The sequence below is a fragment of the Pelodiscus sinensis genome, chromosome 2 (assembly GCF_052426305.1).
Source record: "Pelodiscus sinensis isolate ZL-2025 chromosome 2, ASM5242630v1, whole genome shotgun sequence".
Lineage (NCBI taxonomy): Eukaryota > Metazoa > Chordata > Testudines > Trionychidae > Pelodiscus > Pelodiscus sinensis.
In genome coordinates this window covers 50,316,142-50,457,965 of record NC_143053.1, presented here as the reverse complement: position 1 = coordinate 50,457,965, position 141,824 = coordinate 50,316,142, and the positions used below count along the sequence as shown (strand labels likewise).

Genomic DNA, 141,824 nt, shown 5'->3' with positions numbered 1-141,824 from the left:
GAAGTGTAACTTCAATTTTCATAGCATCTTTGACCTTTTTGCAGAGACCAATTATGTCTCCAAGAGTACTGACTATAATATAGACATCAGTGTGCTAGGAAGCAGAGAGAAAACCCCCTACTCATTTGCCAGACAATGAGTCTTGAACAGCAATGTCTTGGTTAATACTTACAGGCCCACATACAGATCCCATTTCCAATCCCCTGTGCTATCCCATTTCCTCAGAAACAGATTACAATTTCAAAGAGTCAACAACACATGGGGAAAGCATAAATACTGGTTTCCTGCCCAAACTACATAGCAGTTTACTGCTCCTTGCAAAATATTGTATGAAGAGTTGTATCTGTTTAGTATAGGCTTGCCTTGGGACTGCATTTTCTAATGTTGTTTTGCCTTTAGATACAAATTACATTGTTATTTTAACGACTTCTATTTTTCCCGTATGCAGAACCATGGCCGGAGGCCAATCGAGATACTTCACTGAAATAACAAGGATATGCAGTAATTACCTCCCTAACAAAGAGCTTGATTACATCTAAGTTCCAGAATTTCAGAATGCCATTTTTCATAGCATCTTGCCCTGGCCCTCTGCCCAAGTGTGAATTTACCCCTGAGAGAATACCATTGCCCCAACCTGGCATCCAAATTCTCTTCACCAAATCAGTCTATATGAATTAAAAGCTACCATGTATGGTGTCTGCAGAGACAAACATTCCCACTTGCCCCTAATGTAGGGTAGCTAGTTCCTATGAGTAGACAAAGTCTAGTGACCTGTGTCACAGTAGGTGGGCCCAAATCAACCACTGAAAGGGGGCACAGCTACACCAGGGGCTAGACAGGCATCTCTTCAGGCAGGAAGAGCAGGATCCCTTATTTGTAAAATGAGAAAAGCAAACTGGGAACTGTTTAGAAGAAAATGTAGGAAAAATATTATTGAACAATGGATAAGTGATGCCATTGATGTGTTTAGTAGCATTATAGCTAATGGAATCATGATGGCAGCAAAGTTAGTTATACCTAGGATATCAAAATGTTCTAAAGGTAAAACCCATGTACCATGGTAGAATGAGGAATGTAAAAAAGCAGTGAAAGAAAGGAACTATAAGATGGCAGGAAATACAGTGAATACTGAGGACTTAAGGAAATATAAATGAAGCAAGGCGATTGTACGCAGAACTATTAAAAAGTCACCCTCCCCCAAACTGGATAAAGACGGTGAGAAAATAAACAAAGCCACTAAAAAAATCAGTGGTGTTTAGACAGATTAGGAAAATGAATGCAATACAGAGTAAAAGCAATTTTATACCAGTTTTTTTTATCCATTATAGAAAGATAATGGATAAAAAGTTGAAATGAAGAAAAAGCAGAACCCCTGGCAGAAATAGTTCACATTAGTAATGATGAAACTCAAAGTAAAAATGTGCTTAAGATTTGAAAAAGCAATTCAAGAGAATCATCAGCACTTCAGGAGAGAAAAGGAAGAGGAAGATAGGCTGCGAGATGAAACCTCTGCATGAGGGAACTTTAAAAATCCATAGCTAAAATGTGCAGCAGGCAAGGGCAGTGTATGTAACAAAATGCTAAAATTCCTGGATGAAGGGAGTCTGAAAATATTTCTATAAATGTACAACAGCATATGGAAACCAGGTAAGCTACCAATAAAATAGATTATAGTCCCATTGTGGCAACCAGGGAAGCTGTTAACATGGCCTAGTGTATAAAGTCCAGTTGCCTTCCCTGGGTAAAGGCATAGAAAGACTTCTAAGTGGTGCATGAGGTTTCCATTTAGGGAGGCTCCCATGCAAGTGCTGGAAACTCCTTAGCAGTATGTGTGGGGGGGAAATGGCCCATGTCACCTGGACCATGGTCCTGCCCAGACTCAGCCTTTTCCTCGTGACAGTCCCTCCTTCAAGATCCACAGAAAAGGGTCACCCACCCAATCTTATTCAACAGATTGATAAATGATCTCCTGAAAACGTTAAGTGCAGGAATAGGCATTTCCTTGTTTCCAGATGACTGGGCCAAATGGGCTAAAAACAGAAACCAGGAAATAGCTGGGAAACAAATTAATGGAGCACTTAGGAAAAGTGCAGACTTGGGAAACATGTCAGGCTTCAAATTTCAATTCTCAGAAATAAGGAAGGATAGTCACTAAACAGAAAACTAAAAAAAAAGATCAGCTCTCTCTATACAGACAGCAAAGAGGTGTCGTTAAAATCCATTTAACTTTTTGGGCAAAAGTAATAGAAAATAGAAAAAATGGAAACACTAAACAAAACTGGCATTGTTTTCCCCTCCTGGAAATCTTAAAATCTTTCCCCTTTGTTTCTTTTGTCTAGTCTTCCTGCCTCTCCTCTCTCAGTTCATTTTAGTTAGATTTTAATTCCTATTTAATTAGAGAAGAAATCTCTATGTATAGTTTTTCATCTTTTACAGCATTTTTCACTACCTTGCATGAGACAAACAAGATATAAAAAATCCCACCAGTTTTGTCATCTATTTGTTTAGTGTTTCTGTTTCTTCCCATTAACAACATGGGAAGAAATCCAAAATGTTTTATGGTAATAGGATTAAAGTATGGTCAAAGAAACTAAAAGAAAAGAAAGACCTAAAAAAAAATAAGCATATATGACTAATATATATAATGAATGTAAAAAGAGAAAAGGTGAGCTAAATGTATTAAAGTTAGTAAATTGATATATACGTGATACATTGGTCAACATTGCCAAATATTTAAGGAAGGTCTAAAGATGAAAACTAGGAGAGTGGAGATGGGATTCTGTGTCCCAACACTTGAAAACTAGAATTAAAGCAATCCATCTTTAGACCATCCAATTTTGTAGCCACTGTGAAAGCAGAACTAGCAGAGATAATATTGGGGTTGTACTTGATACTGGAAGTGTAGCCTGCATCCATTTTCATCATGTCGGTTCATTGTCAGGACTACTGGCGAACAAAAATGGGAATTCAGAGAGCAAAAATCAGATAATTAATGAAACTTTATTACTAACAACAGAATTGGCACATCTGGGATTTCAAATACTGAAACAGAATGGATCTCAGTGCCTGTTGGGATAGCAGGAAACAAAGCCATTGACAAAGTAGTGAAAAATTCTGTAAAAGATGAACAAAACTTGGCACTGAGATTCCTCTAATTAAATAGGCATTTTTAAAGCTTGTTAAAAATGAACTCGGAGAGGAGTGGCAGGGTGATTGGATAAAAGAAACAAGAGAGAAAAGATTTTATGATGCACGCCCTAGAAGTGAAAATGCTGACATACTGCAAGAATCTGAGAGGTAGCTCTACTTGAAGTACGTACCAGACACTGTGGCTTAATCACTGAGTGCTAAGTAATAAATGTCAGGATGGGCAGTGTGAGACAAAAAAGGTTAAAAAAAATCTGTTTACCCCATCCTCGGGAAGCATGAAGAGTGTAACATTTGTAGGGGGTTTTGCACGACAAACTTACATGCTAGAAGTGAAAATGTTTATGCTTAAAATATCATGTAAGAAGAGATTGGTGTTATAAAATGCTTCTTCACGCAATTGCTTTAAAGTAATACCTGCTTCTGTTGTCTCTGCTTTCTTCAATTGCACTTTTCCTGTTCTGGAAAACTCTCAGCTCCAAGGACAGTTAAAAATGACCTTGGTGTAGAGTGAAGATGCCAAAAACTGACTTCATAACACGTAGTAACATTTAGTTAGGAGCTGAAAACTTAAAACAGCAATTAGCATGGCCCCGAACTGCTGGGGAAAATGGAACCCATCACATTAGGCTGAGGGATCAGGGAGGGAGGGTTACCCTGAAAGGATAAAACAAAGAAAGACAGATAAGCAAATAAACCCACACAGAACTCATGGCAGGAAGTGAGCACGTGTGTGGTTCTGAATGGGGCAAAGGTCAATGGAGCACTAAGGTTTATGATTTGATAGAGAATCTGTAAGACTATAACTTGAAAATGTTTACATGATGCAGAACCACCAGGCTGTGCACTCTGAGCCTGACGGTGAGCCCATTGAAGTCCATGGAAAGTTTCCCAATGACCTTTGAATCAGGCCCAGTTAATAGCCTATATAACCTGATGATATTTTTACCTTTGTTCTCCTTTCCCACTTCTGTCCTGTTCTTATTACGCTCACTTGTTGCATCTTGTCTTTACTGAGACTCTAATGGAACATTTGAGTCAGCTTCTTGGAGAGGAATGCATGAGGAAAGAGACCAGAGAATTTTCATTTCTGAGCTCTACGGCCAGCATGAAGTCTGGTGACCAAACACTGTTCACAAGTGCTGACCTTGTTTATTTAATGTGTAGGTTAAGTGTGAAGTGACTGGGTTACTATTAAGGAGCATGCACTTCAGTTGCTGTCATTAACTGTTGAAGATACTTAAACAGAAGCTCTGAGCTGTAATTATTGCACTGGATGCTTTCATTTTCATGCTGTTCCAAACAGTAAAATGGTCACTACAGCAGAGATTACAGATGGGGTTGAACTGAAACCACCTGGAACTTTGGAAAAGTTTGAAGCTAGAGCCAGGGCAAGATCTGACCTTACTAATGTAGGCCCTTCTCTAACTGTATATATTTATATACATTTATAGCATGATTACTATTTACTTCTTGTATTTCAATAGCCCAAACTGAGATCAGAATCACATTGTGATATACAGAGAATGAAAAAATGAAGCTTCCTAATCTAAATATGTATGTATGTATAAAACTGTATGTCCACTCTGGAGCTGGAAGACATTACTAAATGGAAATGGTAAAATTATCAATAATAATAATGCAGAAAAGGCAGAAGTGTTCAATCAATATTTCTATTCTGTATTTGAGGGTGGAAAAACAATGCTGACATATCATATGATGATGACACTCTTTCTATTCCACTAGTATCTTTAAATATGTTAAACGGCATCTACTTAAGTAACATATTCTTAAATCAGAAGGTCCAGATGACCTGTATCCAGAAGTTTTAAAAGAGCAGGTGTAGAAGCTTGGTGGATTGTTAATGCTGATTTTTTCAATAACTATTGTAATATTGGGGAAGTTCTGGAAGACTGGAACAAAGCAAATGTTGAGCTAATATTTAAAAAAGGCAAATGGGATGATCCGGGTAATTATTGGACTGTCAATCTGACATCAATCCCAGACAAGGTAATGGAGAGGCTCGTATTTAAAGTAGCCTAAACTTACAGGATAGGGGACTCTGTCCTGGGAACCATTGACTCTGAGAAAGATTAGGGGATTTTATTGGATAATCAGGTGAACATGAGTTGCCAATGGCTATGTCTATATTACCAGGTTATTTTGAAATAAGTTATTTAGAAATAATAACTCCCAAAATAACTATTTCGAAATAAGCTTAGTCCTCTTCATGAGCAGGAATTATTATTTCTAAATAACAAGCCCATTATTTGGATATAATAAGCTTGGTTGTGTGTACGCTTGACCTGTTATTTTGAAACAAGGGGAGTTATTTCCAGATACTTCCTCAGTGTAGACATGCCCAATAAGATGCTGTGGCCAAAAGAGCTAATGCAATTCTTGGATGCATAAACAAGGGAATCTGAAATAGGAGTAAAGAATCTATTTTACTTCTATATTTGGAATAGTGATAGAAATGTAGCCGTGTTAGTATGGTGTAGCTGAAACAAAATACAGGACTATGTAGCACTTTAAAGACTAACAAGATGGTTTATTAGATGATGAACTTTCGTGGGCCAGACCCACTTCCTCAGATCAAATAGTGGTTGGTAGAGATCCTGAAGTTTCTGGTCTCTGTCTCTGTCTCAAGCATTTATAATACCTAGCATTTATAAGCCTCAACTACCCACCCGGAGAAATAAAAAAGCAAATTGAAAGAGCTAGATGAATACCTAGAAACCATCTACTTCAAGACAGACCCAAGAAAACCAACAATAGAACACCACTTGTCATCACCTACAGCCCCCAACTTAAACCTGTCCAACACATTATCAATAAACTACAGCCTATACTGGAACAGGATACTAAACTCCAAGAGGCTCTGGGAGACAGACCCATAATCTCCTATAGACAACCACCTAACCTCAAGATGATTCTTACCAACAACCACAGGACATACCACAGTAATACCAACCCTGGTACCTTCCCTTGCAACAAACCCCGTTGCCAGCTTTGTCCACATATTCACTCTGCTGATACCATTATTGGACCTAACCAAGTGAGTTATAAGATCAAGAACACATATTCCTGCGCATCCAGAAATATAATTTATGCTATCATGTGCCGAAAGTGTCCGTCTGCTTTGTACATTGGACAAATGTCTCAGACACTTCGCCAAAAGATCAGTGCCCACAAAACAGATATTAGACAGGATCACAAAGAAAAAACAGTTTCTTGCCATTTCAGCCAGAAAGGACACTGTCTCAACGACTTAATTACCTGCATCCTGCTTCAGAAGCCTTTTAAAGCTGCACTTGAAAGGGAATCCTCTGAACTGTCATTCATGCTAAAATTCGACACTCTACGCGTGGGTCTCAACAAAGACCCTAGCTTTCTTACCCATTACAAAGATAGCTTCCCCAATTATCACCTCTAATACCATTAGCTCACAGACATTTACCTCCCTCCCCCCCCGCATCCCTCTTCTGTTCTGAAAATTGATTTGTCCTTTTCATATGTGTTCATTTTTTTAATTGTATCCTTTGGTATATATGGTTGTGACTATTTTCTTCCACTATTTGATCTGAGGAAGTGGGTCTGGCCCACGAAAGCACATCATCTAATAAATCATCTTGTTAGTCTTTAAAGTGCTACATAGTCCTGTATTTTGTGACTTCTATATTTGGCACTACTGCAACTGCTGCTGGAATACTGCATCCAGTTCTGGTGACCACAATTCAAGAAGGATATTTATAAATTGGAGAGAGTTCCAAGAAAAGCCCGTTAAAGGATAAGAAAACATGCCTTATAGTGATAGACTCAAGGAACTCAATCTATTCACCTTAACAAAAAGAAGATTAAAGGGCAACTTGATTACTGGGTATAAATACCTATATCGGAACATGTATTTGATAATGGGCTCTTCAATGCAGAAAGATAAATAGCATGAACCAATTGCTATAGTTTCCAAGTGTCTGTTATTGAACCGGACAGCCCGGTATTAGCACCTTCCGTCCGGTAAAAAAATTCAGAAAATACTGGACATCTAAATTGTCCAGTATTTTCTGTTTTGCCTGAGGCTGGGCACGCAAGGGAAGACTGCTTGGGACATTCAGGGGTGGAGGGAGCGGGGAGCAGCATAGGAATTAAAAGGACTGCAACTGCATTTTGGCCTGGTTCTTATTTTTTTCTCAACCACTTTTCTTGCAGCCTTTTTTTCCCAGGGTTTTTTTTTTTTGTGGGTGTGGGGGGAGGGGTTCAGTTTTTTTTGTGAAACCATCTGGCAAACCTACCAATGGATGGAAGCTGAAGCTTGACAACTTCAGACTGGACATCAGGTATAAATGTTTGTGAGAATAATTAACCATTAGAACAACATGCCAGGAGTCATGGTGCATTTTCCATCACTGGCAATTTTTAGATAAACATTTGGTATTTTTTTCTAACAGTATGTTCTAGAAATTATTTTGGGTTAATTCTATAGACTGTGCTACTAAGGAGGTAAGGTAAGATGCTCAAAATGGTCCCTTCATAAAAGATGTAATATCCAGCTCTGACAGTCATACTCATGCAAGCTCAGTTTGAGCTAGCACACTTAAAACAAGTGTATCCAGGGTGGTGCAAGTGGTGGGGCATGCTAGCCACTCTGAGCACAATCCCATCTGAGAGCACTGCTAAGGCTACATGTTGCACTGCTACTGTTAGCACACTAGCTCAATCAGAGCTAGCGTAGGTATGTCTTTTCAAGCTAGAAATTGCTCCTTCCAGCCCCTGTGCAGACATACTCTCTGTGTACATATATATATAACAGCCACACTTTTTTTAAAGTATGGCTCATAGATTTACAGGTAACTCCAGAAATTGGCTGTCGTCTGTACATTTCCCCCACCCCTAACACTGGCCAAATCATTAAAACTAGGCTCACTTAACTTTTTTCCTCCCAACAGATTCAGAGTGCTGCCCATTTCAGTGATATTGGTATTAGCAATGTCCATCTGTGGTCCCTCTTGCTGTGATTACTTTAACACATTGTTCACTTAGAAATGTGGAAAAATTGAGTAATCAATATTTATAACTGCACTCTCCTGTGCATTGATCTCAGTGGTATCTCTTATATATTGTGTGTTTCCTACTGCACATGGCAGACTGAAGATTCCAATAGACACAGAAGACATGGTGTATTAAGGACACTACATGGAAGAGTACTGTGCTCCCCATGAAAACAGGTGTTGCGCTGAGCACAAGCTGTCTTCTTCCTGCCCTTACATTTGACCCTGCTCCAGTGCAAGGATGAGACTTCCTCTATACTGGCTTCAGGTCATAAAAGTTCAGACTTCACTTTCACAGCTGTTAAGATTGAAACTTGTTCACAGTAAAGACAAAGGCAAAATTCCCATTGATTCTAAGGGAATTAGAATTGGAGCCCTAGAATTACATAGAACTCTTGGGCTACGTCTACACTGGCCCCTTTTCCGGAAGGGGCATGTAAATTTCACTAGTCGTCGTGGGGAAATCCGTGGGGGATTTAAATATCCCCCGCGGCATTTAAATAAAAATGTCCGCCGCTTTTTTCCGGCTTTTAAAAAAGCCGGAAAAGAGCGTCTAGACTGGCCCCGATCCTCCGGAAAAAGTGCCCTTTTCCGGAGGCTCTTATTCTTACTTTGAAGTAGGAATAAGAGCCTCCGGAAAAGGGCACTTTTTCCGGAGGATCGGGGCCAGTCTAGACGCTCTTTTCCGGCTTTTTTAAAAGCCGGAAAAAAGCGGCGGACATTTTTATTTAAATGCCGCGGGGGATATTTAAATCCCCCGCGGATTTCCCTACGACGACTAGTGAAATTTACATGCCCCTTCCGGAAAAGGGGCCAGTGTAGACGTAGCCTTAGAGAGTATTTCCATCCATACATCTCAAAGCATTTCACTAAAGAGGGGGAAAAAATCTTTACCCCCACTTTACACTGGGGAAATCAAGACCAATGATATAGTCAAGGTCAGAGAGCTGGCAAGCATAAGATTCATGTCAGTGCTGTACTGCATATCAAGCCAAAGTAAACACGTATTCCTATCACATCTAGCCCAGCAGGAAAAGGCATGGAGTCCCATGTAAACACCCCACATAGCAGGGCCATAGAGCACGGGCTAGTGTGCTTCACAAGTCAAAAGATACTGCTGGATGTACTCAGTTTGAATGAGTTGGCATCACAAAGTAGAACAACTAATGGATAGAAGTATTGATCAGCCAAAAATATGCAGTTTGATTAAATATAATTACAGGTGTAGTCTAGTTTTGTTATGTAAGTTACAAGTATGACTGCCTAGGGATGTAAGCGACTAGTCGAGTAACTGACTACCCAATAAGCATATGCAACTTAAAAGCTGATTCCCCCCAGCACCATCTCCACAGTTGGAGGGCAGGGAAGGCCGAGTCGCAGCATCCCTGGGAGCTAACCCCAATGAGGCTCTGCACTATAAATATAGTAAGAGCTGCTGGGCTCTTACTACGTATAAAGTGCAGAGCCACAGCAGTGATAGCGAGCACTATCCCTCCCCTTATAGACTAATCAAGTAGTCGATGGAATTTCCATTGACTACTCAATTAGTTACTTAACCGCTACTTTACATCCCTATGACTGCAAATGGAATTTAGACTGCTAAGTACAGGCAGTCCCCGGGTTACGTACAAGATAGGGACTGTAGGTTTGTTCTTAAGTTGAATCTGTATGTAAGTCGGAACTGGCGTCCAGATTCAGCCGCTGCTGAAACTGACCGCCAGTTCTGACTTACATACAGATTCAACTTAAGAACCCCAAGCTTCCCCAAGTCAGCTGCTGCTGAAACTGATGAGCGCTGATTCCAGGAAGCCTGGGGCAGAGCAACTCTGCCTCGGGCTTCCTGTAGTCAGCGCTGGTCAGTTTCAGCAGCGGCTGACTTGGGGATGCCCGGGGCAGAGCAACTGGGGTGCTGCTGGGTTGCTCCAGTAGCACCCCTCGGCGCTACTGGACCAACCCAGCAGCACCCCAGCTGCTCTGCCCCAGGCGTCCTGATTCAGCCACTGCTGAAACTGACCAGCAGCGGCTGAATCAGGACCTGGGGCAGAGCAGCTGGGATGCTGCCGGGTTGGTCCAGTAGTGCCCAGAGCGGGTGCTGCAGGACCAATCCGCAGCGCCCCAGCTGCTCTGCTCCAGGGTCCAAAACAAAAGCCTGGTCTGCTGGGGGGGGGGGGGGGCACACTATCCGCGCCCCCCCCCCCCCAGCAGACCAGGGACACGGGGAGCAGAGCAGCAGCGGTAGCGGGGTGCCGCGCCTCTGAGGCTTTGCTCTGGCAAGGTCTCAGAGGCGCGGGACCCCTCCCCCCCACAGCTGCGGCTTCAGTCTCGGTGCCTGTGGTCTGCTGGGGACTGTCCCCAGCAGACCACAGGCACCGGGTCTCAAGCGGCAGCAGCGGCGGTTCCCCGCACTTCTGAGGCTTTGCTCTGGCAAAGCCTCAGAAGCGTGGGAACCCGCCCGGTGCCCCTGGTCTGCTGGAGACGGTCTCCAGCAGACCAGGGGCACCGGAGCAGCTTACGAACGGGGCTTTCTCGCCCCGGAGCTCGCAGGTAGCAATCCGCTACCTCGACCTCTGGGGCGAGAAAGCTCCGTTCGTAAGTGCGGATCCGACATAAGTCGGATCCGCGTAAGTCGGGGACTGCCTGTACCTAAATCCCTTTAGAAAGGCCTTGCAGCACTGAGCGCAGCAATGTCTAAAATAACTATAAAAATCTGGGCCTAGATGACATATTCTACCTCTGGTTATACTGGCATAAACTATCAATGAAATTTCATGGGATGTAAACTGATGGTAAAATGTGTCCACACAATACAGGATATTGCATCTCTTTTGTGCATCTCACAGTTGCGTCAATGTGAGCTCTGTGTGCAGATTCAAGAACAGGTTTTGATACTAACTTCCTGCTGTGCTTTAATTTAAGTCAGTTCTTGTGAGTGAAGCACAAGATGCCAAACTCTAAGTCAAGTCAGACAAGTAAAAAGGAAAAGTTGTTGAAATGATCTTTAAAATGTCTATGCTGTTAAAGTCTGAAGGTATTCTCTTCTAGTGCTCATTCCTTCAAGATACAGAGCACAATGCAACAAAAATATTCCAAAAATACTACTGCATTTATTAAGCACATGCTCAACTTTAAGCATGTAAAATAATTCCATTGAAGTCAGAGGGATCACTTGTGCCTAATGTTAAGCACATGCTTAAGTGTTTTGTTGTATATGAGTTCAAAAGCTCAGAAACTGCAAAGACCAAGTACTTCTCCATTCGGGATTTCAAAAGTGCATTCAAGACAGCACCTCACATTTCATTTCACAGTGTAAGTAATAGAGGGACAGCTGTGTTAGTCTGTAACTGAAAAAACAACAAAAAGTCCTGCCACACTTTAGAAACTAACAAAAATCTCATGATACCATATACATTTTTGTTAGTCTCTAAGGAGCTGCAGGACTTGTTGTTTATTACGTTTTTTTCAGTGAAAGAATTATTTGACATTAGAGAATCTATTCCTTCCCATAGAGAAATACCAAATGAGACATGCTTTTTTCCCTCCAGGAAGTCTTTTTGGAAATAAGAATCAAGATAGTAATAATACCACATTTCAGGGTATAAACTATGTGAGATCAGATTAGAATTTTGGCTTGAAGTAATAACATGGTAAATCTGATGTACTGCAATTTCTTTTCCAAGCACAGCCACTATAAATTGTATGGAGACCCTTCTGAGTTTTGTAGGATAAGGATGATATTCTTATGTGCACTGTTCAACAGTAAAACCATTTGAGACTGTCATATCAAAGCAACGAAATAAGAATTATTCCAGATAAGTTGCTTTCTGTCAAAGCATCTTTAGACTGCCAAAGATAGGGCCTTGCAGTTTGTACTGTAATATTTTAAGCAGAAATAGTCTTGACCATCCATACATCAAGAAAAATATCATAATGTCTTCTGTGTAGGTCATCAACCTTAAGAAACGCATATAACCGCCAATAAAGGAAACTAAAACAATTTACAACACAGACAAAAGCTACATTTCACACGCCAGGAAGCTTTTATTTAATCACCACAATATTTTGGATTAGTTACACTACAGCTGAAATATCATTTGATAATTTAGTTGTTTCCTGATAAAGGAAATAAGAAAAAGGGTGCATAACAGACAGGACCTTGCCCATTGATCTAAGCTGGGTTTCAAGAGCCAATTCTAGTCCAATGTAGAGAAGGAGTTCCCTCACACTCTCTCATAGATTCGAGTGCAGACAACACCTTTCATATCACATTCCTAAAAACAAAATTAAATAAGAAGGGTTCATTAAAATGTGTGCATAAGCATCTAATACAATGGCCAATTAAATCAATAGCAATATTCCCGACATATTATTTAATTAATTTATATAGATCCCAAACAGAAAAATTATTTTTATCCTCCAAATGGAAAATGAATCTATTTCAACAGCAACCGACTTTGAAAAGAGTGCTTAAAGAAAACCATAATTCATAACATGAGATGCGAAGCAGTAGCTAGTCAAAGATTTCAAATTTCTTCCAAGAACACACGTTGCCTTCATAAGTATTTATGCAAAGACAACAATATACACTCTGGTAAGTTTAATATAGAAGGTCACATAACTGCTTTCATTTTTTTTAAAAGCCCCCCCTTCCTTGCAGAAAGTTCAAAGTGTAACTCGATTGTGAACATGACCTGTCAATGGAAAAAAAAAAACCCTTTTTCTTTCAAGGAGATTGATGAACCATTTATAAATAAACTCTAAGATTATAAAGGCTCTATATAGAACTTTTTGCCCCTTGTAGTTCCCTCTAACCACTCTTATTAAAGGATTGGACAACATGTCTTCTGGTAAGACTCAATGAGCTCAACCCATTTAGATTATCCAAGAAAAGGTTAAAGGTGCTTGGATCACAGTCTATAAGTACCTCTATGGGGAACAGAAATTCAATAGAGGGCTCTTTAGTCTACAAAGATATAACAAGATCCAATGACTGACTGTTGAAACTAGATGAATTTAGAATAGGAATAAGGCACACATTTTTAACAGTGGGGGATGGGAGAAATTAACTACTGGAACAATTTAGCAAAGTTTGTGGTGGATTCTGCATCACTGGCAAATTTTAAAATGAAGACTGGATGTTCTTCTAAAAAATCTGCTCTAGTTCACTCATAGCTGTTGGACTTGAAGCTAGAATTAATTCAGGGAAGTCCTCTGCCCTTTCTTATGTGGGAGGTCAGAATATATGTTCACAATGGTCCCTTCGGGCTCTAAAATCTACAACTCTATGATTTAGTCTTACCTGTGAGTTACATAACCCTAATGTAGAGGAGCTGTTTTGGTTTACTTCATTTCCTCTTTCTTCCTACAGTTATTTCTCCCTCCATCCCCTAACTATTTCTATCGTAAGTGAAACCAAAGAGAAAGCAGCAATTGACACTATAATTAGATTTAAATTATTAATCTGTGGTCACTCTATATCTTTGCAACATTGAGTGATGAACAGTTAGGTGTGTCCAAGTCACTTACCGCCACCATTTTCCCATCCACCAATTTTCTCTTTATTGTGGTCTCTTTGCCATTCCACTTCTGCACTTGAATCAACGACCCTTTTTCTAAGGTTACAACACTCTGCAAAGACCAAAGAAAGAGTCAAAATATAACTATTTTCCCATAGTCTTGCATACAAAAGAGGCAATTCACGTAGCATTCAGCACATTCCTGGCACACGCAGCACACTCAGCGATGTTGGTTTCAGTACAACATTTGTTCTTCTTATGGTGCTTTTCACTGAGGGTACGTCTAGATTACAAGCCTCTTTCAAAAGAGAGCGTCTAGACTGCAACCTCTTCTTTTGAAAAAGTGAGCCACTTTTTCAAAAGAGAGCACCCAGGCAGTCTGGATGCTCTCTTTCGAAAAAGCCCTGTTTGCATTCAAGAACGCCTTATTTCGAAAGAGCACTTTCAAAAAATGGTGTTCTTCCTCGTGAAATGAGGAGTACCGCTGTCGAAAGAAAAGCCGCATTCTTTCAATTTAATTTTGAAAGAATGCGGCCGTAGTCTAGACACAGGTGAAGTTTTTTCGAAAAAAAGGCTACTTTTCCCAAAAAAGCCCTGCAGTCTAGACACAGCCTGATGGTTTGCAAATCTCTGCATGACAGAAAAAAAAGTCCTCCCATTTGTCATCCAGCAGACCAGAAGCCATCTGAAGGAAATCAGTACTCTCACCTTGGTTTTCCTGTCATCTGCTGTGGTTTCATCAAACACTTGGCCCAATTTGAAGGATATCTCTGTGTTTTTGAAAGTGCTTTCTGTTCTGATGGTTATCACATCCCCTTTCATGCTGATGATCACATTGGGCTTGGCCAGGCCACCTAGTTTCCTGGTGGCTAAGCCCACTCCTGCAAATCAGACACAAAAATACCATTATGTTCTATGCAGCGAGAAATTGCTTATCACTTTACAGAGCATCAGAGTAATTTCATCTTAAATACATACTGCCATTTCTCTGCTGCAATCTCACACTAACTCTTCAGATGCAGAAACTATGCAGAAAACACCATTTTCTAAGCAGAGGCACCCCCTTGTCGAGTATATGTATAGTACACATCTGTTTAGCTGACTGGGCTAGGGGACTTCTGTACGTTTTGGATAGCCAGCATTTGGATAAATGGAAGTGCTATTTTGAGCTGCAGTTTAACTGATGTAAAAATATGAGGGAAATGTGATTAATTCTGATGTTTGCTTAATTTGTTTGCATTTTATTAAACAGTGAAAAACAGAACAACTTTACTGAGTGGTATTAGAACTATTGTGGGCATAATATTGCTCTGATTCATTCATATGAAATATAAATTAATTTGTCTTGCCAAGATGCTATTGCTACTTGAAACTGGATTTGGTAAGGAACTGCGGGTAACTGCTCTGAACCACTGTAAACATACAGAACTGTTGATTAGCACTAAGAGGCTCTAAAAGGCTAATTTGGAAGTTATTAGTTTCTGACTAATTAACAGAAAGCTACTTTGTGGAGATACATTGTGGGTTCAGATAACTTGAATTTTCAGAAAAAAGAAATTCGGATAACTGGAATAACATTTAAAAATTAGTAGTCCTGTGGCATCTTAGAGAGTAACAAAAATATATAGTAACATAAGCTTTCATGGGTAAAACTCACTTCAGATGGAATCACACTGTATTTCTAGTTAGAAACAAAGATATAATTGACTACACAAGAACTTTATTTTTAGGGAAGCAGGAACACAAGCAGCTATTAATCTGTGCTGCACCTAAGTAGAGAGTAGAGCTGGTGGTAAACACGAGAATTTTTTTACAAAAATATTTTTGAAACATTTGCCAGCAAAAATTTCAAAGTTCAATTTTTTTAACCAGTTGTAGTAGAATTCAGTGCTTTTCTGTTTGTACTTTACAATGCAAAACATACAAAAGACTAAGTGGGAGATATTTAGTTAGCCATCCTCTGTGGAAGGGTGGTTACAACACTTGAGTGTCTCTGAAACAGCTAAACATCAGTGAAAAGTAAAAAATGTCAAATGGAATCAAATTAAAATATAAGAGGGAATGGAAGCAGAAAGCTATAAATACAACTGCTATCTAAAAGGCTCTTTTTATATAAGCTCAATAACCCATTCTGCTCACACCATGGACAACTAATTAGAGCAATAGTCTGGGACTTCTATTCCCCATTCTGCCTATGACTTGCTGTGTTTCAGTTTCTTAAATGTAAAAGGGGGATAATAATAGTTACCATCTTTGAAAATTCCATTGTATGCTAATTTTATGCAAGGTAATATGTATAGTGAAATCTAAGTACTTGTAAAGCACAGTGTTAGTCGCTGCAAATATTCAGTGCTGAAATTATTCCCTTTAAGACCTGCTAGCTTCACAAAAACCTCCATAGCTGAATTTATGCCCACAATTTATCATAGTTAGTTGATTGGAATTATTCTGCAACTCTCTTTAACTTTTAAAGTAAAGGGAATTAAGGTCTCAAAGAACAATTTACACAGCAATAGTAAATGCTGAGACTGACCACCAATGCAATCTTTATGAAATGATGAAGCTAGTGTTAAACTAAAAACAATGTCTAATTTGTTTCATTCCCAGCACTTCTCAGTAACAGAAAGATTCATTCATGGATTTAGACCCGAGGAAGTTGAGTGTCAGGAGACAGCAGCACCATCACAATTTGACAGAACACAATAAGTGATTGTAAGTTCTAAGTGTAATAGTGCATGCAAGAGGGATGCAAAATATGTTTTTTTCCCCCCATTTCTCATTAAATGGGAATCAGAGATGCAGATCAGTTATTACAAATCAGCAATTTCATGTTTTCATTTAAGATGCTGAACTTCGAAAAACAAAACAAAACAATTGAACTACCCCGCAGAGTTAACCAGAGTGAAGAGTCTGCAGGCCTTGGAAGAAGACATTTTCCAGGACCAAATAGAATCAGAGGAGATATTTTCAAACAAAGCATATAAAATAGCATTTCTCACCCAATTCCTTCATATAATCATCAAATTTTTCACTGGAGACAAGCTTCCAGGTTCCCACAAATCGGTTGCACATTCTATGGGTGTTGCGAGGCAGTGTCCCGCAGGAGAAAGGCAATGACAGCAGCAGCTCTCAGTGGGTGGCAGAAGGGTTATGTGAGCTGTGCATGCCTCAATAGCTTCTTTATAAAGATGCCTTGAACTTGTAATTCTCCAGACTGACCAATCAGGAGAAGCAACGTCAGGGGCAAGACAATGCACACCTTGTCCAAAGCCACTTGTGTTAGTACCAAGACTCAGTGTTGCGCCTGCCACTGCTCCCTCCACTGAATAATGCAGACTAATCAGGAGGGCATGAGGGGCAGGACATGAGGTTACTGTTGCAGTGCCCAGAGAACACTTTAGTGAGGCTGCTGTAGTGTCTGAGACAAATCATCATGCCAAGGACGGTACCAACACACCATGAACATTAATGCTGCCTTCTATTCACCACCACCGTGTCTTCCACCGCCACCATTGTCACTGCTATTGCAACCCTGGTGCCAGTGAATTAAGCTAACACCACATGGTGGGACACCACATGGTGGGTCACCTCACAAGGATCAGAATGTGGAGGAGGCTTGGAATTACTTGCCCAAGTTGAAGAAGCTATCTGAAGCCTGCATTACAAGTCAGCGGAAAAAATTCCTAAGGAAGGTCTGCAGACCAAACTGAAGGAGAAAGCATCTCCAACGGCATTATGATGTAATAGAAGAGGTGGATGGATCAGCAAGGAAGTCAGAAAGCACAGGGGAAAAGTGAGAACTGCCATTCAGAGTTGGGCTTTGCAAAGGAAATTAAAACCAATAGCAAAGGTTCTTTAGACATACAAATAAAAAGAAAACAAGAAAAGAGTGACTCTGGCAGAGCAGGGACTTGGTGTGATCCTTCCATGTTTCTTGCACCTCACATCCATGCCTTAACCACTGGGCTATTTGGGAGGTGAGGGTGGGAGGGATTGATCTCTGATATCCATGATCATTTTCTAAAGGTCTCAGTTTTATCCCACTGTGAAATGGGACATTTTTTTGAAACTGCAAAACTTCCTGCCGGACAGGAAGACCATTTCCTCCCCTGCTCTATGGCACAGTCCTGATTCCTGTGCTGCAGTGGCTGGGGAGCATCCAAAATACATGGGAAGGGAAAATACCAAAAGCAGAACCTTTTAAAAAATGTATAATAGCACCTGCATGAGAGTAAATCCAGAAAATGAAGATTAATGTTGATCTTAAGAGATGTTTTACATGCAACCCCTTTTCCAAAGGGCAGATTAATTTATCAGATATATTTTGAAGTATAAACAAAGGCAACCCCTTACCCAAGAGGCTCAGACACTTCTCCCAAGTCAGATTCTTCTGATATTTCTCAAGGCTTTCCCAGATGAATTTTACAAGGATCCTACTACAAATAGTTAACTGGAATTCTTCAGTTTTCCCTTGTAACATTCCCTTTTACAAGGCAAGTAGTGCTGCTGAAATTGGGAGTTGAAAGTGCTCAGCAACTTGTAGGATCAAGTCCTAAGACATGCAAGGGGAGAAAATTAAGGCTTGTCTACATGGAGTATTTCTTCACACTTGAGACATATGAATTCAAGCGTGCACTAGTATACAGTGGTCCATGTGGACCCTGCAGGTGCACAAAATGTCCCTTTGTATAATCTTATTTTAAATAGTATTAAGTTAATGTGCACTAGGAACTTTTAGTGCACAGCAGAAGGGTCCACACAAGCTAGTTAGTGTGTCACACAATTAGCATAAACTAGAATTCATACTCTCTAGTGCAAACTAATGGATTGTGTAGCAAAGCCCTTAGTCAGAATTCAGCAGTTACACTGCAGTGCCAGTAACCTTAAGAACGAAAGTGACAGTGCATTAATTATACAGACAAAAACCCATTCTTAAGCTACTCACTGTCACCATTGCTACCATCCATCCTTGTGCCCTTATGCAGAAACAGCAGCTTCATTCAAAGGATTTATAGCCTAGAAAGAAGAATAGCAAGAAATACTAGCACCATCACAAGTGGAAATAGCATATCTTGAAGCTCAAATCTTTTCTCCTAAACAAACTAAAGAGAGAGCGGGGGATTCTGAGCTGGGATGAGTAGGGAGAAGATGAAGCTACTTTTCCCTTTGCCAGGTTAAGATCTGAATAACATTAATTTACTTCAGCGAATTAGTAGCAGTGAAGAGTAGACAGCACAAAGGCCATGAGCAAATAATCCAGGAATAAAGTCTGGATTACAGCATCTCATTTTCAAAGATGACATAATGAAAAAGAAAAAAGAAAAACAAAGAAAGATTTGGACAAATATCACCTAATTAATCTAACTTCAATTCCTCGTGGAAAAATGGAGAAAACGGTAAAAAAAAATATCTTGGGTGATGCTCAGACCCCATATTTTGCTATTGACTTCAGTGGTGTCAAGGCGGCACCCTTAGATTGCCATGAGCAGTAAGAAGTACACCTTTATTTTTAAAAAGTATTGCCAAACAAATAACAAAAATAGGGTGTGAAATATTACATCCATAATATCTCTTTTAGTCATCCATTTGATACATTAAGCTCTATTTGGGTTTCACATAATTTTTGCACTGGTGTGAACTCCAGTCAAATGAGTAGAATTACTTTTGATTTCAGTGAGATCAGAATGAGGCCAAATGTCTATCCCTAACATATTTAAGCAACTAATAACTTTGATTCACGGATTGCTTTGATTTTTTTGGTATCCAACTTTAAGAGGTTTTATTTTCAGAAAGCACTTGGCAGCTATGTGTGAAAATTAGGCCCCTTTAAATCACTGAAGTAGGACATCCAAAATCACTAGGATTTGAAAACCTAGGCCAAAGTGCCTAAATATTCAACAGCAGTTGTACGTAGGGAGGAGGTGACATAGGGATAGGGAATTTCAGCAGAAAACTAACACATCCTTCAATGACTTCTGCATGATGTTTTAGGCCTGAGCTGGTATTTTACCTAACTCTCAGAAATGGGTTTATTCATACTGACAAATCAGCAGTACAGAGATCCAGACAATCTAAACCAAGAGCACATTCAGAAATACTGAGAATTCCTTTGCCCTGGGCCAAGAGTTTGAAGAAAATACAACAGATGACATTAAAATCAAGATAAAAATATCTGCTGGATATGGGTGCAAATGAGTGACTTTTTCTCAATGTCACTCATTATGAAATTTGCAAATGATTAACAAGACAAATGAAATAGTCAGAGAAAATACTCTAATACTAGAACCCAAAGGTGACGTGTGTACTCTCTCTCTCTATATATATATATATAGACGTGGGGACTTGCTGAGAATTTGGAGAACTGCTTCATTTTTAACTGAAAGATTTTGTGGTAAATACTCATTATTTCCAACTTTGTGTCTCTTCAGAATGTTGTAACATTAGAGAAATGATTCACTAGGGGTGCATCTACACAGCAAAGTTATTTCAGAATAACGGCCGTTATTCCGAAATAGCTATGCGAGTGTCTACATAAAAATAGTGTTATTTTGAAATAATTTTGAACTAAGGGGAGGCGCTTATTCTGACTTCTGTAAACCTCAAGGCTACGTCTACACTGGCCCCTTTTCCGGAAGGGGCATGTAAATTTCACTAGTCGTGGTAGGGAAATCCGCGGGGGATATCCCCCGCGGCATTTAAATAAAAATGTCCGCCGCTTTTTTCCGGCTTTTAAAAAAGCCGGAAAAGAGCATCTAGACTGGCCCCGATCCTCCGGAAAAAGTGCCCTTTTCCGGAGGCTCTTATTCTTACTTCAAAGTAAGAATAAGAGCCTCCGGAAAAGGGCGCTTTTTCCGGAGGATCGGGGCCAGTCTAGACGCTCTTTTCCGGCTTTTTTAAAAGCCGGAAAAAAGCGGCGGACATTTTTATTTAAATGCCGCGGGGGATATTTAAATCCCCCGCGGATTTCCCTACGACGACTCGTGAAATTTACATGCCCCTTCCGGAAGAGGGGCCAGTGTAGACGTAGCCCAATAGAATAACGCCTATTCCAAAATAGTTATTTCAGAATAGGGGCTCTGTAGACATTCCTACTGCTATTTTGAAATAGCCTCTCACCAGGGCCATTCTAACTTATTCCTCCCCAGTACCTCCTGGGGCTCTAAATTGAAATAGCACACTACAGTAGGGAAGCCTGCCTCAGACTAATTTTGAGGCTTCCTAGCAGTGTAGATGTGCTATTTTGAAATAAGCTATTTTAGAATAACTATTCTGGAATAGCGTATTCTGAAATAAATGTGCAGTGTAGACATAGCTTGGGTCAAGTCCAGAAGCGGAATGGAGTAACGACTACAATAAAAAAAGAAACTGGCAGATGGAAAAAATGGTGAGGGTGATTTAATTTCCCACTAACAGTTTACATGCCTAGTTCTCAAAAAAAGCAATGGGAGTTGCTGACCATAAATACCTTTGAGGGTCTGGACCTAGGTGATACATGGATTCAGAGAACATTGGAGCTCTTTCATGTGAAATTAATGTTGTATGTAGTTAGGCTTTTTATGCCAAAAAATGGACTGGATGGGGAAGGGAGTCTAGAAAAGAAGGAAAGAGTAGATGCTGGCGGGTTGAAAAATAAATGGAGAAGCCAATATGTTGCTATATTGTTTTATTTTCTCTAAATTGTAAAGTAATTTGAGAAGGCTGTAGACCTCTCAGTTTAGAAATGGTTTCTTGGGGTATGCCTAGACTACATTCCTCTTTTGAAAGAGGAACGTAAATGAAGGAAATAGAAAATGCAAATGAAGTGCAGATTTAAAAATATCATGCTTCATTTGCATAATTGCATCCGATTGCTTTTTTGAAAAAGGTTATTTTGAAAAAAAATCAGTCTAGACGTGGTTCTTTCGAAAAAAACCCCACCCTTTTTCAAAAGAGGAATGTAGTCTAAATGCACCTTAGCTGCCCAGCTTGGATCTCAGCATCCCCACAATGTGATCATGATTGGGTCCAAGATCGCTGTTCTCAATATCATCCAGGAGGATACAAGAAAAGGGGGATTTGCTTGTTAATCATAAAGACTATTTACAATCACAGATTCTATTGTGACATTGAGTAAATTACACATCCTAGGGAAATGCAGGAGAGTAATATCCCCTGCAGCAGGGTTTGCACATGAGATAATGCCATATTTCTCTATCCCTGATAAAAACCAGCTCAGTTATATTCCACTCAGTTCCTCCTTCAAGAAGGAAGGACTGCTGTACATATGCATATTTTAAAGCAACATCACTAATATGAAAGATTAAATTTAAACTTCCAGACACACTATAGTGGAAATGTATTGGAGTTCATAATAAATGGAGTTTTAAGTGTTCTGTTTGTTTTGATAATCCAGTCCTAAGTACATGCAAAAGAGCTTACCACCCATTTTGGCATCAAAATGGGAAGCTTGATTTTCAAAAGGAGCTTACTTAATACACTAAATGCTGAGCTATTTGGAAAATGGAGTCCTTATGTAAAGGCCCAAAGAGCATGGTGTTATACTGAATTCACTACACCCTTTTATGCTTGCACACTGCTTTCATGTGCCTTCCCTGGAATATTTTCTACCTCTAAAGGCATTCTTCCCATTTCAAATTTTCTTAGGGTTGTGGGGTTTTTTCCCCTCCTGCATGTTACCCTGAAGGACTCTTTTACATTATTTCCCCATTAAGAGCCAATATATTAAACTGGAGAAAAAGTCCACTGGTATATGGTCCTGTGTGGCTGGAGGAGTCATTTCATTTTTGTGGCAACTTCCCCTTCAGATAGTTGTGAATCTATTTATCTGTCTCAGGCATAATGAAACTTAATTCTGCCAGAGGACTTTTGAGTATCACAGTCAGATGCACAAAGGTGGTGTCACTGTATCCCTAAGAATAAGCTGTTTTTCACTTCCTAAGGAAGAGTGCTTCTGCCAGCTGAGCTACAGTAGTGTCCTGAGCACTGCTGCTATAATTAGCAATTGTTTTAAGAAATTCTGTACAGGTTTCTCCTAACACACTTCCTCCATTTTAAGCAATAAATGCCTTGGGCCTCCTTACCCTGTCAGCACTACTGCTTGAATCTGCTCCATCAGCCCCCTCCCCAAGCAAATCTATCACCTCTGCAGCATTTCCTGATTTTCACCTCTGACAAAGCCAGATCACCTATGATGGAACACAGCTGACATTTCTTCAGAAGGTGCTAGTGGGTGCCAAGAATAACATAAGGGAGATCGCAATAAGCCAGTGACAAACCCAGGTGCTGACTTTGTCAACACCATGCATCAGGAAGAGTTGTAGCCTCCTGGCAGCAGACACCAGTAAAGGTACCTGGATTTAGTATTTTGAATCAACTAGTTCCATTTCCAGAACTAATTCATTTAAATCAGGGGTACCCAACCAATTAGACACCAAGAGCCAAAAGAGCTGTGGATAGTAGTGCAAAGAGCCACACATCCCACCCCCACAGCCAGGCATCCCCAACCACATGCCTGCCCCCTACCTCTCAACTCTAACCCAGTGCCCTCCCCCAGAGACAGGCACCCCTAGGCCTCTCCCCTTTTAACCCAATGCCTGGCTCTCAGAGATGCCACCATACACTTTTCCCTCCAGGAACTGGGGCATGTGCACAAAGTGGGCATGAAACCCTGAACAAGCCATAAGCCTGAGAGCCACATCTGTCAGCAAAGAGCCACAGGTTGGCCATGCCCATTTAAGTCAATTGCATGAATGCTGATTTGATTAGGCTAGATTTTGTTTTCTACTCATGGGCTACATCCCTTTTATGAAAGAGGGATGTAAGTTAGACATATCACAATTGCTAATGAAGCAGGGATTTAAAATCTCCCCTGCTTCATTAGCATAAAAATGGCTGCCCCTCTCCCCCCCCCCCCTTTCTCCGCACGGAGCTTTGCTGGAAAAGAGCGCCAGTCTAGATGCTGATCTTGTGGAAAATAAAGCCTTTTCCGAAAGATCCCTTATCCCTCTTAGGTGCTTGACAAATTCATGAAGGTATCAGTTGCTTGATGTTTATTACTGCTATGTCTGCCTACTCTTGCCATGGGAATAAAGTGAGTCAGTTAATGCACACCCTGGAACTACTCCGATACCTCTCCGGTTTAGGGCCCCACCCATGAGCTACTGCTATGTTGTATAAATTCCAACACCACCAGTATTTCTAAGCCATTGAACATTTTATTGAATAGACACAAGAGTTCAGGTTAGCTGTAGCATGGCTTTGGCATAAAGTCTGTGACCAGTCTTGAGTGTCACTAGGCAGACTTGTGGCACTTCACTCCTTGAACTGAGCCAGTTCACCATAACTTTGGGAGTCACAATCCATTACGGAGATGGTGTTTCTTCATGCTCTTTCATAGACTCTCGTGCTGGTAACAGTGTTCATAGCACACTCCTAGAAAGACAGAGATAGTGGAAATTCACGTTAGGCAGCTTGTCAAGTGCTCACTTTAAGTGATAGCAAGCTTCATGGAATACTTCCAGTTCCTTTCAAACAAATTGGTAGGAAATAGCCCATTCTGAGAGCTGCATGCTTATATTCAGAACTGTAGGTACTCAAGGAATTCATGGGCCTCAGATCCCTGTTTGGTCTCCACTTGGGACCAAAGTGACAGCATGCGTGCGTGCACACACACACCCACCACTAGAAAGGAGCACAGGCACCATTTAATGCTTAGCAGAGGAGCTGTCCCATTATGTTTGTGCCACCCTATAGTTTCAGGAAAAGTTTCCTCTTCCAGAACCCAGGAGACAAGTGCAGGGAGAAATATGGCAGGATCACACTGTCAGTCCAGCAATGACTATACCACTGTTACAAATAAGGAGGTACCAGTCAACATGTTAACTATCATGCTGAGAGGATCTTAGAGCCATTCCAGCTTGTACAATATTTACCCCAAATGGAAAAGTTCTAATGAAAATTTTGTTCCTTTCAATGAAGATTTGAGTTTTGGCCTTTGCCCACCCATTGCTTCATAGCGCTATGTATAGATTTTCCCTCCACTTCAGTTTGAGGGGGACATTCTTTCTAGCCTTTTCTCTGCCTACACCAGATCATCATCTTTAACCCTCCTCAGTCTTCAGGTGCAAGTCTCACTAGCTTGGAAGTTAGTCCCAGCTCCCATTTCTATCATAATTCACATCCTTCATGTTTCCATCCCATTGTCTTATTAGAAGCCAATATGGAAGCCATGCTGCATTCAATGATTAAATACCAGGCATTAACTCACCACTACCAGCTTCCCGTCCACCAGTTTTCTTGTTAGAGTGGTCTCTTTTCCATTCCATTTCTGCACCTGAATCAGTGAGCCATTTTCTAGGGTTACAGTGCTCTGAAGAGACAAGGAAACAGTATTGCTCTTCGGTCTGTCCCTGCAGAGATTTGTCCACAAGTCTAACACTAACCAAATCCAGTTGGTTGAGTATGGTTGTGGTTCTGCAGAACATGTGTGGCACTGGTCTTTGTGGTCGACATGCCAACTTCAAAGGCAGTTTGGAAATTCCTCTCCTTCCACAATCCCAGCTGGTTTTAAGGAAGACTCACCTTAACTTTCCTATCATCAGCCGTGGTTTCCTCAAACTCCTCAGCCAACTTGAAAGAGATCTCTGTATTTCTGAAGGTACTTTCTGTTCTGATTGTTATCACATCTCCATTGATACTTATGCTCACATTAGGCTTGGCCACACCAGCCATTTTCCTGGTGGCAAAGCCTACACCTGTAGAACAGACAGGAGGCTATTACATTATCTATTCACTTCAGAACATCTTACTACCTATTTTCAGAGACTGCAGGAGACCAGTGGTTTAGAGTCTTTAGGGATTGGTCTCCATGAGAATCTGCCCCTTGCCCTTTATGTTTCAGTAATCCTGTGTTTCAGAGGCTGCCTGAAATGTCTGATAAGGTCATTCCAAGCCCAGCCCACGGAGTATGGGTCAGGATTTTGCAGTTGAATGTCTAAGATCCAAGAGAATCCTGGTAAGTCCATTTAAAAAAAGTGCATAATTTATAACCTCAAAGAATATTAACACTAGTGATTTATTTCCTCCCCCCAACAGTTTATTATAGAGCCTGCTGAAAAGCAACTTTAAGTTTTAAGAAAGACTGGCAATATTAGTGGCCTCTGTACGAGTCAGGAGAAAGTTTTCCAGGGTACTCATCTCATTAAGAAAAGTTAGACAATTCTGTATGAGAATTCTATTACTGGTCTAAGTTAAAATCTTGTTCGATTACCATAAGAGTCAGACTCTCTCAGGTAGTCTAGGGGAGAACTAAGAGCCTTTAAAGCCATTTTAAGCCTAAAACTAGGAGTTTTTAGAGAAGCAGGTTACCAGTCAAGACTTCTCCAGCTATCTAGTTGGGAGTCCTAGCAGCTCCTTGATTTAAAGAACATACAGAGGCAGCCCCTAAATCAATCCAGGTACCTAACAAATTCCAGTCAGCCACAAATTCCTGCATTCCAATAGCAACATAAGATTATACTTCAATGAAATAGCCACTTCAACAGAAAACCAGATTAGACAGGTGTTTAATTACTGACTTAATTATAGTCTCAGCATTCCACTGCTTTGTTTCCAAGAGGCAGAGGCACTGATTCTACCCCAAACAATAGTACTACTGAGTTATTATTTCTAGATGTTAGTTATGCAGTGATTCAAGGAATACTATACCACTCCTTTCTGTTCAATTCCTTCTGGATTAAGCCTGACCACATTAACCCAAGCAGCTAGTTTCCTAAAGAAATCTGCAGTTTAAGACTGTCTGGCTAAAGCAATGTAGTAAACGGGGGGGGGGGGGGGGGGGGAAGAGACAAAAAAAACAAAAAAAAAAAAAAACTCTTGAATAGTACAGCAAAGCTCCCAGAAGCAGGAAGAAGAAATCTAGATACAGTGCAAACTCACTATTCCTTCCCTAAACAGACACAGATACAACCACAGCTAGCCCCACATAATATTCCTCACCCAGCTCTTTCATATAGTCCTCAAAGTTTTCACTGGAGATGAGTTTCCAGGTACCCACAAATAGATCACACATTATGTGAGTTTGGTTCAATAGGCTTCTGCAGGAATTAGCCAAAACTCCTCACTCACAGACAGGATGGTAGTATGAATTCCCTCAGAGCACTAGCCCCTAAAAAAGGAGCCTTGACCATGTGATCCTCTGGGATGACCAATGGTGACAAAGACTATCAAGGATTCCAATTACCAGCATTTCTCTTTTCCTTCCTTTTCTTAGTAGGTCATAGTGTCATTACTCCTTTATCCTCATTGGCACATGGATCACTGCATTGTCAGCATTGTGTGGTCTTTTGCATTCCCAAAATAGGCCACATTCAAGAAAAACATTTTAAAAAGCAGTTTGTTCAGGAAGAGAAGTCTGCAGCTTTGGACCTGCTGAATGGGCTAACTCATGGTGCTCAATAGGGTTAAGCACGTGTAAATTATTGCAAGATTGGAGTCTGAGTCATCTTCTGTTTAGCTGATGTTGTTTGCACCTGCTTATACCTTGCTAAGACCCCAGGAGCAGATTTTTGCCGTTTTCCTGAGAGTGAATGTGCAGGAATGGTTGTCACTACTCATGTGATCCTGTTGCTAGTTGCAGGATCTGGGTCATAGTTTAATCTAACCCTCCTGTTAGGGTTGCACAGCTATTGAACTATATTATATTGTTTCTATCCATGTAATTCTATTGCTAATTATTTTATGTGTTAAATGCCAATGGTGTGCTTAGTGTAGAACGTGACAGGAAAGGAGACAGTGTCCCTGCTCTCACAAATTTGTGCCCAAATCTTCAAAGGTATTGAGGCACCTGAATGGAAGATAAGTACTTAAATATCTTTGATGAGGTAGGCCTTACAATCTAAACAGATGGACATCAAAAACACACTGGTAGAATCAGGAGAAGGTTGGATTAGAGAAGTATATGCTTCCTTTCCCCACCTCTTATTGTATTTCCCCCCTCTTTATTAAACAAATAGAGGTACAGAGTTTAAGACCAGAAAGGAGCATTATGATAGTCTGACCTTCCACAAAACACAAACAACAGATTTTACCCAGAACACACAGGCTACGTCTACACTGGCATGATTTTGTGCAAATACTTTTAACACAAGAGTTTTTGCGTTAAAGTATTGGCGCAAGAGAGCGTCTACACTGGCATGTGCTTTTGCGCAAAAGCATCTGTGCCAGTGTAGATGCTCTCTTGAACAAGAAAGCTCCGATGGCCATTTTAGCCATCGGGCTTTCTTGCACAAGAAATTAATGTTGCCTGTCTACACTGGCCTCTTGCGCAAGAACACTTGCACAAGAGGACTTATTCCTGCGGGAGTGTCATAGTTCTTGCACAAGAAGCACTGATTTCACACATTAGAATGTCAGTGTTCTTGCGCAAGAACTCGTGGCCAGTGTAGACAGGCGGCAAGTTTTTGCGCAAAAGCAGCTGCTTTTGCGCCAAATCTTACCAATGTAGACACAGCCACAGAGTACTCCCGTGCTTCATGTTAGAAGTGACTTTTGAGGAGAGAGAAAAGAGGGAGCAGACTGGCATAGGAGAGAGTTGTGGGAATTGGGAGACCTCATTGATAAGACTCCTTTTCAAGCTGGACTTCTCAGAACAAACCAGGCAGCTGCTCTTTTTTCTGGTGAGTGTTGGGTAGTGGAAAGTATGATATCCTGGGGCAGGGAGGAGAGTTCATGTCAGTTAAACTGGTACATTTGTGCAGCGCTAGTGGGCTAACTAAAAGGGTTCTCCAGTGAAGTTCCTGCTCTTTGTTGGTTTACGCCCTGATTCTGTAATGGGGCTCCTTAGCAATCCATGTGTCTGACCAGATATCCCTTCCGCTGCACTGCATGCATAGGCTGCACTCTTCTCACAATGTGCCTTCCAACATGTGCCAAAGGTCAGTTGCTATAGATCTCTCCTGGCTGGGCTTCCAACAAGTCTTCATTACTTATAGCTTATAAAGACTGAGCGTTGTTTTGTTGTGATGATCACAATCACAAGCATTCTTAAATGAGCTAATTATAAAGCAACATTGATTTTAAGATGGTCTTGTTAATTTTTAAAGTTGTGGAAGGAGCCTGGTAATATATGAGTCCTAATACCACCTCCTTTCTTCCCCCTCTGCCCATCTCCCCACCGCCACTTTCCTATTGAGCAACATTTTGGCATATATCTGTGTTCTAACACCATCCACTTTTAGAAGTTCCACGATTGTGGCTTATATCAGCGAAGGGGTGGTCAAGTGACTGGAACACTGGGACCCAAAAGACTTGGATTCTACCCTCCGCTCTTCTACATTAACCTGCTGTGTAATCTTGGGCAAGTCACTGTGCCTTTATTTCCCCTCTCACCCTTTGTCTTGTCTATTTAGATAGTCAGATATTTGGAGCATGGATTGTCTTATTATGTGTATGTACAGCACCTAGCACAATGATATCCTGGGGCACTATGTCTAAACAAAAACAATAGCTAATGTTAGAATTAGGAGGCAAATGAGCCATAGTGGCAAATGCTGGATCCTCTTCTTAACTGCCCTGTGAAGCTCCAGTGTCAAAAAGCAGTCCCTAAGCCAGTGGTGTCAGTTCCCAAATATTCTTCTGCCAGTGGGAACATTTTGGTGGTGCAGAGCCATTGGGGAAGCTAGAGCTGGGCATTTGGGCCCAAGCATTGGTGCTGGAACAATGTGTGCAGAGAGTCATTAAACCAAATCATATAAATCCTGTATATGAAGGAAGCCATTTCAAGTCAGGGGGTGCTGCAGCATCCCCAGCACCCTTAGTTCCAGCATCTACGGGCCCATGTGCTTTATAAATAACATTATTAATGCAATATTATTAGGAATTTAAGCATTTAGCTTCTTGAGCCTTCACAAGTCCTTGTGCTGCTCTTGTCTTGAAATGGCCTTATTTGTTTGTTTGTGGAAAAGCTATTGGTTTTTAAAAATCTTTTACTGTATTTACTGACTGTCAGTTTGCACTTAAAGAAATCAGACTAAAATTCTGTTGACTGAAGTCCATGATATCGTCCTGATTTGTCATCCCCGAATCTCACATGTTCAAGTCACCTTTAAAAACAGACTATACAGTTCATGCTATTTTCTTGTCTCCGAGAGCTGCTTTCTTGCATGTGCCTACCCAGCAAACCCTTACATTGTGTGACCTGTTCCTGAGAACTTGGAAACTCAGCTCCAGTAAAAAAAAAAAGAAAAGAAAAGAAAAGAAATGACTCTGTGAAAGAACTGGGTGAGAAATGTTGTAATGTCTGGCATTTAGAAAAGATATGCTCTAGTTGAACTTTGCTCCTGGAGCCTCTGACATAGTCTGTTATTGGTCCTCCTAGAATATCACATGTTTGTGGTATTTTCAAAAAGAAACAGTTGAATTTCATAATTCACTCCAGTTATTTGTCTCCTGTTATGTGCTCTCAAACATGTGACCTATATCCAGGCTCTTGGAAACTGGCCTCCAGTTAAAACTTGATGGTTATATGAAAGCATGTAGTAAAAATGTGTATGAATTTAATGTTTCACTTTCTTTTAAAAAGTTGTTGCTGGTTTTAGTTTTCATTGCCGCCAACAGTGTGCCCTAAAAGATTTCTTGCTGCCTCTGCTGCTCTCTGCTTTGTAGCTCTAGTGAGTGGAAATAAGATTTTTAGAATAACTAGTTAAAATGTTTTTGGAAGCAAGTACTTGTGTGGAATTTTAAAAGTCATACTTTGCCTTTTTCACTGCTCTCAACTACCTTGAAGGGGCTGGTGGGAATTCATTCTTACGTGTGTGTACATACTTCATCTGAGCGAGAAAAATGGCAACACAAATTCTCACTAAAACAGGATTTTTCTAATTATAAAAAAAGCTAAAAACCTGAAGACTAAATTCCAGAAACTGGTAACATGAAGGCAGAAGCATGGCTTGTTCTGGCAGTTTATCTTGGCCTTATGGGGCTCAGATGATCTCTCTAGGGTTGTTACTAGGACTGATGAGTTGGTGTATGGCTTGAGAGGGGGAGGTGGTATGGAGTCTTGTCTGAAAAGAAAGGGGAAAGAGTTTCTCTTTTGCAGGACACCCTCATCCTAATTTTAGTTTGGTTTTTAAGCTGGGACTAATTTCACTGGCCCTGATGACTAAAGTTAGTTCCTATTTTCTCTAAACCACCAAAATCTAAGGGAGAGAGAAAACAGGAACTTGCCTAAATATTTCAAAGTGGGGTTGGATGAGAAACCAGCACTCTCCCATACCTTATAGAAAAACACATTTTCAGTTAGCACTATGACCTGTAGTTTTCTGCAGCTGGTGGACAGCTCAGTGTGTAGGAGGAACAGCTTGCAGATAGCATCTGACTACCGCTGCAACACCACTATCTGTTTGAGCTAACTATCACAAATAGCTGTGTGGGAAGGAAAGCGGTACCGTTGAGTGAATGCTAACTGGGTATCTCTGTTTACTCAATATTCTGTAATCAAGTTGGAAAGTAGAAATAAAGAGTCTTTAACACTTCATCCACTGCTATTCAGCAGGTCAGTTTTTATTTTTCCCACTGGACACTTTATCTCCAGGGTTTTGCACCACTATCCATCATTTGTAGTATCTCAGGGATTGCACAAAATCATTAAGAAAGTCTCCCAATAATCCCCTTTCTGAGATATACGCCAAAGTCTTTCCAGAGTTTCAATTCTGGAGAAACAAAAAGGCAAACCTCTTTCAATTTGCTACAAATTACAGGACTGTGGTATTTAGTATGCACTGGCGGGATGTTTGGAATGAAGGCCTAGATGCCAGGACTACTTCAGACTTTCCACAACTTTTCTTGAAAAGGAAATATGCAACAAAGGCTCATTTCCTCACCCATTTAATTAAACACCAGGAAAAGCTAGCGAGGCAGCTGTAGAATATAGTCCTAATTAGGAAGAAAGAACCTCCCTATTGCAGATGCCAAATCTTGAATTACCTAAACAAATGTGATGTTTCCATCTCTTGCATACTGGTGCTTCTTATCTAAATCTTCAGTTAATTTGCCAGGTACAGGAGCCAGGCTACATGTTTAAGGCCCAGTCCCCCTTGAGTAAGATGTAGGGCTTGTCTACACTGGAAAGCTTTGTTGCCAAAAACTCCTTTTTAGCAATAAAACCCGGAGAGCGTTCACAATGCAATGTGACAAAAGTAGTGAAAAATGCCCACTTTCAGTGACAAAATGTCCACCTCCACAAAGTACTTTTGTCTCTCTCTCCTTCCTTTTAATGTCAACAATCACTCATTGTTTACCACAGCGAAGGTTTTTCTCAAGTTTATTGAACTCCAGAGTGTTTTTCACAATGCCAGATTAGTCATTCTGGCCAGCGAACATAAGAACATATGGTAAGTTTTCAGAATGGAGAGTGGTAACTAGTGGTGTCCCCCAACGGTCTGTACTGGGACCAATCCTATTCAACCTATTTATAAATGATCTGGAAAAAGGGGTAAGCAGTGAGGTGGCAAAATTTGCAGATGATACTAAATTGTTAAAGATAGTTAAGCCCAAAGCAGACTGAGAAGAGCTTCAAAAAGATCTCACCAAACTCAGTTGGCTGCATCTAGACTGGCATGATTTTCCACAAATGCTTTTAACGGAAAAGTTTTTCTGTTAAAGCATTTGTGGAAAAGAGCATCTAGATTGGCACAGATGTTTTGCGCAAGAGCACTTTTTGCGGAAAAGTGTCCGTGCCAATCTAGACGCGGTTTTGTGCACGAAAGCCCCAATCGCCATTTTCGCCATCGGGGCTTTTTTGCGCAAAACGGTTCTCAGTTGTCTTGCATTTGTGCAAGAGGGCTTTTTCCCGAATGGGAGAGTCATTGTATTTGCGGAAGAACACTGACAATCTTACATTAGATTGTCAGTGTTCTTGCGCAAATTCAAAGGGGCCAGTGTAGACAGCTGGCAAGTTTTTCCACAAAAGCAACTGCTTTTGCGGAAAAACTTTCCAGTCTAGATGCAGCCAGTGACTGGGCAACAAAATGGCAAATGAAATGTAATGTTGATAAATATAAAGTAATGCATATTGGAAAAAATAATCCCAACTATACATACAAAATGATGTAGCTACAATTAGAGGGGGATCTTGGAGTCATTGTGGATAGTTCTCTGAAAACATCCATTCAGTGTGCAGCGGCAGTCAAAAAAGCAAATAGAATGTTAGGAGTCATTAAAAAAGGGACAGAGAATAAGCCAGATAATATCTTATTGCCTCTATATAAAATCATGGTACGCCCACATTTGGTACGACCATACTGCATGGTACGACCATACTGCATACCGATGTGGTTGCCTCATCTTAAAAAAAGAGATATTGACTTTGCAACATGTTCAGAAAATGGCAACAAAAATTATTAGGGGTTTGGAACGGGTCCTATATGAAGAGAGATTAAAAAGACTTGGACTTTTCAGCTTAGAAAAGAGGAGACTAAGAGGGGGATATGATAGAGGTCTATAAAATCATTACTGGTATGGAAACATTGAATAAGGAAAAATTATTTACTTATTCCCATAAGATAAGAACTAGGGCTCACCAAATAAAATTAAAAGGTAGCCGGTTTAAAACCAACAAGAGGAAGTTTTTCGTCATGCAGTGCATAGTTGACCTATGGAACTCCTTGCCAGAGGATGTTGTGAAGATCAGGACTTTAACAGGGTTTTAAAAAGAACTAGATAAATTCATGGAGGTTAGGTCCATGAATGTCCATTAGCCAGGATGGTGACTAGGAATGGTGTCCCTAGCCTCTGTTTGTCAGAGGCTAATAATGGATGACAGGAGAGGGATCACTTGATGATTACCTGTTCTGTTCACTCCTTCTCTCATTGGCCACTATTGGAAGAGATGGGCTAGATGGACCTTTAGTCTGGCCCAGTATGACCGTTCTTATGTTTTTAAGTTCTTCTGCTTGGAGCACCCCAGAGCTTTTGGATCTTATAAGTGTGTGGGGTGAAGAATCGGTGCAATCACAGCTGCGAGTGACCTGTAGGAACTGGGACACATAGGGTGTGTCTAGACTACAGGGTTTTGTCGACAAAAGTGGACTTTTGTCGACAAAACTATACCTGCATCCACACTGCCTTTGAGTTATGTCGACATAATGTAGACAAAACTCAGCAGTTTTGTTGACGTATGTAAACCTCATTCTACGAGGAATAACACCTTTTGTTGACAGAGTTCTGTCGATAGAAGGCATTATTGCATCTACACTGTCCTTTGCGTCCACACTGTTATGTCGACAAAGTGGCTTGCTTTGTCGACAGAACTGGATGTAGTCTAGACGCTCTTTGTCGACAGAAGCTTTGTCGACAGTATCTGTCAACAAAACTTCTGTCAACAAAACCCTGTAGTCTAGACATACCCATACAGTCACGTTTCTTGAGCCCTATGTGAGAAGAGGCATGAGTGAGATGCCCTACAATGCAGAGCCAAGAGAAAGTGACTCCAGCAGGCATACCAGAAGGTGAAGGAGGCAAACAGCCAGTCTGCTGTTGTACCCAAAACATACCATTTTTAATAAAGAATGGAACGAAATCCTGGATGGAGACCCCACGCCTGCAGCCAAGGAGACTGTGGATATTTCCAAAGGCAAAGAGTCAGTAGAAAGAGGAAAAACTATGGAAAAACTCTGAGGACCAGAGAAGACCTAGTCAAGGATGTTTTCCAACATTCAATGCTCCAAACACATGCAGAATTCTTTTCACAGTAACCCTCCTCCCTCTATGCCCACACACTTACTTTCACAGTCTGGTAATGGGTTTTTCCAGCATACTCCACTCTCTGTCACAGCAGTTGTGACTTTGACAGCTGGACAGTAACACAATTGTGAAGTTTTCTTACCGCCATGATTCACCCTATGTGCGTACCCATTATTAAAAGAGATCAATAAAGACAAAACTGATGCAGGTTTCTATGAGTTTATTTTGTGTGATGCAATCCACCAATCACTGTAGCCGCTGTAGAAGTCTGTAACATCCCTTGGTTTCATGAGACTGTCTTGCTCAGGATGAGCAGTGGGATGAGGCAGGGAAGCAACCCCAGAACACATAAATGTCAGCGCCCCTCATTGTCAAAAAGGTCCCTCAGAGCCTCCCTGATATTGATGGCCACCATATGGGCTCCCCTGACAGTACAGGTGCCTGGCTGTTCAAACTGTGCCCCAATGCAATGCCACTTCGCTGTGGCCCATGTCTCTCACATTGTCATCCGCATCCCTTCCTCTGAGACTAAGTTCATGAGTAGCTTAGCTGCAATGTGTGATATCCTAAGTACTTTGAACACAGCATAGTTGAGAAGTCTGGGTTTCAGCAAGGACTGTCGAAGTGCACAGCAAGGACTGTCGAAGTTTGAAATGGCATGAAAATAAGTCGGAAGCCCCGGAATGGTTGTGAAACAAAGAGGTAGCAAACAGGATGTTTTTCATGTTCCCAAAATGCCTTGCACGACATTGCATGTTCACACAGTGCCTAGTGACTGAAGGTGATGCCAGGCACTGTGGGATGCTTACTCACATTGCTTTGCACTTTCTGTTGACAGGGGAGCCAACAATGTTCCCATGATATGTCGACAGTGTGTGGCAATGTAAACATGACTTGGTGACTTTTGCATGTTGACAGTACTTTCATTACCAAAACTGTCCAGTGTAGACATACCCCTTGGTTAGTACTAGTGCTTTAATAATTACTGAACAGCCACTAGTAAGTAACAACATGGACTCAAATGGCCAATATACTCCTTTATCTTCCATAGTTTGAGGGTAAAGGCATTGATAACCCTCATTCAGATTAATATGAATTCTGCACGGTTTGAGAAAAGTACCACTCTAATCTCTACCCCACTAGTTAGTAAGTGTTGACTAATGCCACAGAAGCAATAGTACTTCCAAAAGTTTTTTCTTCAAAAACACAAACTAAATGAACTGTCAAAATAGTGTCTTCAAGGCACTTCTGTGTTTAATCAAGTCAGAGGAGAATTAGGCCTCAGCAAGAGGTCAGGGCAATAGCTAGAGGAAAACACTTTGAGGTTAGGTACAAAGTAAGGCAATAATGATTTTTTCCCTCTATTTTTGTGCTCAGAGGGGCCCATTTCCCAACACTCTCTCTCTCCTGATGTTGGCCATGGAGAAGGCCACACTCCTTGGGGTCAGTAAACCTCTTGGAAAGTTTGCCACTATTACTTACTAATGGTAGTGCACAATGTGCTTACCAGTCATACCAGAAAATGTCTGCCCTCTGGAGCTCCCTATCTAAGGACACATAAAATCTTGCATTGGCACAGCGGCACCATTTTAGCATTTTAATGAAGTTCTATGTCAACAGGCGAGAGCTGTCCTGTGGTGTTCACCTCCCTGACAGATGGTAACTACATTGACAGTAGCAGCTCTCCCACCGACCAAGCGCTGCTATGCTAGCGCTTAGCTCAGTGTCACTAGATCGCTCAGGGGAATGGATTATTCAGCTCCTTGAGTGATGTAGCTATCCCAGTGTAATTCTGTAGTGTGCACCTGGGCTAAGGGGGAAACAGAGGATAAGGAGATCGAAGTGGGAGGTAGGCTTATTCTCCCCAGAGGTTATTCTCCCCTAGATCTGCTGTTGAGAGTACAAGATGTTGTTAAACTAGAGTCTTTTGGACAGCTGCACGTGTATTCAAGCAAATGTCTTAGTCTTATAGTGTGCGGGGGATGTGCCTTTTGAATTATGATCTCAGTGTAACTTGTGTACTGGAGCTGTGAAAGATTCACTGGTAACAACATTCCCTGTATTTCACTATCCATTCCTGAATGCTGACAGTAGCAGAGGTGAATCTCTGATGTTGTTAACCACAGTGGATTTCAATTTACTGAGCAAACCATAATTTACTTCAATTCCCCCTCCCCCCCAAAAAAAGGCAAACAAACCACCCCCCATGTCTTAAAACCATGTATTAATTAAGAGAAGGGCAGGGTTTTCTGGGTTGTCAAGCATAAGCTAAAAGAACAGCATTATTGCTAGGAGGTGGTTAGAACAATCATTTCTCCAATCTGGAAGTTTAGTATTTTCCTCCCTTTATTATCTACTCTTTGTAAAAAAAAAAAATGTACAAATACAAAATTGTTAGAACTACTCATAACTTAAGTAGCTAATTTAGAGTCAATTCCATTTCTAACTAGGAAAGAAAGTTTTAACAATCTTATTGTCTGGGAATTGGTTTTCAATGACAAACTGAGGCTGAAGTTTCCACTATGTGCCACCAAATTTCAGTGAGGTTGTCACTGAATAAAAGGATCAGAGTTTTACCTTTCCTCTCGCTAAGCTCTTTGTCCTTTTCTTGCTTCAGTAGCAATCAAAAAAGGGAAATCAGCAAGAAATTCATCTGAAATCAGTGATTTTTAGTGTGTGTGTGGGGGGGGGGGGTTGTTGCAAAACTCATTGTGGCTGATCGGGAACTGAGCAAAAGCCAGTTTCAGAGAAAAGCTGATGAAGCACTCCAGTGTAGTAGTTTTTTTTTTTTTTTTGGGGGGGGGGGGGGGGGGGATGTTTAGGTACCTGAAACTCAATTCATACCAACCAGCAAACTTAACCTGCAGGACAGCTTTGCCAAAACAGATGGACTTAGGTTATAAACAAGGCTACTCAATTGCCTGCTCAAAAGTGGTTGGGTTTATCATTAGCTTTTCAGCTTACTAGTTCTATGACTAAATGTTACTCTTATACTTTTGCCTACCCAGAGGCTGCATTAACAATTAGGACCCCATTATACAGGTATTGTACAAACTCATGGAAGGACACAACTCCTGTCCCTGAAGAGCTTGTCACTTTAAAACAAGATGCAACAAATGGCTGTAACACACATCAGGACCAACCAGAGAGAAAGGGCAAAGAGCTTGCGAAAAACACATGATTATATTTCTGTACACAATCTGATAGGGTGTTTTTTTAAATATAAGACTATTAGTGATACTTACTAGTCATTGTAATGTTTTAGGGAAGACTTCTGCTATAAATAATCAGGTTCTCACAAAAACAGGAATTCAATATATTGGCACACATGGGTCATTTGGAAGACTGCAACCTTTAGATCCAATGCCAAGACCTCTGTCACTTGAGCTAATGATGGAACTAAGAAGATTAATAGATTGTCACCCTTTCTCTAAAGCAGCATTAGAGGGGAAGGCGACACTCTCTTCGGCAGTGGGTTTCATAGCTATTTGCTGACAAGAAACTCAGCAGACTGCTGAATTCCATTCTCTGCTCTGAAGAGTGTGGTGTAGTGTGTATGCTCTTCTGCCCATTCCCTGCAAACTTAACCAGGGCTAGTGAATCCAGGGGGCAGTGGAGGTTTGTGCCCCAGCAATGGAAATATTGTGGCAGGGGATCTGTGTTTGTGCTTCTGCTCAGCTCCACTTTCCCCTCTTACTTCTCTTCACCCTCCTACCCCAGTTCCAGTTGCTACCTCTTCATTGGCTGACTGGTTTTTTGGGTGCTAAGAGACATTTAGGTTCTGACACTCCCTCTTCTCCATCAGGCCAGGGCAAGGCATATTTCTGCAAACTGGGAGGCAGTAACTGTGTATGGGACTGGAGACAAAGGTGAGTGTGGCCCCTGGAGAGGCTGGAGTAGCCATTGCAGTGTCTAGGATCAGCCTGAGGAGCAGGCAGGAGCCAGATCAATTGCTCCCATGCTATACCTTTGACTCCCCCATTACAGGAGTATTTCTGCCACCTCTGAGTTCAACCCCTTCTGCCCTATCCCCTGACAGCTGTCACTCTTCCAGCTCTCTTCCCCAGCTGTAGCTCTTCGTCCCACTCACATTCAACTTGCCCAGGCAGTTCCAGTCTCCTCTCGGTCTTCTCATCATTGTCTAGCCCAGTGTTTCCCAATTTTATTTGGCTATGGAACCCTTTTAAACTTGAACGAATTTCGAGGAACCCCTAATAACAGTCTTATATATGGAGCTGAAAAAGTAGACCACAAATCAGTAAGGCTAATAATAACTAATGCTAAACAAGGTCATTAGATCAATGTTTAATTGCACATATTTAAAAAAAATCACATTTTTTGCTGCTGTTAGCAATGCAGAATAGCAGTGCAGGGGCAAAGGGAGGTGTCTGAAAGCTGGCCGGGGAACCAGAGAAGGAGCCGGTGTCTGCGGGCCGGCTCCTCGCGGAACCCTTACTTTCACCTCGTGGAACCCTGGGTTCTGCGGAGCACCATTTGGGAAACACTGGTCTAGCCAGTGTCTTTGCTGAGCTAGTTCTCATTCCCACCACAGCCTGGCTCCTTGCCAAATCTGCCTGCCCTCCTCTATCTCCTTCTACCCCACAGACTGCTGGCTTTGCCCCACCATTGCCTGTTTTTCCCTGGATCCTCATGTGCTCTTTCCCCACTCCCATTAGCCCCTTGTACTTGTAAGTCCCACTTGCATTGCCTAGCCAATCCTGGTGTCCATCCAGGGTTCCAGTCTCCCCCACCTCCAATTCTTAGTCCCAGTTTCCTTCTCCCTCTTTGCTGGCCTCCAGTTCCAAGCTTTCCCAGCTCCCCGGGTCCTTCCCTAGTCAACTCATCTCACCTCCCTTGTCTGACTGTTATCCCTGCTGCATCTGAATCATGCAGCTTCCTCCTCAATGCTGCTGAGCACTAGCAGTGGGAGAACTGAGAGCACAAGAGAGACAATCCCCCAGCTGTTAGTTCTGGTGCCTGGTAAAGTCCTGCAGGCCTGGGGCTAGCACATGATCAGTGTGGATGGAACCACTGAGCACATATGACTGTCAAAGATTTTTTCACCTGGCCAAATGTGGGTGGATTTTCACAGAGATGACAAAAGGTGACACATTCTTAATACACCTTCCGACCCTACCAAATTCAAATTTCTGCTCCAGTGGATGGGGCACTACAACTTGATAAAGAAAAGGTTGCGGGAATTTTTAAATGTAACAATATAGTTTTGCTATAACTTTTTTTTATCAGAAATGATGGAATGGGTGAAATTTTCAAAAAAATATTCATCCTGAGTGGTTTGGGGAAAGCAAGACACTTGCTCAGTTCATTTATTATTTGAATTACAGTAGTGCACAAAGGTCCAAATCAACATCAGGCCTACAGAAGAAATACAGCATCACCATTATTGGAATCCACTCAGCCCATTCTATCTAATCAGCTTATGCAGAGGTGAGTAGGTTCTGTGCAATAGTTTAATTATAGGCTTTCAATGTATTGCCTAGTATGGACATGCAGCTGATGAGACTCCTGTGTTTTACTGATCTGCTGGATATTCATTAGCTAGAGTCCCCTATGTAGGTCACAGAAACAGAGCAGATGCATCTATCACATCAATAAATCAGTTAAGACACTTGATTTGTAAAGTCTAATGCTTATTCCATGGTGTGACATCACCCCGGCACCAGTGGAACAGATCTATCTGCTGTGTGAATTTTCTCCTGTAGCTTTTCTGATTGGAGTCAGAGCTCTCTAGTGCCGCCTACTGCTGGAGCTGGGGAATGGGTACTTAGCAGGTCAAAGGAATGTACCAAATGTTGGCAAGCTGCGGGGGCGGGGAAAGGCTGAGACTCTTGTTTTAAATGTTGACTGTTTTTTGTCTGTGATCTGAGACTAAACACGCATAGTGCACGTGTTTAGCCCTCTGGATAGCTGTGAAGATAAGCCTCTGTGCTGCTAATATTTGGTGTCTGTGTTTCAGAGGTGGTTTAACCCTGCTCAGAGAGGGTAAGTCACTTTGTGAGGCCTGCTGTGCAGGTAAGGTGTGATTCTAGAGAGGTGCCCACAAACAAGGCAGGTGTCTTCAGGACTGATTAGCTGGAACATAAGAATTCCAGATCGCTGCATCCACCTGCAGATCTGCAAGCACGTTACTAACAGGAGCGAATGTAGCCACACACACAGGCTCTCTGAGGAAGGAACATACTGTCCCCATTTTAGAGAAGAACCTGAACTAAGGCCACATTGTCAATGCTCTCTGGTGGGAGCAAGTACCAATCATGCAAACGCTTCTGTTGAGGTCAGTGAGACAGCTCTTGTAAGTAACTGCTCAGCAATGAGAGCAAGGGGCTTACAATGTGGCCCTGAGAAATTAATAGGCACATTTTCTAATTCGGCCCTAGTTTTGGGTGGTTACCCAGCTTCAGACACCTGGGCCCCGATTTTCTGAGGTGCTGAGCAATCATCAGTCCAGTGGGCTTCCGACTGAGCTGTGAGTGCTCAGCAATGAGAAACAGGCTCCTGATGTCTAAAGTTGGGCATTCCAAAGCCCCGGCACCCAGAACTAGACATCACTTCTGGAAAAGTGGGCCAAAGAGATCAACACGGGGTCCCACAGCAAATCGGATGGCTACTGATGGGAATAAAACCTGTCTCTCATGAGTGTAAGGCCTTTGCAAAACAGGTGCAGGCCCAAAATCTAACAATATTCCTTTTCTTGAAAACATGTGTTTCAGCTTTCCTAGCTAATTTGCTTTAAAGAAGCTAAATGTTTTGTGCAGCACGGCCAGGTGGAAAGCCATGCAGCTGGAGCCTCAGCATCACTGCCATTAACTGGTGGCTGTGTCTTTTAAGACTGTGCATTTGTTAATACAGAATGTAGTGTGTGTAACATCTTGATTTTATTTCTCAGCATATGATGTGGCAGTAAAGGATCCTGCTGATGCCTGAGTGAACACTGATTCTGAGCAGAAGCCTGACCACTGGTACCTGTTCCATCATGTACCTGTTCCGTCCCCTTGGGCGTGCTGGTATGGTGTGCCAAGAACGCTTCAACTATATTACCTCATGAAAATTGCAATGGACAGCATATGTGATACCAATGAAGCTGTAGAAACTGCAACCTATTATTTTTCTTCTAATTGTGAAATGAAGTCTTTTTATTTTAATACCATAGTCTATTTACACTAATTGCCATTAAAAGGTTGTTATGTGCCCACAAATCACCCCATTAGTGATAGCTGTCCCTGCAAATGCCGGCTTTTCAGTTGCTTCAGCTGACCCCAAGCATGCTCTATTTCCATGTACATGTTTAATTCTAAGAACATAAGAATGGCCATACTGGGTCAGACCAAAGGTCCATCTAGCCCAGTACTCTGTCTGCCAACAGTCACCAATACCAGATGCCTCAGAGGAAGGGATCATAACAGGTAATCCTCACGTGATCCCTCCACTGTCACCCGTCTCCAGAGAAACAGAGCCTAGGGACACCATTCCTACCCATCCTGGTTAATAGCCATTGATGGACCCAACTTACATGAATCTATCTAGCTCTTTTTTGAACCCTGTTAAAGTTCTAGCCTTTACTGCATCCTCTGGCAAGGAGTTCCACAGGTTGACTATGTGCTGAGTGAAGAAAAAATTCCTTTTGTTTGTTTTAAACCTGCTGCCTATTAATTTCATTTGGTGACCTCTAGTTTTTTTATTGTGGGAATAAGTAAATAATTTTTCCTTATTCACTTTTTCCATGCCAGTCATGATTTTATAGACCTCTATCATATTCCCCTTAGTCTTCTCTTTTCTAAACTGAAAAGTCCCAGTCTTTTTAATCTCTCTTCATATGGGACCTGTTCCAAACTCCTAATCATTTTTGTTGCCTTTTTCTGAACTGTTTCCAATGCCAATATTCTGGAAGGCTACATCAACTTTCTTCTGTTTCCAGTGTTCCTGGCAGCTGATATGTTACATAGTTAGGAAACTCAACCAATGTAATATGTAATTAAAGGCATTGGGCTAAACTCTAATATCAGTTACACTAGTGCAGCTCCACTGTTGTTTTTAATTGGTTTATATGAGTATAATCGGCAGGTGATTTGAACCTATTACGGTAGTGTGGACACTACTGATATGTTATGTTAAAAGTATGTTTCCTAATTATTTTTTATCCTAAATTACTATCATAGTACACAGACAAAGAAGCCAATTCCTGTCTCTAAGAGTTCATTCCTTCCCAGTCTCCATGTCTTTGGCCTGATATTCTTTTCCTAGCATTGTGGTAGTGTGGTGTCTAGCATTTGAAGGAATGCAGCTCTTCAAATGCACTTCCACAGTATGATCTAATCTTTCACCCTTGTTTCATCTTGCCTGTTTAGTTTGCTTCTTTCATTGACTCCCCAGTATATCCTGACTCATCCCCAAGCAAGTCCCAATTTCTTTCCAGCTAAAGTAATCTTTTCTCCCTTAATTATCTTGTTGAATTGTCTCCTACTCTGTCTATGACCAAGTGGCACAAGGCCTTGTAGATTACAGTAGAGGTAATTCATCCCTAACCCCACAGCTGCTTTTGGATTTCAGCACAACAGTCCCTTCTACCAAACTGGAGATTTATATTACTTCTGCTTTTAAAAACACTCTCATCCCCGTTCCAGCTGATCAGGAAAACTTTAGTCACTATGATGTTTTTCTAGTGTGGTTTCTTCACATTCTTACACCAATTTGAGAGACAGATTGGTGTTTCAACATAGTTCTCAGCCTGGGCATTCTCAGTGAGCCAATCCTTACTGAGGTTCATATTAGGACTCTCCAGAAACCCCTGCTTTCCTGCATCACCTTTTTGCAAAGATGAATGCAATGTTTCACAGACAGGCATGCTCTAGCCCTATTTATATAGGGCCCATTGAAGTCAGTGTGAGTCTTTCTTTGTCCACAGTAGGTTTTGTGTCAGGCCCACAATGAGAAACCAGAGTATAGCTGACTGGAGGGGGGAACCTTTTAATGGGGATCATGCAAGACCCTGTTTTCTCACTTCAGAACCCTAATGAGAGTGGCAAATTCTCACCGGCTGTGTCTAGACTGCATCCCTTTTCTGTAAAAGGGATGCAAATTAGACACATCGCAAGTGAAAATGAAGCGGGGATTTAAATCCCCCCCGCTTCATATGTATAAACATGGCTACCGCTTTTTTCTGGCTCGGAGCTTTGCCGGAAAAAAGCACCAGTCTAGAAGGGGATCTTTCGGAAAATAAAGCCTTTCCAAAAGATCTCTTATTCCTTATTTTAAAATTCCTCTTAAAATAAGGAATAAGGGATCTTTTGGAAAAGGCTTTATTTTCTGAAAGATCCCCGTCTAGACTGGTGCTTTTTTCCGGCAAAGCTCTGAGCCGGAAAAAAGCGGCAGCCATGTTTATGCAAATGAAGTGGGGGGGATTTAAATCCCTGCTTCATTTGCAATTGCGATGTGTCTAATTTGCATCCCTTTTACGGAAAAGGGATGCAATCTAGACACAGCCGGTGAGAATTTGCCACATGTTCATTTATCTGAATGTAAGACATTAACATGGTTTGTTGTAACAAACTGCACACAACAAAAGAGATGTAAGAGAGAAAGACACGTGTCCACTATTGCAAAGTCTAGAAGTTTCTCTGGAGCATCTGTATATCAGTAATATCAGTGCAAGTCACGAAAAGAGGCTATTAAAATAACCGTTTGATTAAAAACATAACAGTGGGGAAGGAAAGCCAGAGAATGAAGATTTGTACCAAATCCTACCAGAAGCTTTGCATAGGTTTATTAGTACTTCTCTCTCTCTCTCTCTCTCTCTCTGACACACATCAAGTTTGGGTGAGTGAGGAGCAATAGAATTGATTTCATAAGAAAACAGTTTAAACTTTATAAATTGTATGGGATGGTAAAATCTGGTGTCATTGTTACTACTTCTGGCAGCGCAAACAATGAGTTAGACCCTGGATAAATGATGCAGTCACTCAATCTAGAGACCTCAAACACATCCATCAAGATGATAAAGAGGGCAGGGGCCATGCTATTTGGTCTTGAGCTCCACAGGGGCAGGATGGGGAGCTCAAGTTTCTTAACAGTAAAGATGTAAGTTAAATTGCCCCTGATTCCAACATATCCTGTTGTCACAAAGAAGGATATTTTAGTTCATATGGTTGTTCTTGGAGGCCTTTTAACACCCTGGCAGGCCTCCATTTTATTTCCCCACCTTTTAAATATGGCTCTCTAGCATAATATTTATATTTTTGATGGGTACCAGAGTTTGGAACTACCAAACTATATGACATTTGTAAAAAGCTTTGTTTTCAATACTGTGGCAAAAGAAATAAAAGTGCTGATGATTGGAATCGGATTCCTACCCATGTTTCATCCTTACACTATCTATCACTAGCAGGCCTTAAGTATTACATATTCAAGCCATTTTTAAAGATAAGTTGTTAGGGTGAGACGTATCTCATGGCTTTTTTATCCCCTCCATGGTAGCAGCAGCTGTTCTTGTCAATGCCCAGCAAATTCCCACAACTCCTGAGCTCTTCCTGGGAACCTGGAAACTCGTCTCCAGTGAAAACTTTGAGGAATACATGAAAGAACTAGGTGAGAGTAGGAGGAGATATTATTTTTGAAAGGGGAATGGAAATGTCTGTCTTCAGAGAGTAAGTGCTGAGTTTGCCCTTTGCTTCAGGGTATATAATGTGATGTGTAAAATTTTCCTTCCTTGCTCTTGACTTTCTTCACTTTGTAAGTTACTGATGTTCCAGTGTTAAGGGGAATGAAGTGTCATTCTGGTAATTTACAATGAAAATCATCTCTGTGTGGTTATTTTTCCTCCCCAACTCCTTCTAGCTGTGTTTGCCAGGCAACTACTACATTACTAATGAATTCTAAATAAACTCAAGGGGCCTATCATCCCATGTCGAACAAATGGAAATGTTGGGTGCTAAAATGAATTTATTTCAGAGGCCACAATAAATTCCTGTCTTAGACATTTGTTATCTTTAGTATGTGAGTGCTGAACAAAACTGCCACAGTATACCAAAAACTGAGAGAGAGAAAATTGTGTGTGGGTGTGAGGTAGAGAGGTATTAAATTTAACTCTTTGGAGTTTTTTAAAGGTCTTTATTATAATGTTACTGGTGCAGTTTCTGGGACAAAGACTTATCAAAAAAATTGTGCCTTATACTTGGATCTAAATATGGCTTGGGTACAGTCTTATTTTTTCTTTCCAAAGTCTTGCCTTTGAGGATACTCTTCCTCAAGTACCTGGCAATCTAACCAAGAACTCTTTCTGTTTGTGAATGTTGAATTTCAAATGGTTCCTTCTTTCTCATCTTCAGGACTGGGCTTTGCCCAAAGGAAAATGGGCAATTTGGCCAAACCCAAAGTGATAATCAGCATGCACAAGGATGTGATGACCATTAAAACTGACAGTGCCTTTAAAGTGACAGAGATTTCCTTCAAACTGGGCCAAGAATTTGAGGAAATCACCGTGGATGACAGGAAAACCAAGGTGAAGACTAGAGTTTTCTTTAGGAATTGTTCCAGTCATTTGTGTGGAGAATGGGAAGTCTGTTTTTTTCTTTGACACAAGAGTCTTCCAGTTATCTGAATGGCCGTGCAAGAAGAAGTGTTCTTCAGTGAAGGGGTGTATGTAGCAAATGGGGAACTGATATTACATTATAAGAATGTTGTGGGTCTTATTAACTCTGGAGTAAAGTTCATTTAAGTTGTTATTCTGAGAAACTCAGGCTATGTTTTCATGTTTTATTTGTATTTGTCTGTGCAGAGCATTGTGACTATAGAAAATGACTCAATGACTCATGTGCAGATGTGGGATGGTAAAAAAGCCACCATGAAGAGAAAACTGGTGGATGGGAAGATGGTGTTGGTGAGTCCATTTCCACTGTGTAAACACTGAATGTTACAAAGATGCAGCCAGCAGCTGAAAATTTCAGTTTTAAGTATGGTATATATTCAAATCTCATCCCCTTCTGAGTTAACGAATGGATGAATGAGTGATTTAGAGGAAATGATTCTCCAGCATTGGGACATGAGTGTATGAAAACTAGGTAAAGGGGAAAATTTGATATAGAAACGGATGAATCTCAGTGAGCTCTTCACCTTCCTTCAGTGAATAGTCATGCAGCTGAATATTGCCCCCATGTGTTCTTGTTGTATGTTGAAGGAAATTTAAAGGCAAACTGCACTTATGTGATTCAGTGGTACTAACATATTTAAGTAAACTAGCTATTCAACATAGTGCAAATCCCCGGCTTTCCCCCCACTTCCATGGACATTCTACTTGGTTAAGAGTGCCTTAAACAGATTAAACAAAATACAGGACTATGTAGCACTTTAAAGACTAACAAGATGGTTTATTAGGTGATGAGCTTTCGTGGGCCAGACCCACTTCCTCAGATCAAATAGTGGAAGAAAATAGTCACAGCCATATATACCAAAGGATACAATTAAAAAAATGAACACATATGAAAAGGACAAATCACATTTCAGAACACCACTCTCTACAGAAAACCCACCGACTCATACAGTCACCTACACGCTTCCAGCTCCCATCCAGAACACACCACATGATCCATCGTCTATAGCCAAGCCCTTCGATACAACCGCATCTGCTCTAATCCCACTGACAGAGACCAGAAGCTTCAGGATCTCTACCAAGCATTTATAAACCTCAACTACCCACCCAGAGAAATAAAAAAGCAAATTGAAAGAGCCAGACGAATACCTAGAAACCATCTACTTCAAGACAGACCCAAGAAAACCAACAATAGAACACCACTTGTCATCATCTACAGCCCCCAACTTAAACCTGTCCAACACATTATCAATAAACTACAGCCTATATTGGAACAGGATACCATACTCAAAGAGGCTCTGGGAGACAGACCCATAGTCTCCTATAGACAACCACCTAACCTCAAGATGATTCTTACCAACCACCACAGGACATACCACACTAATACCAACCCTGGTACCTTCCCTTGCAACAAACCCCGTTGCCAGCTTTGTCCACATATTCATTCTGCTGATACCATTATTGGACCTAACCAAGTGAGTTATAAGATCAAGAACACATATTCCTACGCATCCAGAAATATAATCTATGCTATCATGTGCCGAAAGTGTCCGTCTGCTATGTACATTGGACAAACATCTCAGACACTTCGCCAAAGGATTAATGCCCACAAAACAGATATCAGACAAGATCACAAAGAGAAAACAGTTTCTTGCCATTTTAACCAGAAAGGACACTCTCTCAATGACTTAACCACCTGCATTCTGCTACAAAGACCTTTTACATCTGCACTTGAAAGGGAATCCTCTGAACTGTCATTCATGTTAAAATTCGACACTTTCCAAAAAGGACTCAACAAACATTTGAACTATCTCACCCATTACCAAGATAGTTTCCCCAATTATCACCTCTAATACCATTAACTCACAAACATCCCACTCTCCCTACCTCTAATATCATCAATTCACAGACACTTACCTTCCTTCCTCCCCCCCCCCCCCCCGCATCCTCCTCCTGTTCTGCAATGTGATTTGTCCTTTTCATATTTGTTCATTTTTTTTAATTGTATCCTTTGGTATATATGGTTGTGACTACTTTCTTCCACTATTTGATCTGAGGAAGTGGGTCTGGCCCACGAAAGCTCATCATCTAATAAACCATCTTGTTAGTCTTTAAAGTGCTACATTGTCCTGCATTTTGCTTTACCTGTTTGGGGACCCTCTGAATCACATTCTACATGTAGGAAAGAAATCTACTTTAGTATTTTTTAAATGTGCACTCTACATGCTTTGCTTTTACTATTGTCCTTTCAGATACAAACTCCTGCTTCTTTCATGAAAATGCTGCATTGATTTGAACCCTTTGATTTGTTTTTCTGGAGTTATGATTATATTCACCCTAAATAATTTGTTACTTGCATTTAAGATCAGGTGCATGTTTAGTTTATCTAACAGTAAACAGCAGTTTCATTCAATAACTTTTTGAAATAATGGTATTTACTGGGTGAAATCAACTAACTTTTATGTACCCATCTTAAAATCTTTCCTTTAATCAAAATTTGGAATATAAACTCTAGGTTCAGTCTCCCAAACTAACTTTGTATGTCTCTCCTGTATTACTTAACACAAAATGCAGTCTTATTCCTATTAAAGTCAATAATTTTACCATTGCCTTTAAGCACTAAAGCTTTAATTGCTTTTCCTAAATTTTGCTATAATAAATATTGAAATTGCAAATAACACCTGTTTTCCCCTTAGGAATACACTCTGAATGATGTCACCTGTACTAGGGTCTACGAGCGAGTGGGATGAACTCCATCTTCATGGAGGATTGTATTGTTGCATATCCATTTGATTCAGTGATAGTTTTAGTCTTATTAAACAGTAGAATATTATCGAACGTCATGGCTATTATAGCAAATGTGAACACTGATGAATAAAATATTTCATACTCAATGTTTGAATAGTTTGCAGCCAGAACCTGCCAAGGTATGGCTCTTTGAGGGGGAGCAGGAGGTTAGTCTTAGTTCTCTGGGCACATGGAATCATTGCATACACAAACCACTGTGTCTCTAGAAGGCACTCATGCAGCATATAAGGGAGCTGAACATCAGGCTGTTAGCAGGGGCTAAGCGATCTGATTGGTCACACAAATAGTAACTCACAATGTACCTATTTTTACTGGTTCAACAATTGAGTCAGTGACTGATTGATAAGCAAATCGAAGATACAGGGCCAACTTCTCTGACCTGGCAAAGCTGTCCTTGGGAAAGGATGCTTGCAACCTACAGCCTTCATTGTTCGTGTGTTTGCAAAGGGCAGCTGCTGGTTTGGTACAGAAGGGCACAGAGATACGTAGTCAGATCAGGTCCCCACCCCACACACACCCAGCAGGCTTACAAACTGCAGCCCTCAGTTACATATGCCTGAAAAAAGGGGGAGGGGAGGACAGTGGTGCCAGCAATTTAAAATTAGGTATGGGAAACCAAGGGAAAATCATTTGCCTTGTTTTTGAGGAACAGCAGAGCACTCTAACGAGCAGCACAAATGCCCATGAAATACATTTCTAATAGGAGTTACCTTTCACTCAGCAGCTTCAGAGAGGTAGCAGAGTTAGTCTATAACTAGAAAAACAACAAATAGTTGAGTAGCACCTTAAAGACAAACAAAACATGTAGATGGTATCATGAGCTTTCATGGGCACAACCCACTGCTTCCGATAACCAGAGTATTGGGAAGGAGAAAGAGAAAATAGTGAATTAGATTGTCAAGTATCAGAGGGGTAGCCGTGTTAGTCTGATTCTGCAAAAGCGGCAAGGAGTCCTGTGGCACCTTATAGATTAACTGAAGTGTTGGAGCATAAGCTTTCGTGGGCAAAGACCCACTTCGTCAGATGCATGTAGTGGAAATTTCCAGAGGCAGGTATAAATATGCAGGCCAGAATCGAGGTGGATCCAATCAGGGAGGATGAGGCCCACTTCTAGTAGCTGATCTGGAGGTGTGAATTCCAAGAGAGGCTGCTTTTGTAGTTAGCGAGCCATTCACAGTCTTTGTTTAATCCTGAGTTGATTGTGTCAAACTTGAAGATGAACTGTAGCTCAGCAGTTTCTCTTTGAAGTCTGGTCCTGAAGTTTTTTTGCTGCAGGATAGCTACCTTTAGATCTGCAATTGTGTGTCCAGGGAGATTGAAGTGTTCCCCTACAGGTTTTTGTATGTTGCCATTCCTAATATCTGATTTGTGTCCATTGAAATTTCCACTCCATGCATCTGACGAAGTGGGTCTTTGCCCACGAAAGCTTATGCTCCAACACTTCAGTTAGTCTATAAGGTGCCACAGCACTCCTCGTCACTTTCGGTGAATTAGATTGTTAAAGTTACAAGAGGCTGATAAGAACAGTTTGCACTCTGTAAGTGCCCATTGTTAGGTTGGAGGGTAAAGTCATTAGGATGTAGAAGGTAGTGTGCAAGCCAGCCAATATCTTTATTCATTCCTTTCTGATAGGAATCAAGCTTGTAAATGAAGTAATAGTGTGAGCTACTCACATGCTGCAGAATTCTGTCATTCAATAACTACACAAGACAAGGATCATTGAAGAGATACGGCAGCAGTTTGAAGGCACTATATTAGACAGAAAGACTTCTTATGCCATTATGTAAAATTGTTAGTACCCTCATCTTTAGCATTGTGTCTGTCTCTCCTGAGATTAATCATATATATAATAGCCCAATGTCTGTGACTCTGTAATGCTGAAACACTGGCTGTTCCCTCTGGGCGGCGCTGTTGCCTCCTGCCGGGGTGCTCGGCTGACTTCTGCACCGCTCAACCAGGCCACCGCGTGGCAGCAAGCAGCACAAGCTGCTGTTTGGGGTCCGCACTCCCCATGCAGCACGGGGCCCAAACAGCTGCTTGCTCCCACACGGCAGCCCGGCTGAGCGGCACAGAAGTCAGCCGAGCACCACGGCGGGAGGCAAAGGGGGTGGGGCAGTGATGTACACACCCATGGGGTGGGGCCTGGATGAGTGTGCATCCCCACTGGAGACAGAGGAGAGCGGAGAGAGAGTGAGAGGCAGGAAGGGGAGAAGAAAACGAGAGGCAGAAGGTGGAGGAGAGCTGGGGAGGGGGAAGCAGGAGGAGGAGGAGAGAGAAAGAGACACAGAGCAAGAGACTGGAGGCTCAGGAGAGAAGACCGATGTGGAGGAGAGACCTGAAAATCCCATCTTATCACAGGCTAATTGGCTAGTACAAGTAATAAAAGAGGTCCAGAAAGAGAGGAAGATAGTGATTTAATAGTATAGAACAATGGTGCGCTACTTTTTTTGATCTGCGCTCCCCCTGCCGTCGGGGCTGCTAACTATCTGGGCCCAGCCCCTGGCCGGATTTAAGCACCGTGAGCCCCCTGTCCCCTAGGGAAGACATCCATGACCCCCTTGGGAGGTTGCAACCCATGGGTTGCGCACCACTGGTATAGAAAATTGGTCCATTTCCAAGACCTCCATGGGAAGCTCTGTGACTGTTGGACTATATTCCTTTTCCCACTTGGCCAGAGTTCCAGTGGGCCGTTCTAGGCCTCTAAAGGAAAACTCCCCTATTCCAAGAAGAATGCTAAGAAGTTAATGTCCTATGTACCATATGCCTTTGACCCCATCATGAATGCACTTTTGGATCTCTCCCTCAATTAGTTAACGTCCATTTCTTTTTGGCTAACCCTCCAGAATAGGGAGGAGCCAATCTTGTACTTATGGTTTGGCCTTTTTGGAGTAAACCCGTTCATAAGTAAAGCAAGTAGACCAGTTTGGGTATATCTACACTGGGGGGCTAAGATTGAGTTAAGGTGCACAACTTTAGTTATGTTCATTGCATAGCTGAAGTCAAAGTAGCTCAATTTGGCTTTTGGTGTTGTCTACCCAAAGGAAGAACACTGTTCCTTCAACTTTCCTTACTCCTCATGAAAGGAGGGGTTACAGAACAAACAGGAAGAATTAGAAGCCCTGGCCCAGTCAAAGAACTATGATTTGATTGGAATAACAGACTTGGTGGGATGACTTACATGACTAGAGCACTGTCATGGAAGGATATAAACGGTTCAGGAAGAACAGGTAGGGGAGAAAAGGAGGAGCAGCAGCATTGCATGTAAGAGCAATATGATTGCTCAGAGCTCTTGTATATAGAGGGAGAAAAGCCTGTTGAGAGTCTATGAGTTAAGTTTAGAGGTGGAAGGAACAGGGATGATGTTGTGGTTGGTGTCTGCTATAGACCACTGGATCAGGTAGATGAGGTAGACAAGGCTTTCTTCAGACAACTGAGAGAAGCTTACAGATCACATGCCCTGGTTCTCATGGGGGACTTTACACACGCTGGCATCTGTTAGGAGACCAATACAGCAGTACACAGACAATTCAGAAAGTTTTTGGAGAAAGTTGTGGATAACTTCTTGGTACAAGTGCTGAAGGAACCAACCAGGGGCCATGCGCAGCCTGATGTTGCTGCGCACAGAGAGGAATTAGTAGGGGAAGGAGAGGTGGATCAATCTGAGAAGCAGTGATCCTGAGATCGTAGATTTCAGGATCCTGACCAAAGGAAGAAAGGAGAGTAGCAAAATACACATCCTGGACTTCAGAAAAGCAAACTTTGACTCCCTCAGAGAATTGATGGGCAGGATTCCCTGGGATGCTTACATGAAGGGAAAAGGAGTGAAGGAGAGCTGGCAGTATTTTAAAAAAGCCTTATTGAAGGTACAGGAAGAAACCATCTTGATGCATATTAAAAAAAGCAAATATGGTAGATGACCAGATTGGCTTACCAGGGACATCCTTGGTGAACACACACAAAAAGGAAGCTTACAAGAAGGGGAAACTTGGAGAGATGACTGGGGAGTATAAATATATTGCTCAAGAATGTAGGGGAGTTATCAAGAATGCAAAAGAGCAATTGAAATTGCAGCTAGCAAGGTATGTGAAGGGTAAGAAGAAAGGTTTCTACAGGCATGTTAGCAATTAGAGGGTGATCAGAGGTTGTGGGGCTCTTACTGGATGAGGGAGGTAACCTAGTGACAGAGGATGTGGGAAAAGCTGAAGTACTCAATGCTTTCTTTGCCTCTGTCTTCACAAACAAGGTCAGCTCCCAGACAAATGCACTAGGCAACACAGTATAGGAAAGAGGTGGACAGCCCTTCGTGGGGAAAGAATAAGTTAGGAACTATTTAGAAAAGTTAAACATACACAAATCCATGGGCCTGATTTAATGCATTTGAGAGTGCTGAGGGATTTGGCAAATATCTTTGCAGAGCTTTTGACCATTATCTTTGAAAACTCATGGGGTATGTCTACACTACCACCCTAGTTCGAAGTAGGGTGGCTAATGTAGGCATTTGGAGTTGCAAATGAAGCCCGGGATTTACATATCCTGGGCTTCATTTGCATCTTGCCAGGCGCCGCCATTTTTAAATCCCCCTTGGTGCGGACTCCGTGCCCGCAGCACGGAGTAGGTAGTTCGAATTAGGCTCTCTAATTCGAACTACCATTACTCCTCATGGAATGAATGCCTACATTAGCCACCCTAGTTTGAACTAGGGTGGCAGTGTAGACGTACCCATGGAGACAGAGAGATCCCAGATGATTGGGAAAAAGGCAAATATAGTGCCCATCTTTAAAAAAAGGGAAGAAGGACAATCCAGGGAACTACAGCCCTGTCAGCCTTACCTCAAACCCTGGAAAAATCATGGAGGGGATCCTCAAGGAATCCATTTTGAAGCACATGGAAGAGAGAAAAAAAGCAATCAGGAATAGTCAATAGGGATTCACTAAGGGCAAGTCATGCCTGACCAATCTAAGCTTCTATGAGGCGATAACTGGCTCTGTGGATATGATAGCCCTTGACTTCAACAAAGCTTTTGATACAGTCTCCCACAATATTCTTAACAAGAAGAGGGAATGTGGATTGGATAAATGGACTGTAAGATGGATAGAAAGCTGGCTAGACTGTCTGGCCTAATGGGTAGTGATCAACAGCTCGATATCAGGTTGGCAGTTGGTTGCTAGCAGAGTGCTCCAAGGATTGAGTCTAGGACCAGTTTTGTTTGACATCTTTATTAATGACCAGCAAGTTTGCAAATGACACTAAGCTATGGAGGAAGGTAGCTACTCTGGAGGGCAGGGATAGGGTCCAGAGTGACCTAAACAGATCTGATGAGGCTCAACAAGGACAAATGCAGAGTCCTGCACTTGGGACAGAAGAATCCCAAGCATTGTTACAGGCTGGTGACCTAATGGCTAAGTAACAGTTCTGCAGGAAAGGAGCTGGGGATTACAGTGGCTGAGAAGCTGTATATGAGTCCGTGTGCCCTTGTAGCCAAGAAGGCCAATAGCATATTAGATTGCATTAGGAGGAGCATTTGCCAGCAGATCTAGAAAAACAATTATTCCCCTTTATTGGGCTCTGGTGAGGCCACATCTGGAGTATTGTGTACAGTTCTGGGCCCCCTCAGAAAGTATGTGGGCACATTGGAGAAGGTCCAGCAGAGGGCAACCAAAATTATTAGGGGACTGGAGCACATGATGCATGAGGAGAGATTGATGGATTTGGGTTTGTTTAGCCTGCAACAACAAGTGAGGGGGGAATTTGGTAGCAGCCTTCAACTTTCTGAAGGAAGTTTACAAAGAGGATGGAGAGAGGCTGTTCTCAGTAATGACAGAACAAGTCAGAGTGGGGGAGATCTAGGTTGGATATTAGGAAATGTATTTCACTAGGAGGGTCGTATAGAAGTACTGGAACAGGTTACCAAGGGAGGAGGTGGAAATCTCCATCTCTAGAGGTGTTTAAGTCTCAGCTTGACAAAGGCCTAGCTGGGTTTATTTAATTGGAATTGGTCCTGCCTTGGGCAGGGGGCTAGACTTGATGGCCTTGTGAGGTCTCTTCCAGCGCTATGATTCTAAGTCAGTTCAAACTGATTCTAACGGGCTCATTGTGTAGATACATGCTCTTATTGCAACATGCTCTTATTGCAAAAGAGCACAAGTTATTTTGAAACAAGTGTGCAGTGTAGCCATAACCTCCAGGTTTATCCTCCCTAGCTGGCCTGTACCAGCTGACAGGTTAGGAGTAAGGGATGTTTAGGCTTGGGCTACCTGGGCTCCAGGCCAATGCAAGTTGAAAGCTGCCAAGGTTCAGGCCTCAGCAGCCTGATTGCTAGGTAGACATCACTCCAAGGCATCCAGCATCACCACCACCCAAACACTTTAGGTCATTAGTTTGGAAATATTTTATTCACTGCCACAGTTCAAACAAGTTGCAAGTAAGGTGAAGTATGGTACATTATGGGCACAAAACCGTTCATAGCTTTAACAAAAGACAATAAGTGACCTTTATCTTGTGGAACTGAGCTAGTTCCCAGCAGCAAGTTGTAGTCAACTGCAGAAAGTTTCTTCATGCTCTCTCGTAGACTCTAGTGCAGACGACATACTTCATCGTACATTCCTAGAAGGTTCAAGAGAAGTCCACTGAAATTACAAGAGATTTCTATTGTCTTGCTCTAAAGGAAGTGGTTCTGCAAGTGCAATATGAAGGCAAGTGCAAAATGGACTGCAGTCTAATATAATTCCATGCCAAGTGTGGTAGTTTAGTTATCCACTGGTCTCATACCTTTTAGTTTACTGGTCTGAGCAGTGCTTAGAAGTGGCTACAACAGTTTCCATTGCTGTTCAAAGATACTAGTGAATACCCCTCATTTTATTATCAAAGCACTGAAACTCATATTTTGGATCATATGGACAAGCATGGGGATTTGGCTATCTGTAAAGATCAGTGTTCACTGATCAGACAGCAAGAATAGTCTCACTTACCACAATCATCTTCCCATCTACCACCTCTCTTTTTATTGTGGTCTCTTTGTTATCCCATTTCTGCACATGAATCATTGAGCCATTGTCCAAGGTTACAACACTCTGGAAAGACACAGGACAGCAAGCTGAAAGATTTACTCTTCCAGAGGAAGAGCAAGAGGGCAACTTAACTCCCAAGCACCATATCATGTTCAGGTGTGTCCTAATGAAAATTCCAGAGACATGGTACAGCCCTATCTGAAAACCATCAGATGGTCGTGCTTTCAAGTAGATTATCCTATCCCCTCCTTCAGCCCAAAGAGAAAGAAAAGCCACACATCACAAGCAGATCAGAAACACCAAGCATTGCCCCACTCTACTTACCTTAGTTTTCCTATTATCTGTTGTGGTTTCCTCAAACTCTTGGGCCAGCTTGAAGGAGATCTCTGCATTTTTAATGGGGCTCTCTGTTTTGATGGTTATTAAATCCTCCTCGGCACTTATGGTCACAGAAGTCTTTGCCAGGCTTCCCAGTTTCCTCATGGCAAAACCGACCCCTGAAGACAACATACAAGATACTATCTAAGCTTTTACTCTGATCAAAAAACAGAACTTCTGACTTTCCTTCTATCTGGCAAGAAGGAGAACACATAGAAGATGGCTTGGGAATAGACATTGCAATGATTAGGACAACATGCACAGAAATGCACCCTGTTTCTCCCTCCCCCATACACAAATATAGGTGTGCATTCTTCTCTCCCCTCCCCCCACACCCCTCATGTAGTCAGCAGGCTTAAAGACGCTTTAGCTGATCCTCTGAGATAAATTTTCATTTTGATAAAACATTTCCAGGCACCTTTATTAAAGATTGAGGATATTTTGGGGATTCAGAGGTTCCCTATCACCCATGTCAAATCAGACATGGAAGGAAAAGGCAGAGACAGAATCAGGGAGGCACACGTGATGTAGTGCTGGTAGCTATGCTGGGTAGTGGGCTGTGGGCGACTTCCACTGGCAGCTGTTTGTAGCACAGCTCAGCAGGACAGGGGATGAGTCACTAGGCAAAGGTCTCAACCTGTCTGACCAGTTGCCTCCCAGGGGCAGAGACAAAGAGAGGAGGGCAGGGTCTGGTCCCTAGCTGGGGGGCAGGGCTGGAGGAGAGTTTTGAGTTTGTCTGGAATCATGGAGGAAGTAGTCTAAGCAAGGGGGCCTGGGATTTAGGGGCCCAGTTCCCCCCATCTCAAGGGGGGCTGAAGCATCCTAGGCTTGCCCTGTAACCAGATTAAATCTATGCTGTTTTGTATCCTGGAGAAGAAATAAAACCCTTCTATTCTACCAGCTGGTGGAGTCTGTTCGTGCCACTATGGGGGTGCAGGAGGCAGGGGATCCCCAAGGTGATGTCACAACACAGTTATGGGATGCAGTGTTCCCTAGTAGGTCTAGCTCTAGGTCAGGACTCGAGACCTCAGTTCTTTTCTCAGCTTTTCCACTGGCCTGCTGAGTGACCTTCAGCAAGTCACTTAGCCCCATTTTAAAGATAGTGAAAGAGGTTAATGGCCCTGCTGTCCTTCGTAAAGGATTTAAAGACATGCCAGTGAATGTTACTATACAAGATCTCAGTGTTCGTTATAATAAAACAATAATTGGGCTACAAGTCTGATTTAATAGCAGGATTATGCAAGCCAGTTTGGGTTTTTGCCTCTTCTCACCTCACATTTAGAAGTGTATGCTTTATTTGGGACTCCCCAAATAAACCACTATATAAGTTAGCTCAGACACCTGTGTAATTGATCACCTGTTTAGCTTTGACATACCAGGTAATAGCTTTTACTCTAGAGTAACTCAGATCCTTCAAGAAGCCTTCCTAATTTGAAGGGTGGCTATATGAAATCAGTACCTTTTTACTTGATAGAAAGGCCACCACAGTATTTAGCCATAGCTGCATCCATTAGGGACAAAAAGAAGCTGTTACTTCTTTTGACTCCTGTTCACCCAATAGAAGCATAACAGACACTAGACAGGGAACTAGATTTCATGCAGGCCTCTTTACACAGTCCAACCAATTACACTACTACAAGCCCACTCAATGCAATAGGCTTACACAGCAGCTAGAAAAAGCATAATATGATCCATTACACTGCTGTGGTTGTAAAAAATAAAATAGTCTATTTGCTCTGAGAGCCTAAATTTGTGTTTAATATAAAGGAATTCTCTTAAATGTGGAGATATTGAAATACAGTGAGGAAACTCCTACGATACCTATTTTTCCCCTCTCTCCCACCCCCAGCAGGGCATTTTAAGGCTATAAATAACATCATTATTTTCAAGCTATTGATGGGAGTTAAATAACTATGTTATATACCTCAGTACTCTATCAGATCCCTAAATGGAATTTAAAAAAACCCAGTTGATTATGTTCCTTAAATATACTCATGAGATGCCTTGCATATAATATGTTCCAGGAAATGCATGTCAAGAATTAGTAATTCTACTGACAACAGTTAACTAGTCCCTCACGAACATTGTTATAAGGTTGTTGTAGTTTTTTTTTTTAAAGTTGCAAAGGTAAACCCCAGGCCCATTACAGTTTACATGAAGAGGGAAAAAAAGAAAAAAAATTATAAGATTCTTCATTTAAAAAAAAATGTATTGCTCACCTAGTTCTTTCATGTAGTCTTCAAATTTTTCACTAGAGACAAGTTTCCAAGTTCCTAAGAATTGATCACACATTCTGTAAGGATCCTCAGGAGACACCCAAACTTTCAGTAAGAAACCAACAAGCAATACAACATAAAGCCACCAACAGCTTGTTTTTAAAGATTTCCTGGACAGGTGATACTTGGGAATGGCCAATGGGAGAAAATTAAGGCAGACCCTAGTAATTACCAGTACTTCATGTGTATTGTTTCTTATAATAAAGTTAAATTCAAGATGCTTACAATAAAAACCACAAGGGAACAAAAGTTGCACAAACTTGGGCCCTACTTATGTAGATACATCTGTATGTGCTTAAGTATTCCCTTTGGCTTCAGTGTTTCTAAAGTTAAACACATATTTGAAGGATAATGATCATGGCTTTCACCTGACACTATAGGACATGGGTTCCCAAACTGGGGTGTGTGTGTGAAGAAATTCGGGGGGGATGACCCACCATCCCCCCCTCCATCAAGTTTTGCTGCCCTAGTCAGTTCCCCCCCTTTTTTTCCTCAACAAGTTTTGTTGCTATTTTGGGGGGGGGGGGGCATGAGGGTTTTTCAAAAATCAGAAAGGGGGCATGATGCCAAAAAGTTTGGGAACAACTGCTATAGGGGATAATTTGAAAATAAAAGAAATTGTCCTTCCATAACAAGAGTTACATCTATCTTAAAGGGACAGGGCCAACTATTTATCCTCTCATAAAGTACGTGGAATTTAAAACTGTGGATTATATTCCTTAATATCATATGGCATTTTAAAGAAACCAACAATCCCTCAGTTCTGAGTTGCCCGCCTCCCTTCTCTCCCAGCAACAGCTGAGCCAATGGACCTAGAAGATCAATCAGGACTGTCAGGAGCTCTGGGACATAGGAATGGGGGTTAGGACTTGCAGGTGGAATGATGAATTGGGAGGATTCTTAACTGATGCTAATATGGAGGGATGTGTGTGGTAATGGCAGAGCAGTCCCCTTCACTGAAGCTGGGAGTGGGGAGGAGGAGTTGATAAAAAGTTGAAGTAAATCACCTTTCCCATCCCCCATTTGATCACTGAACTGGTATGTGTGTGTGGAGGGGGTGAGTAAGATATTGGGGGAGCCAGGTTTGAGAGCAATCAGAACGTGCTCAGTTTAACGGGAAATAGTTGTTAGAAGATTGGAAGCTCCACCACAGGCACTAATCAAGCATAGTTCAGGCCTCACAGGCAAATCAGGAAGGGACTTCTTGAGTCTAACAAACTGACAGGTCTCTCTACAGCTGACTCCTCTCTAATTGGGGAAAGCTGATTCTTCTGTTTTTACTATGTTCCATTACTGGGGGGAGGAAACCCCTCAGTTGTAGTTAGACACTACCTTTGGAACTAGCATCCTTTACTGAGCAACTTTCCTTGTGTACTCTACCAGCTGTAATGATTTTAGATTTACCTTAAAAGAAATAAAAGGAAAATGATTGGTGTCTTTGCATTGCCTCTCTTGATTGGATGTTGCTGAGTATCACATGTTCAGGACTTCTTTAAAAGGAAGCTATTGCATGTTGTACCTCATAATAGCTTCTGGTTTTCTAGTGAGAATAGTTGCTTTGTAATATTAATTACACTCTTTATCATGTGTGAGCTATTTTTAGGAACCTGGAAACTTATTTCTAGTGAAAACTTTGACAACTATATGAAAGAATTAGGTAAGCAATATACTATGATGCAAGTAGGAAATATCTTTGTAGATAATACTAAGAATATTTTTAATTCTATTTATTTACTTTAATGTAGTGTCCTTGTTGATTCACTTTAGATTGCTGATACTTGTTTGGGGCTAATAAAACATAGCTCTTATTTACACTTTACAAATACTACTCTTCTAGCTAATGTTTAAGGTGTCTTTTGTCCCTATCTACTATATATGGGTGTTCTCAAGAACTTCTAAATGGTAAGAGCTAGGATCACCAAACTTTAGTGTGCAGCTTCCTCTTAACCTCATTTAAAGCAAGTCTGGGTTTGGATGTGCCTGGAATGGCATTGCTTCTTAGAACCCCATATAGGAAAAAAAAGTCAGTCACAAGGTAGGTGAAAGGGGTTGTGTGAGGGCATATGCTTGCCCCCTCTCACTTGGTCTAAGACTACTGCAGCCCCAAGCCTTCCACTCCCTATTCCTCGTTTAGGGAGGGGAGGACTGCAGTTTCCTACCCCCATTTATAAGGAAACATTGCTGATTATTCCCCCTTTGTCAGGGTGCAGGGGGAATATACATAGTTTGCTGTATTCCTTACACCCCATGGGGACCGCAGGTGACTGACAAACTTGGACATGCACCCCTTCCCTGGCTGTGCCCATGAGGTTCAGCAGCCATAGAGATGTGCTTCTCACCTGGCCCCTAGCTGCTGCAGTGGAAGAAGGCTGGGGCCATCCTCTCTCCCCAGTGCAGCCTGCATGCTTTGTCCCTTATCTCCAGCCCCACTCCAGAGCAATGATTTAAATGAAGCATGTAAACTTGTATTGTCTTTCAAAAAATTAAAACTGAGTTAAGGACTCAAGCAATGCTGGGTAAATCTTCTAGTTTCTTAAGGGGAAAGACAGCTTAAATCTGCCTGGGGCTCTTATGTACTGATAATGCTTTGGTTATCAATACTTGGAACGAGTTATTTATGGAACCAGTAGGGTAATGCTCATAATACTCAAGAGTTGAGGGCACTAATGTAAATATGCTAATGATTGATATCATGTATCTTTCTCTGGACAAATATCCCTGATAATTTTGGTTGGATTAGGATGTAATTTCAGAAGCTGGGGTTTGGCTCTATCAATGACTAGCACACTACAATCTAGTGACTATTTGCTCAATGTCCATTTTCAAAGCAACCATAAAAAAAAAATTGGTCTTTCACCATATAGATTTGCTTGCTTTTTTTTCTGTGTTTCTGCTACTGTTAGCTGCCTCTCTAACCCTCCAGCTAGAGGGCACTCACCTTTTGGTGTGGTAGTTTCTAGTACATCAACAGACCTATTAACAAAGATCCAGCAACATCTCCTTCAGTTTTACATGTGCATCCAGAAGGTTGTTCACATTTGCTTTTCTTTTCAAGGAGTTGGTCTTGCGACTAGAAAACTTGGCAACCTGGCCAAGCCCAGTGTGATCTTCAGCATCAAGGATGATGTAATAACCATCAAAACAGAAAGCACCTTTAAAAACACTGAGATCTCTTTCAAGTTGGGGGAAGAGTTTCAGGAAACCACAGCAGATGGCAGGGAAACCAAGGTGATGTCCTGCAAAGGACACCTGGGTGCCCTTTCCTGCTTAATGACTGTCTTGATATGACGTTCTTCCCCTTCCTCATAAGTATTGGCTACCAAGGCTGGCTCTTCTGGCTCACTGTAGAGTTCAATGGGTACATGATTGCCCATTGAACTCTCAAACTAAATCCCACTCACCTTCTAAGGTATAAGCAGGCATTGCAACATCAAAAGCCTCCTTAACTTTTGCTGACAGAACTTAGTATTATGTGGATTTAATTAAAGCCACATAATAAGCAGCTGTTGTATGTCCATGTGACACCTGCTGACACAAGGAGTATCTACACTAGCAATTTCTGCATCATAGAGCAGTGCACTGTGAGCAGCTAGTCTACTGTGCAACTGGTCACAAGGTGCTTTTTGGGAAGGGTTTGTAATGCCTCATGGGGCAGGTATAGCATTACATGATTTGCCATCTGCTTGTCAACTAAAGGGGTGGTAGGGTGGGGTGACAGGTGGGGGTGGAGCCACAAGCCATGTGAACCCATCCCCGATCTGCTGAGGACAATCTCTACCCACACCCCAGGCTCTGCTTCTTCCCTCCCCACCCAACATGGCCTGGGGGACTAATGGGGTTGGGAGTCAGTGGCAGCAGTGGGGATCCAGCTCTGCTGTGTCCTACAGTGGCAGAGGGGGAAGCAGAGCAACATGGCCCTAGCTCAGTTATTTCCCAAGCCACATTTCTTTGTTTCTGCTGCAGCTTGGGTGGGGGGAGTGGTGCCCCCCACAGAGCAAGGTGGGAAAACACCAGGGTCCATTTGCTTCTCTTCTCTTGGCAGAGCACTGTAACCTTGGCCAATGGCTCTCTGAGTCAGGTGCAGCAGTGGGATGACAAACAGACCACCATAAAGAGAGAGCTGGTAGATGGAAAGATGGTTGTGGTGAGTTCAGTTCTTTTTATCCCCCTCACCACAGTACTTTTCCCCTCTTGAAATAAAGCACAAACAAAATGCCACTGACCAGTGATTTATAATGAACAGGTGAGGCATATACAATGTAGGGAAGCTTCACTTGAAATAAAACCATGATGGAAGAAACCCTGGAGACCAAAAATCAAGGTCTGTATCGTGGGTGCTGAGGTTCATTGAACCAAACTGTAACCTGTATTTAACAGGAAACCACTTCAAGCCAAGGGTGTATTCTCAGCACCCCTAGGCTGCATCAGACAGCTGGCGGAAGATGTGGCGCCTGCTATTCAAGTGCACTGGGCAGAGAAGTAGACCTATTTAGTGATCAGTAAGGAGTTGTTGGAGGCAAGAAATACTTGGATTCTTTTTCTGCTTACAGAAATATTATAGTGATGAACTCAAACTTTTGGACTCAGACCAATGACAAACCACCTACTTGAACAAAAACTTCTGGTGTGATAGTTCAAGAGTTTCAATTGCTTCTTTTTACTCTAGGAATGCACGATGAACAATATCACTTGCACTAGTCTATGAAAGAGCTTGAGGAATTCTCGTTGCCACACCGAGTCAGAGTTTGCTGCTGAGATCCTGTCCAGAGACAATAGCTGCCCTACACTACTGACTGCCTGTGCAAGAATCTTGGTTCATCTTGAGAAATGTATTAAAGCAGTTGTGTAACTTCAGCTATCGATAACTGGCTAGTAAATCACTTCTGAACACATAGTGGAATTGTGTACTCTTAGTTGACTGTTATTGGAACAAATTACCGTTTTCTAACAGTGATGGTGAGATTGGTTTGGGTGTGGCTTTTGTTTTAATGTATAACATTGCTAGAGGTGTGGGTGGAAATCAACAGCCTTAAGCTCTGCTTTAGTTTCCTGAATTATCTGCTACAGGGGTCAAAAGGAATTTTCTTCCCTCATGATGCACAACTCCCCCTGTGTAGTCTGGAGAGGGTTTTGTATTTCTTCTGACACATCTGTCCCCAGTAGTCTGAGCCATCCTGGAATAATGGATGGGGAGAACCTGGGCTCTTTCTGCTTAGCTAGCCCATTCTGGGGGTTCTAGCTGAACACTCTGAGCTTATAAAGGAATTTCCCCTGACGAAACAGGGAATAGCCTTGGGAGGAGAGAAGGTCACACCTGTAGGCAGCAGATGAAGGCAAGTCACCCACTTACTTGGGTCTATCTCACTTAACAATTTCTGGAGTGCGGGGGTCTTGATCTCTGGTTAGTATTTTACATTTTTTCTCAGTCTGTGGCACATCACAGCCCCATGGTGACTAGACTGTTATAGTTTCAGCTGACTTAGGTGGAATGTATATATGATAGATCCACTACATCATCTGGTCTGTCTAGCCTTAAACTTTGATTCCAGTGTAATTCTCCTCCTTTCTCCCCCCCCCCCCCCTTCTTCCCTGGGTTACTTAAGAGCAGGTCATACTCACCTGTATAGCTGAGAGCCTCATGGCTTTTTTACACACAAGGAGATCCGGAGTAACCCAGTGGTGGGGATTAGTTGGGGATTCACTATCCTGCAGTCCCTTGCTCCTAAAAAAATATGCAGTAGTGATGCCTCCACTGGCTGTCCCTGTACACACTTATTCCTGAAGGCTCCCAAGGCACACCATAACTTTTCCCGAACTAACTCCAAGACAACAGTTTTATAAAAAAATAAGCTATATAACTGCTTAAATAACACCTTTACTTAACAATTTTTTAAAAAGCAGGTTTAATAGATACATTTTCTTTCTGTGTACTTCTCATTTGGCATTTGTACTGCCACCATTTATCCCACCCCAGTGTGTGCACTCCTCTAGAGTGAGTTGGACACTTGCTGGCAGGGGCATGCTGGAAGGCCTGTAGCTGGAGTGGAGACAGCACAGTGCAGGTTCTGTGTGTTAGTCCAAGCTGAGCCGCCAGCTGCAAAATCCCTCTGCCACTGGAACAAGCCCCATCAAATGCAAGCAGATCTGGTTCCCTGGGTAGATCATACTGGCTCTCATTGCGCACACAGTCAGTTTCTTTTGTACCCCATCTGTCGGGGTCAATTGCAGAACTCCAGATATGTGAAGTACGGGGTGGTGAGGCCTGCTTCTCCCCACTTTCCCTACTACTAATGAGCCAGAAGCAGGCCTGTGGGAACATATGCCACTGTAGGAAGAACAAATTGTAGATAAAGGTGGGAACATATCAGTCTTGTTTATCTAAATGTACAGATCATGTAAACAAAGTCAAAGGACAAGCAGTACAACTGATCCATACTGTAACAAGCAATGAGTAACCCCCAGATACTTCCAAGCTGCAGAATAAGGCAGACACATTGTATTTAAAGCTGCACCAGACCACAACAATTTGGACCTCTCCGATGGGCTTTCGGTACTGGCTCCTTGGAAGCTGAGAATCTTCCACTTCATCCACAGCCAAAACTGGGTTCCCTAGCTAGCAGGAAAAGCAGCAATTCTTACATCCCCTTCTATCATGTTGTTGTTTTAGTTAAGGGGCACAGCTGATAAGCTGTTTATTTCCTGACAGCTGTGTTTGACAGATACGTGTGTAGCATGTTTTTGTACTTTGATAACCCAGTGTTGGACCTGAGCCTTACTCTTGCTGGCAACCCCATCCCAGGCAACACTTTTCCAAACAGCCCAGTTATCTCCTGTGCAGGTTTATGTAAGCTCTTCACGGGCACAGTCAGGATCTCTCCCCTCCAAGGACAATCAACAGCAGCTCCCAAAGCAGCCTGCTAGATTAACCCTCAGCAGTAACAGGTTCTAGCTGCAACACAACAGCTCCTGGCCTAGAAAAGGCTCCACACTAGGGCTATGTCTACACTCGCGGCTTCTTGCACAAGTAATATGCAAATGAGGCTAAGCGTGGAATATCGCCAAACCTCATTTGCATACCTAACGAGCCACCATTTTTTTTCAGAAGAGGCTCTTGCGCAAGAAGGAGCATCTACACTGCCCCTTCTTGCGCAAGAAAAACCCTCTTGCTCAATGCCGTTACACCTAATACTTTTCAGGAAGAACAGCATTGTGCAAGAGGGTTTTTCGTGTGCAAGAGGGGGCAGTGTAGACGCGCCTTCTTGAGCAAGAGCCTCTTCTGAAAAAAATGGTGGCTCATTAGGTATGCAAATGAGGCTTGGCGATATTCCACGCTTAGCCTCATTTGCATATTATTCATGCAAGAAGCCGTGAACGTAGACATAGCCCAACAGTCTGGCTCCTCTCTCCAAAAATAGAACCAAGCCTAACTCTCTGTCTGCATAATCTGGAAGAGGCACTGTTCCCCTCTTTTCCCAAGGGCTCAAGGGCGTTGTAGTCTCTAGGGCTAGATTGCAGCACAAAGGATCCTCCCAGTAAAAATCAGAGGCCCCTTTAATAAGGGGACTACACTAGTAATGGGATATACTCTAGCTAAAGCAATGACACTTGCTTCCTCAGTAATTGCCATCGTTATCAAAAAACTGTCTGGTAGCTCTTAAATAGATCGCTTTCCCACCCTAGAAGTGGAGAAGCCCCTCCAAATTAAGTTTCACAGTATGTTTACTGTGCAAACAGCCACCTGTTTTACTCCAAACAGTATTGGACCACTGACATTTAATGTTGTAATTGTGCAAATCGTTCACCAGAGTTGCATCTAAAGTGCTAGCCAGAAAGCAAATATAACTCTGCTTCAGTAAGCAAGTACATGTACAAATTCCAACTGTTCACAGCTCTGCTTTGGTCTAACCGAAAGTGAACTAGAGCAGCAAGGGAAAAGTTTCCAAAATGCTGGGGAAAATAGAACTGTACATGAGCATTTACATCTGAACTGGCTATGATTGTTTCTCTTGTTCTTTTGTCTTGAGTTAATCATATTGATGGCCTGACCTTAAGTTTTAAGGTCCTGAGCCATTACACTTAACAGCAAAATACATGGATCATAGGAGTTTGTTAGGGGTGTTCCTCTGGTGTTCATCTCTCCCCTGCCAGCAGAGCATTCCACGATGGTGATCAGACAAGTTGCAGGTTATGGCTTACTTTCCCAGCTTTCAGAAGAGTGGCCAGAAATACAATCCTCAAGTGAATACAGAACACAAACTCTAGGCTTCAGTTCCCTGCTTCTCCAGTTTTCTTTACATCTCAGCCATTTGGAATCACCCTAACACATTAATGCTTATACTTTTTTTTTTCAAGACCTGTATCTAGTAGCTTTCTGACAGCAAGTGGCGGCCTTCCTCCTTTCTTAAATGATTTTTTCTGGGTGCCTTTTGTATGTAAAAATGGTTGTATGATTTCATTTACACCAACTTGGTTTCTGAGCCTGACATATCCCTTACCAGTATATGAGTACTACATTTCTTAAAATCACAGAATGAAACAGAAAATCACATCCTGCTGTCCCACCCCATAATGTCGTGTAGTTTGTGATCGGTTAGGTTAAATTTCTCAAGTGTGCATATGGAAATCAGGAAACATTGCAGGGGAGTGGTCAGCTTGTGTGTTCTAGAACAGCGAGCGTACAACTCACGATGCACTAGGACTGCTGGATTATCTCAGCCACATGATAGGATCTTTATGGGAATCCCCACCTTGATTTCCTGCCCAGAGGCTGCAGGTCTGTAACTCTCCCAAAAGACAGATTTCCTCCCAGCTGTGGGGGAGGGATGCGGCTGCCAATGAAGTTCAAGTCTGGGTGAGAGCTCTATGGGCTGGATCATCCAAATCAGCAGATTTATCTTGGGAGGGAGATAGCTGGAATCCTGTAAGCCTTCAGACAGAACAGCTGATCTTCTCCCAGTAGCCTCATTAGCCCAGCTCAGTCTCGTGCTGGATTTTACCTGTTGCAGGTACAGCCACCAATCCTGCACTAAGTCAGCCATAAAAACTGAAAACAGTTTTTTTTTTTAAATAAAATAAGAACCAAAAGCTTCTTCATACCCACTAGCTCTCTCTACCAGGGCCAAAAATACAGGCAGCAAGCATGATACCAGCATGAAATCCCGGCCCCATTGAAGTCAATGCATTTTTCTACTGATGTTGCTCCAGGTCTCAGAAGCAACACCATAATTCAGCCCTACATACTATCTGCCTCCTCCATTGGACCTTCTGGGTTAAGAACTTCAAAGACACTAGCTCCCTTTTAACATGGCTACAATAGCAGCAGCAGCTTTCTGTCTCCAGTTCCAAAGACATCCATGCCGGTGTGCTTTTTGTCTCCATTTGTAGCAGTCAAGGGGTTTGTCTGATCCTATCATTCTGCCCTGCCTGGCGTGCCTCCTGCTGTAGATATTGTCACCAGTTGGAAGAGCAATGTGTACTTGCAAATAAATTAAATGTTGTTTCAGGTACAATATATCCCCAGGTTGCCCAGCTTCATTTGTACTTTTAAAGCCACATGTCCTGGGTTTTTTTCCTCTCCCATTACTGTGTGAGAGAGGACTGCAAACAACAAATGGGACTGACAGTGCATAAAGTATTGTCCAATAAACAACAAATAGAGAAAAATATTTGTTTAACCTCTTCCATTTATAAGAATCTTAGTGGCATTTGTCACTGTAGTTAGTAAAATAATCTCAGACACAGTGTAGTTTTTAAGTTAATGCCCTGTTTTTTCAAATGCCTTTTTTGTTATGTTAATACAAGAAAGACACTCTGACATCCATTTTTATGCTTGTAGGTGTGCTGTAGTCTTCTGTGTTAACTTTGGTGTCCATTTAAAACTACTGTTGCTCTCAGGTAAGAAGTTCTTCCGTTGGTGAAAAGAACTGAAGCTATGAAAAATGCTGGTATGGTTGAACTTTAAGATGCATTAAAATGGCAAGATCCTGTGAGGACAATTCATTCAAGTTTAAAGTGTTGCTACCACCTTTGAGTAGGTTTTATGTTGAAAGAATTAGACATGAAATGGATCCTCTGATATAATTTGTTCTTGAAATAAATTCCCCAAAAACACTTGAGTTCCCATTGGTCTTCTACAGCGAATCACATGTTCAGGTCAGCTTCATAAAGAAGCTAATCTAAACTAAGCTCTCCATTTTATTTTCCTCCCTCTTATTGAGAGTTGCTGATTTTTCCCTGCAGCACATTGTCTAACAAGCTCTACAGCATGTGTGAGCTGTTTGTGGGAATCTGGAAACTTGTCTCCAGTGAAAAATTTGAGGACTATATGAAGGAGCTGGGTGAGGGGAAAAAAATATTATGTGGGATTTGAGGATGTCCCACTTCTCAGCAGGGAAAATATAGCTAACTGCATATTATGTCCTTCCTAAACTTTCTTTTGTTGTTTTTATGGACTCTTGATTGTACAGTTCCTTAGTACTCAATAAGGGGAAAATGAGGGGGTATCCAAGTTTAAATTTACCTTAAAAATAGGAACTGTGGCTCTGGATAACTAGAAATGTATGTTCTGAGCTCTTTATATGACATTCTGGCATTATGTCTTTTTAGACAGGTGATTAGGCTTGAAAGGGAAGGAGTTGCTGCTATAACATTGTAGGTGTTTGTTTGTTTGTTCCATGGTGTGTGGGGGAGGAGAGTCTTATTTAATATTGGATGGCTATTTTTTGTCTCAATAATAGGCATGTGGCAGGGCAGGTTTTGGCAGCTAGAATATACCTTATAAAACAATGTAAGCCAAAAAGACTGAAGCTAAATCTCTTCTAGTGTACATCCAGGGGGCAATCACTGGTGGTGTCTCAGATTCTCTGGTGTAAGAGTCCAAAATCTGGGTGTTGGTATTGGAGAGAGAAATTCTACCAATAGCTTAATATTCCTGGCATTAGAGTGAGTGTGTGTGTGTGAGAGAGAGAGAGCAATGGGCAGGTAACAGCTGAGCTACAATTTACACTCCTTTAGGGCTCTAGTCTAGTCTAAAACTTGTATGGCTTTAGGGTTTAGTGATTGGGTTAAATGTCTATTTTGTGACTACTGCTTTGCTGAGAGAATTGTAGTATCAGAATGTGCCTTTAATCTGAAAATGCAATGCTCTGACCTTCTTACACAAGCTCATTCTAGATTCCATGTGGGACTGGATTTGTTGGCTATTTAGGGAACTATGTTACCACTAAAATTATTAACATTTGGTGTGCATATGTAATTTCTACAATCCTGCCAGCTGTATAAGTAAAAGGTCTAAGTAGCCTGGTTGTCAGGAGGCTAGAAAGATTCAGACTTGGAGAAGCATTGAACCTGAATTCTCAACAGGTCTCAAATGTTGGCCCTCTCTGGGTGGGACACTTCATAGGAATGTGTTGCTTTCTGACAATGAATATAAGTGTCTTGTGTCTCTGTAGGTGTGGGTTTAGCTACCAGGAAACTGGGCAGCCTGGCCAAACCCACTGTGACAATTAGCATTGATGGTGATGTGATAACCATTGCAACCAAGAGTACTTTCAAAAGTACTGAGGTGTCCTTCAAGCTGGGGGAGGAGTTTGAGGAAACCACAGCAGATGACAGGAAAACCAAAGTGAGTACTAAAGCAGCATTCATCCTCCATTCCCATTATTCCCGTGAGGAGAAACAAATAGATGTATCCTATTGAAACAAAGGATTGAAGTAATGTGATACTTGGTTTTGGATTAATTCATTTTTAACTATTAGTGCCTGCTGCTGGATAACATGATGGAGCTGTCAACTTCACTAGTATGTGTTTTACATTAACATAAACACAAACAGCTGAGCTGAAAAATTTGCAGGATTTCTCTAGTGTTAAACTTCAAGCAGACTGTTCCCCTAGCTCTTGGATTCTGGTCAATTACTCTCTTTGCAGAGCATTGTCACCTTGGAAGAAGGCTCACTAAGTCAGGTGCAGAAGTGGGATGGTAAACAGACCACAATAAGGAGAAAACTAGCAGATGGGAAAATGATTGTGGTAAGTGAGATCACATGGCTCCTAGCTAGTGGTATTAACCATGTCTTAATGGAATTGCATCAAACATGATTCAAGCAAACTCAGGACTTCTACCATGCCACTTTTGTATTCCTTCTGACCGCAAGGACTATGATTTCAGTGTGCAACTGCTTTCTACCTGCTTCTAATCTGTGCCAGTTGGTAGTGAGAAGGGAGGCTCAGTGCCATAATCAGAAGAACTAGCTGGTGACTGGTTGGTTGCACACACGGCAGCGCTGTCCAAACTGCTGCTGTAACCAGAAAAACTGTTTTGAATTGCATAGTCAAAATGCACCTATGCTCAAGTGGAGGTGGGGGTAAGATGGAAGCAAATGAGAACTACCTAATGTTGAGACTTTGGTTGAATGAGGTATTTTTTTTGGGGGGGGAGCAAGGAGGGGAAGAAACAAGCCTGAGATGAGGCAGTGATAAGCTCCATTGTCCACTTACAATAATGGACAAACTGTCCTTCCCTCTTCTACTTAAATTGAAGGGAAGGCCAAGAACCTGGATCCATATTTTGGGAATTACTGAAGTACTATTACTACAGTCCTGAGGGGGGAGATAAGACTGACTCTTCATCAGTCTGAATCCTGCTGTAACAGCTTGTGAGTGTCAAAAAATTATTATTTTTTTAACAGGAATACACCATGAACAACATCACTTGCACTAGAGTCTATGAGAGAGCATGAGGAAATTCTGTGACCAGGAGTGCCTCTAACTTGGGCTGAGAATGAGTTCAGCAGATTAAGGAAAGAACTAAACTTCCCCTTGCTGCTTTTTTTTTTTTTCTTTGAGAAAAGGCTTAATGGATGCAGAATCCTGATTCAAAACACTAAAGTAACCTGAAATGTGGTTGCTAAATAAAACCTTCTAAAATAATTAAGTGTCTCTGACTAAATGTTAGTATGCAGAGTATCCTCAAGTGACTGCAATCTGTGACATTTGTTACTATGCAATAGAATTCTATATTCTCTTCCCCCCCCCCCCTTTTTTTTGTGGCTAGCGAATCTGCACTTAAGCCACATGGCTTATAATTCATATTTCTTTGAGGTGTAGCACTCAGACTGATAGGAGACACAAGCCACTTGTTGGGCAAAGACAGCCAGAGCCTCAAGCCCTTCACAGCAGCCATGATGTCACCATCTCCTTTCCAAGCTGTAAAGCCCCAGTCTTACGAATCTGTGCTTATACTGCAGCTGTTCCACTGTTTCCATGATACCTAGTCAATCCAGCTGCCAGCCCTGGGCAGGGGGACGGGGAGGGAAGTATACTAAGCCTGTATCAGCCACCCTGCCACTGTCACAGGGAGTGACATTGCCTTCCCCTCCCCCAACCTTGAGAGAGAGGCTGCAGCTGCCCCGCCCCCCAGGTACTCCTCCCACTATACACCTCCAATCCACACATGTACTCCTCTTAATACCCCTCTGCCATGCATGCACCCCTCAAATACTTCCTTCCAATATACACATCCCTCCAGTTGCTCCCCTAAACCCCTTCTCTGTCAGTGTCTCTTTTTTGGGAGCCTGAAATATGGTAACTCTATTCAAATATGAAATGGCAGAAATACTAACTGGGGTATGTAACCTATAAATTTAAATCAGCCTCTGGATAGTTAATGCAATGCTCATTTTTTAGGTTGACTTGACAATTACAGTCCCTTAAAGTTTGTTTAGATCCACTAATCCTAGCTCTCAGTGTTCTGTGTTAGCTTATTTACCCCCAAATGTAAGCAGTGGAAGTGTTAGTAACACTGCCAGACAATATTGACTTCCCAGGGTCTGGAAAATTCTCTCATTCAGAAATGGTCAGGTCCCAAGGATGCCAGATTAGAAAGGTTCAACCTGTACATCTTCACACAATGTACAGTCAACATGTGGAACTCACTGCTACTGCATGTTATGATGATTGAACGTATAACTGGGTTCAAAAAAGAATAAGCTAAGTTCATCTATTAGTCAAGTGGTCAGGAATGTAACCACATACTGAAGGTGTTCCTAAATCTCTGACTGCCAGCAACTAGGACTAGATCAGAGGGGATGGATCACTTGATACTTTGACCCTGTTATTTTCATTCTACCTGAAGCACCTGGCCATTGCCTTTCAGAAGATAAGCTACTTAGTTGGACCATCAGTCTAGTCTAATATGTCTCTTCTTATATTGTTCCCTCAGCTGCTCTAGTTGTAATGATAGTGTCTAAGGTACCATACATCTTCCATAAACTCTGAAATGAGTCTGCATTACCCTGTAATTAGAACACTTTTCCAAGGCTCAAATACAATTATTTTCAAATGATGGAAATATTTTAAAAAAGAGGCAATTGGCAAGTACATAATTGCTGTTAGGCTCAGTGGTTCTGGCATTAGATTCTTCTAGTGAGGCAAATGTAGCATCATGAGCTATCAACCTTTTTGAGAAAATGCAATAACTCAAGAGCATCTGGAGTCCAGCAAATAGACAGTAACAACTTACTGCATGTTTTTTATTAAGTACCTGCAACAGTTAAATTTATAGTACTGCAATTTCTAATAAAGCAGGGTACTGAGAGTGTTTCTTCAGGCTTTCTCATAGATCCTAGTGCAGGTGATATCATTCATGGTGCACTCCTAGAAAACAAAAGAGGAGATCACCGAAACAGTCGTACTTTCTCACAGCAAAATTGTAAAAAGACCATCCCATTTTAAAAACAAATAGGGAGAAGAAAAATCATCTCACCTATTTTGTTTTTGCAAAGAAAAATGTGCCACTAAAGTACATTATAAGATTATTGGTATTAGTGTTTCCCCCATTCACATTTTCTTTCAATTTACAGAAAAAAAAATCAAAATATATATTGAAGACTGATATTAGTGTGAATGCAACCATCTTTTGAAGTTTATTTCTGTCTTACTTATATGACCCCATCACCACAGTATCTGAACACCTCATAATTGTAAATGAATTTATCCTTGCAACATCCATCTAAGTAAGGCCAGATTCACTCTTCTGGGGACTCTGAGCTATTAGATATTGTGAGGCCCCTTGGGTTCTAGGATGGGACAAAAAAGGAGGAGTTCAGAGTGTGTGGGTGTGGGGGGGCTGTAAGTTGAGACGGGGGCTGGATGTGGGAGGAGATGAGGGCTCTGACTGGGGGGCTGGAGGCTCTGCAAGGGAGCTGGGATGAGGTGTTAGGGATGCAGGAGGGGGCTCCAGATTGGAGCCAAGAAGTATGGAGTGCAGAAGGAGGTTCAGAGTAGGAGCTGGGAGTGCAAGGTGTGGGAAGCAGTTAGGGTGCAGGAGGGGGACGAGGTGGGGGTGTATGGTCTGAGCAGGAGTTGGGGCTTAGAATTGGGGCAGGGAGTTGGGGGGGCAGGGTGCTTACCTGGGGCAGCTTCCCTTTTGTGGTGCAGGCCCCAGGGAGAGGAAGGGGCAGGTGGCTCTGTGTGCTGTCCTGTGCTCACTCACAGGCATCACCTTCCACAGCTCCAATTGGCTGTGATACCCAGCCAACGGGAGCTGCGGTAGTAGAGCCTGCGATCAAAGGAAGCACACAGACAAAGCTTTCCAGCACTTACAACTCCAGCCCAGGCAGGGGAAACAGCAGTGTTCAGAGGTGTGTACTGCTTCCCCTCCCCCTGCTAGGCAGGGCTGAAACACAGGGGATTTAATGGCTGTAGTCTGGGCCCCACAAAAAGATGTGCACTTTTGGCAGCCTGGAGATCTTTTTTGTGGGGTCCTGCTTAGCCCAGGGCCCTGGTCTGCAGCCTCTGAGGCCCCTTTCTTATGCTGGCCCTGCTTCTAAGATATGGAGGTATTATTATCAATCTCAGTTTTACAGACAGGGAACTGAAGCACAGAGGCTACGTCTACACTGGCCCCTTTTCCGGAAGGGGCATGTAAATTTCACTAGTCGTCGTAGGGAAATCCGCGGGGGATTTCTACTTCGAAGTAGGAATAAGAGCCTCCGGAAAAGGGCACTTTTTCCGGAGGATAGGGGCCAGTCTAGACGCTCTTTTCCGGCTTTTTTAAAAGCCGGAAAAAAGCGGCGGACATTTTTATTTAAATGCCGTGGGGGATATTTAAATCCCCCGCGGATTTCCCTATGACGACTAGTGAAATTTACATGCCCCTTCCGGAAAAGGGGCCAGTGTAGACATAGCCAGAGAGTCTAAGTCTCAAAGATACTTAGATCCCTAATTCTCATTGAAATCAACAGATATTAGGTCTCTAAGTAGCTTTTAGGATCTGGATCTAAAAGTAACTTGCCAAAAATTATAAAGGAGGTGTGTGCTGGAGTAGAGATTTGAATACACATCTTCTGGGCTCTACACTAAGCACCTGGTCAACTTTCCTCTTCTCTCATATTCCATAATATTAACTTAATTCAAGCTTTTTTCTAATATTCTCTTTCTGCCCCAGGCCACTAAGCACATTTCTAACATACGCCACATTTATTTCAGAACAAAATTGAATGTATAATTAAATGATAACTGCTTAGATGGTCTTTATATTTGCATTACTGGGTGATCACATAACTAGAATGAATTCACTCACCACCACCATCTTCCCATCCACCAATTGTCTCTTTATTACGGTCTCTTTGCCATCCCAGTTCTGGACCTGATTTAATGTCCCATTTTCTAAGGTCACAATGCTCTGAAGAAATGAAAGGAGGTAAAAGATGAGTATCCTGCCCAGATTATTATTTTTTTCAGAGCAGAGGCATACAGCTCCCAGTCAGTAGGAGGTCTCAGTTTTGCTAGTTGCTGTACAAACATATATTAAAAGACAGCTCCTGTCCAGAAGAGTTGATGGTCCTGATGACTAAACAAGTGATTCACTCAGCACACAGAGGTGGTTTCTGTTTTACACAGCTGTTCATCATGTAGGTGTCTGGAGATCTTTTGTGTAAAATACATGGGCAATGATAAGTATTAGCCCTATTTAACATTGTTATTCATATTTTTGGAAATACATATATAAAATCACTTCTGATAACATTTGTGGATGAAACAGATTGCTGGAATGGTAATTAATGAGGACAAAACAATATGGATTGGTTAGTAAACTGGGCCCATTCAAACAAAAGGCATTTTATTACAGCCAAATAGAAAGTGGTAGACCTAGAAGAAGAAATGCAGATGTTAGCTACAGAATAGAGGCTAGTGTACTGCATGTGAAGCCACTACTTTATGTGTACTTCATGGAATCTGGCTCCCCCCGTTTTATATAAAAGCTCTATCTAAGTTGCACTGAGTTTCCCACGTGTATTATTTAATTATCCACTCTGGTAATTAGAAGATGTGTTTTCACCATGTGGAAAAGAACTGTTATGCCCGTTGCAGCAGATTGGGAGCACTGTGAAGGAAAGCTTTAATCCGCACCTTTGTTTTCCGGTCATCTGGTGTGGTTTCATCAAACGCCTCCCCAAGCTTGAAGGAGATCTCATTATTTTTAAAGGCACTCTTGGTTTTGATGGTTACCATATCACCGTCAGCACTGATGGTCATGCTGGGTTTTGCTAGCCTGCCCAGTTTCCTGGTGGCTAAGCCCACTCCTGTAAACAAGAGAATTCAGATCTCTTAATTGCTACCAGGAAAAAGAAATATTATGGATTTCAGCGTCTCAGGAAGGAGAACAGTGATAGCGGTGGGAATGGCCAAACATCCTCAGATGCTTACATAGATCTTAATATTTCCAGTTATTAGCAATTTCCTACTGAGGAATGGGCTCAATTTATTGCTCACTGAAGTCAATGGGCTTTAAATCAGGACAATAGACATTAAGCAAGAAAAACTGCCATGATCACAATGAAGAACTTTAATGCATGCAGGAGGTCAGGCTAGATCATCACAATCTCCCTTCTGGCCTTAGCATCTATGAGTCTCTGAATCTGTGATTTAACTCTGTGTAGTCAGTCAGAAAAAATACCCACCTAGTAAACTGAGGCATGCATATTCATACAAAATAGACAAAATAATATAGACATCTTCCTCATTCCCCACACCATACTTTTAATTAGATATTATGTAACTGAATAGTCGTGTAACTGCATGAAATCTTAGCACTCCTGGCCCCACTCTCAGGGAGTCCCATGCCACCCAATGCTGCTGCCCTCTCCTTGCTGTGGACAGGGCCAGCTGCTGCAGACAGCTTCTGTCTGCGGCACGCGCAGAACTCCGTAGACAGGGGCTGCTGCCGTGGTCCAGCCTCTGTCTGCGGTGAACCTGGACCACTGTGAACAGAGGTTGCTTTGCATCAGCCTTTCCTGCCCCTCCTCCCTCTGCACTGCTGCCTCTGATAGAGGTAGCAGCTCAGGGAAGAGGGCAGGTGGCACTGTGGAGCTGTGGGAAATGGCTTTTAAGCCAGCTCATCCTAGCACCAGCTACTGCCTGCTCCCACTCGCTGCCTCAGTAGGAGGCAGAAAGGGGTGGGGCAGGAAGGTCCACAGAGCTGGCACACAAGGGGGGAGCCTGCTTGAAAGCAGGCTCCCTGTGTGTATTGTCTCCAGCCTGACCCCTCACCCTCTGTGCTGCTTCCTCTATCAGAAGCAGCAGTGCGGGGCAGAGAGAGGCAGATCTGGTGCTCGTGGGGAGCCTGCTTAAAGCCAGCTCCTCATGGGCACTGGCTCCTGCGCTCCCCCGCCCATTGCCTCTGATACCGAGGCAGCGTGTGTGTGTGGGGGGGGGAGAGTGTGTGTAATTGACAAGATTAACTAATAAATCCAGGTTTATCTGTTAATCATGTAGTCAACTTCACGTTGACATTCCTACTTTTAATATCTACCTCATAAAGTTTGCTATAAGGTTCCCAGAAAAAGTTTGAAATATACCTGGGTACCTTGCACTTCAGAATGCACTTCATGAGGCAAGATTAAAGGTATGGCTTACATACTCAATCTCCTCTGTGTGACCTGATCATGGTAAGGACTTGTTTATTCATTGCTTGCAGTCTTACCTTTGTTGGATAAAGCACTACAGTGACTGACCAATGAATGGAAAGTTGAACACAAAAGAGGCTTTGTGTTTTGGGGGAATAATTATTAGTTAAACCCTTTGTTCCCACAAAGCACAAAGACAAACTGATCCCTTCAGAGTTTATGCCTCAAAAAGCCTGCATCAAAGAAGGATTCCGCACCAAAACAAGGTGAAATAATTTATTAGGGAAGATCTGGTGAGCTTTTGAGACATCCCTAGAAAAAATGTTAATGGATAGACAGGAGTGGTGTTTATAGGATTGTTCAAATCTGGGTTATATTGTGCCTAAACCACTACATTTTGGGGGAGGGCTTGCCTTACAATTGCAAGTTTTATGAAGTTAGATGCAGAGAAAGAGCCGTGTCTCAGAATGGTGTAAGCAGCGTGAGAGGCAGACTGTAGAAACAAGTCAGCAATTGTCAGTTGGTACTAGTGAATCAGTGATGTCATTGTCATGGTACTGTCATATCTGCGGTTTGAGATTTGTTTGGTAGTTCTATTAAAGAAAACCCAATATTAAGTCATTGCAAAAATGATGCTAATTTAAATTGATTGGCTCTATTCAGCAACTTAAGAACATGTATCGTCATTTCTCCTCTTATTTGCAGTGGCTTCTTCCAATTCTTGGCTTAGTTGAAGGGGGTCTTAGTGTTTTAACAGAGTTTTACACGTATTGCATTTGGCTCCATTGCTCAGTATCCTGAACTAAATTTTATACCATGAAAGTATACATTTAGTCATTAAACAGCGATAACTACCAAAAAATGCCCCCCACTTCTTTTTACGTTATTTCAGGAAAGGAATCGGGGAGTGGGAATTGTCTTTAACACAACAACCTCGCCCTAGCATGTTTTCAAACAATATACTAATTAAGTTAGTTTATAAATACCATGGGCTTTTTTCAAGTATAGAAAATTATCTGGGCAATTCCCAGGCATTGAAGGATCGATACTTGCAGTGTCATTTGGAGTCCACTACAATGGTGAATATCTTAAACAAAAAGCAGTTCTACCACTTACCATAGCTTATTCTACGGTTTCATAGTGGTCACTTCATTGTCCTTGTAAGTGACAAGAAAGCAAGAGAGCCCCAGATTATTTCTACTTAAAAACAATGTACATTGAAGAGAGAACGGACATTTCAAATTAAAAGAAAAAGTATTCAAACCCTATACTATTTCTCACCTAATTCTTTCATGTATGCATCAAAGTTTTCACATGAGGTTGATTTCCAGGTACCCAGGAGATGATCAACCATTTTGTCCAATTTAATGGAGCACTGCCTCTGAAAGGAGAAAAAAACAACTGCTTTAATGGCCTGATCCAAAGCCCAGCGAAGTCAATGGGAATCTTTCCAATAGCCTCTGTGAGTTTTGGATTAGCCCCTAAGCATGTGGTGTGTAATGCACAGCCACAGGGAGTAATATCTTGTTTCCATATGCCCTGAATATCTGCTGTCCAGGGCAGAACAGTGTCTTCAGAAACCTCCATTACTAACCCTTCACATTTATCCCAGCATTTCCTTGCAAAGACAATCAACACCATATAATGAACTATTAAAACCTAATAGGGAAAAGCAGCCTGGCTGAGAACTAATAAACGCAGCAGCCAGAACAAAAGGGAACAACGATTCTGCAGTAGGAATGGATCTCCTTCCTTCTTCCCCACTTCCCTCCAAAGGACATAAAATCTCACAATGAAATACAGATATGTTTTGTTTGATTGGTTACTAGAAGATTTACTTGATGTTGCTCGGGTCCTTCAGGACAGGGGGCTAGGAGTGTGTGTGTGGGAGTTCAGGAATCAGGGCAGGGAGCTCAGGGCAGGGGATGGCAGTGCAGGAGTCAGGACAGGAGGTTGGGAGGTGTGTGTGGGGGGGTCAGGGCAGGGAGAGGAAGGCGCAGCAGCCAGGGCAGGGGGTAGGAGGCTCAGGGTAGGGAGTTTGGAGGGGTGGGGAGGCTCAGGGGCAGGGATGGAGGTATAAGAGTCAGGGCAAGGGCTCAGGGAAGGAGGTGGGGACCAGCCCAAGGTGGCACGGACCACACAGCCTGGCTAGTGATGTTGCTCCCTGGGGCTGGCCTGGGGTGGCAGGGGCCATGCTGTCTGGCTGGTAGCTGCTCTCCAGGGCACACCAGGCCAGCAGGTATCGCACTGACCGGCTGGTGGCTACTCTGTAGCTGTGTGGGGCTGTGCTTGCTTGCAGCCCCCTGTGGTCATTCTGGAGTATAGCAGTCCTTGCTATCACAGCCCTCCCTTTCCAGTTCATGACAAAAAAAAAATCATATTCCACCCACTTACCATTGTCCTGATGTACCCGCCATCAGGCGGATTTGAACCTGGGAGCTCAGGATAGGAGCCTCTACCCTTTGAGCTAAAAGCCAGCTGGCTCTCAGCATATGCTATAGCAGTCTCTTGTTCTTAGCTGTTGCTGTGGTCTAGGTGCGACTGCATGAGACAGTGAACCACACTTGGTATGTGGGTTACACTAACACAACCAAACTGTGACTTTGTTTTACCTTATGACTAGCAGACTTACCTGCTGGGTCCTTTAGGGCAGAGCCTTGGAGATGTGGGGGGGGGGGGCAGGGGTGTGTTCTCTCCTCACCCCAGCATTCTCCCTCCCATCCATGGCCTGTTCTCTTCCCCCAGGTCACCTCCCTAGCCCACCTGGGCCCTGTTCTCTTTCCCTCCAGGTTATCCTCCCAGTGCCGGTTCTCTCCCCCACAGGCCATCTGCCCAGCCTGCCTGGGGCTTGTTCCCTCCCCCGCAGACTATAGCCTGCCAGGGCCTGTACTCCCCCAGGCCACCTCCCCAGTTCTCTCTCCCCTCCCTGGCAACTCCCGCAGCCTGCCTAAGGGCTTGCTTTCTCCCCCCGGCCCCTGCAGTGACATCCCTCGCCCGTCTGGGGCCTGATCCTCCCCCCACGTTACCCTCTCAGGGCCTGTTCTCTCCCCCCACAAGTAACCTCCCTGACCACCTGGGGCCTGTTTTCTACACCCCCCGCCACCTATCCAGCCTGCCCAGGACCTGTTCTCTTTCCCCAAGCCCACCCAGAGCCAGTCCCCCCCCCCCCCGGGCCTATTATTTCCCTCCGGCCACCCTCCCTGTCTTCCCAGGGCCAGTTCTCCGCTCCCTCCCCTCCCCCCGTCCACCTGGGGCCAATTCTCCTCCCAGGCCATCCCCTTAGCCTGCCTGGGGCCTGGTCTCTCTCCCCTCCCCCAGCCTCTTCCAATCACCCAGGGCCTGTTCTCTCTCCCGGGCACTCTGGCCAAGGGCTGGACGGTGGGCTGGGGGGCTACTTACGTGGTGTGCTCACAAGCAAGATGGCAGAGCCTCAGCCCTGCTGGCCACTCCTTTGGTGGTGCAGCTGCCCCTACTGGGCACTCTGCAGGGTAGCACTCTCCTGTGGCCTCGCTGCCTCCAGTGGCCTCTCTCATATCACCTCCCTCTGAAACAGCAGCCCCTCCCTTTGCATGTTATGGAAAACTGTCCCTTTCCTGGGGCTTCTGATTCTCCTGGCACATCCAATCCCTAACCTTGCTATACATTAGGAGAAGAGGAAGCTGCATACCAAATTTGGTGGTCCTACCTCTTTCCTAGCTCTTACCATTTAAGCGAGTGTGAACAAATAGACTCATAGACAGACAGATTCTAATACAGGCAGTCCCCGGGTTACGTACAAGATAGGGACTGTAGGTTTGTTCTTAAGTTGAATCTGTATGTAAGTCGGAACTGGCGTCCAGATTCAGCCGCTGCTGAAACTGACCGCCAGTTCTGACTTACATACAGATTCAACTGTCCCCAAGTCAGCTGCTGCTGAAACTGATCAGCGGCTGATTCCAGGAAGCCCAGGGCAGAGCAACTCTGCCTCGGGCTTCCTGTAGTCAGCGCTGGTCAGTTTCAGCAGCGGCTGATTTGGGGACGCCTGGGGCAGAGCAGCTGGGGTGCTGCTGGGTTGCTCCAGTAGCACCGCTCCTCGTCGCTACTGGACCAACCCAGCAGCACCCCAGCTGCTCTGCCCCAGGCGTCCTGATGCAGCCACTGCTGAAACTGACCAGCAGCGGCTGAATCAGGACCTGGGGCAGAGCAGCTGGGGTGCTGCCGGGTTGGTCCAGTAGTTCCCAGAGCGGCGCTGCAGGACCAATCGGCAGCGCCCCTGCTGCTCTGCCCCAGGGTCCAAAACAAAAGCCTGGTCTGCTGGGGGGGGGGCACACTAGCTGCCCCCCCCCCCCAGCAGACCAGGGACACGGGGAGCAGAGCCGCAGCGGCAGCGGGGTGCCGGGCCTCTGAGGCTTTGCTCTGGCTTTGCTCTGAGGCTTTGCTCTGGACGGTCCCCAGCAGACCACAGGCACCGGGACTGAAGCCGCAGCAGCGGCGGTTCCCCGCGCTTCTGAGGCTTTGCTCTGGCAAAGCCTCAGAAGCGCGGGAACCCGCCCGGTGCCCCTGGTCTGCTGGAGATGGTCTCCAGCAGACCAGGGGCACCGGAGCAGCTTACGAACGGGGCTTTCTCGCCCCGGAGCTCGCAGGTAGCAATCCGCCACCTCGACCTCCGGGGCAAGAAAGCCCCGTTCGTAAGTGCGGATCCGACATAAGTCGGATCCGCGTAAGTCGGGGACTGCCTGTAGATAGATAGATAAAAGGAAGCTGCATACAATATTTGGTGATTCTAGCTCTTATCATTTAGGGGGATTTCTTGTACAAACAGGCTCACAGACAGACAGACAGAGATGAACAAACTCCCCAACTATATAGTAGATTTGTATGTTGCTTGGGGGGGTGGGGATTGGATATATTGAAGTCTATTCTTAGCAGAGGTGAGTGTTCCACCGCTCCTTTTCCTAGGGCTAAATGTAATTTAGAGCAGACCCAGGACTGTTCTAAGACTGGCTCGAACAGTTACCTGGGTGGCCCAAGGAAGACCTTGGGGAGAAGGCCTTGGAGAGGGGGAGAATGTAAGAGGGTCTTGGCAAAGGGTCACCATGTTTGTCAGTTCAGATGTGATATTTTAAGTCTTTAAGTTTGAGATGTGATGCAGAAGAGAGAAAGCAGGGGTAGAAATCAGTGGTGGGAGAGAAGAGAAGTTGTGTTTTTGAGGTATTGAGTTCAAGCTGATGGCATTCAGGAAAAAAAGTGTCTGATGAGAGAGTGAACAGAGGATGAAAGCTTTGAGGAGAGAAAGAAGATTGGCAGAGATGGTAGCCGAAGCCCAGCTCCTCAAAGGTATTTAGATACCTAACTCCCATTGATGTAGATCCTGAATACCTTTGAAGATCTAGGCCTGAAGCCCCCAAAACAGATGAGGTAATATGATGTAGATGGGGAAGAGGATGGAAGTCTCAGTGCTGTGGGTCACTGGCAGAGCATGAGAGGGAAAGGACATGGACCCAGCATGGGAGATACTGAATGAGGAATCTGAGGGTATGTCTACACAGCAATTAAACACCTGCAGCTAGCCTGCATCAAATGACTCAGGCTTACAGGGCTTGGGCTGTGGGACTTTAAAACTGCTATGTAGACTGGGCTGGAGCCCAGGCTTTGGGATCCTCACACTGCGCCAACAGCAGTTTTTAGCCCTGCAGCCTAGGCCCTATGAGCTCAACTCAGCCATGCCATAGGCCTTTTATTCTAGCATAAACATACCCTCAGGCTACATCTACACTGCAGTCTTTTTGCGCAAGAACAAATGTTCTTGCGCAAAAACGTGCAGAGCGTCTACATTGCACGCGTGTTCTTGTGCATGTAAATTTACAGTACAGTGTCGGAAAAGAGGGCTTCTTGCGCAAGACCTCTGATGCTCTGAATGAGGCATAAGTCCTCTTGCACAAGTGCTCTTGCGCAAGAAGGCAGTGTGGACAGGCAGCAGGGGTTTCTTGCTTAAGAAACCCCTGTGGCTAAAATGGCCATCAGAGCTTTCTTGCGCAAGAAAGCATCCATACTGCCACGATGCTCTTGCGCAAAAACACATGGCAGTGTGGACGCGCTCTTGTGCCAGAACTTTTGCACAGAAACTCTTTTGTAAAACAGTTTGTGCACAAGAAGCCTGCAGCGTAGATGTAGCCTGAGCAGCCAGTTTGAGAGGCCGGAGCAGTCACAAAAGCCTAAGGAAGAGTCAGAGCTAAAATGTATCTATCCTGTTCCCATTGTCTTCTCTCTCTGCAGATTTGCACGGTTCCTGGAATGCTGCTGCTGCTAAGGGTTGAAATATGAGCTTAAATTAAATAACACAACAGGACCTACCTTTTGCTGATGTGATTTTATTTGGGATTCTGAGCCTGCTTCTCTTTCCCTGCGGGCATCCAAGGGACAGGACCCAGGGAACCTGCCTACAACTCCACTGACCAACAGGTGAGAGCGTGCAGGCTCACATCCCCTGCAGCTGGCAGTTGGCACTGGCAACTGTCAAAGAGCCTTTAGTCAGCAGTAGTAGGATGGGATTGGCAAGAAGTTGGTATGCTCCAACCAATCACTGCACTCTAAGTCACAATGCTTCTTTAACGTCACTCTTTTGCCTGGCTGATGAAAAGGTGAGTGAATCAAGTTTGTGAATGAGATTCATGAAAACAGACTGAAGGGAAAATAAATTTGCCAATACGGTTACCCACTTCCCCTTTTATATTGTTTTCTTTGGCCTAAATTATTGCTCACTATGTATTAAGAAAAAGCAACTCCTTTATTCTTTACTATGATCATGACACACATGACATTTTGGCCCATTTTTCTCTCTCTAAGTCCACTGAAACAATATATAATATCAGAGTACCTGAAACTCTACCCCACCACCTCCAACGTATGACACATCTAACCAACGCCAATGCGGAAAGTGGATGTACCCACAGTGCTAGCAATGAACCACTGGACATTCTAAAGCTGGACAATAATGACCATGTTTTGGGGTCATTCCAGCGTAGCGGTAGAATGCTAAAGACATCTGGATGGTTCTTTTTTTGTATTGCTATCAAGGTATTTATTCACCCTTCCTCTCTGCTACCACTGAAACTTTATCACTCACTATATGCAATGTTGAATTTGCAGAGTTGTTTATAATCACAGAGGTTGTTATTATAGTTCTATTTTCTTTCAAATTACCTTTAAGTTTTACTCGAACACACAGAACACATCAGGTGTAACACCTTGAGTACACTGGCGTTACAGCAAGGATAAATTTGGTCCATCATCTCTGAGACCTAGGAGTTTGTGTTAATTTTGTAGTAGAAGAGCTGCAGGGTGGGTGGTCCACTGTTCAGCAATCAATGTCAGTATATCAACATATTTCTCATGCTTTTGTGGTGTCTTGGGGTTGTAAGAACTGTTATAACAAGCTTGTTACCCCATAACTCTTTGTGAGGTGACATAGGAATGTAGGGCTTGTTGAAGCTTAACCCATATGCCCTCTATCTTAGTAGAGATAGTATTTGCCAGTTATGTAAGCTAAAATTTTATACTTAATTGTGGCACAATCTGCAGTGCCTTTAAAGTTCTCTAATCTTCTTTTCACTAAATCCTTTTCCTAAACAATTACTTAAAAAAAGAAAATGGTACTGGGTAGAGCAGGATTAAAATAATGATTGTATGAACCAGCTGGGTTTGAAGAACATGAAGATATTTCAAAGATATAAAAATCACTAAGGCTCAGATGCATTTCTGCTGACCAGGATTAGAGAATAAAAATGGCCCACATTGGAAAAATCTGCAAATATTTTTTCTAGGGCTTCCCTCCCCCATCAATAAGATACACATAAGAAAAGATTTAATTTTAGGGAGACCTGGTAAAACTATTCAAGACTGCTCTGAACCAGAATAGATTTTAAAATAAATCTAATCAAGAGGGTGTGTGGGTAAGTCACCATATACATATTTAAAATGTTTCATCTAATATTTATTATAGATTAAAAATGACAGTCTGAGACACTGGGGAAATATTCTAAGGAGGTAAGTACCATTAGGAGGAAAGGGCTTGTAGGCTTAAGAGCTTACTCATGGTCAATGGAGAATTTAAAAGTGAAAAACAATTAGGGCTGTGATTAATAGAAAATACAATGTTTTAAAAATCCATTTAGTGGAGCCTGAAATCTGTCAAAAGGTTGGGTAAAAGACATGGTACTAATCATGGGAGTTGCAAATGTATAGCAAGAAATACAGAAAATCACAGTATCACATTATTTTGTGCGATATATCCTTTATTTAAAAAAAAAAAACTAAATTTTTCCAGGTGTCTCTCCCATTCTTGACAGGACAGTGTGTACATTCATGAAAGATCCTGATAAACTGTAAGCTGCCTAGAGCAGTAAGGATAATGAAATATTATGCTTAAGAAATATCTCAACTACTGCTGCAATTTGCAGTGTTTCTGACTCACAATTTTATTACAAAACTCACAATATCTGGTGGTGGTCAGCTCATATGAACCTTTCAGCCTTACATTTCTATGATCCAGAAACGCTGGAAAATTGGCATCCTAAAGGTTTGAAAACAAGCAGGGAAATGAAAGAACCCCAAATACATTACTTATGAAAAATCTCTTCATTTTAATGTCAGTTTCATGGGGTCTTGCTCATGATTTCTGTCTGCATGCTTGAGAGCAGCAATACTGAGCCAATTAAATCAGAATATAATTCTGGGAGTTCCCACTACATAAAAATGGCTATTGTTTAAGTTTGAAGACCATCATCTTAGTTATCTCCAGTGATTGAATCTGATCATCCACTTCTGAAGTATGGAGCCTCTGCAGTTTGAACAAATGTATTTGTTCCTCTGGCCTACTGAACATCTCCCCAGTTAATTCCAACTTCTCAGAAGCCTTAAAAGTCTCTATAAATCAGTCATTCTTTGCCATTAACTCCTCTAACAACAACAGCATTGCAAACCTTGAAATTCACAATACAAGCCATTCATGAAGATGAATGATGTAGTTGAACAGATACTAGAAAATTGCATCACTCACCTTTAAGTGGACTATCTCCCTGATTTCTCTGTCTAAGGGCAGATGGCTGTACACACCCTGTGGGCTAATCTCCTTCCTTGCACATATGCTAGGCCCTGGGCACTGCCGTTCAGAACCAACCCATGGCTTTCTCTTGGCACTTGTAGAAATGGCTCCCCCTACTGCTGAGCATTACTGACCTCCACTCCCTGTATAGAGTGGGCACACACACAAACATCTGGGGGAGCTCCTTAAAAATGTTGCCTGGGCTGGTTAAGCTTGACTGTCTGGTTCTCAATGAGAAACCAAAATTTGGAGTCCTGTTCCCCAGGTTTATGCTTCTCTACTGTATTTATTAAGGGGAGAGGAATTCTTAGATAATTAAAGGCTATGAAAAGACCATGGCAAGACTTTCAGGGACACAAAGAACTTCCATCAGATATTCACTTGCTTCCAGCAGATGCTCATGCTGCCTACCTGGTATGCTGGGGATGTACTAGTTCTGTGTGATGAATCATGGTATATCCAATCCCAAACATTCAAAAAGCATGTATGAGGCCCCACAAACTCATGAGATTGACTTAAAATCATGATTTATATCTATATATGTATCTATGCATATAGATATAGTGATTCTCTTCCACTTATCCAGAAAGATCCATGCCCTATCTCTGTCAGCTTGTACTGTGTCTCTGTGTGTAGTTTTATTTATATTTTGTACATTGGTTAGAACTGTATCATGACTGTTTCTGTCAAAACAAATAACCTCTTTCCTGCTGAAAACAAGTGCACTTTTGTTACTTAATATTTACCTTCTGGTTTTTGAGCCATTAGATTCACCCGTTCTGCATTTTCAAATTGTCCTCAGCATTCATGAGGGCTAGGCACTTATTTTTCTTCTCAAACAGAAGGTTGTAATCCCAATAGTCCAGAGGCTGTTGCTTCAACAAAATCCCCAAACATCATAAGATACATGATAAAATTGTGAGAGTTGGCAACACTGGAATCATGTCTAAGTGCTGCTCTTGCAAATGATACCTCAAATATACCTTTTATCGTGCTGTATTTTTCAATGAGCACCTCTCTCATAAAAACATTCCTTTGTGTTCTGAGGTCAGCTCTTAAAAGAACTCTGCCAAACATTGTTCCACAAGCAGGGCTGTCAGCTTTTTTGCCAAATGACAATCATTTTACAGTTCAAACAAACATGCAAAAATAAATAAAATCACAAAGGAAGACATAAAGCAAGGTTACAGGGAAAATCATTGTGGAAAAGTGCAAGAATTAAATTGCTTATGTTAAGGTATGACGTTAAAAGCACAGTGGGGTGAGAGCTGGAGTGAGTCCATTTTGAAATTTCAGTTCCATATTTGCTTCATGATAGGGGGTTTCCAACCTTTTTCCCTTTGCAGTCCTCTAAATAATTTCAAATGGAGGTACAGCCCCCTTTGAAAATCTTAGCCAAAGCTGATGGACCTCTAGGAGTCCATGGACCACAGGTAGAAAACCTCTCTTCTATGAGACTCTTAAAGTGAAGCAATTTAATCAGGGAAACTCCCATTAACATGCAGCAGCACTTGCATATAATCAGGTAATGCTACCAACAATTTACCATATTCAGTGCAACCCATGTATAACAGTCAGTTTCCACACAAGAATAATAGATTTTAAATAATTGTAATAAGGGATCGTTATGATCGTCTAGTCTGACCTCCATAAAACAGACTGTAAGATTTTTCTCAATTTTTGCATCAAACCCAGAACTTATAATGTAGCCAAAGCATATCTTTTAGAACAACATCCAATGTTGATTTATATACTTCAAATGATGATGAATATACCACATGCCTAGCTATGTTGTTCAAATGGGTAATTTGTTAAATATGTACATTTTATTTCTAGTTTGAATTTGTCTAGCTTCAATTTCCAGCCACGGGACCTCATGATGTCTTTTTCTGTTGAATTAAAGAGTCACCTGCTATCAGAAATCTCTTTCCCCTGGAGGTATTTGTAGACCATGATGTAGGCTTTATTTTAAATCAAATGAACTGGATTTTGTGGTATATTATAGTGAGTCTAGTTCCTATTGTTTCAGTTTAAAGATAAAGAGGATGCAGATTTGGAGGCTCTGGGGACACTTAAAGAATGGTTGTTTACTTAAGATATGACTTCACTATGACAATGATAAAATGAACTAATTGGCTACAGTGATATCACGGGGGTGCTGCATGGGGACCACAGCACCCAAATGGTTGCTTGCGCTGCTTACTCCCCTGTGGCGGCACGGCTGAGCAGCACAGAAGTCAGCAAAGCATCATGGCAGGAGGCGAAGGATGTGACTCAGGCAACAGCGCCGCCCAGAGGCAACAGCCAGCATTTCAGCGTTACAGAGTCACAGACATTGGGCTACTATATATATGATAAATGCATACATATTGTAAGCACATCACAATGGGTAGGTCTACACAGCAAAGTTATTTTGGAATAAGGCTGTTATTCCAAAATAACTATGCGAGCATCTACACAGCAATTCCATTCTTTCGAAATAATTTTGAAATAACAAACGGCTTATTCTGAGTTCTGTAAACCTCATTCTACAAAGAATAACGTCTACTCTGAAATAGCTATTTTGAAATAAGGCATGTGTAGATGCTCCACTTCTGCTATTTTGAAATAGATCCTCACCAGGGCCATTCTAAGTTATTCCTCTTGGAGCTCTAAATCAAGATAGCACGTCTATATTAGGGAAGCCTGCCTCAGACTAATTTTGAGGCTTCCCTGCAGTATAGATGTGCTATTTTGAAATAAGCTATTTCAGAATAACTATGCCGGAATAGCTTATTCTGACATAACTGTGCAGGGTAGATGTACCCAATGAGGGGAATGAAGCACAGCACATTTCTTCTGCTGGTGCTGTCAGTCGTGCTCCTCAGGGTTAGAGGCATGAAACTTATTCAGCATATAGGGCCTCTAATGTCTGGAGAATAGACTATGGGGGACTCTTGTGATTAATAAATATATAAAGGGGGAGAACAAATATTTGCGTGTTGATTGTTTTTGAACTAAAAAGCAACATAATTACTTCATGACCTGAATGCATATTTTAACATATATTTGGATACAAACTACATTTTAGATTATGAATATTAGACCATTTACCCAGTTTATGGTAAATCTCACTCATACAAGGCCTCATCCAAAGACCCGTGAAGTCAATGGGAGTTTTTCTTTTGACTTTAGTGGGCTTTAGATTAGACTCACACATAGAATTATACTAATCACTAAATGCAGGCTTGGGGAGGAATTTTCCTCTAGGTGATATTGGCAAAAGCTCTTGTAATTATTGCTTTGACCTGGAGCTTTGAGCAGATACCATCCAAAGAGATCAATTGGATATATATAATCTAATTCTTTCTCTGTAATTGTAGAGGCTGGTGGCTGGTAGACCTTGGTCCTGATAATCTTTTTTTTTTTATGCACGTAGGCCATCTATTAGTTAACACCTCATAAAAATAATGTTGAACTTGGTATTCCCCATCATGCAAACTCAATAATGTTATTTCTAACCCACAGATATATATGTACTGTACAAGAAAATGTGAATAAATATGGATGCAGGCAATATGACCACAGTGTTAAAATTCATTTTTAATTCATCCCAAGTCATAATTACAAATCTTGAATTTAATAGCAAAGAACTCCAGAGGGTTCTACATACAAATTGCTCTAAAAATCTGGGCACATGCCTCAGGTTTTTCTGAACCTCACTCAACACAGGATTTAGGACCTGATCTTTAATAGCACTTATATCCTTTGCTTAGATTTTTAAAATTCACCAATACAGTTTGAGAGAGGATTATACTACAGCTATAGACTTCTATAGGGTATTTTGAAATTTGTTCTACTTTTTTTCCCCTTACACAAAAGTCCATGTAGTTCTCTGTTATTTCTTACTTTCCTCACACTGAGGAACTACAGCATTGAGGTGCACCCTCAGGGTGGCAGAATAAGGAAAACCTCTGTGGAGTGATCTCAAGAGGTTGCATCGAATAATAGGGAATAAGATGCCATGGACCTACTTTCTGATGATGCTGTTAGCTACTTTCAAGGCTTGTGCATTAGCATACCTACTATGTTCTAGGGATGTAAGTGACTAGTTGACTATCTGATAAGCATATGCTTATTGGATAGTCCACTAGTGAGTGCACTAGTCACTTCCCCTCCCCGCCCCCACACTGCCTCTAGCAGAGAGACACAGCAATGGGGCCGGGGGGAGGAGCCAGTACTTGGGGAAGCCGGCTTAAAAGCCAGTTCCCCCTCAGCACCATCTCTGCAGGGGGGCAGGAGAGGCAGAGGCGTAGCAGGGACTATGCGCAAGCCAGGAATCAGATGACCCCCTTTTAAATGTATAAAGTGCTGCCAGGTTCTTAATATGTTTAAAAGGTTCAAACGCAGCTGAGGAGGACCAGGTGTGAGCAGGGAATCAGCTGTCCTGGCTCGTGCCCGGTCCTCCCTGCAGCACTTTAGTCTTTTAAATGTATTAAGACCCTGATGGCTCTTAATACATTAGAATGCACAAGCATAGTGGGCCAGGCCTGAGCCAAGACAGCTGATTCCTAGCTCACACTTGGTCCTCCTTGCTGTGCTTGAACCTTTTAAATGTATTAAGATCCTGATGGCACTTAATACTTTTAAAAGGCAGAGCCACAGTTGGGTTAGCTTGCCTAACCCTGCTGCAGCTCTGCAGTTTCTCCCCCTTATCAACTAATCGATGGAAATTCCATCGACTAGTTCATTGGCTAATTAAAGGCCATTTAACATCCCTATTCAGTTCCGAACACATGGTAGAATTTACAACCTCTGAAGACTTCAGGCTCGCACCCAAAGAGTTCACCACAACTATCTGTGACCTCCTGTTTGCTGATGACTATGCATTGTTGGCTCATTCAGTGGATGATGTGCAGGAGCTTTTTCATCATTTTGCTACTTCTCCTCATGGTTTTGGACTCATTGTGAGCCTCAAGAAGACAGAGGTTATGTCTCAGTCAGTTCAGAAAGAGCCCAGTACTTCAGTGATCACTGCTGCTGATACTGTCCTTAAAGCTGTTGATAAGTTTTGCTCCCTTCAGAATGTACTGTCCTCCAGCATAAATGTTGCTGACAAAGTATCTGCTCGACTAGCCAAAGCCAGCACTGCCTTCAGAAGATTGACCAAGTGCTTACGGAATGACCATGGTGTTAAACTTCATATGAAGGTAACAGTTTATCAACCAGTTGTCCTGAATATCCTGTTGTATGGCTCAGAGTCATGGACCATATATCACCACCACATTTTGAAACTCGATCAATTGCATATGTACTGCCTCACGAAGATTGCCCGTGTTAATTGGTGGAACAGAATTCCTAACATGGAGCTGTGTGGTGTCCCGGGTATGGAATTAATGCTTATTAAACAGTTTTGTTGCATTGGTCTTGTTATGAGGATGGATGACACACGTATACTAAAGTAGGGATGTAAAATCCCACTTAAAATATTAACTAGTTAAACTATATGTTTAACTGGTTAACTGGTCCACTTTGTCACAGGTCGCTGGCTGGGCTGAAGTAGCCCCTGCCTGTGGTGCAGGCAGGGGGCTGGTCTGGCTGGGCCAGACAGGGCCCATAGCACTGAGTTGTGGGTGGGGGGAGCTGCACATGGCGCAGTACTGTGGGACCTGCTAGGTTGGAGTCCTCTGCCCACATCGCGCCAAGCCAAGCAGGGCCTGCCACACTTTTTTGCACCACAGGCAGGGGACCCAGCCCAGCAGGAGCAGTTCAGGCCCGGCCTGGCTAGAGCAAACCCTGCCCACAGCACACCACAGTTGGGGGAGGGGAGCTGCTCTGGCTGGGCTAGGTGCTGGTTAACCGGTTACCCTGGCAAGCATGCCGGTACGGCAATGCTTATTGGGTAACTAGTTAGCCCTTTACCTCCCCATACTAAGGATGGTCTTCTATGGTCATCTTGTTCGTGGGAAACACGCTATTGCTGGTCAGTATAAGCATTATAAAGATATCATAAAGGCCTATGTGAAGTTGTGTGTCATATCTCCTGGTGACCTGGAAATCATAGTTCATGACACATTGCTCTGATGGCAAACTATTGTACAGTATTGTAATGTTTTGAGAGTCAATGCATCCAGACATTACAAGAAAAGCGTAGGATCTGAAAAGCGTGTACAACCTCCACAGATGGCGGGTTTTTATGTGGCATCTGTAATTGGATTTGCAAATTGGTAATTGGCCATTGGCTTAGCCAATTGACTTAGTCGCTCACCAACAGCGTCATGGATGAGATCCGTCAATCGACAGCTCACTCCATACATACACGCTTCTTATTTCTCTGTTTGTTTACACCAGAGAGAGCAGCATGAAACCTCCTCATCGCAGGGGTTTGGTAAGCCTAGTAGTGCCCCCAACAGGAAATAGCTATGTGCATTGTTCAGATGAATATTTCTTTGGTTGAAATGTATTATTTTTAATGGGGACGTCTTTTTACTCATCTTATTGTCACAAAGCAGGAAGCACGCTGAGTGCACTGTGAAATATTTGGTCTGAATGTGGAGAGAGAAAAGTGCATCTGCGAGAACATCTGTAAGGCTGAGATCAGGATAGTTGAGTTTATTACAAACGTAGAGGTGAACTGTGCAGCAGCTACAAAGACGACATGCAGCAGCACTAAGAGTTTTAATAGCTCCTAGGTGGTTCTAAAGAGAATGTATTTGACAGATCAGATTGCAATCTGTGAAAACCCATGGATGCCCATCTGCATCTGGTGGAGGGTTGAGGCTCCGAGGACATGGCCCAACCTCCATTGCTCCCCCGGCCTGCAGCTGGTTGGAGACGTGGGAGGGGGGGGCGAGACTCCAGGTACCAGCCTTGACATACAGCTGGACCCTCCGAGCCTGCAGCCTATCCAGGGTAAGGTGAAGGGCCAGGAGCAAGCCCCTGCTTCTAGTGGCCCCTGCCCAGCCCTAAAACATATCCGGGGGGAGCCAGGGGCTGGCCCGGGCCTCCAATGTTACCTCTGGTGGCCTCCCCCACCAGCCCTGCAGCCTGTCTGGGGCGGGGCAAGGCTCCAGGGGCTGTCCTTGGCCTCCAGCAGAGGCCCCAGCCTGCAGCTGGGCAGGGGGTATGAGGCTCTGGGGGTCCACACCAGCTTGTAGTTGCTCCCCCCTGGGCTGCAGCCTGTCCTCCAAAGGGGCGTCTCATAGGGAGAACTGGGCTGTGCTTCCTGGACCCTGATGTGGTCCCACAGGGACCCCAGATAGAGGCATGGGGGACAGAGTGCCAGTGGAGGGCCCACACTCATCCAGCACTCTGATACATGAGAAGCACTTACCCTATCTGGTGGTCAGCAACATGCAGAGCCCCATCCACAGCTGGGCACTCTGCTATTGGTGTGGTTGCCTCTATGGTGACTCTGCAGAATAGCTCTTCCCGCACCCAGTGCCCCTAGTTGCCACTCTGCAGTATCATGTTCCTCATCTCTGCTTCCTCCCTTTCCATTCCAGGCACCTCAGTTTTTCTGGCACAAATAAACCCTGATCTTGCTTAAGTCTGGGTAAAAGGAATCTGCATAATAAATGTGGTGACCCTAGCTCTTACCATTTAGGAGGAGTTCCTGAACAAATGGACTCACAGACAGATAGTCAGACAGAAGTACTTACAGACACACAAACTCTCTAAAATACATAGAGAGACTATAAAAAAAGCCCAGAGATATTGTCCAGAGTGGCAACAGGGTCCAGTGGACAGGACCCTGGCCTGGGATTTAGCAGACCAAGGTTTTGTTTTTATGTCCGAGGACAAGTAACCAGACCTTATCCAAGCCCTAGGGCAGGTAACCTTACTTTCCTCTTTCTCTTCCCACCTTTGGATTGTTATGTTTACTTAGATTGTGAACTCTTTGGGGCAAAGTCTATTTCTCAGAATAGACAGCTAAGAATAAAACATCTTATATCTGTGTCTGTTGTACAGATAGACACATAGACTTTAAGGTCAGAAGGGGCCATGATGATCTTACCTGAATTCCTGCATATCACAGAATGTCACCCATCCATTCCTGTAACAGACCTTTAACCTCTGGCTGAATTACTGAAGTCCTCAGATTACATGAAGTCCTTCAAGCTGCAGAGTATCCACCATTTACTCTAGTTTAAGCTCCCAAGTGACCCATGCCCCTGAGAAACATGAAAACTGACCCTCTTATCACAAATATGGTGATAATGATAAACTCCTTTAGGCAGGAACTGTCTCTGCATTTGTATCTTGGACACCACTGAGCAAACTATCAGTACTTAATATGTTAAATCATATCAGGCTTGATGATGGAAAATACAGGGCCATAGTGCTCCGCCTCTTGAATTTAAATTGGAGTGTAAACATTTCTAAGCAAGGTGATTGCTACTGACTGTGTTATTGTATCTTTCTTTCCAGTACTTAGATGGCCATCCTCACAGCAGGAAAAAGGCCCTTTCCACACACATCCAGCTTCCCATAAGTATAAAAACAAATAGAAGGAAGAAGATAAATGCTGTATTTGGGCCCCTAACTGTACTACTAGGCAAAGAACCATATTCTTAAATCTGTCAGAGAAAAAAATTAATTGTTCCATAGAATTAGGCAATAGAAAGAGAATCACTGTCAGGAAGATTAAAGGGAACTGGGAGAGTCAGATTTCCACTTCCATGGATTCACTGTTTGACCAGAGTGAATATGAAGTATTATATTTAATCTTAGATACCTGATTTCAGTGGCAGTTAAGAGCCTAAATACCATTGAAGATGTAAGCCTATGACTCTGGGATGGCTGGACACATGGGAGTAGTCCTTCTAAAGCCTTATGAATGCAACATGACAAGTCATTTTAGTGGCAATTTGTTCACATAAGCAAGGATCATTACTCATGGGAATAATGGCTGTAGAATTAGACCCCGAACTGGTGACATTGTGCAGCTTCAGCCTTATCCTATAATATATATCCAGATCCCACATATAGGCAGCTATGTTCTTAAACCAGTCCAGTATTTCCTCTTCACGGCCAGAACATGTATTCTGACCACACTGAATGAAGCTGGAAGTTTTCTGTAGATTACACAAATATTGGAAAAATGTGCAATGTGCTTGGAATTCTGATAAAGGAAATGTGTACATTGAAATAAACCAATCAGTTCAGTGAAAGGCTGAAAACAGCCCTAGCAATTATAACAAAGTAACTTTCCAAGTCAGTGACTGTTGTCTACATTTCTCTGCCTCAGCTGAAAATATCATTGCCAGTGCTGAACAATTTATCATTTCCAGGATGGCTTTATGCAGTCCCTGTATCCAGGACTAACGTCCATTTGTCATGGGGCTTTTAGATTAGCTTCCCGGTACAGCCCTGTTGCCCAGACATAAACGTCTCTATTCAAGCTGAAAGTGAAGTGTGAGACTATAAATGATAAAATACTTCAGTACTGCATTGTAACTAAGATGCAGACCCCATTGTGCTAGGTGATGTATGCATACACACATACAATGCAACAGTTTCTACAAACTATTAAGAGAAGAAGGAGCTAGAATAGGAGAAAGCAAGTGTTATGCCCATTTTTTACAATTGGGGAACTGAGACAGAGAGATTCAATGCTTTGCCCACAGGCTTGCCGATGGAGGAAAGGGAGCATGGTACAAGTGCTCAGCTGGAGCCATTGGCTTTTTAAATCACTGCCAGAACCTTAGGTGGCATGCGCCTGGTGGTGCTGAAGGGTTAGCTCTGGAAGGCTAGGCCCTAGCTCCACCCTTCTGCCGGAGTTCCCACCCCTTGCTCATGGCTAAACAGGAAATCTGTAGCAGAACTGAGAATTAAACCTAGGTCTTCTAAAATCCAGTCCACCGCCTTAACGCAACATTCCCATTTCTCTATAGTAATATAGCGTGGGCATGCTGTGCAATTTAAAAACAGATGATTCTGTATATTTGCGCATATGATACTTTCTAATTAAAATGACCTTGTATTGTTAGCCTTCAGAATTTTTATCTAATCTTATTAGTTTACTACAGACTTTTCCACAGGAAAAGCTGACATTATTAGATATGCCAAACATAATGCAAATAATCATTTCTATTGTTTGAAATGCTAATGTTGTTTGTGAATTCATCTGTTACTCTATCTTGTTTTTTTCCCTAGCAATCCTAATGGTGATTGTAATTATTGCTCAACACTTTCATATATAGATTAAGGAAAATAACATTGCTTTCCAATACCACAAACCACTGCAGAGATGTATTACATTCTGAATCTTAGTTGAGACATTACTCAAATCTCCAAAGCTTGCTAATTTCAGAGCTAGCATTTGTGGTGGTGGAAATATAAGAAGCAGTCAATGGTTTTTGTGCAAAATAAAATGCAGTAAAATGGAGGGATCTGTCAGCTGCAAAAGCTTCTAAGAACATAATTCCTATTACTGCATGAGACAAAGGAGGATTCAACAAACCCATTTATTAAAATAATGTTTGTCACATGTAATGAGGCCTGAAAACTCAGTTCTATCTATCCAGAATTTCCATTTGGATGTAGAACAGAGAGCCCTGATTTAACATGGCAATGAAACATATGCTTAATTTTAAGAATCTGAGTCCCACAGAGTACTCTATGAAGTCATGTGATGATTCATGCTTAAAGTTAAAGCATTAAAAATATGGGCCATTCACAAGCAGCTTTCCTAATCCAAGTAAAAAGAACATGTGATGAATGGGAGGGGTATTACCCTTTTCTGAACATCCCAGCCATTCAGTTAACTAAATTGCCTGTAAGGGTTAAAACCCAAAACAGTGGGTCCTTAAGAGTCTCCAGAAAGTGTTGGCAGGAAGTCAGAAAAGTCAATGAAAGCAGAGTGTTTTTGAACTGAAAAAAACAAACAAACCCCAGAGCCCAGAACCATCATGCTGCAATCTTTTGTGTGATCAGAACAAAGGCTGGGAGAGAGGAGTTAAGCCAGGAACCCTTAAGGCATAGAATTTTCAGCGATATCCCTGCCTAGGGAAGGTCTAAACCTCGGAACAACAGAGATGTAAATAGAACAGGGAATGTTTAGACAAATAATCAGGTTATTTTCTTTATTTTGAGGTTTGTTGAACTCCTCTGTGCTGAGCCCATGTACCCCTCCTCCATAAATTGTAACTTTTAAATGGATCCCAGTGAAGCAATTCTCTGTTTTTTTAATCTGGCTTTTTTCAATTGCTCTGTAACACCTACCAACCAAATATACTTTACCAAGTATGTCTTCTTTGTTTTGTTATTAAAATCACCCTTTAAAGGCTATGATCTAATTTTTGTGTCCTAGAAGGCAGAAGGTTCTGTATACACATACCTGAGCCTGAAATGTCAGCTATTAAGAAATGAGAGGTTGTTTTTTTAAGCTCTCTCCTGAGGGAGAGTTAAAGAGCTTAGGGGTAACCTTCAGGAAGAAAGTCCCAAATGCATCTTCCTGGGTTCTCAAAGGGATTTGGGAGGGGACAGCATACCACTTGAGATCAGGGAATCTGGGACCGTGGGCAGTTTTTAAGCAGTATCCTTTAGTGGCAGGGTATTTTAAGGTCTTTTGTGGGCTGCAACCTTCTGCACTCAAAGTACCAGAATGGGGAAAAACCTTGACAGAACAAAAGAAAAGTATTTTACACTATGAGCTTTATTAACGGAACCTCTTGTTATTCAAAACTCAGTCACATGCTCTGACACTGTCCTGAGTTCTTCACTCAAATCTGAAGCACAGTAAAAAGCAGTGGTTGGCTGGTCAGCATACAGCTGCTCCCAGAGCCTGGGACAGGGGCTTTTGCGTAATTTCTGGAATCTTACCCTCAAAACTCAGTGAAGAAAAAAATGGTGGATTAATGAATGAAATCTGCCTCTGTCTCCATGCTTTTAATCTCTGGAACACTATAAAGAACTAATATGCAAAGCTCATTAGTCACCCTCTAAAATCAAAATCCCAATTAGCAGGCAGAGATGAGCAAATAATAAAACGAGGTGCCTTCTTTTGCTCTCAGTGAAGTCAATGACACCATGCTCACTGACTTCAGTGCCTAACTGGCCCATTTAAAGCTGATCCTAGGAAATTAAAGTTATAGACTGGGCTGGCCTTACCATGAGGCAAACTGAGGCAGCTGCCTCAGGTGCCAGACTGTGGGGGGCGGGAGGTGCCATTATGACCTGAAGGCTCTGTCTACACTGGCGGGTTCTTGTTCAAGAATGGCCATTCTTCTGCAGAGCATCCACACTGCCCTCCTGCTCTTGCGCAAGAAGATTTACAGTAAAGCATGGTAAGAGAGGCCTTCTTGCGCAAGAGGGCAGTGTGGTCGAGCGGCAGGGGTTTCTTGCACAAGAAAGGCCTATGGCTAAAATGGCCATCAGAGCTTTCTTGTGCAAGAGAGCGTCCACACTGCCATGGATGCTTTTGTGCAAAAGCACATGGCAGTGTAGATGTGTTCTTGTGCAAGAACCCGCCAGTGTGGACATAGCCAGAATGTAGAAAATTATGTCTGCTGCTGGTGTATATATATTCTCTCTGCTCTAGATGAAGAACGTGGGGTAGGTAGCAGAGCACTACCATGAGAGTAGAACAGGAAGAAGGCAGAATTGAGATCTTTCAAAGTTTTGGCCCAAGTGAGGGAGTATGGAGGCGTCATTTAAGCTCCCCGCCTCAGGTGCCAAAATGTTGTGGGCCAGCCCTGATTATAGACTTGTCAGGTTAACATGCCTGAGCTCATCAGTTAACCCTCACAGTTACATGCAGCCCTCCCCCTTCCTCATGCTAACTGCCTCTTTATCAGAGACTCTGATATAGAAGCTGTAGTGTGTGGGGGATAGGCGGGAGTTGGTACACGTAGCAGCTCCTGTCGACCTTACTGCCACCCTGCCTGCTACCTCGGCTGAAAATTTCAGCAGTTACACATTTAAAAAAAATATATGCATTTTAACATCTTTAAAAAAAACCCTTCTATAACATTTCTCCAACTGAAACTAAGTTTTGACGTGCAATCCATTTCAGTAATTAGCCTGGGTACATTTAGGAGGAGGCTGTTAAAAGAGGATTGGCCGATAAAAGTTTGATGTTATACAATGCTGTTTCAAAGCAGCGTAGATCAATAGATGCTATAGAAATCTGTACAGTAGATTTACACCCCAGCTCTCCATGAATTAAGTGTTTTTCAGAGACAAGTCTATAGTAGCTACAATGGGGGAACCTAAAACAAATAACTTATTCTGCAAACTGTGTGTACAGATAATGCTCAACGTGCACCAATGAGTGGCAGTGTAGGTAACTCTGCTTTACTTAATACAGTTGCTTGTTTGTATAAGTGGAAAGAAGAAAATCTGTCTTGGCAGGCTGGCTGCTACTAGCTAATCAAGGAGATCTGTTTCCTGAACTTTCACTTAAGTGTGAAGAGAATAGCCTTCCACTGAGTGTTTTACAAAGCTTCAGAGGGGTAGCCCTGTTAGTCTGTAACTGTAAAAACTTAAAAATTTACTAAGGACATACTTTTGGTATAATGTAGTGAAATGAGTCCCTCTAGTGGATAAAGGATGCTGAAGAGTGCACATTGATTAAATGATTTTGGGCAGTTGCTCATTTCGTGTTCCATGCCTCATTCTGAACTGCTACACAATACACTTGTAAAAAAGCATACCCGTAAAATAGCACAAAATCTTAAAATCACTCACAGTACTTGCAAGCTGACATTCAAATCCTTTTCAGACAGTCTACACAATCTTCAATATCATCATCATAAAAAGAGTGAAAACTGATAAATTACTTCAATTATGTTCCTGTCTGGAATGTATTCCCTACTTGTTCCCAAGTCTACAAGTGAACAACACTAAAAAACTGTGGGAAACAGTTCTGCATTGGCCAGGAAATAATGGCCAAATAGGTCTTTTCCATCTCTGCGTACCCTATTTCCTTACAATCAAAGTCAAATGCCAAATGGATTGAAATGAACTAAGTTTCCAGATCCTCAGTTGCTAGAAATTGGCACATCTCCATTGATATTAACTAAGCTATGTTGAATCCCCTCTTAGCTGGGCCCCCCAAGCATTTCTTTACTCTTGGCTCCACAGAAGGGAGCCAGAAAGTCTTGGGAGTCATGGCTGAACTGCAGACCCGGGATCATGAGAACATAAGAACGGCTGTACTGGATCAGACCAAAGGTCCATCTAGCCCAGTAGCCTGTCTGCTGACAGTGGCCAGTGCCAGGTGCCCCAGAGGGGGTGGACTGAAGACAGTGATCAAGTGATTTGTCTCGTGCCATCCATCTCCAGCCTCTGACAAACAGAGGCCAGGGACACCATTTCTATCCTCTGGCTAATAGCCTTTTATGGACCTAACCTCCATGAAATTATCTAGCTTCTCTTTAAACTCTGTTATAGTCCTACCCTTCACAGCATCCTCTGGCAAGGAGTTCCATAGGTTGACTATGCGCTGTGTGAAGAAGAACTTTCTTTTATTAGTTTTAAACCTGCTGCCCATTCATTTCATTTGGTGTCCTCTAGTTCTTCTATTATGAATGAATAACTTTTCTTTATTCACCCTCTCCACACCACTCATGATTTTATAGACCTCTATCGTATCCCCCCCACCCTCCGTCTCCTCTTTTCTAAACTGAAAAGTCCCAGTCGCTTTAACCTCTCTTCATATGGGACCGTTCCAAACCCCTAATCATTTTAGTTGCCCTTTTCTGAACCCTTTCCAAGGCCAAAATATCTTTTTTGAGGTGAGGAGACCACATCTGTACACAGTATTCAAGATGTGGGCAGTAAGATATTCTGTGTCTTATTTTCTATCCCTTTCCTAATAATTCCTAACATCCTATTTGCCTTTTTGACTGCCGCTGCACTCTGTGTGGAAATTTTTAGAGAACTATCCATGATAACTCCAAGATCTCTTTCCTGATTTGTCGTAGCCAAATTAGCCGTTATCATACTGTACATACAGTTGGGGTTATTTTTTTCCAATGTGCATTACTTTACACTTATCCACATTAAATTTCATTTGCCATTTTGTTGCCCAATCACTCAGTTTGGTGAGATCTTTTTGAAGTTCTTCACAGTCAGTTTCTGTCCTGACTATCTTAAACAGTTTAGTATGGCAAACTTTACCACCTCACTGCTTACCCCTTTCTCCAGATCATTTATGAATAAGTTGGACAGGATTGGTCCCAGAACTGACCCTTGAGGGACACCACTAGTTACCCCTCTCCATTCTGAAAATGTACTATTTATTCCTACCCTTTGTTTCCTGTCTTTTAACTAGTTCTCAATACATGAAAGGATTCCCTCTTATCCCATGACAATGTAATTTACACAAAAGCCTTTGGTCAGGGACCTTGTCATCTGGGATGTTCAAGATCTGGGATGTTCAAGCTCCCATTTTACCAGCAGGGAGCCCAAGAGCCATGAGAGTCCACAGGGCCATAGTAAGGAAACTTTGTATGGTCCAGAGTCCGCAACCCCATAACAATTCACATGACAGGCTTCCACAGAGCTATAGATCCTTGAAACCCAAGAGTCCCTGGCCTTGGGACTGGTGTTCAGGTGGGTTGCTGAGGAGCCAGGTGGGTTGCTGAGGAGCCAGGTGGGCAAGCAGGCAAGAAATGAGACAAGCAAATTTCAAACCCTGTCTGTGTTTGGCCTATCAGCTATGAAAGCTTTTGCTTTTGATGAATCAGCCTTTTTGGCTGAAAACCAGCCTGTAGTAGAATTTTCTACCAGTCCTACTGGCAATCTGCTGAACAAAGAAGTGCTGGATTTTGATTAGAACTAGGCTGCAGTTTCTGGAGGTGTCAAATGACTTTCTTTGTTGATAATTACATAGTAATACACTTTACACACTGAGGCACAGAAAGAAATTAACACCCTTGTTATGGACTCTACTACTTACTCATTTCCCACAGTGTTTATCTACTGTGATGAAAAGAATAGCTGAGGGAGAGGGGTGTGTGCTGGCCCGCGTAGGGAATGAGGGCCTAGGTGAGGATGGCTGGCCATAGTGGGAGCAAGAGGCCTAGCTGATTAGATAGACAAATATAGCTAAGTACAGGGTTGCCAGATGGTTTCAACAAAAATACCGGACACACTTGACATTACATCACAATCTACATGACATCTTATTTAAAAAATACCAGACTTTTATATTTTCTCAATTTGTTTCCTGAACAAAAGCTCAAATACTGGACTGTTCGGTTCAAACCCGGACACTTGGCAACCCCAGCTAAGTAGAAAACTTACTTTCTTTTCTAAGTGATATTTATAGGATCAAATGACAATGTTTTTTTTCAGTTTCAAATAGGTAAATGGCTTTTGATGGGCAACATTACATTAATATTTGATTGGCCTCCAACAAAAAGACATATTAAGAGCTAAGTAGCTCCAGAATGAGGGCTTTCAACCTCACTTTCTCTCTCTCCCTGATAATTTGTCATTAACAATCATATTTATACATGTTTAGCCAACTGAGGTGCATAGGTAAAAGGCTATACAATCTGGCCATTTTGTGCCAATATATTACTAATGGCCAGAGAGTAAATATTGAAACAGGAACCTCTAACACTATTAAGAACTGCTATCTTCTAAATGTGTTTTCCTATATGAGAATTCAGAATGCTGCTTGTAATTACTTGCACAATGAAGCAGAAGTAAAGGGAAGTTTTATTACTTTCACCTTTTCGGTACTGAGGCAAATCCAACAAAAATTTCTTTGTCCTCCGCCCACCAGAGGCTAATGCAGAATCCTAGTAATCAGGGTCTATTACTTATTATTTACAGTTTCCCAAGGCTGGTAAAACCTTCTGCATCTGATGAAGTGGGCTCCAGCCAGGGACAACAGGTGAGGGAGCATACAGGGGGCCCACTGGACATTAGACACCCTCTCCCAGACTGGGAAAGAGTTGGGACAACCCTTCTCCACTCCTGGCCCATCGATCCTTGCTCCAGCTCTGTCCCCGCCCTGCCTCTTTGCCCTGCTCCAAGTGATGCGGACTGGGGGGACTAGCAAGGCTGGGGAGGCTGGCAGTGGCAGCAGGGGTCTTCTCCTCTCTCCCCACTCTCCAGCAGTGGCAGGGCAAGCAGATCAACGTGGCTCCGGCCACATCATTCTACTTCCTGGCAGAGAATGCAAGGGCAGTCCTACCCCTCACCCGACTGACGCAGCCAGAAGAACAGAGCAAGCTGCGGCCGGGTTGCTTCACTTCCCCTATCAGTGCAGGAGGACAGACTCCTGCTGCGGGCACCAGGCCCTCCCCTAGTTCTCCTGGCTGCTGGCCGGGCCCTTGCCCTTCCCACCTCTGGCATTTGAAGGGGTATTTGTCCTCTTGTATTCCCCCACGCATTGCCCTTGGCTTCAGCCCATAAAAGCTTAAGCCTACATAAAGTTGTGAATCTGTAAGATGCCACAGGACACCTCATTATTCTTAAAGATTGGAGAAATTTCTAGCCATAGTCCGCTGGACCGCGCATGTGCGGTGTGCATCTCATGCTGTTCGTGCTGTTTCTGTGAGCACAGTCCAGCTCCCGCCAGTTCCTCCTGACTGTCCTTGGCTGTGGACGGAGTGAACGTTCTCTCCTCAGAATCCTGTCAGGACTGAGAGAGAAGTTGTTTGTTAGTTAGTTACTTAATTGTAGTTATATATATATATATATATATATATATATATATATATATATACACACACACACACACACACACACACACACACACACACACACACACACGTTAGTTACCGTTCTAGTTTTCTTTTGTTCATGTTGTTAAAAAAAAAAAGTCTTTGTATAGTTAGTGTTCTTCAGACAACATATAAGTTGTTAAAACTTAACCAAAAAAAAAAAGGGGGAGAAAAGAAAGATCAAGACGACGAAGATATGCCAGGATTACCCAGATTTAAAAAGTGCGGCGCATGCCATGAGCCAATGCCTGCCTCAGACAGGCACGCTCTTTGTATATGCTGCCTAGGCGAGGGGCACATCCCCCCAAAATGTCCCCATTGCTTCAAGCTCACAGCGTGAGCTAGACAGGACAAGGAGATATGACTTAAAATGATTTTATTTGACAAAGCATTACAGCCGCAAGGGACTGACTCCTCTCACTCAACTGGACCAACCGAGACCAGCTGGTGCCAGCCAACGCTGCCTAAACAAACAAAGAGGAGACCTTCTCCCTCTCACTCCTTGCCCTCGACGCATGTAAGCACCGGGGACAAGCCAGACACCTCGGGCTCGCTTCCTACATGTGGAACTGAAAAGCCCAAACAGAGCCGCAGCACATCGGCACCATACCCCCAGTCCTTAAAATATGTGTCTCTGAAATTGTCTTCGGCACCAACTCAAGCTGGCACCGGCATCAATCAACACTGATAGCGGCATTGGCGCCGACAATCACCTCGGTGCCGACAATCACCTTGATGTTGACGGCACCGACACCTTCGGCACGGGTGCCAATGCCCCACCCAACACCGGCACTGCCACCACAGTCGGTACCTCAGCACAGCTCACTTGCGGCACCCAGGGATGTTTCTACCCCAGGCTCATCATCACTTGAGCAATCCCTAGCGCAGGTGAAGATTTGCCAAAAGCCTTGCAAGCTACCAACGCCCTCTCCTTGCCCAGATCAGATGCAGTTCTCCCTGGAACTGCCTTCACCATCTCTGACTCACTCAATTTCATCAAGTCATTCACTGACACGCCATACCACAAGGTAATCTCATTATTCACCTTATGCCTCACCACATTTCCACCACCGACACCGACGCTCACCAGCGCTGTCCATGTGCTCAAGGGGACGGTCACAATTGCCCGGATCCCCTACATTGTCTAGCTATTCAGGACACTATGGGACCCATAGGAGCAGATATCACTCCAGGTCCCCTTGTAGCTCATGCTATTATAATCAATCACTCTAGTCACTACTGCTACTATAGACGGCATTCACGCTCACCGTGACAAGATACCTTGCCATCACTGTCCCCTCGCCACTCTCAACCGTCATGTACCAGACCTCATTCACCTGCTCTGTCTTCAACAAGACCGCCTACCCCAACTGGAATTAAACCAACACATCACATAGACCCACAACAACACCACTTTCCTGACCAGGGAGAACCACAGCAATGTTCACCCACTGACCACTCCTCATCCTCACTGGATGACGCAGTTTTTCCCCGGTGACGCGTCGCCGATGACCTATGTCAATTTCAAGAGTTATTTAAGAGGGTAACTGACAGTCAAAAAGCTCAACTTTCTGAGATACCACAAAAACAACATCATTGTCTCAGAAATTTACAGCCATCACAACAATCCAAAGTGGCACTACTAATTGACGAAGCTATTTTAGAAATACCAGACGACGTATGGCAAATGCCAGCATCAAACCCTGCTACTAACAAAAATGCAGACAAGAAGTACTTTGTCCCCACAAAGTGTTTGGAGTTTTTTTTTTATGCATCCACAACCTTGTTTTGGATACAGCGCAACAGAGGGCAAAAGCTTCTTAACCTAAGCCAAATACCTCAGACAAGGACACTAAACGACTGGACCTTTTTGGTCAAAAAGTCTATTCTTTGGCAACATTAACCCTATGAATGGCGAACTATGCCGCACTATTGGCCAACCACAACTTCAACAATTACTCAAAATTAGTCCAACTCATAGAAAACCTCCCAGAAAATAAATGGGATGTCCTTAAGACGGTTGTACAAGAAGGCTATACAGCTTCCAGGACAGCCCTACACATAGCCTTGAACACAGCAGATACTGCAGCGCGACTACTGCCACCTCAGTAGTCATGCGTAGGGCATCATGGCTACAACAGGCAGCGGTGCCCAAGGACCTCCTGTCCAAGGTAGAAGACCTTCCCTTTGACAGCAGAGTCTTTTCTCGGAAAGGACAGACCAAGTTCTCCACTCGGGCAAAGACTTGAGAACCACACTGAGAACTTTAGGTATGTACACCCCGCTTTTCCGTCAGAAGAGGTACACACTCTACCAGAGACAGAGACCGTTTTCATATCCAATGTCCCAGTACAGACAGCAGCAACAGACAATGCCAACAAAAAAGACGACCTAAATCCAAGGCGCCTAGCCAACAAAACAACAGACAGTAAGTTTGATGTTCCAGTCGAGGGATTGTGAACCATACTGCTGACAACCATCGTCATGCAATAAATATACTATTCCATCACTGTCTCAGGCCATTCCACCACCGATGGGCCCATATTACCACACTACCTCCTCCCTCCCCTCCTACCCCGTCCCTCTTCAGGGACCCATCTCACGAGCCTCTGTTAAGACAGGAAGCATTTCGCCTTCTCACGATCAGAGCAACAGAGAACGTTCTAGACGAGTTCAGAGGCAAAGGCTATTAATCCTGCTATTTCTTGACTCAGAAAAAGTCGGGACGTTGGAGGCCCATCCTAGATCTTCGAGGTTTAAATTGGTATCTTTGCAAACAACGATTCAAGATGGTGGCCCTAGCAATGATCATACCATCACTCCACATCGGAGATTGGTTCACATCCCTTGACTTACAAGACGCTTATTTTCATGTGGCCATTCATCCATTTCTACATTTCCAATACAAGGTCCTGCCTTTCAGTCTCTCGTCAGCACCCAGGGTCTTCTCGAAGACACTAGCGGTAGTCATGGCATACCTGCGACAACTGGGAATCATGATATTCCCCTACCTCGACGACTGCCTGATCAGAGCACCCTCAGTCACCGAAGTGCTTCATGCCACCAACACCATGAGATCTGTATTCAAGGTGCTTGGGCTTATACTCAGCGTCCCAAAGTCGTCAATGGTACCACAACAATCAATAGAGTTCATCGGCGTGTGCCTTAACTCAACCAAAACACGTTCGTTCCTACACATGAACAGATTCCAGACAATCTAGGACCTGGTACAAGTACTTTCCACCAGCCCCAGAACACCTATACTCAATTGCCTGCAGCTTACGGGTCATATAGCATCCACAACTTATGTCATAGCACACGCAAGACTTCATTTCTGTTGTCTTCAGCATTGAATAACTACGATATATATTCCAAATGCCCACGATGTCCACAGGAGAATTACGATACCATCTCACATAAGAAAATCGTTGATTTGTTGGACTGTGCCCGACAATCTAAAGGACGGGATCCCCTTTCATTGCCTCCAACCAATAATGCAACTCACCACCGATGCATCACTTCTAGGTTGGGGCACCCATTTACAGGATCAGCAAGCTCAAGACCTTAGGTTCCCCCAAGAATTGCTGCTGCATATCAACCTCCTTGAGATACGGGCGGTCTTCAACGCATGTTGGTACTTCCTCCCCCTGATCCGTGGTCGAGTCATTTGAGTCCTCACCAACAATATGACCACAGTATATTATGTAAACAGACGGAGGAGCTCGTTCTTGATCACTTTGTGCCGAAGCGGTACGTTTATGGAACTGGTGCAACCATCACAAGATCACGCTCATCGCAGTGTACCTCCCTGGGGATCAGAACTCCACAGCCGATGCACTAAGTAGACATTTCTCCACAAATTACGAATGGGAATTACATCCAGAAGCACTCTATACCATATTCCATCGCTGGGGGTTTCCATCAGTAGACCTCTTCGCCACAAGCTCCAACATGAAGTACCCTCAATATTGCTCAAGGGCCGGAGTCAGACGGAACTCCATGGGGGACACCTTCCTATGCGATTGGAGTCACCATCTTCTATATGCCTTCCCACCCACTCCCCTAATTCCCAGACCTTTGGAGAAAATAGCAGTCGAAGGAGCCACAGTAATTCTAATAGCCCCCTTCTGGCCACAACAGAGGTGGTTGCCTTACCTGACTCACATGTCGATCCACTCTCCATACCATCTTCCCAGATGCCACGACTTGCTGACACAGAACCATGGGAGACTACAGCAACCTCAACTCGACCATCTTGCTCTCATGGCCTGGTACCTAGTTGGTTCCAACAAACAGAAATGATCTGATCTCAAGCTGTCACACACATTCTGTTGCATAGCAGAAAATCTAGTACACAAAATATTTACCTTCGTAAGTGGAGGCGCTTCTCTTCATGGTGCTCTGCCACAACATAGACCCATACTCGGCATCTATTCACCAAATTTTGGACTACCTTTTATATCTTAAAAATGCAGGCCTTACCTGCTCCTCCATAAAGGTGCATATAGCAGCAATCACTGCTTTCTGACATTCAATTGATGGCTACTCTGTATTTTCCCATCCAATGACAGAGAGATATATGAAAGGGTTAGCTAACCTGTTCCCACACTACAGACAGCCCGTGGATCCCTGGAACCTGGAGCTAGTTTTGAATACCCTAACACAACTCCTCTTCGAGCCTCTCGCGATGTGTGATCTACACACCTTAACAATGAAAGTCATTTTTCTGTTGGCGATAAGCTCAGTACAAAGGGCCGGGGAACTGTCTGCTCTTTCAGCATTACCGCTCTACACGATATTTACCTCTCAAGGACTAATACTATGTCCTCATCCTGCCTTTCTACCGAAAGCTAATTCAGAATTCCACATAAACAAACCAATTGTTTTTCCCATATCCTATCCCAAACCCCACTCCTCACCACAACAGGCACGTCTCCAAACTTTGGATGTCTGTCGAGCGTTGGCATTTTCCATCGATAGAACAAGATGCTTTTGTAAATTGCAGAGCCTGCTAGTGTCCACAGCGGAGCATTCGAGGGGCCACCCCTTATCGACGCAATGTGTTTCTTCAATCATCGTCTCTTGTATAAAACGATGTTACGCCTTACAAAATAAGCCTCTTCCACACACGCTAAAGGCTCACTCCATGCAAGCGATGGCAACATCGACTGGTTTCCTCAAAGGAGTCCCTTTACAAGACATTTGCAGGGCAGCTACATGGTCCTCCAGCTTTACTTTCTCTAAGCATTACGCCATGACTAATCTCCCTATATCTGATACAGTGGTTGCCTCAGCTGTCTTTTCCTCTGCTACAGCATGATAACTCCGAATCCTGCCTCCATTACAAGAGCTACTGCTGTAAATTCACCTACAATGGAGCACCCACAGGACACTGCTTGAAGAAGAAGAAGTTACTCACCTTGTTCAGTAATGATAGTTCTTCAAGATGCGTGTCCCTGGGTGCTCTATGACTCACCCTCCTCCCCTCTTTGGAGTATCTTGTCTCTTATGTCTTTCAGACTGGAGAGGTTCAGGAAGAACTGGTGGGAGCTGGACCGCGGTCACAGAAACAGTGCAAACAGCACAAGACATGCACTGTGCATGCGCAGTCCGGTGGACTACAGCTAGAAAGTTCTCCAATCTGTGGTGTAGGGACAAGCCTGACACCTACAGCGGAGCACCCATGGGACACACATCTCGAAGAACCATCGTTACTGCACAAGGTGAGTAACTTTTTACAGATTTGAAAGTTGCCATTCTCAAGCAAAAAAGCATTAAAAAAACCAGGCTGTAATGTAAAACTGCTGCGCTGGAATTCATATGCAAATTTGACACCATCAGAAAGGATCTGAAAAGGAACTGTCTCCCTCAGTACAATCAATAATTTTCTGCTTCAGATATTCAAATCATCATATCTACAACCTCCCTGATTGAATTAGCTCTGATGAAACACTCCCATCTCTGTATCCCTATTATCCATTCTTTTTCTTTCATTTCATGCACCTGATGAAGTGAGTTGCAGCTCATGAAAACTTAAGCCATAATAAAATTGTTAGTCTTTAAGGTCCTACTGGATGCCGTGTTATTTTACCGTAAGTGAGAAAGATAAGGTAGGGAGGTAATATTTTTATTGGACTCTGTGTTAGCAAAAGGGCAAAGTTTCAAGCTCCCCATAAGCTCTTCTTCAATTTTGGGTTCAGAAATGCTCTTATTTTCATGCATCACCACTCTGAGGACAGCAGAAATAGGAAAAACCTGTCTTTCAAAAGGTACCCTGCTACAGTATATAGTGTTTTCTAGTTCCATGTGCCATCTAGTGTTCAGGCAGGCACACTGAAACACACAATACAGGACTATGTAGCACTTAGTCCTGTATTTTGTTTCAGCTATACCAGACTAACACGGCTACATTTCTATCACTATGAAACACACAATATCTGTCTATACTCAAGTCTTCTTACTATACATTTCTAAAAATATATCTGTCTATAAATCTGTACTCCTCTTAAATGGTAAAAGCCAAATTTGGTATGCAGCTTTCTTTTACCATAATTTAAAGCACGGTAATAGTTTGGTTATACCAAGAAAATGGGATGTGCCTGGAATTTGATAGTTTCTCAGAAAGTGGAAAGGGAGGAGGTTGGTAGGAGGAAGTTACACTGTACAATGACCATGGGGGGGGGGGGGGGATGAGCAGCAAGGGACCAGAGATGGGGACCAGGACAGCTATAACCCCATTAGGCTGGCAGAGGAGGAGAAAGGGACAGTTATCTACTATATAATTCAGTTTGTTTATTTGTAGGTCTGTCTGTGTGTCCCCCAGCCAGGGGACATACACCACTATCCCAGCTGTGCAGCAGCCATGGACAGGTTCTTCTCACCTGGTCCCAACCTGCTGCAGTGAGAGAAATCTGGGGTAGTCCTCTCTCCCTGAGGAAGCCTGCCTGCTGAACCCACCCTCATCCTCAGCCCCATATCAGACCAATGATTTAAATGAAGAAAAACAAAATGTATTTGAGTTAAGGTCCCGAGAAATGCCAGGTAAATCTTCTAGTACTGTATATAAAGAGCATGATCTAAAACTATAAAGATTTTCCTTTTTTCCCCCCAGATACAAATCATTATATGTATGACCCAATCCAGAAAACATGTTCATCATAGGAAGTCATAAAACTACGCAGCCTGGTGGGAAAGAACCAGCCTACCATCCAAGGGAAAATAGGGATGGGTTATTTAACAGAGAGTTTGTAAATAGCTCTAAGCCACCCTCCTCCAACAGGCAGCACTTTATTTTCTGAAAACTTCTCCTGCTTAGTCACATGAGTGAAGAATGGCTCTCACTGAGCCAGACAAGCAACAATATTAAAGGAAAAAACCTCATCCCATCTCATAATAAAGGGTTTGCTCCTACCCTCAGTGTTGCTGTTGTATTTTGGTTTTCCCTTCCTCCTCCCCAACTATGGGAGAAAAAGGCTTGTTCCCCTACCCAGCATCACATTTAGCATGGGAAATTCTACCATGTAAAAAATGCTTCATTTGTTCTGCTATTCTTCGTATGGAATTGTTACCCAATAAAAAGCATTGGCTGTACCACATCTTTAAACTTATTTCAGTCAAAATTATTTTAATTATGCTTAACTGATCAACTGTGAAGAAACCCACCCCAGTAAGATGTTAATATTTGCATAAAGGGGTAGTCATGCAGTCTTAATTGACAGACTGTGGCGGCAACTGGGACATTTGGACTGAGGAGGAAACAGAAGGGTATTCCTTCCAACTAAGAAAGTCATACTTTTGATAGCTGCAAAGAGGCAGTTGCTATCTCTTGTAAATCTCCTATATATTTTAGAAAGTTTCTCTGTTCAAAAACTTTTCCCAAACAGTAAGTGTTAGGACCACCAAATTTGGTAGGCAGCTTCCTCTTATTATAATTTAAAGCACAATACGTGTTTGGTTGTGCCAGGGAAATGGGATGTGCCTGGAATGGGATTGCTTTTCTGTTTGGTTTTATACCAAACAGAAAGACAGAATCATCAGGCAGGTGAAAGGAACAGGTTAGGTGTGTGCCTCTACTCCCCAATTCTGGACCTGCCCCAGCCCCTACCCTCCCATCTCCCTACTGGGACATTGCTAGTTGTTCCCTTTTGTCACTGTCAGGCAGTGAGGACAAAGTGCACAGTGTGCTGCATTCCTCACTCTGGCTGGAAAGTGAAGGGGCAGATGAGCTGTGCACTTTGCTTTCACTCCCAGACAGGAAGAAGAGCAAACAGTCCTGGTATGAATCTCAATGGGGGGCTTTGGACCCTCTCCACGCAGCCCCCTGCCCTAAGTCCCTCCTCACCCCCCATTCTTACTTCTGCACCCCCCACACCTACTACTGAATCTCTAATCCCCAACATCTTCAGTCCCTCCCTTGAGCTCCTTTTCACCAGTGTTCTCTCTGAGTGCTTGGGTGGCCACTTAGGAGAGATTTAAATGCCACAGCCAGCAGCATGTGTTTACACTGATGGTGCATATCCGTATATGCCTCAGTACACAAAAAAATGTCTACTCACCAACTGTTGTTCTTCAAGATGTGTTATATCTATTCCAGTCAGGTGCATGCATGGTTGCCAGAATTTTTTTCCCTCTCTGGTACCTTTTAGGTCAGCAGCGGTGCCTTCTGGAGTGGCATCAGTGTGATGCCCTATATATGACCCTAGCCATCCCTCAGTTACTTCTTGCCAGCTACTCCGACAGGGTATGTCTACACTACAAAGTTAATTCGAACTAACAGCCGTTCGAATTAACTTTGATAGGCGCTACACATGCAAACCGCTAGTTCGAACTTAATTCGAACTAGCGGAACGCTTAATTCGAACTAGGTAAACCTCATTCCACGAGGACTAACGCCTAGTTCGAATTAACTAGTTCGAATTAAGGGCTGTGTAGCCACTTAATTCGAACTAGTGGGAGGCTAGTCCTTCCCAGCTTGCCCTGGTGGCCACTCTGGGCACCACCAGGAAAACTCTTCTGCCCCCCTCCCGGCCCCGGGAGCCTTAAAGGGGCACGGTCTGGCTATGGTGCCCGTGCCAGATGCAAGCCTGCCAGCACCCAGCCAGCAGACCCTGCACCTGGCACGGCACGAGCCAGCCACCCACTGCCACCCAGCCCTCTGCCTCTTCCCGGGACCAGGCTGGCGGCTTCCGGGAGCCTGCCCGGGGCCGCAAGAGGCGGGCGCCCGCCTGGTCTAGTGCGGACATCGTGGACCTCATCCATGACCTCCGCATTAGACACAGGAAAGTGGCCGTCTAGGGCAGGATAGCTGCCAGCCTGGCCACCCAGGAGCAGGTTTGCATGAAAATCAAGGTGGCCCACTGAGACGCCCGACCCCGAGCCCTGAGTCAGAACAAAGGTCCCATACTGGGTCAGACCAAAGGTCCATCTAGCCCAGTAGCCTGTCTGCCAACAGCGGCCAACACTAGATACCCTGGAGGGGATGGACCAAAGACAATGACCAAGCCATTTGTCTCGTGCCATCCATCTCTAGCATTCCACAAACAGAGGCCAGGGACACCATTTCTACCCCCTGGCTAATAGCACTCCATGGACCCAACCTCCATGACTATCTCACTTCTCTTTAAACTCTGTTCTAGTTCTAGCCTTCACAGCCTCCTGCAGCAAGGAGTTCCACAGGTTGACTATTTGCTTTGTGAAGAACTTTATTAGTTTGAAGCCTGCTACCCATTCATTTCATTTGGTGTCCTCTAGTCCTTCTATTATGGGAACTAATGAAGAACTTTTTTTTATGCACCCTCTCCACACCACTCATGCTTTTATAGACCTCTATCATATCCCCCCTCAGTCTCCTCTTTTCTAAGCTGAAAAGTCCCAGTCTCTTTAGCCTCTCTTCATATGGGACCTGTTACAAACCCCTGATCATTTTAGTTGCCCTCCCCTCTCCCACCTCCTTTTCCCAGTCTCCCTGAGTTTTGTTCAATAAAGAGAGTTTCTATTTTTGAACACACGTGTCTTTTATTTTGTACATCAGGAAGGGGGGCTAGGGAGGGGTAAGTGGAAGAAGGTGAGGGAGGAATGGGGTATGAGCCCCCAATGGGGAGGACTGGGGTGGCTCTGCGGGCTCCTCAGGGTGGAAGCTCTCCTGCAGCCTCCCGATTGACACCCTCCGCCCCCCCCCGATGGCAGCCTGTGGTAAGTGCAGCCGGGCTGATGGCCGAGTGTGGGCACTCAGGGCACTCCAAGCCAGGACTGCTTTGCAAGCGGGGAACCCCTGAGAACTGTCTGTCCGGGGTGGGGGTCGGGTCCCTTTAAGCACAGCCCTCAGCTAGCCTGAGACAGCAGCTCCACGCTCTAAGTCCTAATCTGATGCCCTGCCGGCACTGCTTCCGGCCATCCTTAACCTCAGTTCAGGGTCCACTCAATTTGGACATGCTAGTTCGAATTAGCAAAACGCTAATTCGAACTAGTTTTTAAGTCTGGATGCGCTAATTCGAATTAGCTTAGTTCAAATTAACTAAATTAGTTCGAATTAGCGCTGTAGTGTAGACATACCCACAGTGGAAGAGGAAGGTGGGTATGGAATAGATATGAGCAACACATATCAAAAGAACAACAGTTACAAAGGTGAATAGACATTTTTCTTCTTCAAGTTCTTACTTGAGAACCGCAGTACTGAAGAGTGTGTCCTGTCTTGATTGTTGCACGATGGCACAGCGCAATGTGAAGGTATGCACTGAAGACCATGTTGCAGCTTTATCCATTTCCTGGGATTACATGAGCCATGAAAGCGACCAAAGAGGCCTGCGCTTGCACAGAATGCATCATAGGAGGCAGAGGGGAAGCCTTGGCCATAGCATAACACAAGCGGATACACGCTGTTACCCAGGAAAACATATGCTGCAACAAGACTGATACCCTCCCATGATCTGCCACGAACAGTTGTGAGGACTTGTGAAAGGGTTCAAACCTGTCAACGTAGAAGTACAAGCCTCACGTCAAAGGAGTGCAGTTGTTCCCATAATCTCTGGTGGAGCTTCAGGTAGAATACGGGATGAAAAATGTCCTACCTGGTGTGGAAGCTGGAGACCACTTTTGGAAGAAAAGTCGAGTGAAGGCAAAGCTGGACTTTGTCATTGTGTAAGACAGTGTATAGGGGTTCCAACATAAGGACATGAAGTTCTAACACCCATCGAGGTAAGGTGATAGTAACCAGAAAAGCCACTTTCCATGACAGGTAAAGCAGGGAGCATATAGCCAAGAGTTCAAAGAGGGAACCCATGAACACAGAAAGAACCAAGTTGAGAGCCCAAGTAACAGGGTGCCAGGCTGGGGAGCAGAGTCTGTCCATTCCCTTGAGGAAGTGCCCAACCAGGGGGCTTGCAAAGACCGAGTGGCCAGCTTCCCCCACTTGTAAAGAAGAGATGGCCGCCAGGTGTGCTTTCAGTGAGGGTCTGTTGTATCACAACCTCCCACAACCTCTTACCCTGAAGGCTCCCCAGGAGAAGTTGCAATACAACAGTACCTGAAAGAAATTTAAGTTACTTTCACCCCTAGACTGAACCAAGATGAGCCAGAAAAATAGGATGAGCCTGCACTAGGAATGCTTCTCAATACACAGAGAAATAAAAAAGCGCTATAGTCAAACAGCAAATTATAAGAGTTTATAGGGATGAAGAAAAAATACACTTGATGGAATTCCAATTTAAAAACATTTACTAAAAACAATTAAATGGAAAAAAAATTAACAATCCCCTTTTAAAAGAAACCTGACAAAAAATGAATCAAAACAACATTGTTGAAAAATACAATAATTTAAATAAAGCAAGTACATTTCCCTTTTATTTTAAAAAAGTAATTGAGTTAAGGGCCCAAGCAATGCCATGTATGTAAATATGCTAGTATGTGATAATTGTTAAGTAGGCAAACCACGCTCACTCACATACAAAATAGGTCATTTACGTTTTAAGGGTATAATCAGAATACAAAGTTCGCGAGCTAAACTCTTACTTCTTAAACATTTAAAACAGCTTTAATATAAAAATTGGCTAGCAGCTATTTTGTCTGTGATATGATTAAATGCCTTTGGCATTCTGAAAGACGGAATGAAAATATCTAACCAACCAAATTTGCACAGAAACTTTTCAGACCATCCACTAAAAGAAATGTTTTCTTTTATTATTACAAACATCTCACATCAAGTAGCATTTTATACACTTCCATTATATATCAAAACTTCTGCACAGACAAACTCAAATTACACACAAAAGCCCACAGAGATAATATATTAGCCAGACCTACTAAGACATCACATTCATTTCTTAGATTTAAAAACAAAGAAGCTGTGGTGACGTTCAAACTATTTTGACGTTTCCCCCCCAAGAAATTAAACTCTAATGAATTCCTTCTTATCAGCCCCTGAATTATCATGCAACTCTTTTTCTCACTAGGACTAATTGTTTGAAGTGTCTACATAAACATTTTCGTAAAACCAACAAAACAACTGGTACAAGATCCAATGAATTTTATTAAAAACTGCTAGTGCTTGTATTTTAAGATACAACACACTCTTGCCCATTCTAAATACAGTAACTTCCGATAATCCGGCACCTTTAGGACCCAGGGGGTGCCGGATTATCAGATATGCCAGACTATCGGAAGGGGGGGCTATGAGGGGTCTGGGGTGGGGGGATGCCACCCCAGACCCCTCATAGCCCCCCCTTCCGATAGTCCGGCTCTGCCCCAGGCGTCCCTGATTCAGCCGCTGCTGGTCAGTTTCAGCAGCGGCTGAATCGGGGACGCCTGCAGCAGAGCAGCTGGGGTGCTGCCGGGTTGGTCCCGCAGCGCCGCTCCTCAGCGCTAATGGACCAACCGGTCGCGCCCTAGCTGCTCTGCCCCAGGTGTCCCCAAGTCAGCTGCTGCTGAAACTCATCAGGGGATGACTCCGGGAAGCCCGGGGCAGAGCAGCTCTGCCTCGGGCTTCCTGGAGTCAGCCGCTGATCAGTATCAGCAGCGGCTGAATCGGGGACAGCTGGGGTGCTGCCGGGTTGGTCCCGCAGCCCCAAGGGGCAGCGCTACGGGACCTACCCGGCGGCACTCCAGCTGCTCTGCCCCCGGCTTACCCGATTCAGCTGCTGGTCAGTTTTAGCAGCGGCTGAATTGGGAAAGCTGGGGGCAGAGCAGCTCCAATGGTTGGCTGCCTGGAGCACTTCTGGGTTCCTGATGGCGTTGGACCATCGGAGTTTTACTGTAAAATAAGGACAACATATTTTCAAAAGTGATCATAAGTCTCAATTAGATACCCAAAAGTAGTGGGCACTTCTGGAAATGTTGATCCTATTATTAATTAGTCCCCAAATGGACTGCAGTTTACTCTAAAATGTACAGTAATTGTTCAATGCACTGATAACATAATTCAAAAAAATAAACTGTAAAGAACTAACCCTAAAGTTGATGTATGCCCTCACATGTGTTTCTGCAGTATGTTGCACATCAGGACCCTGATCTTAACTCGTCATTACTGTCATAATGACTATCAAATAGTAATTAAAATGAAAGTCAGGACTACAGGCTAAATTTTAAAATAAAATAGGAAGTTGGGGCAGGGGATAGGTTTTGCTCTCCAAATTAAGGAGGAATTTTTGGATTTCAAATAGCCTTTAGACTTTGAGGTAGATTCTCCCCTGGAAATGTAGGAGTAAGACCCATAAATAGTTAATGGAAGCTATACACATCACGTAGAGAATATGCAAGATGAAGTGTTAACTGAAACCAATTAATCCATTCAGCTTATGGTCTTGCTTTTAACTATTAACATAAACCCCATTTCGTTTTTCAGACTTTTGCCGGGTGCATGACAGAGCTTCTTTCTTCCATGTTACATTCTATTTTTTAGGAACACTGGTCAATTATTTGTATGGATATGATAGGCAAATAAGTCATATATATATATATATTTTTTTTTTCTCTCTGAGTATTTCTCTAAACATTCCCTACAATAACAACTGAAATAAATCACTCTTCCACAGTGATAACAAACAAGTTATCTGAAATGTGCTAAAAACGAAATGTGACAGTTTCCATAGTGAGGTCTGGGATCATGTGATCTACCCCGACATTTCCTTCACCAGTGAAAACTTCTGGACAGACTGATGGCACTGTAAGACTTTTAGAGGTTTTATATGAAATTTCATTAGCAACAATCAACCCTGATCATATTGAGGGAAACCGTGACAAAATCGGAACTAGGAGCAATAATCTGGAGTGTGTTACACAGTAATTTTTTCTTTGCAATACAGGCAGTCCCCGGGTTACGTACAAGATAGGGACTGTTGGTTTGTTCTTAAGTTGAATCTGTATGTAAGTCGGAACTGGCGTCCAGATTCAGCCACTGCTGAAACTGACCGCCAGTTCTGACTTACATACAGAATCAACTTAAGAACCCCAAGCGTCCCCAAGTCAGCTGCTGCTGAAACTGATCAGCAGCTGATTCCAGGAAGCCGGAGGCAGAGCAACTCTGCCTCGGGCTTCCTGTAGTCAACGCTGGTCAGTTTCAGCAGCGGCTAAATCAGGACGCCTGGGGCAGAGCAGATGGGGTGCTGCTGGGTTGCTCCAGTAGCGCCGCTCCTCGGCGCTACTGGACCAACCCAGCAGCACCCCATCTGCTCTGCCCCAGGCGTCCTGATTCAGCCGCTGCTGAAACTGACCAGCAGCGGCTGAATCAGGACCAGAGCAGCTAGGGTGCTGCTGGGTTGGTCCAGTAGCGCCCGGAGCGGCGCTGCGGGACCAACCGGCAGCGCTCCAGCTGCTCTGCCCCAGGCGTCCAGAGAAAAGCCTAGTCTGCTGGGGTTGGGGGGGGGGGGCGTACTAGCTGCACCCCCCCCCACCCCAGCAGACCAGGAAGACGCGGGCGGCGGACCGAGACGCACAGCGGTCCCGCCGCCTGGGTCCTCCGCAGCTTTGCTCCCAGTCTCCCTGGTCTGCTGGAGACCAGCAGACCAGGGAGATGGGGAGCAAAGCCTCTGAGGACGCCGGCAGCGGGACAGCCGCGGGGCGTCTGGACTGTCCCGCTGCCGGCTTTCCCCGTGGCTTTGCAAAGCCTCGGGGGGGAGGGGGGGGAAGCAGAGCAGCTTTTCTCGCCCGGAGTACACGGGCGGCGGGACCGCGAGGTCCCGCAGTCCGTGTACTCCGGGGCAGCCCCGTTCGTAACTGCGGATCCGGCGTAAGTCGGGGACTGCCTGTATATGGTTCAGAGCATTAATTGATCTCCTATCTTCCAGTATACTATATACATTTTTAATATTATTTTTATGGCATTTGGTCTTTTTTCCTTGTACTCCTTCAAGCAGCTATAAATCTATATGGGAAATAAGATTTACAGCAAAACTGATATTTTATTTACACAAACTGAAAACTTCGAACAAGTTCTATAACAGTGTCAAATGGGTCTGATTTCAAAATCCTATTTAGAAGTTAATTTATAAGAAGATATCTTCATTTGAGGTATATTACTAACCATTTAAGTGCAGCATGTTACCTTACATGGGAAGTTATTTTTTAACATCACAGAGTATGTAACAATTGTTGACAAACTTAATATTACCACACTTAAGTATAGCGGCGGTATTCAATTTGTTGCATCATCCCTTTGTAGGGGGATTATCTGAAGTTCTTTAGCTATTCTCTCTCCTAGGACTTGACTACTTGCAGCAATTATTCTTCGTGACATCAAATCAAATGGTCCTCCTGAAAACAAAGTCAACACAGTAACTGGCTTGCAATATTAGAAGAATTTGAATCTTGACAAAAATAAGCAACTGTCAAAATGTAATACTCAGTCTAGGAGAAACTGTACTAACAAATCCAAATCTAAAAAGGGGTACACATTACAGGATGTAAAATACAATCTAGCAGCTCATTCATGAATATAGCAATCAAATTCTTCATGCTACCCAACATAGGGAAATACTACTAAGGAGGATGAAGCCCCAACTCTACTGGATTTATACTGAGCACCCCAACAATACTAGAAATGTGTTACATTAACGGTTGCATAAGGGAAGCAGCATATATTTAACACATTTTGCTTAGAAACCACATATATTTGATCTTTAAGTTGAAGGATCTGTAAAGGATTTGGCAAGAAATGAGTAAGGGTAAAAGGTTAAAAAGAGACACACCATGATCTCATTCCCCCTCCTCTTCAAATGTTCAACCCAGCAGAACAGCAGAGCTGTGTGCTAAAGGAGAATAGGAAGGGTATGCTCCACACAACTCAAGGAATAGCTGATTAGAGGTTTCTCTGGGGCTACTTCAGCCTTATGGCTGATGTAAATCCTGCATGTCCCTAATTAGACCATACTACTGAGGCAAACTAGAATTTGACCCTTGATATGAACAGGGAATGATAATCAGAAATAGAGATCATCACAATCATGGGGATGGGTAGGAGCTCTATCCATTAGTGTTGGTCTAGATATTCTCAACTGTCTTTGAAGCCTCTTATTGCCATCACTTACCAAACATGGAAAGTTTTCCTGTCTGCTGTGGCTGAATGTATGAAACCATTTCACTTAGGTAGAATTAAACAGTTGTTACAATTTTTTCTACCAAAGTAAATATTTAGTAAGGGTAATTATTTCAGATCAAATTCTGCCTGCGATAAGCATGCACAAGCTTCACTGAATTAATCTAGAAACTAACATTCAGATCTGGGAGCAAAATTCAGACTGATCATTTACTTTAAAATGCTATCAAGAAATGATATTGCTGTAAGTGACTTCATGCTAGCGAGCAAGAACTTCTGCTAAGCGAACTAAAGATTAAAACAAGTAACAATTATTCCTATGCATTAATATGATATAAACAGTGTTTAATAAAAAAAAATATCCAGATGACAGGAAGGCTGAAAATCTTATTGATATTGGTCTTCATTTTGATTTGCTATGTGGCTGATAAAGGGCAAGAAAGCACCTACGAATGCCAACATTCTCCATACCTCAGTTTATGAAAGTATCCACATTGTAAAAAAAATCTATTTCCCAAAAGTTCCTTTCATTTACCTGATATATCCAGCAGCACTCCACCTGCTTCAGTAATGATAATCCCAGCTCCTGCCATATCCCAGCAATGAATGCCCATCTCATAATATGCATCAGCTCCACCAGTTGCCACAAGGCACATATTTACAGCTGCTGTACCAACAGCTCTAATCCTAAAACAGATACAGACACACATTATTTGAGAGTAGTTTACAGGAACATCAAAATATTAAAACTAACCACACAGTGTACACCGGACAGAGTGAATAAAGCAAAGAAGGGAACTAACGCTAATTACTGTGAGAAGTGTGCCAGTATATATTTATTCCTCTGTCTTCTCCTGCTCACTTTCTATCCATGGCAAACAAGTGTGAATGTATTCATTCACTGATTTCAGTTGACTAGCCTTAAAAAGAAATCATAACTAAATAATAGTAAATTCATAGGAAATTATTCTCAAAACTACTTTTAAGGTGAAAGCATCAGTTGGGTTAAAATAACACAAGATAAAAATGATGAAAAATATCTACCTTTGCAATAATTATTGCCCCAGAACAAATTATATGATCACACATTCATGAACTTGTCAGATAGCACATATTTTTGTATGTCAGACAGTTATCAATAAAATCTAGACCAAACTATTACATAAAGCATGGTGCAATCAGGTCATGGCAAGAGCCAATTTAATCATTCCTTCATTTACAAAGGGCATATATCTGGCATCTTAGAATTTCAAAATACAGATTCAAAACTGAAACAACAACATTATTGTGCTCTGAGCAAACATAGTTTATTCATTTCACAGAAAACCTAAAATCAGTTTTCAAGTGTAAACAGGTGAAACTTGTTTCATGATATCAAAAAATCTCTATGGAAGTATGAAAAGCGTAAGTGCTCAAGGAATCAGAAAGGAGCCTGAGAATCCTGGCAGAAAGGATATTTTCTGATTGGTACTTTGGGCCCAATCCTGCAATTCTTTCTCATATAAGCATTCCCTTTAAACTCAGTTGTGTGAATAAAAATTGCATGATCAGAACTGTAAAAAGGCGTTTTACCGCCCTTAGCCAGCAAGCATATTTGTGGCTCTACCATTTCTCATTTTTCTGCCCTTGCAGCTTTGCACACTGCGTGGTTTCCCCGCTTGTCCCTGGGTCACAGACCTGTGCATAATAGGACCCTCTAGGCCAGAAGTGGGCAAAGTATGTTCTATGTGCTGGATCTGGCCAAACATTTTCCTCCAGCCCATCAAGACCAGTGTTCTCTCTAAGCTGTGCAGCAGCACAGTTTCACAGGTGATTAATTAGCTCCACCCAGTCAGTCAGCTCCATGCAAGGAGCCCTGAACCTTTGACTGGGCAGGACTGATTAATCACCTGTGAAGCTGTGCTGAAGCACAGCTGAGAGAGAACTCTGATCAAGACCCTCTGGGTCAGGTCCAGAAGAAAATGTCCCGTGGCTCAGGGACAACTGCCTGCCTTCTGTAGCTCCAATCATGCCACTTCCAGAAGTGCATCGGCTGGAGGATACTGGCAAGTGTGCCTCAGAGTCCCTCAGGGGGTGGCAAGGAAGGGGGACAGCAGGTCTACACTTTGCCCATGCCCATAAGCACTGCCTCAGCCACCCTCACTGACCTTCATTTTCAGTCAATGGAGCTGTGAGGATGGTGCTGGGAGTAGGGGCAGCACACAGACTTGATGCTCCGCTCCTTCTAAGGGGTGTCCAGAGACATGGTTTCCAGCAACAACTGGCAGCTTTGAGCAGCATAGGGCCATCACAGTGCCGCACTGTGCTGCCAGCTGCATATGGTAAGTGCCTTTTAAGCCTGCACATAGCCTCCCTTCCCTTTCGCACCCAAATCCCTGCCCCAGGCCAGAACCCCCTTTTGGACCCAAACTCCCTCCCAGACTCCACACACATCTCCATTAATACAATAGAAAAGTGTGGTCTATGACCACTTACAAAATTCTTGGAGTGCTCCCCGCACCCCCCTGCAAAAATTATTTGCCCACCTCTGCTCTAAGCCAAATGCATATAAGCAAGGCTGGTCAAAAAATATCCACTGAAACAGTTTATGATAAACAAAAATAATTGGCTGTGTAAAACTGAACTTTTGTTGAAAAATATTTTTGCCAAAACCCAAAAAATATCACTCCATGGCTGAATTTTTTTGTCTGCAGGAAAAAAAAAATTCTGAAAAGCTCTACATAAAAGTTAGGTTATTATCTCTTGATTTTTCTCCTTAGTTACACCAGAGAAGGGGAACCTAGATAACCTGATAGATCTTCTCTGTACCTAGTTTCTATAGTTTCACACGACAGATTGTACCTCCAAAAACCAGCACTCTCCTCTGGTCTGGCAACATCCATAGTTCAACAGGACCACAGATGCTCCAGTACTAGAGAACCCAGGAGCCTATGAACAGGAGGGCCAGCTGGGTGCAACGAGAACGGCAGCTTGGCTAGGGACAGCGTGACACCGTGGCTGGAGCCCCAAGGCAGCCTCCAGCAACCCATGGCAGCATGGGTCCACCGCCTCCTGGCAGTTCCTGGGAGCTTGGGGTCGAGGCCAGAGCTCCATGGCAGTGCGGGGCCAAAGCCTCCAGCAGTTCGGGGCTGAAGCCCCCTGACAGCATGGAGCTGAGGCCAGAGCCCCAATCCCTGGCAGACTGCTGGAGCGCAGGATCACGATTGAGCTTTATGGCTGCCTCTAGATGTGCAGGGCTCTGCTAGAGCCTGTGATGCCCAGGGAGCTGGCAGCAGCTGGACAAGCAACCCAACCAGGATGGGTGTGGGGGAGACAGCAACAGTTGATGGGCTTAGCAGGAGACCATTCCTGATCCAGCAAATTCTCTCATGCTGAACCAGGGAGGTACAACCTGTACTGTTTCAAATGTCTCTGTACAAGAATGTATAAAACATGATTTTAGGAAAAAAAATAGTTTTTAAAAACCATTGTAAAATGATACTTTTTGGTCAACAGAAACTAAAGTTTAGTTCAGAACATATATAAAGGATTTTAGGTCTGTAAGGATCTTTTGATTAGGGTAATATAGCCTATACTGCTTTCTATAGAATAATCCATTAAGTAGGTTTTTCCAGGATAAATTTCTATGCCAACATAAAGCCCTTGGGTTTAAATAAAGCAATGAGCATCAGTAAGAGTAGCTGAGGTTACAAAGTTTAGTGCCTTTCTCCATGGGGATATTTTGGGAAGCAAGCAATTTTATGGAATGTGTCCCCTCCTGAGGTGTCCGATAAGGGGGCAACCATCCACCCTTAAATTCTGCATCAGACATTCGCTCATAGAGCACAACCCTGCTCCAAAAGAGCTCTTTCATGCAGCAATCAGGTTCCTTCCTCCAGAAGCCAGAGTGTCTCCCCTGTCAGTTTCCTTCTCTGCTACACTAACTCATCCACCTTGGCCCCTCTGTTGTCCTCCACCAATCAGCAGCTGAGACTACTGGAATGACTGTCTTCCTAACCAACAGTACGGGGGCAGCAAGGAAACCGTTTGGGGTGGAACAAGCAAGAAGAGGGTGCCAGGATCTCCAATGATGGTGGGGAGCATAGTGCACCCCATGGTGAGAATGGGGTGTGTGAGTAAATGGCCCCCAGTGGTACTGGTGGTGGAGCAGAGGGAGCACAGGGTTACTCTGTAGTGCTGGTGGTGAGGAGGAGAGGAAATGTATTGGGATCTCAGCGGTGGGGGTGTTGGAGCCATTAAGAAGGTGCAGATCATGCTCCACAGATATCAGTCTAATTCTTATAATTCCATATAGCAGGCAGGCAAGTATTATTACAGCAATGGGAACTGAGTCAGTGTGCAAACACAGAATGGTACTTAAAAAGAGATTCACACATACACAAACTGTAAATAATAAACAAGACTCATTTTTTCTCCACTTTAAAATGTATAATTTTCTCTGCATGTGGATTTAAATATTCTTGTTAGAACTAAAACAACAATACAGTGATTGAACTGAAAAGCCTCTGGAAAGTAATTAGATTTAAAACTGAAATAAAAATAACATAAGTGTCAGGTTCACTCCTGTTTAAAGTCATTTAGTATTCTATTATTATTTGTTTAGATTAACACATCTAGGGCCCCAGGCAGGTGCTGTGTAAACTCACAGGGCTTTGCCCGAGTAGGATGTTTCCAAAAGTTAAATGATCTAAACCCAAGTTTGGTGAACCGCAGAAAAGTAAGTAGCCTAAATAACAGAAAGTAATCTATACTTTTCTACAACTGTTATATTCAAGAGTAGTAATAAAGAATAAAACCCTTTATTTTTCTTTATACAGATATTAGATACAGTGTTTGTCAACTAAATCTAAGTTATTAATCACAAAAAGTTAGAGTTTTCAAATTGGCCTACAATCATGGCTGAAATTGTTGTCCCCTCCCCCAAATATGGAACAGATCCCTACCCATGCACAGTCCCATTAGCCTGTCTGGAGTTGTCATCCACCCCACCCAACATACAGAAGTCAAACTGCATCCATGCCTCATGTTCTGTAAACCTTGTTTCTTATGTACAGTTTCTTGGTAAAAAAAGACACAAGGCAATTTAAATCAAGTTATCATCCGATTTAAAAAATATATAGCAAAGAAAGCTGAGTTTGACTCAGCTTCTTTCCTAAAAATCATGTTTGGTGCAAACTTAAAATAGAGGACTAAGAATAAATTTAAAAATCTCTTACCCATGAACAGGAATACTGAGAAGCCTTTCCATGTTAGAAAGAATTATTTTTAAAGTCTCTGGTTCACGGTTAGATCCCATTTCTGTTACTAGAAGGGATTTTGTAATATCTGGGAATGGAAAACATAATTTTTTTCTCAACAGTCTGACTTACATAAGGACAGTAATTAAACATCTGAGCATCTCGTGCATTTTCACTGATTGGTCATTGTAATGAACATTCATCTAACATGTTCACTTTACAATCAATGTAGCACAGATGTAAATACTTTTTGCTTGGACCCTATGAGGAAGAAACACTTAGCAAAGAGAGCACTGTCCAGTCTTGCTTTGGGCATATATTCACTGGGATAACTTCTATTCAAATCCTTACAATCTTGATGCAATGAAATATTTAAACGTAGACAACTTCATGTTTGAGAAACAGAGATACCAGAAGTTAGGCCTATAACTCAAATGCTTTGCAGGTTCAGGGCTGAAATAAGACTATTTTTTTGGTAGTTTTGTCACTGTTTCTAAACAGATCAGTTTAACAAACACAGGCAATAACACCCCAAACATCCTAATTTTATTTTATAACATTCACAAGCCTATTATGTGCTTCAAAGAAAACAAAACACGGGCTCCTACTTTAAAGCACTTGGGATACATATGCACTGCATGCTTATTCTGGAACAGTTATTCCAAAATAGCTTATTTCAAAATAGCACATCTACACTGCAGGGAAGCCTTAACATTAGGCCGAGACCAGGCTTCCCTAATGTGGATGTGCTATCTTGATTTAGAGCCCCAGGAGGCCCTGATGAGGGGCTATTTTGAAATAGCAACAATGGAGCGTCTCTACATGCCTTATTTTGAAATACTTATTTCAGAATAAGCATTATTCCTCACAGAATGAGGTTTACAGATTACTAAATAAGCCATCTGTTATTTTGAAATAATGGAATGGCTGCATAGACACGTGCATTGTTATTTCGAAATAACGCTCATTATCTTGAAATAACGGTGCAGTGTAGATGCATCCTTACAAAATAAGTAAGCAAAATGGACAAAATAAGTGTACATTTGTGCAGGGATGAGGATGGAAATAGCTATGAGAAACTATACACCAATGGTTTCTGATATAAATAAACCTTTTCCAAAATAAAATTAAGAATTGCCACTCATTCCACTTCCCAACATGAGCTACTTAGTACTACTCACCTTCTTGTCCTGATACACAAAGCTTCTGACCATTGCAAAATGCACCTTTTCCTTTCCGGCCAGTATACATTTTGTCTTCCACACAACTATACACAACTCCAAATTCAATCTGCAAAGAAGAAAGGTTTCCTTTCCATCAATGTGGAAATGACAGTTTTACATAAAGTGAGCAATGGTTAATGTTATGAATTTGATTTTATTTCTCTGTTGGATATTAGGTAATAATGTAAATTTACCTTTTTGTTGACTACAAAGCCAATTGAAACTGCAACAAATGGAAACCTTCAAAACAAAAATATTTTATTAATTCATAATTGAAATATGCTTATTTTGTTACTATACATTTTTAAAGTTCTAGTTGTACTCCATCTGGGTTATAACAAGAAATATAGAATCATAGAATCATAGAATAATAGGACTGGAAGGGACCTCGAGAGGTCATCGAGTCCAGCCCCCCACCCTCAAGGCAGGACCAAGCTCCGTCTACACCATCCCTGACAGATGTCTATCTAACCTGTTCTTAAATATCTCCAGAGAGGGAGATTCCACCACCTCCCTTGGCAATTTATTCCAATATTTGACCACCCTGACAGTTAGGAATTTTTTCCTAATGTCCAATCTAAACCTCCCCTGCTGCACTTTAAGCCCATTACTCCTTGTCCTGTCCTCAGAAACCAAGAGGAACACATTTTCTCCTTCCTCCTTGTGACACCCTTTTAGATATTTGAAAACGGCTATCATGTCCCCCCTTAATCTTCTTTTTTCCAAACTAAACAAGCCCAGTTCATGAAGCCTGGCTTCATAGGTCGTGTTCTCTAGGCCTTTAATCATTCTTGTCGCTCTTCTCTGTACCCTTTCCAATTTCTCCACATCTTTCTTGAAATGTGGCGCCCAGAACTGGACACAGTACTCCAGCTGAGGCCTAACTAGTGCAGAGTAGAGCGGCAGAATGACTTCACGAGTTTTGCTTACCACACACCTGTTGATACAACCTAGAATCATATTTGCTTTTTTTGCAACAGCATCACACTGTTGACTCATATTCAACTTGTGGTCCACTATGACCCCTAGATCCCTTTCCGCCATGCTCCTTCCTAGACAGTCGCTTCCCATCTTGTGTGTATGGAACTGATTGTTCCTTCCTAAGTGGAGCACTTTGCATTTCTCTTTATTAAACCTCATCCTGTTTACCTCTGACCATTTCTCTAACTTGCTAAGGTCATTTTGAATTATGTCCCTATCCTCCAAAGAAGTTGCAACCCCACCCAGTTTGGTGTCATCTGCAAACTTAATAAGCGTACTCTCTATCCCAATATATACATCATTGATGAAGATATTGAACAGTACGGGTCCCAAAACAGACCCTTGCGGAACTCCACTTGTTATCCCTTTCCAGCAGGATTTAGCACCGTTAACAACAACTCTCTGACTACGGTTATCCAGCCAATTATGCACCCACCTTATCGTGGCCCTATCTAAGTTATATTTGCCTAGTTTATCAATAAGAATATCATGCGAGACCGTATCAAATGCCTTACTAAAGTCTAGGTATATGACATCCACCGCTTCTCCCTTATCCACAAGGCTCGTTATCCTATCAAAGAAAGCTATCAGATTAGTTTGGCATGACTTGTTCTTCACAAACCCATGCTGGCTATTCCCTATCACTTTATTACCTTCCACGTGTTTGCATATGATTTCCTTAATTACCTGCTCCATTATCTTCCCTGGGACAGACGTTAAACTGACCGGTCTGTAGTTTCCTGGGTTGTTCTTATTCCCCTTTTTATAGATGGGCACAATATTTGCCCTTTTCCAGTCTTCTGGAATCTCCCCTGTCTGCCATGATTTTTCAAAAATCATAGCTAAAGGCTCAGATACCTCCTCTATCAGCTCCTTGAGTATCCTGGGATGCATTTCATCAGGACCTGGTGACTTGCTGACATCTAACTTTCCTAAGTGATTTTTAACTTGTTCTTTGTGTATCCTATCTTCTACACTTACCCTCTCTCTGCTTGTGTTCACTACATTAGGCACACCTCCAGACTTCTCGGTGAAGACCGAAACAAAGAAGTCATTGAGCATCTCTGCCATTTCCAAGTTTCCTGTTATTGCTTCTCCCTCCTCACTAAGCAGTGGGCCTATCCTGTCCTTGGTCTTCCTCTTGCTTTTAATGGATTTATAAAAGGTCTTCTTGTTTCCCTTTATGCCTGTAGCTAGTTTGATCTCATTTTGTGCCTTTGCCTTTCTAATCTTGCCCCTGCATTCCCGTGTTGCTTGCCTATATTCATCCTTTGTTAGTTGTCCTAGTTTCCATTTTTTATAGGACTCCTTTTTTATTTTGAGATCATGCAAGATCTCCTTGTTAAGCCAAGCTGGTCTTTTGCCATATTTTCTATCTTTCCTACACAGCGGAATTGTTTGCTTTTGGGCCCTTAACAACGTCCCTTTGAATTACTTCCAACTCTCCTCAGTTGTTTTTCCCTTCAGTCTTGCTTCCCATGGGACCTTACCTACAAGTTCTCTGAGCTTATCAAAATCTGCCTTCCTGAAATCCATTACCTCAATTGTGCTGGTCTCCCTTCTACCTTTCCTTAAGATCATGAACTCTATTATTTCATGATCACTGTCCCCTATACTGTCTTCCACTTTCAAGTTCTCAACTAGTTCCTCCCTATTTGTTAAAACCAAATCCAGAACAGCTTCTCCTCTGGTAGCTTTTTCAACCTTCTGAAACAAAGTTGTCTCCAATGCAGTCCAGAAACTTATTGGATAGCCTGTGCCCCGCTGTGTTAGTTTCCCAACATATGTCTGGATAGTTGAAGTCCCCCATCACCTCCAAATCTTGGGCTTTGGATAGTTTTGTTAATTGTTTAAAAAAGGCCTCATCCACCTCTTCCACCTGATTAGGTGGCCTGTAGTAGACTCCTAGCATGACATCACCCTCGTTTTTTACCCCTTTTAGCTTAACCCAGAGACTCTCTACACAGCTATCTCCTACGTTCATCTCCACTTCAGTCCAAGTGTGTACATTTTTAATATACAAGGCAACCCCTCCTCCCTTTTTTCCCTGTCTGTCCTTCCTGAGCAAGCCATACCCTTCCATACCAACATTCCAATCATGTGTCCCATCCCACCAGGTTTCTGTAATACCAATGATATCATAGTTGTATTTATTGGTTAGCAATTCCAGTTCTTCCTGCTTATTACCCATACTTCTTGCATTTGTATATAGGCATCTAAGATACTGATTTGATCTTGCCTCCCTGTTGTGCCCTGACCCTCCTTTCTCCTTGCCATTATATGGAGGGTTTAAGCTATCAAAAGCACTCTTCTGGAAATTTTCAGCTACTATCCTTTGCCACCAAACAGGCTCAGCCAATGCCAAATAAAAAATTAAACTCTTTGTAATTTTATAATACTGCATCTTTTGCTTCTCAACTTTCAGATCGACATACACTGCAAAAATGGGTCTGTTCTTTTAACTCTGTACTAATTATACTACATAACGCTTTCAAGGCATGCCAGCAGTTGGTTACAGCTCGTATTTTATTTGAGAGCATTAAAGGACTTACACAAAAGTACTGCTACTCTAGTAACGCTTGCCTAGACAGTTTCTAATCAAGTATGAGCAAACAACTCAAGATCTATTATGTCTTCATTGCATTTCAATTGCAAACAACATTAAACACAATTACTTGAATGATTCCAGAAAAAAACAACAAAAAGTCTAGTCTAAATGTTGCCCCATTTAATTAGTAATCATGGACAAAACATACAAATGTACCTGTGTACAAAGTTTGTAGTTCCATCAATAGGATCAATAATCCATGTGGGATTATCTGTCAAGGTACTGCCTTCTCCAGCTGCAACAGATTCTTCTCCAATAAAACTAGAGTAGCAAAAATATATTTAAAACATGAATTAAAACTAGGGATGTTAAATGGTATTTAATCAGCTAGTCTGTCAGGCTAACAACACAGTTAAAGGGCTAAAGTGCACTGAAGCGGAGGGTGGGGGGGGGGGGAAGACACGACAGGCACGAGCCAGGACAGGTGATTCCCGGCTCATGCCTGGTCCCCTGCTACGCCTCGGCCTCCCCTGCCCTCCGCAGAGATGGTGCTGGGGAGTGGGGACTGGCTTTTAAGCAAGAGCCTCCTCCTCACCCTTACTGCCTCTCTCTGATAGAGGCAGCAAAGGAAGAGGGGGAAAATGACTCGTTGACTCACTAGTCAACTATCCGATAGGCATATGCTTATCGGATAGTCAACTAGTCGCTTACATCCCAAATTAAAAGCGACGAGGAGTCCTGTGGCACCTTATAGACTAACTGAAGTGTAGGAGCATAAGCTTTCGTGGGCAAAGACCCACTTCTTTGCCCACGAAAGCTTATGCTCCTACACTTCAGTTAGTCTATAAGGTGCCACAGGACTCCTAGTCGCTTTTGCAGATTCAGACTAACACGGCTACCCCTCTGATACTTGATCCTAAATTAAAATATGAATGGAATTTATAGTACTGTAACTTTGCAACAGGTGATGTTTATCATTCTTAGAAGAAAAGCATGTGTAACCTGAAAATTAAGCAGCACTTATCTATGTGAAATGTAGCTGAAAACAACTGAATTGCAATTGGCATTTTAGCAAGCCAGTAATGGTGGGCTACTTGTTGAGCAGTGATATTCGTGGAACTACAGATAAAACGGCACAATGGGAGAGATAATAAAAATGTTTATATGTTTTAATATTAGTTTACAACAGCATTCTTTTGGACATAATGTTGAAGTCTATTTTATTAGATTATTAAAGCTGTCTCATTTCCTCTTTATCCGTATAGTCAGTGTCAGGAGCGACAGGTATAACAGGCCAGAGAATGCATTGCCTTCCCTGGAACTGCCATTGACTTGCTACCAGACAATGGGCCGCAGAGCCCCTGCCCTTCCCCAAGAACCCCACCTCCTTCTTTACTCCATCCCCAACTCGAAGGTCCCTGCTGCTCACCATCTCTCTTCTTCTGGAGATGGGGGGTTGAGAAGTGGCACAGGGAACTGGCAGTTACATGCACTGCAGGTTCTGCAGTATAAGTTTTATACTGCAGAGCCTGCAACAAAGCCAGCTGGGGTTGCAACAAATCCTCCATGGGAGCCAGCATGTAATCTGCGATGGAGAAGGTAAAGGGGGGGAGAAGGCAGATGTGTTAAGAGACAGGGGCAGTCCCTGCCTGTGGTGGGCCCCACCGGGCTGGAGCTGCCCTCTGCCCGGGGTGGGCAAGGAACTGCTCCAACCCTTGCTGGTTAACCATTTACATCCCTACTGAATACTTTATCCCTTCAGTCACCATTTCCTCTTTTCCCACCAACAGCAATTAAAATATCATCAATAGAAGTTGTACCTGTGAGAAGGATATTTTTCCTTTATAGAAGAAATAATCATTTTTTCCACTTTTTGATCAGTTATTGTAACTAGATCTGCTGGTGAGCTTTTAACCATAATTGATATTTCTTCTTTCAATGCTTCCCGGACTACCTGTAAAGAATATAATTTTGTTAATAAAAAACTTCAGGAAAATACTAGTTATTCTAGCTTCCAGAAGGCCAAGGCATGGTTATTTTTTTCTGACTGTAATAATTTGATCTGACAAAAATCTACACATGTGCTTAACTTTATGTACTACAAATAATCTCCTTTAAGGACGGAATATTGGTCAGCTCCATTTTGCTAGAAGCAGTTTTAAAATTTCTTAAGTCTTACGGTATTTTAGCATTAACAAAATGCTATAAAGTGAAATGAAACACTAAATGCTACACCCTAGGTTAAGTTATTTCCAGGCCAGACTATGGACATGTGACTGAATCTCTGCCTTCCAACCTAGAAAATCATACTGAGGAATATTAATGTAATGAAATGAACCTTTGTTTGAGGGAATATTTACTGAGGCAGTTGAAGGGATTTCAATATTTACTGCAATTCTGAAGACTTTATGTCTGGTATGTGCCCTATCCTTATCTGTGTGCACAATAAGAAACTGATGTATAGAAGTAGAGACCTGGCTATCCACTCTATCCCTAGGCTCCTCAGAGATCTGTTGCAATTTTTCTTGCTTTCCTGCCATGTTACACCACAGCCAGAAGGCAGAGGGGCAAGCCACCAAAAGTGAGGGAGCAAGAGCTGTTGCCTCACAAGGGAGAGAACCTCAATAAAAAGTGGAGTGAGGGGAGATGGCAAATTGTCTGCCCAAGGGCTAGAGAGGCACCAGACTGGAAGCAGGCTTCTGTTGAGTAAAGAGATACAGGACTGTGGAAAAACCACTCTGAGAAAATGCAGGCAGTAGTCATGCACTCTGTTCAGACAGAAAGGCAGCACTATGAGGGACAAACGATATGCTGCCTACTACAGCAGCAAGTGCACTAAAGAGAGTTGCTTTTAACCAAATGTAAGGTACCAAAAGCATATGTGCAACAAGGAGAGAAGTTAAACCACAAATAATTGCTATCTATCAGTCTAAGGCATTGCAAAGACTTTTTCCTAAATTAGCCTAGTTGAGGAACAGAATGCACTCTTATTTTTAATTCATTGCCATTTCACTTTAGAATTTTAATTTATGTTTGTTTTTGGCAAAATATAGAGGTGCAATATTTGGCAAACTTTAAAACAAAATTTCTCTAAAAGACATACATGAGTTTCTCTGGAAACATAAAATAAGTTTACATACCTCTCCAGCCTTTCTTGCTAAAATAACTGCATAATCCATGCATTGTTGCCAAGAATCAGCCATCTTATCCTAGGTACAGTACCTATTCGATAGATATGTTAGTATAGACACTTAATAAGTGTTCAAACTGTTGACCAACAGCCCATTTACTCTTTCCCTGTTTCTGATTTCAACATCCCTTCTCTGATGGAAGTTATGCTCAAAGATACTTGAGAAATAAAGCTTGCCGTGTCCTCCACAGCAAAGAGATTAATTTGTGATAACTCTAATGCTTTACTCTGGTCACGCCACTGCCGGGCAATTTAAAGTTCAAATCATGAATACTAATTTTCTATTAAATCTAAGACACTATTAAGCATAGACCCTGAAAGTATAACGACATATATGTGTGATAAATTTCACATACAGTGGGCAGTCAACAACTTGGATGGGAGTACTCACCCCATGTAAAGTTAAACATTCATATGTCTTAGCAGGATCAGGGCTACAGTGGGGTTATGTAGATGATATTTTTACACAATGTTGAATGCTCACTTCAAGTTAGAATTTTCATTATAATATGCTTCAAATGTAAAACGGGCATAATTCAGTCTACTTTTAGATAGCGTTTCGGTTAAATTGCTTCAGACATTTCAAAACCAGAGAGCAAAATCAGTATCTGTCCTATTTCGGAGATATATTCCAGATTCAGACAGCTCAGAAATGGTTAATTTCACATAGAAAAAATTACAAAGTATTGTAATTACTTTAATACACATTTTATACCCTCAAAATATTATGAACTGTGTATGAAAACACATTACCAATGTTATCATGTAGGTAAACTTGCACAAGCAATATAATATACAATGTATGAATGTACTACACAATAGGGATGTGAAATCCCATTAAAAGGAAGAGTGGATGGGGGAAATCACTCAGGCCTGGCCGGATCACCCCTCACCTTGCTGTTGGGCTGGTACCCCTCCCACAGCAGGCAGGAAGCTGCTCCACTCCCCATCAGTTAATGGGTGAGACTTACCGGGTAAGGTTAAGACAATACTTTCATATAAGGTTAACTTTAAGACATCAGAGTGATACGTGACCCTTTAGCTTACGAGAAGGGCAGGAGCCGCTTGCATCGCCAGGGCTTTTTTTAAAGACAGGAAGCAGCGTCCTACTGCGCTAGAACTTGTTGCGGAGCCGCTGCTTTAACGCGATGGAGCCACCCCGGGGAATGCCAAGCGCTCTCCCAACGGCAGGCAGAGGCGACTGGCGAGCCGATGCCGCTACGGCTGAACGCCACAGCGCGTCCCACGGGGGTGGCGGGCTGCCTGGACCCAGGACACCGCGCCCGCCCGTTAGCGCCTCCGGCCGCTCTCTGGGAGCAGCTGCACGGAAGGGACCGAGCGGGCCACGGAAACAGCCCCGCGCGCGCGCGGCAACGTCTGTCGCCCACACGGCAGCCCCCGCCTCGCCCTGCAGCTCCGCGACCCCCCGGGCAGCCCGCGCCACGGCCTGAGCTTCGCGTCCAAACCGCCCCGAACTGCGCCGCGGGACGGCGACTCCATCCACCGCCACAGGCCTGCGCGCAGCCCCAGCTCGGCCGGCGCGTCTCCCACCTTTACCTCCCACAGCCTCTGCCGGTGCCGGTCCGCCGCGACCCTCGCAGATCCAGCCAGTGCGCAGGCGCACACCGGCGAAACCACACCCGCCCCCGCCGGCCTTTGACAAGCGTTAACCCTTCCCTCCCCGCGCCGCCTGACTGGTTGTCTCTCTGCGCCTGCGCACGGAAGAGAGGCCGGGGACACCTCCTGGGGGGAGGCTGCTACCAGCAAAAACGCTTGAAAGCTGCAGAAATTGGCTTGTGTCAGGTTTAAGTGGCGTGTAGCGTCTTTCTTTTGGTTGCCTCCCGGCAAGCAAGGGGAAGAGAGCTCAGGCGTGCAAAGCGGGCCAGGGATCCAACTGCATAGCGTCTTGGGGGTTTCCTAGGGACTGGCTTGTTGTAGCCTTATTTAGAAACAGGGTTAGCTTGATTGTTGTGCAATTGTGGAAGCTTGGATGATTAATTACAGCATGAAGGTTCACACAGGATGCACTGTATTCTTTGCCTGCAAGGGGGAGGAAGAGAGGGAATATGGGGGAGTGAGAGAATGCAGGGCTTAAGCCAGTACAAGATACGGCATTATTAGAGAGATGGTGCAAATCCTCGGCCAATGCAGATTTCAGGGGCAGTGACACACAGGGGCCCTGCAAATTTGGGTATAGCATTTATCCAATATACTTTCTTACTAATCCATGTTACTCACTATTGTTCCCCCAACGGTGCAGGCCTTCCTTCTGGTTTGGGGTGGGTTTTTTTTTTTGCTAGCATTGACATGTAGATGCATTGCCAGACCAGTTCAAGGTGACTGCAGCTGTATTCCTCTTCCATGGTCTTGCAATGTCACCTATCCTATATTCCCCATGCAGAAAGTCTTTTAGGTTTAGTCCTCTCTCTTTCTTCCTCATTATGAGGGCATTTCTATATTGCACAGTTCCCTACCTGCAGAATGAATTCCCCAGCAGGCCTGATAATCCCAGAGAGAGAACGTAATTGCCTACAGCAGAGGTTCGAAAACTTCACTGCACTGCAACCACCTTCTTACAACCAAAAGTTACATGATTCCAGGAGGAAGATCAAAGCCTGAGCTGGTGTAGGTGTGGGAGGAGTGCAAAGCCTTGGCCTGGGGGGGCGAGGGGGGGAGAGAGAGAGAGAGGCTAATGCCACAGCCCCAAGACATCAACCCAACACAGGGGGCTTGTAACCTGAGCTCTGATAACCACAGCTGACACTCTTGGACTTCTTTGGCCCTAGGCAATTGGACTTAGGCTTCAGCCCCAGGAAGTCTAAGCCAGCCGTAGCAACCCAGTGAGGTCCCAATCACAATTTGAGAATGGCTAGTCTATGGTTATCACACTGTTTTTTCTATTCAAATAGTACAGAAAAAAAAACATGAAAAACAAAGAACCCACATGCATGCTAAGTTTACCAGCGATCACTCAACTTCAGCAAGTGCTCTAGCACTTGAACAGTCCTTGAAACCCCATACTAGCGGTTGTGTGGGGTCACAGGGAAGTAACAAGCCGGTTTCATTACACTTATATCAGAATAAGCATACCCATGACGCTAAATTACTTCCTTATATCCTTTGGCTACTTCTACACTGCCCTCTCTTGCCCAAGAAAATAAGCAAATGAGGCAAAGCAGTGAATATCACCATGCCTCATTTGCATACTTAATGAGCCACCATTTTTGCGCAAGGGGCTTTTGCACAAAAAGGAACGATCTACACTGCTCTTTTTTGTGCAAAAAACCCCTCTTGTGCAAGAGCCGTTCTTCCACTTTTTTTCAGGAAGAATGGCTCTTGCACAAGAGGGGGGTTTTGCGCAAAAAGGAATCATAGAATACTAAGACTGGAAGGGGCCTTGAGAGGTCATTGAGTCCAGTCCCCTGCCCTCATGGCAGGACCAAATACTGTCTATATCATCCCATTTATCTAACCTACTCTTAAATATCTCCAGAGATGGAGATTCCACAACCTCCCTGGGCAATTTATTCCAGTGTTTGACTACCCTGACAGTTAGGAACTTTTTCCTAATGTCCAACCTAAACCTCCCTTGCTGCAATTTAAGCCCATTGCTTCTTGTTCCATCCTCAGAGGCCAAGATAAACAAGTTTTCTCCCTCCTCCTTATGACACCCTTTTAGATATCTGAAAACTGCTATCATGTCCCCCTTCAATCTTCTCTTTTCTAAACTAAACAAACCCAGTTCCTTCAGTCTTCCCTCATAGGTCATGTTCTCTAGACCTTTAATCATTCACGTTGCTCTTCTCTGGACCCTCTCCAATTTCTCCACATCTTCCTTGAAATGTGATGCCCAGAACTGGACACAATACTCCAACTGAGGCCTAACCCAGCGCAGAGTAGAGCGGAAGAATGACTTCTCGTGTCTTGCTCACAACACAGCTGTTAATTCATCCCAGAATCATGTTTGCTTTCTTTGCAACAGCATCACACTGCTGACTCATATTCAACTTGTGGTTGACTATAACCCCTAGATCCCTTTCTGCCATACTCCTTCCCAGACAGTCGCTTCCAATTCTGTATGTGTGAAACTGATTGTTCCTTCCTAAGTGTAGCACTTGGCATTTGTCTTTACTAAACTTCATCCTATTTACCTCAGACCATTTCCCCAATTTGTCCGGGTCATTTTGAATTATGATCCTATCCTCCAGATTAGTCGCAACCCCTCCCAGTTTGGTATCATCTGCAAACTTAATAAGCGTACTATCTACACCAATATCTAAAGCATTGATGAAGATATTGAACAGAGCCGGTCCCAAAAACAGACCCCTGCGGAACCCCACTTGTTATGCCTTTCCAGCAAGATTGTAAACCATTAATAACTACTCTCTGAATACGGTTATCCAGCCAGTTATGCACCCACCTTATAGTAGCTCCATCTAAGTTGTATTTGCCTACTTTATTGATAAGAATATCATGCGAGTCCGTATCAAACGCCTTACTAAAGTCTAGGTATACCACATCCACCGCTTCTCCCTTATCCACAAGACATGTTATCCTATTAAAGAAAGCTATCAGATTGGTTTGGACTTGATGACCTTCTGAGGTCTCTTCCAGTTCTATGATTTGACATGATTTGTTCTTTACAAATACATGCTGGCTGTTCACTATCACTTTGCCACTTTCCAAGTGTTTACAGATGATTTCCTTAATTACTTGCTCCATTATCTTCCCTGGCACAGAAGTTAAACTAACTGGTCTGTAGTTTTCCTGGGTTGTTTTTATTTCTCTTTTTATAGATGGGCACTATATTTGCCCTTTACCAGTCCTTTGGAATCTCTCCTGTCTCCCATGATTTTCCAAAGATGATAGCTAGAGGCTCAGATACCTCCTCTATCAGCTCCTTGAGTATTCTAGGATGCATTTCATCAGGCCCTGGTGACTTGCAGGCATCTAACTTTTCTAGGTGATTTTTGACTTGTTCTTTTTTTTATTTTACCTTCTAAAACTACTCCCTTCCCACTAGCATTCACTGTTAGGCATTCCTACAGACTTCTCGGTGAAGACCGAAACAAAGAAGTCATTGAGCATCTCTGCCATTTCCAAGTTTCCTGTTACTGTTTCTCCGTCCTCACTGACCAGTGGGCCTACCCTCTCCTTGATCTTCCTCTTGCTTCGAATGTATTTATAAAAAGTGGGGGCATGGGCTCCTTTGAGGAAGCAGGTGCTAGAGAAGGAACTGGACTTGGAACCTCTAACCATTGTGACTTGTAGAGCTGGACCAAACCCAAGTGGTTTGGTTTTTTTTTGGGGGGGGGGAGAAGGGAGGAAGAGCACTTTTGGTTTTGGAGTCTTAGTCTGGTCTGCCTGGCTGAGATTTTGGTACAGCATCTACCTCAACTTCCAGGTTTATGCATAACATTATTCATGTGGTATTTCCTCCCTGCCTGGGGCGGAAGAGTTGGGGCTAGGGACTAGTCTCTTGCCAGAGTTGTCTAGGGCTGGAGGCTTTGAATTAAAAACACAGCATAGGGCTCCCAGCTCCACCGCTACCATATTACCTGGCAGCCATCTGTGATTGCTACAGCTACTTAAAAGGTTTGCTGCTCCGACCCCTTCCGGGGTAGCATCATGACTGTGATGCCATTTACATAGGATCTTGATGTCTGAGCCACCACCTGGGAATTCAGTGGCATGGGCAGCAGGATATAAATAGAAAGCGGCCAGATGTAGTCCTCAGGCCAGGTCAAAGTGTTAGGCAGGCCAGATCTGGCCCCCAGTCTGCATCTTGTCCAGCTCTGGTCCAGATCCTACTCAACATGTATAGTTCCTCAGGGACTACGAAGAAGCACAGAACAAGGGATGGAGATTGACACTTCACCCCTCAGCTACATGGCAATAGCTTTCAAATAATTGAATAGCACCCCATTACAAACAGCCTAGAAGTAACCAAAGTTCATCAAGAAGCAGCCTTTGAACAGATCCATAAAGGGAGTAAACAAAGAATCTGCCAGCACACATGCTCATTTTTAAAGAGCTACAACCCAACAAGAAAAAAAAATTAGGGGGAAATTTTTCACTGAGTTAGATGTTTTACTGCTCTTTGAAAATTTCTTCTTTAATGACCGGTTTGCTATTTAACACAAAACAATTATTGTGAGAGGAAAAGGAACAAGTGAACAGTGAACAGCATCTGTATTCATCTGTAGATTTCACAGAATCATTGAATACTAGAAGTAGAAGGAACCTTGAGAGCTTATCAAGTCCAGTTCCCTGCCCTCATGGCAGGACTAAGCACGGTCTACATCAGGGGCAGGGAATCTTTTTTGGATAAGGGGCCGCTGACCCACAGAAAAATCAGTCGGGGGCCATACATTCCTGTGGTGGGAAGAACACCTCAGCAGTCCAGCACGCCGGCATTTAATTTCAAAAAGGGGAATTACACAAAATTGAGGAGATTAGTTAAACAGAAATTAAAAGGCACAATGACTAGAGCCAAATCCCTGCAAGCTACATGGAAACTTTTTAAAGACACCATAATAGAGGCCCAACTTAAATGTATACCCCAAATTAAAAAACATAGCAAGAGACCTAAAAAAGAGTCACCGTGGCTTAACCACCATGTAAAAGAAGCAGTGAGGGACAAAAAGGCATCTTTTAAGAAGTGGAAGTCCAATCCTAGTGCGATAAATAGAAAGGAACATAAACACTGTCAAATCAAGTGTAAAAATGTAATAAGAAAAGCAAAAAAAGATTTTGAGGAACGGCTAGCCAAAAACTCACAAAGAAATAACAAAATGTTTTTTAAGTACATTAGAAGCAGGAAGCCTGCTAAAAAAAACTGTGGGTCCCCTAGATGATCGAGCTATAAAAGGAGCAATCAATGACGATAAAGCCATTGCAAAGAAACTAAATGATTTCTTTGCTTCAGTCTTCATGGCTGAGGACGTTGGGGAGATTCCCAAATCTGCACCGTCATTTGTGGGTGATGAATCTGAGGAACTGTCCCAGATTGAAGTGTCATCAGAGGAGGTTTTGGAACAAATAGAAAAACTTAATGTTAACAAATCTCTGGGACCGGATGGCATTCATCCAAGGATTCTAAAAGAACTCAAATGGGAAACTGCTGAACTATTATCTGTGGTTTGTAACCTATCCTTTAAATCGGCTTCCGTACCTAATGACTGGAAGGTAGCTAATGTGACACCAATATTTAAAAAGGGTTCTCGAGGCGATCTTGGCAATTACAGACCGGTAAGTCTATCTTCAGTACTGGGAAAATTAGTCGAAACAATAGTAAAGAATAAAATTGTGAGGCATGCAGAAGAACATAATTTGTTGGACAAAAGTCAACATGGTTTCTGTAAAGGGGAATCCAGTCTTACTAATCTATTAGACTTCTTTGAAGGGGTTAACAAACATGCAGACAAGGGGGAATCCAGTAGATATAGTATTGTAGCCAGACAGGAACCCCCTTGTAACATCCATTTTTGCTTGCCTGGAGCATACAGGGCACACAGAGCAGAAGGCCCAGGCTGTGTGACCATGAATGGCTATAAACAGAGATATGCCAATTGCTGACCAAGAGGCTGCCAAGGAGTGCCCTTGACTTAACCCATATTGATACGAACACACATCCATCCGCGGGGGGAGGAATCTCTCGCCCAGTAAAAAAAATGTCTAGTGCTCACAATTTAGTTATCTCTCTTGCAAGTGTAAATTAACTTGAAACTTGCTTGTAAGAACTGGCGCCACAAAACGGACCAGTAGAATTCGGCATCTTAGATAAGAAAGAGAATACGGGCCCCCAGGGGTATAAAGATAGGTCCAGCAGCGCATTCTCTTTGAGTGTCAATCTACCATCTATCTGCTGGTCGGGTTTGGTGTTTGATCTCCCGAGGTTCCAAGGGGACGCCCACCTCGTATTCGTCTTTCCTAGGAATTGAGAGACCGG

General features: G+C 43.0%; 8 protein-coding genes across 12 annotated transcripts; 3 read left to right on the top strand and 5 right to left on the bottom strand.

The window, feature by feature from the left end:
* Positions 1–12,202: 12,202 nt before the first annotated feature.
* Positions 12,203–16,870, bottom strand: LOC102447541 (myelin P2 protein). The gene is made up of 4 exons (XM_006135284.5): positions 16,708–16,870; positions 14,417–14,589; positions 13,719–13,820; positions 12,203–12,463 (listed from the first exon to the last, which is right to left on the bottom strand). The coding sequence occupies exons 1-4, from the start codon at positions 16,778–16,780 to the stop codon at positions 12,413–12,415; spliced, it is 399 nt and encodes a 132-aa protein (XP_006135346.1). The 5' UTR covers positions 16,781–16,870; the 3' UTR covers positions 12,203–12,412.
* A 7,030-nt stretch (positions 16,871–23,900) lies between these two features.
* LOC102447791 (fatty acid-binding protein, adipocyte) lies at positions 23,901–26,862 on the bottom strand. The gene is made up of 4 exons (XM_006135285.4): positions 26,705–26,862; positions 25,289–25,461; positions 24,975–25,076; positions 23,901–24,139 (listed from the first exon to the last, which is right to left on the bottom strand). Exons 1-4 carry the CDS (start codon positions 26,775–26,777, stop codon positions 24,089–24,091), a joined length of 399 nt encoding a protein of 132 aa, XP_006135347.2. The 5' UTR covers positions 26,778–26,862; the 3' UTR covers positions 23,901–24,088.
* Positions 26,863–41,332: 14,470 nt separating this feature from the next.
* LOC102449561 (myelin P2 protein-like) lies at positions 41,333–48,931 on the top strand. Of its 2 annotated transcripts, none has more exons than XM_089776214.1 (5): positions 41,333–41,472; positions 44,942–45,049; positions 45,790–45,962; positions 46,239–46,340; positions 48,746–48,931. In XM_089776214.1, the coding sequence occupies exons 1-5, from the start codon at positions 41,442–41,444 to the stop codon at positions 48,797–48,799; spliced, it is 468 nt and encodes a 155-aa protein (XP_089632340.1). In that variant the 5' UTR covers positions 41,333–41,441; the 3' UTR covers positions 48,800–48,931. The 2 variants fall into 2 exon arrangements, with proteins under 2 accessions (XP_089632340.1, XP_025046637.1); XM_025190852.3 differs by having other exon boundaries at positions 41,334–41,472; positions 44,939–45,049.
* Positions 48,932–55,227: 6,296 nt separating this feature from the next.
* LOC102448043 (myelin P2 protein-like) lies at positions 55,228–58,620 on the bottom strand. The gene is made up of 4 exons (XM_006135286.4): positions 58,462–58,620; positions 56,189–56,361; positions 55,826–55,927; positions 55,228–55,460 (listed from the first exon to the last, which is right to left on the bottom strand). The coding sequence occupies exons 1-4, from the start codon at positions 58,532–58,534 to the stop codon at positions 55,410–55,412; spliced, it is 399 nt and encodes a 132-aa protein (XP_006135348.2). The 5' UTR covers positions 58,535–58,620; the 3' UTR covers positions 55,228–55,409.
* A 1,398-nt stretch (positions 58,621–60,018) lies between these two features.
* On the top strand, positions 60,019–63,418 carry LOC102448291 (myelin P2 protein-like). Its single transcript, XM_006135287.4, has 4 exons — positions 60,019–60,175; positions 61,574–61,746; positions 62,561–62,662; positions 63,185–63,418. Exons 1-4 carry the CDS (start codon positions 60,103–60,105, stop codon positions 63,221–63,223), a joined length of 387 nt encoding a protein of 128 aa, XP_006135349.2. The 5' UTR covers positions 60,019–60,102; the 3' UTR covers positions 63,224–63,418.
* A 5,281-nt stretch (positions 63,419–68,699) lies between these two features.
* On the top strand, positions 68,700–71,446 carry LOC102449801 (fatty acid-binding protein, adipocyte-like). 2 transcript variants are annotated; one of them, XM_014579628.3, is made up of 4 exons: positions 68,700–68,855; positions 69,969–70,141; positions 70,445–70,546; positions 71,206–71,446. In XM_014579628.3, the coding sequence occupies exons 1-4, from the start codon at positions 68,783–68,785 to the stop codon at positions 71,254–71,256; spliced, it is 399 nt and encodes a 132-aa protein (XP_014435114.1). In that variant the 5' UTR covers positions 68,700–68,782; the 3' UTR covers positions 71,257–71,446. The 2 variants fall into 2 exon arrangements, with proteins under 2 accessions (XP_014435114.1, XP_075776582.1); XM_075920467.1 differs by having other exon boundaries at positions 68,706–68,786.
* Positions 71,447–73,010: 1,564 nt separating this feature from the next.
* LOC102450052 (myelin P2 protein-like) lies at positions 73,011–83,918 on the bottom strand. The gene is made up of 5 exons (XM_025190849.3): positions 83,758–83,918; positions 78,706–78,805; positions 75,929–76,101; positions 75,099–75,200; positions 73,011–73,171 (listed from the first exon to the last, which is right to left on the bottom strand). Exons 2-5 carry the CDS (start codon positions 78,776–78,778, stop codon positions 73,121–73,123), a joined length of 399 nt encoding a protein of 132 aa, XP_025046634.2. The 5' UTR covers positions 78,779–78,805; positions 83,758–83,918; the 3' UTR covers positions 73,011–73,120.
* A 32,407-nt stretch (positions 83,919–116,325) lies between these two features.
* Positions 116,326–135,527, bottom strand: IMPA1 (inositol monophosphatase 1). Of its 3 annotated transcripts, none has more exons than XM_075920465.2 (9): positions 135,431–135,527; positions 133,824–133,905; positions 132,504–132,637; positions 130,900–131,004; positions 127,349–127,394; positions 127,113–127,221; positions 125,911–126,019; positions 121,230–121,381; positions 116,326–119,913 (listed from the first exon to the last, which is right to left on the bottom strand). In XM_075920465.2, the coding sequence occupies exons 2-9, from the start codon at positions 133,884–133,886 to the stop codon at positions 119,795–119,797; spliced, it is 837 nt and encodes a 278-aa protein (XP_075776580.1). In that variant the 5' UTR covers positions 133,887–133,905; positions 135,431–135,527; the 3' UTR covers positions 116,326–119,794. The 3 variants fall into 3 exon arrangements, with proteins under 3 accessions (XP_075776580.1, XP_075776581.1, XP_006135350.1); XM_075920466.2 differs by having other exon boundaries at positions 135,425–135,474; XM_006135288.5 differs by lacking the exon at positions 135,431–135,527 and adding an exon at positions 134,845–135,412.
* Positions 135,528–141,824: the final 6,297 nt, after the last annotated feature.

What these genes read in the sequence shown, in the direction of transcription:
- LOC102449801 (XM_014579628.3), top strand. Translation starts at nt 68,783, where the DNA reads ATGTGTGAGCTGTTTGTGGGAATCTGGAAACTTGTCTCCAGTGAAAAA. An exon ending in GGACTATATGAAGGAGCTGG is followed by an intron (nt 68,856 to 69,968) that starts GTGAGGGGAAAA and finishes GTGTCTCTGTAG; the next exon opens with GTGTGGGTTTAGCTACCAGG. An exon ending in CAGATGACAGGAAAACCAAA is followed by an intron (nt 70,142 to 70,444) that starts GTGAGTACTAAA and finishes CTCTCTTTGCAG; the next exon opens with AGCATTGTCACCTTGGAAGA.
- LOC102447791 (XM_006135285.4), bottom strand. Translation starts at nt 26,777, where the DNA reads ATGTGTGATCTATTTGTGGGTACCTGGAAACTCATCTCCAGTGAAAAC. An exon ending in GGACTATATGAAAGAGCTGG is followed by an intron (nt 25,462 to 26,704) that starts GTGAGGAATATT and finishes TCTGTTCTACAG; the next exon opens with GTGTAGGCTTTGCCACCAGG. An exon ending in CTGATGATAGGAAAGTTAAG is followed by an intron (nt 25,077 to 25,288) that starts GTGAGTCTTCCT and finishes TTGTCTCTTCAG; the next exon opens with AGCACTGTAACCCTAGAAAA.
- LOC102449561 (XM_025190852.3), top strand. Translation starts at nt 41,442, where the DNA reads ATGTACCTGTTCCGTCCCCTTGGGCGTGCTG. An exon ending in GGAATACATGAAAGAACTAG is followed by an intron (nt 45,050 to 45,789) that starts GTGAGAGTAGGA and finishes TCTCATCTTCAG; the next exon opens with GACTGGGCTTTGCCCAAAGG. An exon ending in TGGATGACAGGAAAACCAAG is followed by an intron (nt 45,963 to 46,238) that starts GTGAAGACTAGA and finishes TTGTCTGTGCAG; the next exon opens with AGCATTGTGACTATAGAAAA.
- LOC102447541 (XM_006135284.5), bottom strand. Translation starts at nt 16,780, where the DNA reads ATGTGCAACCGATTTGTGGGAACCTGGAAGCTTGTCTCCAGTGAAAAA. An exon ending in TGATTATATGAAGGAATTGG is followed by an intron (nt 14,590 to 16,707) that starts GTGAGAAATGCT and finishes TCTGATTTGCAG; the next exon opens with GAGTGGGCTTAGCCACCAGG. An exon ending in CAGATGACAGGAAAACCAAG is followed by an intron (nt 13,821 to 14,416) that starts GTGAGAGTACTG and finishes TGGTCTTTGCAG; the next exon opens with AGTGTTGTAACCTTAGAAAA.
- LOC102448291 (XM_006135287.4), top strand. Translation starts at nt 60,103, where the DNA reads ATGTGTGAGCTATTTTTAGGAACCTGGAAACTTATTTCTAGTGAAAAC. An exon ending in CAACTATATGAAAGAATTAG is followed by an intron (nt 60,176 to 61,573) that starts GTAAGCAATATA and finishes TTTCTTTTCAAG; the next exon opens with GAGTTGGTCTTGCGACTAGA. An exon ending in CAGATGGCAGGGAAACCAAG is followed by an intron (nt 61,747 to 62,560) that starts GTGATGTCCTGC and finishes TTCTCTTGGCAG; the next exon opens with AGCACTGTAACCTTGGCCAA.
- IMPA1 (XM_075920465.2), bottom strand. Translation starts at nt 133,886, where the DNA reads ATGGCTGATTCTTGGCAACAATGCATGGATTATGCAGTTATTTTAGCA. An exon ending in GAAAAATATCCTTCTCACAG is followed by an intron (nt 131,005 to 132,503) that starts GTACAACTTCTA and finishes TTGCTACTCTAG; the next exon opens with TTTTATTGGAGAAGAATCTG. An exon ending in AGTGCTGCTGGATATATCAG is followed by an intron (nt 119,914 to 121,229) that starts GTAAATGAAAGG and finishes CTTTGTTTTCAG; the next exon opens with GAGGACCATTTGATTTGATG.
- LOC102450052 (XM_025190849.3), bottom strand. Translation starts at nt 78,778, where the DNA reads ATGGTTGATCATCTCCTGGGTACCTGGAAATCAACCTCATGTGAAAAC. An exon ending in TGCATACATGAAAGAATTAG is followed by an intron (nt 76,102 to 78,705) that starts GTGAGAAATAGT and finishes TCTTGTTTACAG; the next exon opens with GAGTGGGCTTAGCCACCAGG. An exon ending in TGGATGGGAAGATGGTGGTG is followed by an intron (nt 73,172 to 75,098) that starts GTGAGTGAATTC and finishes TTTGTTTTCTAG; the next exon opens with GAGTGCACCATGAATGATAT.
- LOC102448043 (XM_006135286.4), bottom strand. Translation starts at nt 58,534, where the DNA reads ATGTGTGATCAATTCTTAGGAACTTGGAAACTTGTCTCTAGTGAAAAA. An exon ending in AGACTACATGAAAGAACTAG is followed by an intron (nt 56,362 to 58,461) that starts GTGAGCAATACA and finishes TGTTGTCTTCAG; the next exon opens with GGGTCGGTTTTGCCATGAGG. An exon ending in TAGATGGGAAGATGATTGTG is followed by an intron (nt 55,461 to 55,825) that starts GTAAGTGAGACT and finishes TGAACCTTCTAG; the next exon opens with GAATGTACGATGAAGTATGT.